This window comes from Dermochelys coriacea, chromosome 5 (genome assembly GCF_009764565.3).
Source record: "Dermochelys coriacea isolate rDerCor1 chromosome 5, rDerCor1.pri.v4, whole genome shotgun sequence".
Lineage (NCBI taxonomy): Eukaryota > Metazoa > Chordata > Testudines > Dermochelyidae > Dermochelys > Dermochelys coriacea.
In genome coordinates this window covers 27,817,829-27,962,007 of record NC_050072.1, presented here as the reverse complement: position 1 = coordinate 27,962,007, position 144,179 = coordinate 27,817,829, and the positions used below count along the sequence as shown (strand labels likewise).

The following is a 144,179-nucleotide window of genomic DNA, read 5'->3' as shown; positions in this document are numbered from 1 at the left end:
AGCATTAGAGGGGGCTCTAGCTAAAGGCTAGTGAGTGAGCTATGAGGAAGTTGCTGAAGATGCTGAATGGCAGAAGTTATCCATGTTCATAAGTATGTAATAAAAGAAATGATAACACAAAGAGCAAGCATTGAGAGAAGATAAGGCAAAGAGCTATCAGGCCCTGACCCAGTTCATGACCAAATTTGAAGTTGAAATATGCATTTAGGGCACAATTTTCAGTATTCACATTCTGAATTTGGATGTTCAAGGCATGAAAAAATAAACATTTATATCCAGCGTGTTTGAGTATCCAGATGTGGAATATGGCTGTTCCTTGTTCTTCCATTTGAAACTTAGGTTCTAAAACTTCCTTGAAACCGCTCTATTTCCCTCTTGTATAATATAATGTAAACTGTCCCCACAGGGCTGCATTATCTATCTAGTCATAGCCATGAGGGCAATGTTCATGTGCTGCTGTGGTCATAGGGCTTTCAAGGAGGGCCAAATTTATACTACTTGGTGCCTAAATCAAGCCAAAAAAATTTGTATGTGCAATCATTTTTGTGTGTACATTCATACCTATTTGTGTTTGTACACACACACAGGTTTGTGCACAAATTTTGCTGGTAATTTAGGCATCTAGATTTGAAAATATGGTCCTTAGTTTCTCTGTGCATCAGTTTCCTCTTAGTAAAAGCATTGTGATGTTTAATTCATTAACCCGGGAAACTGTTTTGAGTCATAGACTTTTTTAAAGCCAGAGAGCCCATTATGATCATCTAGTCTGACCCTCTGCAAAACGCAGGCCATAGAATGTCACCCAGTAATTCCTACAGTGGAAGAAATTGATTCCTCCTTTTTAGATAAGTGAACATTATCAATCCCAATAGCTTGTGGCTGACCTACAGCCTCTATTTTAGAAAAGTATCAGAGGGGTAGCTGTGTTAGTCTGGATCTGTAAAAGCGGCAAAGAGTCCTGTGGCACCTTATAGACTAACAGACGTATTGGAGCATAAGCTTTCGTGGGTGAATACCCACTTCGTCAGATGCATGTAGTAGAAATTTCCAGAGGCAGGCATAAATATGCAAGCAAGAATCAGGCTAGGGATAATGAGTTCAGCTCAATCAGGGAGGATGAGGCCCTCTTCTAGCAGTTGAGGTGTGAACACCAAGGGAGGAGAAACTGCTTTTGTAGTTGGCTAGCCATTCACGGGCTTTGTTTAATCCTGAGCTGATGGTGTCAAATTTGCAAATGAACTGAAGCTCAGCAGCTTCTCTTTGAAGTCTGGTCCTGAAGTTTTTTTGCTGCAGGATGGCTACCTTTAAATCTGCTATTGTGTGTCCAGTGAAGTTGAAGTGTTCTCCTACAGGTTTTTGTATATTGCCATTTCTAATATCTGATTTGTGTCCATTTATCCTTTTACGTAGGGACTGTCCAGTTTGGCTGATGTACATAGCAGAGGGGCATTGTTGGCACATGATGGCATATATTACACTGGTGGACGTGCAGGTGAATAAACCGGTGATGGTGTGGGTGATCTGGTTAGGTCCTGTGATGGTGTCACTGGTGTAGATATGTGGGCAAAGTTGGCATCAAGGTTTGTTGCATGGATTGGTTCCTGAGTTAGTTACTATGGTGCGGTGTGTCGTTGCCGGTGAGAATATACTTCAGGTTGGCGGGTTGTCTCTGTTCGAGGACTGGCCTGCCTCCCAAGGCCTGTAAAAGTGAGGGGATTATTGTCCAGGATGGGTTGTAGATCACTGATGGTGCATTGGAGAGGTTTTAGCTGAGGACCGTATGTGATGGCTAGTGGAGTTTTGTTGGTTTCTTTCTTGGGTTTGTCTCGCAGCAAGAGGCTTCTGGATACACGTTTGGCTCTGTTGATCTGTTCCTTTATGCGGGTATTATGGTTTTGAGAATGCTTGGTGAAGATCTTGTAGGTGTTGGTCTCTGTATGAGGGGTTGGAGCAAATGCAATTCTACCTCAGCGCTTGGCTGTAGACAATGGATCATGCTGTGTGTCTGGGATGGAAGCTGGAGGCATGAAGATAGGCATAGCGGTTGGTGGGGTTTCGGTATAGGGTGGTGTTAATGTGACTGTCACTTATTTGCACCATGGTGTCTAGGAAGTGGATCTCCCATGTAGATTGGTCCAGGCTGAGGTTGATGGTGGTGTGGAAGCTGTTAAAATCATGGTGGAATTCTTCCAGGGTTTCCTTCCCATGGGTCCAGATGATGAAGATGTCATCAATGTAGCGTAGGTAGAGAAGGGGCATGAGTGGACGAGAGCTGAGGAAGCGTTGTTCCAGGATAACCATAAAAACATTGGCATATTGTGGGGCCATGTGGGTGCCCATAGTGGTGCCACTGGTCTGGAGGTATATATTGTCACCAAATTTGAAATAATTGTGCGTGAGGATAAAGTCACAGAGCTCAGCAACCAGTTGTGCTGTGGCATCATCAGGGATACTGTTCCTGACAGCTTGTATTCCATCTGTGTGTGGGGTGTTTGTACAGAGAGCCTCTACATCCATGGTGGCTAGGAGGGTGTTTTCTGGAAGATCACCAATGCATTGTAGTTTTCTCAGGAAAGCAGTGGTGTCACTGAGATAGCTGGGAGTGCTGGTGGCGTAGGGTCTGAGCAGAGAGTCCATATATCCGGACAATCCTTCAGTGAGAGTGCCAATGCCCGAGATGATGGGGCATCCAGGATTTCCAGCTTTGTGGATCTTGGTAGTAGATAGAATAGCCCTGCTCGGGGCTCTAAGGCAGTGGTTCCCAAACTTGTTCCGCCGCTTCTGCAGGGAAAGCCCCTGGTGGGCCAGGCTGGTTTGTTTACCTGCCGCGTCCGCAGGTTCGGCCGATTGCGGCTCCCAGTGGCCGCGGTTCACTGCTCCAGGCCAATGGGGGCTGCTGGAAGTGGCGCAGGCCGAGGGACATACTTCCAGCAGCCCCCATTGGCCTGGAGCAGCGAACCGCGGGCCAGTGGGAGCTGCGATCGACCGAACCTGCGGACACGGCAGGTAAACAAACCAGCCCGGCCCGCCAGGGGCTTTCCCTGCACAAGCGGCGGAACAAGTTTGGGAACCACTGCTCTAAGGGTATGTTGATTTGTTCCTGTGTTAGTGTAGGGAGTGTCCTGAGTAGATGGTGCAGTTTCTTAGTATTCCTCAGTGGAATCTGAGGAAAGTGGCCTGTAGAATTTGGTATTGGAGAGTTGTCTGGCAGCCATCTTTTAATTGTCAGACCTGTTCATGATGACAACAGCACCTCCTTTATCAGCCTCTTTGATTATAATATCAGGGTTGTTTCAGAGGCTGTGGATGGCATTGCGTTCTGCATGACTTTGGTTATGAGGCAAGCGATGTTGTTTTTCTACAATTTCTGCTTGTGCACGTCAGCAGAAGCACTCTATGTATAGGTCCAGAATGTCATTTCTACCCTCAGGAGGAGTCCTTGTGGAGTTCTTCTTCTTGTGCTGTTGGTGGGAGGGTATCTGTGTAACAGTGCGCTGTTCAGTGTTATCTTGAAAGTATTTTTTGAGTCAGAGATGGCGAAAGTAGGCTTCCAGATCACCGCAGAACTGTATCATGTTTGTGGGGATGGTGGGGCAAAAAGAGAATCCCCGAGATAGGACAGACTCTTCTGCCAGGCTGAGTGTGTAGCTGGACAGACTATTCTGCTGGGCTGAGTGTGTAGCTGGATAGATTGACAATATTGCTTGTGGCCCTATGTGGCAGGTAGGATTTTAGACAGCTTACAGTCCTTTTTCCTTTGTAGAGAGGTGAAGTGTATAATGTAGATCTCCTGTCTTATTTTAGTAAAGTCTGTTTGTATGGAAGGTTGGTTATTTATGAGAGTCTCCAGGTTGGAGAGCTCTTTTTTGATGTTTTCCTGTTTGCTGTATAGGATGCTAATCAGGTGATTCCTCAGTTTCTTTAATAGCGTATGGCATGATCTCTCACTGTGGTCTGTGCAGTATGTAGATAGCAATGGATTTTTCACCTTAAGTCCATTTGGTATGATGTCCATCTGTTTGCATTTGGAAAGGAAGATGATATCTGTCTGTACTTGTGCAAGTTTCTTCATGAGATTGATGGATTTCCACTTCATACAGCTAAGTGCAGTGCCTTGCATAGTGTCAAGTATCAGAGGGATAGTCATGTTAGTCTGGATCTGTAAAAGTGGCAAAGAGTCCTGTAGCACCTTATAGACTAACAGACATATTAGAGCATAAGCTTTCATGGGTGAATACCCACTTTGTCAGATGCATGTAGTGGAAATTTCCAGAGGCAGGTATAAATATGCAAGCAAGACATTTAGAAAAGACATTAAATTCCAATTTAAAGATTTCAAATGACAGAATTTACTGCGTCCATTTTCATGGTTAATTTCTTACTATTAAAATATGCATCTTATTTCCTGTTTGAATTTTTCTAACTGCAATTTCCAGCCATATACCTTGTGATGCCTTTGTCCGCTGGCTTAAAGACCCCTCTAGTATCAGATCTCTTCTCCCTGTGTCGGTACTAAAATACCATGATCATGTCAGCTCTTAATGTTCTGTTTGATAAACTAAGAAGATCAAGCTCCTTTAGTCTCTCTCATTGTAAGGCAGGTTTTCCAGAATCTCTCTTGTGGCTCATCTCTGAATTCTTTCAAATCTTTTCAATATCCATTTAAAAACATGAGCACCCAACTGGACACTCTAATGGTGGTCTCACCAATGTCGTATATTGAGGTAATTTAACTTCTCTGCTCCTGCTTGAGAGAAATGCAAAATATATAATGTAAAATAAAACCACCCCCCTCTCCTCTTACTGTACACAGAGCAACTGAGATACCAGACAACCTGACAGGTTTCAGAGTAGCAGCCGTGTTAATCTGTATTCGCAAAAAGAAAAGGAGTACTTGTGGCACCTTAGAGACTAACAAATTTATTTGAGCATAAGCTTTCGTGAGCTACAGCTCACTTCATCGGATGCATCGTAGTCATAATGAGTGAGATCCTAGTCATAATATTGGTAATCTAAAACAGACCAAACAACTGTAATGATGAATGGATCTTGATAAGAATGGGATAGTCTAACTGTAAGCAGCTAAGTAGATCAAGACAATTCACAGCCGAATGGAAATGAATATAATCCATCAGCTCAGTGCTAACTTTTATGTATTGGAAATATGTGCTAGGTTGTTCCTGTGATCAGTGCTACTATTATTGTTATAGACTTGTTTCAGAGTAGCAGCCGTGTTAGTCTGTATTCGCAAAAAGAAAAGGAGTACTTGTGGCACCTTAGAGACTAACAAATTTATTAGAGCATAAGCTTTCGTGAGCTCCGATGAAGTGAGCTGTAGCTCACGAAAGCTTATGCTCTAATAAATTTGTTAGTCTCTAAGGTGCCACAAGTACTCCTTTTCTTTTTGTTATACACTTAATTGCTTAGGAGCATTACAACACAGTATTTCCACTAGAAGCTGAACTTCAAGATAGAATTTTTTGTGTTGGCTCCAAGAAACTGAACTGCAGCAAACTAAAGATGAGGAGCAGGGCAGCTAAGTTTCAACTTGCAAGAAAGTAATTCCTAGAACAAATGAGTTTTCTAAATTTATTTCCTAGCAAGGAAGCTAGGATATGATTTTGTCTGGGTTTTTTTTGCTGAGGTAATAGAAAGTTCAGCACTCAGTGTCATACAAGACAGCACAAGCCCCATCCGTGGAGGCCATGAGATGAGACTGATGAGACGTTGCTATGCTCGTCAGGGAGAAATACTTGACTTTTACCAACCCACATGTCTTCAGGTGTTTGTGGACTATGTTTGTGCAACTGCAGGCAGGGTGAATTGTTTTAAAGGGTAATTAGGCTAAAATCCTCTGCTAAGAGCTCAGCCTTAGGGGACAGAAAGAAGGGATCCACCCCTAAGGCAGTGGAGAGGTACTCCACTTAGCAGCTGCTACTACATCTTGAAAGTTGAAGTAGTTCCCGTAGCTGATGTATAACCCCATCTTTGGGGGCGTGGAACCACACATAGTTGCAGATCTGCCACCCTGCCCAGCCTCCAAAGTTCCCCCTCCATACATATGGACAGGCAGCTTCTGTGAAGTTGTGCTCTGCAAAGCACAGGTGATGTAGACCTTCGATGCAGTCTCCATGCAGCTTACTCTTTTCATGCACAGCAGAATCCTGCTGGTCCTACTAGGTCCCCGATATTTGCCCTTTAATGTGTATCACAGAAGCACGTGACCAAAGGGCTGATGTAAATATGAGACGCAGATGAGATATATGGGCTGGCACCTGACGGTGGTTTAACATTTCAAAAAATACAGTGCAGTTGTAAAATTTCCAGTGAGACCAGTGTGTTCAGCCTCCTCTCTACATATTTAAACTCAGGATGGAATCCTGAAATTAAGGCACCTGCTGTTTGTAATGTTTACTGGTGTGGTAATACAAATAAATAATAATACTGTTAAACATTCTGATACTATTGAGATTAGAGATCTGAGGCACTGTGCTCAAAAGAAACATCCAAAGCAAGTGTTGCAGAGCTGTACACATTTACTATCTAGAGTCTAATTCTTAGAGAAATTAAAACTTAAAGAAAAACAAAACAATCTTGTGAATATTTTCTTCTAAATCTTTGTTTCTTCTCTGATGGTGCATGCTATGGTTTTAGTCATGGTGTTTGTCACTGATAATGTGTCTCACTCTCAGCCTAAGTGACTGAACACCTTCACATTTCATTGTTCTCAAAAACATACAGTGAAACCAGAGCATGCAGTTGCAATGACCAGATCTAACATCTCTGTTTCTGAAAAGCTATAGGCTCTTACTGTCTTGAGCTGTCATCAAAATATTTGCAGACTAGAGGACTTAAATCTTCTTGCTCAGCACATGACTGATCAAGTGTAGGCAGAATTACATCAGGTGGGTTTCAAGGACAGAGCTCAGTGTTGCAAGTGTGTGGCAAAAAAACCCTGTCAGAGGGTGGATCCTTCTTCAAATGAAAACCTCAGTATGAAGGTAGATGCTGGCTGAAAGACCAGCAGAGCCAGTAAAAACTGAATGGAAATCTGCAATACAATCACGGGCAAAGGAATATAAGTGATTATTACCAGATCATTTTGAATACATGGAGGAACTAATTATTGGCATGAGTTGATTTGAGAATATTATCCAGATTGGATTGCTCAGTAATTCCCCAGCAGGATCAGCAACCCAGTGTGTGGGGTCACAACACCACTCTGTTTCGGAGCCCTGGGGCACAGTGCCCCTTGGCCCCGCTGACTAACCTGCCCCCCACAATGGTACACACTATGAATAATGTGTGCGTATAGCTGTGGGTGCCCACTGGCAAGATCCACTCACAATGGCACAAACTGCAGTTGCCATTTCTTTTCTTAAAGTGACACTGCGAGGCCCCAAATCACAACTAAGCCCAAAGGGCCAGATTTTTTAAAAGGTATTTAGGCACCTAGTGGGATTTTCAAAAGCACCTGGGCACCTGACAGCCATTGTGTTCAGTGGGTGTTAGGCACCTATATGATACAGAAAATCTCCCTATGTGCCTCATGACCTTTAAAAATGTGGCCCAAAATGTCTATACCACTTCAGAAAGACTTCCCCTTAAGAGAAGATAATTAAATTGTGCCTGCATAAAAGATTATGTAGACTTCCATTTACTGCAGAATACTTTTAGGGTTGGTAACTTGGGCCCACCTGCAGTTATATATAACTAATGTACATTTGAAAATAGACCCAAGCTAGCTCAGATACAGAGTCAGATCTGAATCCAAAGGCCCCAAAGTTCAGGGTGTTCTAGTTTAGCCCATTACAAATTAAGACCCAAGCCATAAAGCACACCACACACTTAAGATTTCCCCCAAAGTGGTGATTTCAGCTTTAGTGTTCTGGTTTGGGTCTCTCTACATAATTAAACCCATATCTATGTCTGTCATGTGGAAGATTTGCTTGCCAGAATATTTGTGTGCATGCTGTCTTGCTAACAAACATGATGTAGAGAATCTGTATATGAGAGAAAACATTCTGCGGTAAATGGGAGACTACACAATGTCCTTATGCAGGCAAAAATCTCATTACTTTCACTTCAAGAATGTAACCTTCTTGAGAGTTTTTCTGGCATCCAGACTGCAAGTTCATGCCCATTAAAGATGGCGAATACCTATTTCCAAACCTTCTGGCAAGAAAAGGGGGGGGGGGGAAGGCAATATTCCAGGGTAAGTTAAATAGTCAAACCAGAGGTCAAATGCAGAGCAAAAATCCAGTCTAACCACATAAAAAATGTGAAAATGATTAATAAAAGAAAGTTCTTTTCACTTTCATTATGTTTGACAAAAGCAAACTTTGTAATATATTCACAGCTTTTAGTTCTTTCATTCAGTGTTCAAAACCCACACCAGTTTTATGAGGCTTCAAGTATCATCAAGCTACAAGAAGATCACTAAAAAATCCTACTAAATAAAGGGGCAGATGGTCAGGATTAGACACGTGAATATACATTTGTTCATCCCTGACTTTTGCAAGCACATACCTAATATATGTTAACAAATCAGGCATGTAGCCATGTGAATATACAAAATATTTGATTTGTGTGCAAGTTTGGCACAGGCAGATAGATAGCTTTGAAATCCTCTCTAAACATCTAGACAAGTTCAGTAATACAAGCCAATATTTTCAAACTTGCATCCTATTAGACACCTACATCTGTAGGTAAAAATGTTAAACAAGTGACCAGAGTTTTCAGAGGTGCTGAGCACCTCAGGCTAAAACTGAAGCTTGAAAAATCAGGTCACTTAAGGTGGTGCCTAACTAGAAACACCCAAGTGTGAAGATTTTGGCTCCAGCAACTATGCTAGACAATCTGGACCTGATCCAAAGCCCATTAAAGTCAATGGCAGTTCCATTGATTTCAGTGGGCTTTGGATCAGGTCCTTGATGCATGTATTTGTCTCATCTATAGACTTTGTGTATTGAATTTTTTCAACACCTGTTAATCAAGAGTAGAGGAGCACAACATCACTACTTCTTTTTTTGCGCCACAACAGACTGCTTTAAAAACTAACAGTCAAAAACTTTTGCAAGTTAACTATTTTACAGTTAGTTATTAACTTTAAGTAATCCTTCACTCTTGTGAGATTTATGGTGGAATTTGTTTTTAGTGGTGCAACTTCCCTTACAGAAGAAATTAGTTCTGCCAAATAATTACCCAATATGGTGTTTTCATTGTACGCAAGTGTTTACAGAGAGATTTATACCTCTTGCACAAAGAGCTCAGATGCACAGTATTCCCAAAGGCAAGAACAATGGGGTCTTGCCTGTGGTAAAACTGAAAGGAAAAAAAAGTCACATACATCCACAGTTAAAATGAGAGAGAAAACTTGTTCTGGAACCTCATCCTGCCCAGGGCTGAACTCCATCATCTCCCCTTGGTGGCAGTGGGAGTTCTGGACTCCCAGTACCTTTCAGGAGGCAAGCAGCCACCTGGCTCTTGGGGTAAAGTCTAAACTTGTCTGTGAGTAAATTAGAAAGCTGGGTGCATGAGTTTCTTTTACCACTCAGTTTTCCCTTTTGGTTTGCTAGAGGTGCTTCGGCCAGAGCTGTTTCTATTTTTTTCAAAGCTGTTTATTGGCTTGGCCTGGAGCTTAAGACTGGCACATGAAGGTCATAGAATCTCTGAGGCTCCTGTGATTTCTATATCCTTGTTGAAGGAATAGAAATGGTTACAGAAATGCACACTCCTATTTCCCTGCCCCCCTTTCCTGAGTGTATTGATCTGGGGACAGTGAGTACTAGTTAACAAATTCTGTCCTGTGCTTTTGTTGTCCTAAGTTGGCACTGTCTGGGAAACATGCCTGGACTTTAGAGAGCTCCTTTTCTTAGGTTCTGCTTTTAACACGCATTTGGAAGGTGGCAGGCAGCATTAAAGGAGAAATGTGGGTGGCTAACTAAGATTCATATCCATATAACTGGAACAACCACTTGGCTTGGAAGCAGTGAGACAGTTTAATTTTTCTTCAGAATGAAAAAGTGCTGTGCAATTTAAAAGGGATGAAATCAATAGGTTTATACCAAACTCCAGCTAGATCTAATACTTCTGAGTGGCATCCATGAAAGAATTATTAATGATAGTGTGTGGAATGTGGGTCTGAGAGTTCCTATGCAATTTTATAATGGAAGCATCTTTGGCAGCAAAAGGAGAAATGAGCATTAATATTTCAGAAATTGGCATGGACTACACTCCCATCGAAGGAAATGTGAATTTGGTCATTTTGATTTCAGGGGGAAGAGGCTTTGGTAATAGCATGCTATTTTTCACATGCTTCTGTTTTGGATGTCCTGGGCAGCTCCCAGGTCCTTAACCTTTTGCAGATTATGCAACAGAGAGTCCTCCAAGGAAAGAAAAGAGTGGCTCCTATAATTATATGGAAGTACTAATCATTGGTTCAGCACGCTAAAAGTTTCCTGTTTATGTTTAGCATAACACATTTAAAAGAGATATTGCAAACTCCAATTTGGCACCAAATTCAGATTTGATTAAAAAAAAAAAGAAACTTTTATCAAATTTGAGAATAATAGAAAGGTTTCCAAAAAGAGAAATCTGAATGAATATTATTTTTATACCAAATTAAATGTTCTCCCACTGTTGCAACCCAAACACCCTGGCAGGGAGAATCTAAAGTGAAACTGTGAATGAATTAAAAGCCTACTTCATACTTAGAAAAGAATGACAAACAGTGGATGTTTGAAAACAATTGAACATTCACATGGTTAAGTCCTCTTAAAGGTAATGCACAGACAACTGTTTCAATCAATGCAGCTTATGACATTTTCCTTGCATTGCCCTGTTGGTTGGATCATTGTCCCACATAGTGTTTCTGACCTCAGTAGCAGTGGTATAAATCCACTGAAGTCATTGTTATTGCTCCAGAGTCACAGAGATCTGAATTCTCTGTGGCTTGTTGAGGAATCAGCAGATTCAGGGCTGTGTAGTTTGGCCTAGTAGATACTGGGTGACCTTTAATGCCATGCACCAATTTGCCCATTGTAAGTGCTGAATCCAGATCTGATTGATGCGTGAGGAGCCAGTCTCATTTCTGATGCACATTTCTTGGCACACTTTTCACATTGCTTGTACCATCACCAAGAAGGCTGAAGTGTTCAATGCCTATTTTGCTTCAGTCTTCACTAAAAAAGGTTAATGGTGACCAGATACTCAACACAGTATTAACCACAAAGGGGAAGAAATGCAAGCCAAATTTAGGAAAAGAACAGGTTGAAGAATAGATAGATACATCTGATGTATTCAAGTTGACAGGACCTGATGGAAATTTATCCTAGGATGCTTAAGGAACTAGCTGAAGCAATCTCAGAACTGTTAGCAGTTATCTTTGAGAACTCAGGAAAGACAGGTGAGGTCCCAGAGGACAGGAGAAGGGCAAATATAATACCTATCTTTTAAAAAGGGAGCAAAGAGGACCCAGGGAGTTACAGATCAGTCAGCCTAACTTCAATACCTGGAAAGATACTGGAAGAAATTAGCAAACAATTCATCTATAAGCACCTAGAGGATAATAGGGTTTTAAGGACTAGCCAGCATGTATTTGTGAAATCATGCCAGACCAACCTAATTTCCTTCTTTACAGGATGACATAAGAATGGTCATACTGGATCAGAACTAAGGTCCAGCTAGCCCAGTATGCTGTCTTCCGACAGTGGCCAATGCCAGGTGCTCAGAAGGAATGAAGAGAACAGGTAATCATCAAGTGATCCATCCCCTGTCGCCCATTCCTAGCTTCTGGGAAAAAGTGGGGCGGGCAGGGAAGCAGTAGACATGATATATTTTGATTCTAGTCAGCTTTTGACACAGTCTCACATGACAATCTCATAAGCAAACTAAGGAAATGTGGTCTAGATTAAATGTCTATAAAGTGGATGCACTACTGATTGAAAGACCATACTCAGAGAGTATTTAACAGTGATTCGCTATCAGACTGGGAGGGCATATGTAGTGGGATCTCAGGGGTCAATGCTGTTCCAGTACTATTCAATGTTTTCATTAATGACTTGGATCATGGAGTGGAGAGTATGCTAATGCAATTTGCAGATGACATCAAATTGGGAGGGGTTGCTAGCTGTGGAGGATGGGATTAGGATTCAAAATGACCTTGAAAATTGGAGAAACGTTCTGAAATTCACTAAAGACAAGTGCAAGTTCTACACTTAGGAAGGAAAAAAATCAAATGCACAACTACAAAATGGGGAGTAGCTGGTTCAGAAGGTGGTAGTCCTGCTGGAAAGGATTTGGGGGTATAATGGTACAAAATAAATACGAATTTACAATGTGAGGTAGTTGCAAAAATGGCTAATATAATTCTGTGGTGTACTAATGGGAGTGTCGTATGTAAGGCATGGGAGGTAGGTGTCCCACAGTATTCGGCACTGGTGAGGACTTGGCTAGAGTGCTGTGTCCAATTTGAGGTGCCACGCTCTAGAAAAGATGGGGACAAACTGGAGAGATTCCAAAGGCCACAACAAAAATGATAAAAGGTTTAGAAAACCTGACCGGCTCAGTTGGTCAAATAAGTATTCACCAGCTCTCTTCCCCAATGTTCAGTTGTCCTCCCTCCACAGGAAGTGGGCAAGGGAAAAGAGTTGGGCCCCTACCCTTCTGGTTGGGGTCTTACGCTCTGTCCAAACCCTTCTCCAGTGGATCACTTTGCCCTCAGAAGCTGCAACCCAGCTTCCTCTCTTCAGACAGTCTCTCCTTCATTCTTCCCCCTGCTTATCATAGAATCATAGAATATCAGAGTTGGAAGGGACCTCAGGAGGTCATCTAGTCCAACCCTTGCTCAAAGCAAGATCAATCCCCAACTAAATCATCCCAGCCAGGCTTTGTCAAGCCTGACCTTAAAAACCTCCTAGGAAGGAGATTCCACTATCTCCCTAGGTAACCCATTCCAGTGCTTCACCACCCTCCTAGTGAACCCTATTATCCAACCTAAACCTCCCCCACTGCAGCTTGAGACCATTACTCCTTGTTCTGTCGTCTGCTACCACTGAGAACAGTCTAGATCCATTCTCTTTGGAACCCCCTTCAGGTAGTTGAAAGCAGCTATCAAATCCCCCCTCATTCTTCTCTTCTGCAGACTGAACAATCCCAGTTCCCTCAGCCTCTCCTCATAAGTTGTGTTCCAGTCCCCTAATCATTTTTGTTGCCCTCCGCTGGATGCTTTCCAATTTTTCCACATCCTTCTTGTAGTGTGGGACCCAAAACCGGACACAGTACTCCAGATGAGACCTCGCCATTGCCGAATAGAGGGGAACAATCACGTCCCTCAATCCGCTGGCAATGCCCCTACTTATAAGCCCAAAATGCCATTAGCCTTCTTGGCAACAAGGGCACAGTGTTGACTCATATGCAGTTTCTCATCCAGTGTAACCACTAGGTCCTTTTCTGCACAACTGCTGTCTTGCTGCTCGGTCCCTTGTCTGTAGCAGTGCATGGGATTCTTCCGTCCTAAGTACAGGACTCTGCACTTGTCCTTGTTGAACCTCCTCAGATTTCTTTTGGCCCAATCCTCTAATTAGTCTAGGTCCCTCTGTATCCTATCCCTACCCTCTAGCGTATCTTCCTCTCCTCCCAGTTTAGTGTCATCTGCAAACTTGCTGAGGGTGCAATCCACGCCATCCTCCAGATCCTTAATGAAGATATTGAACAAAACCAGCCCGAGGGCCGACCCTTGTGGCACTCCACTTGATACCAGCTGCCAATTAGACATGGAACCATTGATCACTACCCATTGAGCCCAATGATCTAGCCAGCTTTCTATCCACCTTATAGTCCATTCATCCAGCCCATACTTCTTTAACTTGCTGGCAAGAATACTGTGGGAGACCATATCAAAAACTTTTCTAAAGTCAAGGAATAACACGTCCACTGCTTTCCCCTCCTCCACAGAGACAGTTATCTCATCATAGAAGGCAATTAGGTTAGTCAGGCATGATTTGCCCTTGGAAAAATCCATGCTAACTATTCCTGATCACTTTTCTCTCCTGTAAGTGCTTCAAAATTGATTCCTTGAGGATCTGCTCCATGATTTTTGCAGGGACTGAGGTGAGGCTGACTGGCCTGTAGTTCCCTGGATCCTCCTCCTTCACTTTTTTAAAGATGAGCATTATATTAGCCTTTTTCTAGTCATCTGGGACCTCCCCTGATCACCATGAGTTTTCAGAGATAATGGCCAATGGCTCTGCAATCACATCCAATAATTCCTTTAGCACCCTTGGATGCAGTGCATCCAGCCCCTGACTTGTGCTCATCCAGCTTTTCTAAATAGTCCTGAACCACTTCTTTTTCCACAGAGGGCTGGTCATCTCCTCCCCATACTGTGCTACCCAGTGCAGTCGTCTGGGAGCTGACCTTGTTTGTGAAGACAGAAGCAAAAAAAGCATTGAGTACATTAGCTTTTTCTACATCCTCTGTCACTAGGTTGCCTTCCCCATTCTGTAAAGGGGCCCACATTTTCCTTGACCTTCTTCTTGTTGCACCATGAAGAAATCCTCTTTGTTACTCTTAACATCCCTTGCTAGCTGCAACTCCAAGTGTGATTTGACCTTCCTGATTTCACTCCTGCATGCCTGAGCAATATTTTTATATTCCTCCCTGGTCATTTGTCCAATCTGCCACTTCTTGCAAGCTTCTTTTTTCCGTTTAAGATCAGCAAAGATTTCACTGTTAAGCCAACCTGATCGCCTGCCATACTTACTATTTTTTCTACACATCGGGATGGTTTGTTCTCAATCAGGATTCTTTAAAATACAACCAGCTCTCCTGGACTCCTTTCCCCCTCATGTTATTCTCCCAGGGGATCCTGCCCATCAGTTTCCTGAGGGAGTCAAAGTCTGCTTTTCTGAAGTCCAGAGTCCATAATCTGCTGCTCTCCTTTTTTCCTTGAGTCAGGATCCTGAACTCGACCATCTCATGGTCACTGCCTCCCAGCTTCCCACCCGCTTTTTCTTCCCCTACTAATCTTCCCAGTTTGTGAGCAGCAGGTCAAGAAGAGCTCTGCCCCTAGTTGGTTCCTCCAGCACTTGCATCAGGAAATTGTCACCTACACTTTCCAAAAACTTCCTGGATTGTCTGTGCACTGCTGTATTGCTCTCCTAGCAGATATTGGGGTGATTGAAGTCTCCCATGAGAACATGGGCCTGTGATCTAGTAACTTCCGTTAGTTGCCTGAAGAAAGTCTCATCCACCTCATCCCCCGGTCTGGTGCTCTATAGCAGACTCCCACCATGACATCACCCTTGTTGCTCATACTTCTAAATTAATCCAGAGATTCTCAGGTTTTTCTACAGTTTCATACTGTAGCTCTGAGCAGTCAGACTGCTCTCTTACACACAATGCAACTCCCCCACCTTTTCTGCCACGCCTGTCCTTCCTGAACAGTTTACATCCATCCATGACAGTACTCCAGTCATGTGAGTTATCCCACCACGTCTCTGTTATTCCAATCACATCATAATTCCTTGACTGTGCCAGGACTTCCAGTTCTCCCTGCTTGTTTCCCAGGCTTCCTGCATTCATGTATAGGCACTTAAGATAACTCTCTGATCATCCTGCTTTCTCAGTATGAGGCAGGAGTCCTCTGCTCTTGTGCTCTCCTGCTCGTGTTTCCTCCTGGTATTCCACTTCTCCACTTACTACAGGGCTTTGGTCTCCTTCCCCCAGTGAGCCTAGTTTAAAGTCCTCCTCACTAGGTTAGCCAGCCTGCTTGTGAAGATGCTCTTCCCTTTCTTCATTAGGTGGAGCCCGTCTCTGCCTAACAATCCTTCTGGGGCCCTCTTGACTGAATACTGCTTCTTCCCTCCCTTAGTTTCTGTGTGGGGGACTGTACACCCCAATACACTACAATAAATGGTTAAATTATAAAACAAAATGCCTCGGGATTCCAGAAATTTCTAGTACAAGTTTAAATAATCAAATAAACCATCGGAGGATTTCACACTTGCGTGATGGGGTAGTTTGAATCCACCTGCACATGCACCAGCATGGAGGGACCTGTGTGGCAGGATGCAGAGAGTGGGTCCACGCCCCTTGTGCTGCACCGTGGGCTCTTTATGCCCTAGCACAGATGTGCTTTATAGACACAGGATACAGGAGGTTTGGGGGCAGGGCCCAGTGGATCCATAACTATGCATACCTACCAGCCAGACCTCTCCGCTTCGCTTATGTGTCAGAGTGGAGACAGCAGAAATGGAATTTTTCTGCAGCTGGCTAGATGAGCTCAACTGCTGCTCTTCAGGGGGAGAAGGATCCCATCTCAGCCTCCTAGTGCCAACCTCATTTACTGTCCTCAGGTTTGGTGTGGGTCCTTAGATTTTTTTGTGGGTCTCAGGATTTTTCCCTGTGGGCCAAATCCTGGTCCCACTGAATGGGAATTTTACAACTGATTTCAATGGGACCAGGATTTGTCCCTATATGCACAGGCCCATTGACCTAAATAAGTGTCTGATTTTCAGAGATGCTGAGTGTAAAGGGGACAGAAAGGTGAAGTAGGCTTCTTGGGTCCCCCCTCTGATCTCCTTGCACTGCACACTTGTGCAGGGGCCAAGGAATCTCTGGCCTTAGTGAATTAATTTTAACCCAGCAATATCAGTTTAGGCACCACAGCTCCCAAAACATGATCTACATAAATAACATGGGGTATTTAACTATGGCTTGTCTACACAGTGACTTATTTCTGATTAACTCCATGTGTGGATGATTTTATTCCTCAATAAAAACACCTTATTCCAAATTTGCTTAATCCATTTTGGAAGTGGATTAAATGAATAAGAATAAATGGAGTTAATCAGGAATAGTTAATCCATTTAAATTGCACCATGCCTTATTCTGGATTAGTTTTATGTGTAGACAAGACCTATGTTTGTGGTGGAGCTCACTATCTAGTGTGATAGATGTCACAAGTGATTAAAAAAAATTATAGTGCTATTCCAGAATCAAATAAAAGTTCAGTCATGCAACAATAGCATGCAAGCTGAACCCATAAATCCATCCTCCTTTGGAGAAAGGTGGGTGGGTAATGTACATTACAATGGATCGGTTCAAGCATAATAAATATAAGGGTGCCTTACAGGTTCTTACTTTTTATCTTCTCAGCTGTGTTTTTACAGACAAAGGAACTGGTATTTGATAGCATATAAAAATGCTGACCAGAGTGCAAGCCTATTATTTTTAATTAAATTTTATGTTTAACCATCCTGATTTTCAGGGCCTGGTTTTTAGAAGGTGCAATCAGATAGGTAGAGGTTTAATTGACCTAATCATTTGCACTTGCAAACAATTGTGGCTGTAGTGTCTTCAGGTCTTCACATCCAAACTGGAACCTTTCTAGAAGATATGCTTTAGTCAAATGCAGATAAATTAGGCTCTGTGCAGGAGGAAGTGGATGAAATTTTGTTGTCTATGTTGTATTGGATGTTAGGCTAGATGATTTGATAATCCGTTCTGCCCTTATAGATCTATGAATTTATTAATCAGTTTGAAGTTACAATTCTTTGTGGGCATTTCTGAAACTCAGATCCCAAGCTATGATGAGCAGGGGAATTATTGAGCAAAACTGTTGTACCCTGTTCCTGAGGGTGCCTTCCCAAATTATATCATATCTGACCTTTTGCAGATCCCTGTGGCTAGAGAAGTAGGCATGTGGAACCCAGCCAGGTTGGTGGGGAGAAAATTCCTTCAGCCTGGAGAATACTGGTGCTCCCTACAACTGAATCTTTGGTTCAGCATATTATGGCTTTTTTAGCACATACTGCCCAGACCAGCCCACAGCTCCTACATGCCCTCTTTCATTTGGTTTTCTCATGCTCACAGCACAAGGAATCCTGCTGGGTTTGTACATCTCAGGACAGCCAGGATTTGAGTGTAAAGGGGGCAAAATGTGGGGAGGGCCAGAATTGGGCCACATATTTGTAATTTCAATTAAAATAGTATTTTCCGGCTGGGAGTGCTGCACTGTCTGGGCTGAGGAGAACTGTCTGTTTGTTTTTTTTTGTTTTTTTTGTTTTTTTTTGGTCATAGTGATTGTGATTGTTTCCAGCAATATAAAGATCTCTTTATTTCATATCCAAGATAAAAGGAAGCCCATAGGTGGTCTCTCCCAAGCTCCTCCCAGCTAGAGTAGGTGAGGAGGCTGGCATGATAGACACAAGAAATAAGACCATAGGTGATCTCAGATCTCATCTGTTTGCAGCTGGGATGGCAAATTAAATGCAATAACACAATAAAGGCTAAATTCCATTCCCCACATCAAGTAAGAGTTATAGAGATTTAGAGTAAGATGGTCATGGGAATTAGGGTGAGGGAAGGAATAGGAACTTTTTCCCTCCATCCCCAACAATTCTCTATTCTGTCTCTGCCTCTGCCACTGACATGCCGTAGCCAAGTCACTTCACCTCTCTGTGCCATTGTTTCTCCTCCCAGTCTTAATCTGTCAGGGACTGTCCCTCAGTGTCTGTACAACACCTAGCACAATGAGGCCCCAATCTGCTATTATACAAACAACAACAGGGATGGGCTTGATATGCAAAATTTTGCTCTGGATTTTGAACACCCAAACATCAGAGAGTTTAAAATTTGGAGGTGGTTGAAAACGTTGTAAATATAGGGGCCATTGTGAAATTTGCATCTGAATCTGGGTCTGAATTTTGTGAGTGTTCCATCCTGGGGGTAGATATGGGTGAGTCTCTAATTCTAACCCAACAGGTAGCTTCCAAAGGAAAGTAACTAATTAGTGCTAGTATAAATGGCCTAATTTTCCAGACATTGTTATGTTCTCAGCTTTAATGGTATTTTCATTGTGCTGGAGAATAACAACATTGTAATAATAAAGTTCTTATTGTGCCAGATAACAAGCTGCTTAAAAACAGGAAATAACAGTCCTTCACACATTATAAACACTTAGCTGGACTAGACTTGAAGAAGACTGCTAGAGATTGCCCCATTGGTGCCACAGTGTCTGCAGATGTTTCAGGAAAACAATGTAACTTGAGAGAGGGGTGTGCTGTGGGGAGATGCAGTTTGTCCAGAGTACCGAGAATCACAACCACTGAGTTCTGTTCTTGACATATCCACTAACTAGGGAAGTCAGAATCAGAATGTTATAGGTATTTGGGCACCTAAAGATGTAGATTGTTCCAAGTGGGATTTCAGTGGGAGTTAGATGCCTAAATATGCTACAGGATCTGGTCCCAGGTGCTTCTGAAAATCCTACTAGGTCCCTAGATATATCTTTAGGCACCTAATGATATTTAAAAATCTGACTCTTTGGGTTTGACTGGTAAAAGTGCTCAGCACTCACAGATTCATAGATTCATAGATACTAAGGTCAGAAGGGACCATTCTGATCATCTAGTCCAACCTCCTGCACAGCGCAGGCCACAGAATCTCACCCACCACTCCTATGAAAAACCTCACCTATGTCTGAGCGATTGAAGTCCTTAAATCATGGTTTAAAGACTTCAAGGAGCAGAGAAGCCTCCCTCAAGTCAACCATGCCCCATGCTACAGAGGAAGGCGAAAAACCTCCAGGGCCTCTCCAATCTGCCCTGGAGGAAAATTCCTTCCCGACCCCAAATATGGCAATCAGCTAAACCCTGAGCATATGGGCAAGATTCACCAGCCAGATACTACAGAAAATTCTTTCCTGGGTAACTCAGATCCCATCCATCTAATATCCCATCTCAGGGGATTTGGCCTATTTACCCTGAATATTTAAAGATCAATTACTTACCAAAATCCCATTATCCCATCATACCATCTCCTCCATAAACTTATCAAGTAGAATCTTAAAACCAGATAGATCTTTTGCCCCCACTGCTTCCCTTGGAAGGCTATTCCAAAACTTCACTCCTCTGATGGTTAAAAACCTTCGTCTGATTTCAAGTCTAAACTTTCTGGTGGCCAGTTTATACCCATTTGTTCTTGTGTCCACATTGGTGCTGAGCTTAAATAATTCCTCTCCCTCTCCTGTATTTATCCCTCTGATATATTTATAGAGAGCAATCATATCTCCCCTCAACCTTCTTTTAGTTAGGCTAAACAAGCCAAGCTCCTTAAGTCTCCTTTCATAAGACAAGTTTTCCATTCCTCAGATCATCCTAGTAGCCCTTCTCTGTACCTGCTCCAGTTTGAATTCATCCTTTTTAAACATGGGAGACCAGAACTGCACACAGTATTCTAGGTGAGGTCTCACCAGTGCCTTGTATAATGGTACTAAAACCTCCTATCCCTACTGGAAATGCCTCTCCTGATGCATCCCAAAACCGCATTAGCTTTTTTCACAGCCATATCACATTGGCAGCTCATAGTCATCCTATGATCAACCAATACTCCAAGGTCCTTCTCCTCTTCCGTTACTTCTAATTGATGCGTCCCCAACTTATAACTAAAATTCTTGTTATTAATCCCTAAATGCATAACCTTACACTTCTCACTATCAAATTTCATCCTATTACTATTACTCCAGTTTACAAGGTCATCCAGATCCTCCTGTATAATATCCTGATCCTTCTCTGAATTGGCAATACCTCACAGCTTTGTATCATCTGCAAACTTTATTAGCACACTCCTACTTTTTGTGCCAAGGTCAGTAATAAAAAGATTAAATAAGATTGGTCCCAAAACCGATCCCTGAGGAACTCCACTGGTAACCTCCCTCCAGCCTGACAGTTCGCCTTTCAGTAGGACCCGTTGCAGTCTCCCCTTTAACCAATTCCTTATCCACCTTTTGATGTTCATAATGATCCCCATCTTCTCCAATTTAACTAATAATTCCCCATGTGGCACGGTATCAAATGCCTTACTGAAATCTAGGTAAATTAGATCCACTGCATTTCCTTTATCTAAAAAATCTGTTACTTTTTCAAAAAAGGACATTAAGTTGGTTTGGCACGATCTACCTTTTGTAAAACCATGTTGTATTTTGTCCCATTTACCATTGACTTCAATGTCCTTAACTAATTTCTCCTTCAAAATTTTTTCCAGGACCTTGCATACTACAGATGTCAAACTAACTGGCCTGTAGTTACCCGGATCGCTTTTTTTTTCCTTTCTTAAAAATAGGAACTATATTAGCAATTCTCCAATCATTCGGTACTACTCCTGAGTTTACAGATTCATTAAAAATTCTTGCTAATGGGCTTGCAATTTCAGGTGCCAATTCCTTTAATATTCTTGGATGAAGATTATCTGGGTTCCCCGATTTAGTCCCTTTAAGCTGTTTCAGTTTCGCTTCTACCTCAGATATGGTAATATCTACCTCCATATCCTCATTCCCATTTGTCATGCTACCATTATCCCTAAGATCCTCTTTAGCCTTATTAAAGACTGAGGCCAAAGTATTTGTTTAGATGTTGGGCCATGCCTAGATTATCTTTAACCTCCACTCCATCCTCAGTGTTAAGCGACCCCACTTCCTCACAATTGGGGCTGGGACAAAGGGAGCTTCTGGACGCTGAACCCTTTTGAAAATCTGTCAATGAGGGCTTGTTCAGTGCTGAGTGTTCTCAATTTCCCTTTACAGCAGTGGGATTTGAGGTTGCTCATCACTATTTATGATCTGGCCCTGAACCTTTTTCTGCTTCAGTTTTCCCAAGGTGAGGCCCAATTCTGAAAACTGCTGTGGATGCACGTAGTCCTTGACCTAAATGGGACTGCTCATATCAGTAAAGGGAGCAGGCTTGGGCCAAAATGATTAAAATACTTCCCACCTCGTAAGCATGTTGTGATGTATAATTCAAGTTTATAAATGCTTTTAGATCTTTAGCTGCTATTGTAACCCACAAGTTTTATACTACAACTCAAAGAAAAGGAGAGAGGCAGTGGAGAGGAGACATGAATTTTGTTTTGACTGCTCTGTGTCTCTGCACATGTGCATAGAGCAGGGCAGAGCAACTCAGCTAGAAGAGCCCAGAAACTCCCAGAACTGGTGTGTGGCAGTTTCTACACAGGTTTCAGAGTAGCAGCAGTGTTAGTCTGTATTCGCAAAAAGAAAAGGAGTACTTGTGGCACCTTAGAGACTAACAAATTTATTAGAGCATAAGCTTTCGTGAGCTACAGTTCACTTCATCGGCTCAGCAGTTGTTTCTGAAGATTTGAGGATATATGTAACATCAACAGAGTGGGGAAGGCTGTATAAGGAGCACCAGTAGATTTGCTGCCTGTCAGATTTTGTTTAAAAGTTATTCATAGTATTTTAAATACTAGTATATTACATACTATTTACCATGTTTTCTGTGTGCATTAAATATTTGTTTACTGAGAAACTGTAGGTACTCCCTCTGAAGTCATTGGTAACTACTAACACCTGCTTATCAAGGTTTTACATACAATAACCCTGAGGTTTAACGCTGCTAATTTCTGAAAAGACCAAATTTTGTCTGAGCTGCAGCAGAGTTAAGATGAAGTATATGAAGAAGGAGAGTGTAATAAAGTTACACATAACATTGCCTCAGCATCTCACTGCCTTATTATACCATGGAAGTACAGAGAATTAGGATTATCATAATCTTTTATCATGTATTTTGCATAGTGTACAATATATCTGCTCAACAGAGAAATTAGTTCTCAGTGTGCGAGTGTTGTCACAAATAAGGAATTAATCACTTATGTCTCCTCAGAGTGAAGAACATTTCAACTGCATTCTACCTAGTGAGGACACTTTAGCCGTAGATGGTTCTGGTCAGCTGGGATGCTCAAGCTAACAATTCCTTCATTTAAATATATGAGGACTTATTGACAGATGGTGCTCAGTGAGCCATAGATTTTAGTGCTTGCTTCTCCTGTTGGTCCAATTGAGATGGAGGGTTATATCTTTAGGTGAGTGTGACCTTTTTGCACTGCACTGAGATCAGAATCTGGCTGTAGAGCCAGTGCAGCCAACTGTCAGAGGATCACTCCTGTGTGACAACAGGATCATCTGGTGACATGGAATCAGTGTAGTAGCTCCCACAACCTGCCCATCTAAGGGGGATAGGCTAAGGAAAGGAGGCATCACTGGGGTTCCCCTACATCTCAGTGCTCCCTAGCTGCCATTTTGGCCCCTTGGAGCTGTTGGCAGTTAGTGTAATTTAGAGCGCCTTTCAGGCAGCTATAAGATCTGCTGAGGGACTGGCCCAGTACACAGCCAGTCTAAGTCATCTGAACTCATGTTCTTGTTGATAAAGGAAGCAAAATATTAGGTTTATTATATAAGAATATTATAATATTAGGTTAGCAAAAAAATTAGGTGTGTGCCTTGAGATGGGTTAAATAGGGGGCATTTGGGGAGTAAAAAAATAAATTTAGCTTTTATCATTTTATTAGTTTCAGTACTCAACACATTTACTGCAGGACTTAGGGTTCCTTTGAAATACTTAAGACAAATTTAAGTTCAAAATATGATGAGAAAACACTAGAAGACATCAGTCGTGTTACAGGAATGTAGCATGTGCATATGAAGCTAGCATATGCATACAAACAGATGCACATGCACCTGTAACATATAGATAGATGCAAGCATATCTTGAAATATAGAAAAAGATTTCCTCAGTTTTGACATAATGTTTAATATTCATTGTAAAGGAGAGGGATGGCTCAAAGGAAGCACAACATACCAAAGATTCAAATCTGGATTTGGTGCGTCAAGTCCTTATGGCACATCTTAGGAGAGAAAAGCATATACTGTAACACTAACTGATCAGCTAGCAGCATATTGTTCTGCTGATCACACAAGAGACACTTGTTTTGATGGTAGTCTCAGCATCCCATTCCTGATGGCAGTACTAACTGATGGGAGCTTGGTATAGATGTTCAAACTGTACCACTCAGGGAGCACCCCATGGAGACAGTCCATTAACTCCACTTGCATTGAGTGCTAAAGGAAGACATTTGCTTGCTTTCTTAGCTAGAGTTAAGGTATGATTGTAAATGGCTGCTAAGAGACAGGAGTGGAATAATTATAAACAGAAAGGAGAGAGAGAGAGAGAGAGAGCTCCAGAAATCAGTGATGAAGGAGCAACGCTGAAGTCCTTTTAAAATCAAGCAATGTGTGTGCTCAACATTCTGAAAATAGGCCCAAGATGTCTCAACCTGGGCTCCCAAAAACTGAAAATATAGGCTTTAAAGACCTGCCCAATGACATGCAGTGGGTCATTAGCACAGCAATGATTAGAAATCAGGAGTCCTGGCTCCAAATCCCTGCTCTAATGTTTCATGATATGTAATGAGTGAAGGCCAAATTTTGCCCTGGCTGGTGCTGCAAAGGAGAACAGAAATGCTTTATTTGGAAGGCTGGTGCTATGCTGCCAGTAATTTTTCACAAAATGGGGTTACACAATTTCCTCCCTTTTTCCCCTGAATCAAACCTCATAACCAATGAGAGACACAATAACTGCCATTCGTGCAATACAGTCCATTCCAAAAGCAAACAATATGCTCCTCAGAAGCATTTTTATGAGCCTTAGTTAAGGGTAGCTTACTGTAGTGATATCTGGAGAGCGTGACTCCATCAGAGACAGTGAAATTATCTTAATCCTCCATTCAGCTGCTGGAAGAATTTTAGCCCAGGCTCCTGAAGACCCCCTTTTGTCCATCTCTGATCACCTGTTGTATTCCATTTGGTGGGCATAGGAAGCATGCCGTTGATTGCATTTCACGACTGTTGCAAATGCCATGCTAGAGCATGCTGCTGTCTACATTGGTGCTAAGAGGCTGGACATCCTACCACCAGCTGGCAGACCACACATCCTTGGAGTGCATGGAGTTGGCTAGTAAACAGGCAACTTATCTTGTGCTGTCATAAATACAAGGGAAGAAGGATCCTGCCCTGCAGCTTGCTTGAGGACAGGATGTGGGACATCCTATCTACTGATGCCATCCTACTTGCAGGTTGTTCAGGTATGCATGAACTAACAGCCCCTTTGCACACCAGCACAGAGCAATATCTAGTGCTACTGGTTTCATTTCCCAGTTTCTTTCTTCAGGGGTGAAAGTAAGTCTAGGGAATTACCAGTACGGGGCTGGGCTGGATCCGGCTCTGGCCCCTGGAAGGGGCGGGGCCTCAGGCAGAAGGGGCAGGGCTGGGGAGGTCAGAGCCAGCCCCAGCCCTCCCTGTACCGGCAAGTGCCTCCTTCCCCATCCCTGGGGTAACAGCGGCAGCCGGGAACTCTAGCAGCGGTTTAAAGGGCCCTGGGTGGTAGCGGTGGCCGGAGCCCTGGGCCCTTTAAATCATCCCTGGAGCCCCGCCGCCACTTCCCCAGGGCTCCAGCAGCAGGGCTCCGGGGACGGGGCTCTGGCCGCCACTACCATGCTGGGCCCTTTAAATCGTCCCCGGAGCCTGCTGGAGCACTAGGGAAGCGGCGGTGGGGCTCCGGGGATGATTTAAAGAGCCGCTACCGCCCTGGGCCCTTTAAATCACCACCCCAGCCCCACCACCGTTACCCCAGGGCTCCAGCAGCAGGGCTCTGACAGCAATTTAAAGGGCTGGGGGCTCCACCTGCTGCTGGGAGCCGCAGGCCCTTTAAATTGCGCCTGGGGAAGCCGATCCACCCCGGTACAGCTCACTGGCTCTTGCCGGTATGCCGTACCAGGGCGTACTGGCTTACTTTCACCTCTGTTTTCCTTACATAACTCCTGCAACAACATTGACATTGCATTGACGGGGGAGGCAACTGATAGCCATACACTTGCAGGTGAAGGGGAATAACAGAAGATAAACAGTGGAATAACAAGGTGCTGCTGATATTTGTTTACACTACCATGATCCAAGCTTACTTTGGCTTCCTTCCAGCTCCTGCTGCCAGCCAGTTGGATTGAGACCAGCTGAGCCTTTATTTACTAATTATTGTTTTAAAGGTCATGGACAGAAAAGGTTAAAAAAGCAAAGCAGAAACCCACTTTTAAATAGCAAGCATAAAACAGAGTGAACTTTTAGGAAAAGAAAGAAAAAGTAGAGGCTTCTTCAGAATGAAGTCCAGTAAATATGCACCCAGTGGAATAGACAGATGGTCCAGATTCTCTGCCTAGGTCCACGGATGGAGGGAACCGTCTGCATGTAGATTGCTCCCCTTCCCCAAAGAAGAGTGCCTCGGCCACTTCTGCACTACCATTGCTCATGTCCATACTAAGACTGGTATAAGAAGAGCTCATTTGCTCTGCATGCAAAATATGGCTTTGAGGGTCTATTCCAAACAGGCTAAGATGAAGTCATGTTGTACAAGTACATACTTTAGTCTTAGGTGACAAGTGGTTCATAATTATCAAAAGATTCTGCTTTATGTACTTTGGATAGAATAAGAAGTCTTGTAATATTGCAGTCCTGCAATGGAAAAAATGCCTTTGTATGATAAATATTTCATTCTAAAAATGTCTTATTTAGGTACTGTCACATTCATATTTGCTGATCCTCTGAGGATCAGCGAGGAAACTGAATCTGATGGCAAGGAGGGCGTGAATGAAATTAAAAGGAAAAATGGGTGAAGAATACAGAACGCCATGTAAAGAAATTCATGTGACGATCAAAGAAGACTAGAAAGAAGAAATTGAGAGAGGTGGCTGAAAAGAATGAGCCTGAAGAAGGTAGAAAAGAGATGTTAGGCTGAAACAGATTATCCTGGAAGCACTGAAAGATGAAAATGGTGAAAGGACATTGGAAAGGAGCAAGATGAATGAAATATGTACAAAATTGTACAATGACCTCTACTCCTTGCATGTCAATGTCCAGCATACACCAATGCAGCAGGTTACAGAAGAAGTTCCTGACGTTATGTGGGAAAAAATTGAATACATAATTCATAACATAAAGAGAGGGAAGAGTCCGGGAGTGGACGATGTTTGGACAGAATATCTCAAAGCAGGGGAAGATACTCTCTTCAAAATGTTGGCACAACGGTTCACCATCTACATCAATAGCAAGCGTGTTCCAGAAGCATGGAAGAAATCAAAAACAATACTATCGATGAGTAAAGGCAATCCAAAAGAACTGAGCAACTACCATCTGATCACACTCCTCTCACAAGTGTATAAAGTCTTCACCCACGTCATACTCAATTGGATTAAGAAGGATCTTGAAATGCACAAAAGCAGAGAACAAACTGGTTTCCACTAAGGGTATTTAACAATTGATCACATCCACTCAGTTTGGCAGCTCATCAAAAAATGCAAGGTACATACAAAGTACCATTGTGTATTGCATTTGTCAGCTACAAAAAGGCATTTGACTTGGTAGAGATCAACACTGTACTCAATGCACTCAGTGAAATCGGAATTGACCTGAGGTACATTGACCTTCTGGAAGAAATTAACCGCAATTGCTCAACAGAGATAACATTATTCAATGTCCCTTGCATTATTGCTATATGCAGAGGAGTCAGACAAGGCGATACAATCTCACCAAAGCTGTTTGCAGTGGTACTGGAGTCGCTGTTCAAGAAATTGAACTGGGAAGAAGGAATCAGAATTGACAGAGAACAATTAACGCATCTTCTCTTCGCTGACGACTGTGTAATACTGGCAAAGGACACAGCAGAACTGGAGAACAAATTTCAGCAACTACAAACACTTTTGCATGATATCGGGTTGGAAGTGAACACGTTGAAGATGAAGTGGATGCAGAATGAGCATTGTGCAGAAGGAATCATCACTGTAAATGGGAAAGAAACGGAGAAGGTAGACAAATATATTTACCGGGGTCAGCAGCTGAGCAGAGACAACTCATTTGAAGGGGAATGCAGTAGGACGTGAAAGGCGGGGTGGGCAAGTTTCAACAAAATAAAGACTTCTAACGGATGATGAACTGCCCATGAAGAAAAGGAAAGAACTGTTTAACTCCACTATTCTGCCAGCAATGATATATGGAGCAGAAACCTGGTCAATGACAAAAATGGAGGAAGAAAAATTCACTGTTATTCAGAGAGCAATGGAAAGGCGAATATATAAGATATCGCTCCATGATCATATACTGAATGAGGAGATCAGAAGGCGTACAGAGGTGACCGATGTAGTGCAGGCAATGTATGATGCAAAGCGAAGATGGGCGAGTCATGTAGTCTGCAGGCAAGAGAATAGGTGGACAGCCCGCATCAGTGACTGGATCCCCAGAGACCACATGCAGTTGTTGGGCAGACCAAAAACACGCTGGGCCAATCCCATGACAAAACTCTTTGGCCAGAAATGGAAAGATTGTGCTCGCAACAAAATAGAATTGTGTGGCATCGACTTGCATTTGTAGAGGGATGGACAAGGACAAGCCGGACAAAGGTGACATTCATATTTTTAAGAAAATATATATTTTAATACTCTTATAGTTTATATAAAATTATTCATGATCAGCAGTTATTTTAACAAATTGTATCAAAACTCTGTCATTTAAATTTTGCCACTATGGCATTAATTAATCTCTAACTTACAATTTGTTTTACACAGCTGATGACTAGCATTTCTAAACCTGAAACTGAAAATCGGCCATTACTCTGGTAAATTATCTTTAAAAATTTAACTGAAGTTCTGCATAATATCTTAGAACCATGTAAACTGGTACCACTTACTTTAGCCTATTATCTCTTGACTGAAAATATGTATTTTTTATAAAAGGAAATAAATTTCAATCTTAAAAAAAGGGGAAGAGGTGGTTTATACTAGATGACTTTATGGTCCATCTCACCCCATGTTTCTGTGATTCCTGTGGAGTGCAGGGTTTGCCCTGGGGAAAGCAGTGGAGACTGGACAGTTGAGGGGAGGACTTTGTACAATAGTCAGCCTATGATGTGGTTATGAGAGATGCTTTAAAATGCTAACAAATAAATAGTTGTATTGTTTGTTTAAATTCAGGACCAGATAAATAGATACAGTCATAATTACCAAGGGCCAAATCATGGTTGATCCCATGCGGGTACCCTAAAGAGTAAGAGAAGATGTAAAAAGCCCCTTATGTGCTTACTTACAGGTGTTAATTTGGTTGAACACACTAGGCAGTTAAAGGGAGATGGTTATAGTGCTGCCAGCAACGCTAGTGTTCCCTAGATGGATTATTCCTGTGTAGGGAATGAGTGTGGCCAGTCATTCAGGGCAGAGAGACAAGCAGTCTTGCATGCAGTGGTGAGTCAAGTCTGCTCTCTTCCTAAAACATCATCTTCACAAGTTCAGTTTTACCTGTTTTTATGCCCTTCCTAGTGTCCATGCCCAGCTGCAACAAAAACCTCTTCAAATTTTGATACATTTGTGGCATGTCTTCACTGGAGTACAAACAGATCCCTACCCAGGGTAGCCAGGGTGATCATGAGCCTTGCTAAATAAAGAACAGAGAATATAGGATGATGTGTTGTGTGAGAGTCATTTTATTGGCATGTGGAGGACATGGTGCTGCGGGGTAATAACTTATCAATGCTGTGTTTTGACATGGTTATTGGGGAGTTTTCTGTATGAATATGTTGGCATAGTTTACTAGTCAGTTGTTGGGAAAACAAGCAATAAACAGGACAATGACTAAATATAAATGCCAAAGAAACTCACCAGAGTACCATTTAACTTCAAAAAGGGGAACTATACAAAAATGAGGAAACTTGAGAAACAGAAAGTAAAAGAAATGATCACAAGGACGAAATGCCTGCAAACAGCATGAACACTATTTAAAAACACCATAATGGTGGCTCAAATTGTATACTCCTAAATAAATAAATAAAAAAAACAGTAAGAGGACCAGAAAAATGCATGGCTAACAGCAGAATAAAAGTGGTGGTTATAGGCAAAAACACATCCTTTACAAACTGGAAGTTAAATCCTACTGAGGAGAATAGCAAGGAGCATAAACTCTGGCAAGTCAAGTATAAAAGTATAATAAGGCAGGCCAAGAAAGAATTTTGAAGAGCAACTAGTTAAGGACACAAAAACTAACAAAATTTTTTAGAGAATATAAGAAGCAGGAAGCCTGCCAGACAGTCGGTGGGACCACTGGATGATCAGGGTGCTAACATAGCACTCAAGGCCATTGTAAAGAAGCTAAATGAATTCTTTGCATTGGTTTTCATTGCAGAGGATATAGGGCAGGGGTCAGCAACCTCTCAGAAATGGTGTGCCGAGTCTTCATTTATTCACTTTAATTTAAGGTTTCGCGTGCCAGTAATGCATTTTAATGTTTTTTTAGAAGTTCTCTCTCTATAAGTCTATATATTATATAACTAAACTATTGTCGTATGTAAAGAAAACAAATTCAAATTGTTTTCAAAATGTTTAAGAAGCTTCATTTAAAATTAAATTAAAATGCTGATCTTATGCCGATGGCTCACTCAGCCTGCTGCCAGCCTGGGGTTCCATTCACCTAGGCCGGCAGCAGGCTGAGCAGGACCTGGGGCCGGGACCCCGGCTGGCAAGGGGCAAGTAGCCAGAACCCCAGACCGGCAGCGGGCTGAACGGGGCTGGCGGCCAGGACCCCAGACCAGCAGTGAGCTGAGCAGCTCAGCCTGCTGCCACTCAGCTTGCTGCCGGTCTGGGGTTCCATCCGCCGGCTCCTGCCAGCCAGGGTCCCGGCTGCTGGCCCACTCAGCCCGCTGCCAGTTTGGGATCCCGGCCCTGCCCACATAGAGTGGGTACCTGCCTTCTCCCTGGTTCTAGCCCTTTCTCTTCCTCCCTCTCTCTCTGCACTGAGCAGAGGGCTGGGGGTGAAGGAGCAGGCTGGGGGTTGGGGTGTAGGGTCTGGCCAGGAGCTAGAATGAGGAAGGGGGCTCAGGGTGGGGGCAGGAGGTTTGTGTGTGGAGTGCTTACCTGGACAGCTCCCATTTGGTGCAAGGGGTACAGGTGGGAATGTGGGGGTGGGGGGTGCAGGAGTTCCCGTTTGGTGCTCAGGGTGGGGGGAGGAATATGGGGGGTGCAAGAGTCTGGGCATGGGGTGTGGGGGTGCAGGAGTCGGGGCTGGGGGCATGTGAGGGAGGAGTCAGGGCATCAGGTGTGGTGGGGCTGGGTATGTATGGGGGGTGCTGGAGTCAGGGCTCAGGTCGTGGGGGGGTGCGGGGTCAGGGCAGGGGGCTGGGGTGTATGTGGGAGTGTGTAGGGGACAGGGCAGAGGGCTGGGGATGTGAGAGAAGGGTGCAGGAATCAGGGCATGGAGGGGCTGGATATGTGTGAGGGGTGCTTGAGTCAGGGTTGCGGTAGTACGGGGATGCAGGGGTCAGAGCAGGAGGTTAGGGTGTGTGGGGGGTGCAGGGGTCAGAGCAGAGGGCAAGTGACTGGAAGGCAGCTAATGTAAAGCCGATTTTTAAAAAAAAGTTCCAGGTGATGCTGGTAATTACAGGCCAGTAAGTCTAACTTCAGTACCAGGTAAATTGGTTGAAATGATAGTAAAGAACAGAATGATCACACATAGATAAACACGATATGTTAGGGAAGAGTTAACATTTTTTTTGTAAAGGGAAATCATGCCTCACCAATCATAGAATTATTTGAGGGAAGGAACAAGCATGTATATAGGGTGATCCAGTTGATATTGTGTATTTGGACTTTCAGAAAGCTTTTGACTGGTCCCTCGCCAAAGGCTCTGAAGCACAGTAAGTAGTCATAGGATAAGAGGGAAGGTGCTCTCATGGACTGGTAACTGGTTAAAAGATAGGAAGCAAAGGGTAAGAATAAATGGTCAGTTTTCATAATGGAAAGAGGTAAATAGGAGGGTTCCCCCAAAGGATTTATACTGGGACCTCTGCTGTTCTACATATTCTTAAGTGATATGGACAAAGAGGGTGAACAGTGAGAGAGCAAAATTTGCAGACAATTCAAAATTATTCAAGATAGTTACATCCAAAGCTGATAGTGAAGAGTTACAAAGGGATCTCACAAAACGGACTGAGTGGGTGACAAAATGGCAGGTTAAATTCAATGTTGATAACTGCTAAATAATGCACATTGGAAAAAATAATCCCAACTATACATACAAAATGATAGAGTCTAAGTTAGCTGTTACTACTTAATAAAGAGATCTTGGACTCATAGTGGATAGTTCTCTGAAAATATCTACTCAATGTGCAGTAGCAGTCAAAAAAGCTAACAAAAAGTTAAGAGCCATTAGGAAAGGGATAGATAGATAGATAAACTTAAAAAAGAGACAGCTCAGAGGGGATATGATAGAGGTCTATAAAATCATGACTGGTGTGGAGAGAGTGATGAGGGAGGTGTTGTTTACTGCTTCACATAACACAAGAACTAGGGAGTCACCCAATTAAATTAATAGGCAGCAGGTTAAATACAAATATAAGAAAGTACCTCACATAACACATGGTTAGCCTGTGAAGCTTGTTGCATTGTAATATTGTGAAGGCCAAAAGGATGACTGTGTTCAAAAAAGAATTAGACAAATTCATGAAGCATATTTCCATTAATTTTTGTTAGCCAAGATGGTCAGGGAAGGAACCCCATGCTCTGAGTGTCCCTAAAGATCCAATTGCCAGAAGCTGGGATTGGATGATAGGGTATGGATCACTCAAAATTGCCCTGTTCTGTTCATTCCCTCTGAATCATTTGGCACTGGCCACTGTCAGACACAGGATCCTGGGCTAGATGAAACATTGGTCTTACCCATTATGGCCATTCTTATATTCTTCTAGCCACCCATTTGCCAACATTTAAAGGACAATCCCAGAGCTTCTCTTTGTTGTTCTGTTTTCAACAGCTGTAGCCAGTGCTGAGCTTAGTTGGTAACTTGGTAGTTACTACCAAACTGGTTTTGAGATTCTAAGCTTATAAACACAGGAGAATAAAGACCCCAACTAGTTTTTGAAAAGACACTCCCTCAGGATTGTAGTTTCCTCAGGAAGTCAGTGGTGTCTCGAAGATAGCTGGGAGTGCTGGTAGCGTAGGACCTGAGGAGGGAGTCTACATAGCCAGACAATCCTGCTGTCAGGGTGCCAGTCCCTCCTCAGGCCCTACGCTACCAGCACTCCCAGCTATCTTCGAGCCACCACTGACTTCCTGAGGAAATTACAATCCATCGGTGATCTTCCTAAAAACACCCTCCTTGCCACTATGGATGTAGAAGCCCTCTACACCAACATTCCACACAAAGATGGGCTACAAACCGTCAGGAACAGTATCCCCGATAATGTCACGGCTAACCTGGTGGCTGAACTTTGTGACTTTGTCCTCACCCATAACTATTTCACATTTGGAGACAATGAATACAATTCATTTTGTCTCAATGGAGACAATTCAAATCAGCGGCACTGCGATGGGTACCTGCATGGCCCAACAGTATGCCAATATTTTTATGGCTGACTTAGAACAACGCTTCCTCAGCTCTCGTCCCCTAATGCTCAAATAAATTTGTTAGTCTCTAAGGTGCCACAAGTACTCCTTTTCTTTTTTGCGAATACAGACTAACACGGCTGCTACTCTGAAAACTGATGTAGAGGATAGGAGATGAACACAATGAACCCCCAATACAGATTTGGGGGTACAATTTGTGATTTTAAAAGATTCAGAAAACTAATTACAGCACTTAAACCTCCTACAAGTTACAAAGAGTATAATGTAATAACATTTTAATTTAACTTTGATAATCACCAGGCTATTTTATACATGAACTGCACTGCAGTCACCTTGCTGTTACAATGTGCATGAAATTAACTTCATTGTAGCTAAACTAGTTACAATGTCAATATCACACATTTTTGTATTAAATTATTTGTATTGCAATAGTGTCTAGAGGCCACAACTGAGATCAGGGCCTTATTTTCATAAGCACTGTTCAGGCACATAATAGGACAGTCCCTGCACTGGCCTGAAGAATTTGAAATCTAAATAGACAAGACAGCCAAATCATGGGAGAAAGAAAGTATCATCATCCGTTTACAGTTGGGGGAATTGAAACATTAAGTGACTTGTACACAGAAATCTGTGGTGAAATCAGAAATTGAGCCCAGATCTCCTGATTTCCAGACCAGCACCTTGAACCGTCATCTCTATAAGACCATCTTTCCTATTTACCAGGCTATTTAGTATGTGGAAATGGTTTTTAAACTGTAGTGTGAAAGGCACAACCAGGTGTTACATGGCGTGGTTTGTAATATCAGAATGTAACACTCCATCTGCACTGATTAAAATTACAAAGGAGGTACCCCAAGTACTTATGAGTTTCAGAAGTAGCAGGTCCCGATTTAGGGGAAGTGCCTGGAGTGCCGGACTTAGGGGATGACGAGCCTGGAGTGCTGTTTTTGTTGTTAGTGACAAAAGGGAAAATAGAATGTTTGAAGTAAAATGTTTCAGGTATTCCATATGTGGATTCATTTTTCACTAACCTCCTACAATGTTCTGGACCCTTGTAGCATCTTGTGGAATCTTCCAGATTTTTTGAGAACTACATTTTCCTCAGACCTCCTAGATTTACAGATCTTAGCGTGCAAATATATCGTCTTATCTGACAGGGCTAAATCATGCATGCAAATCGTGCATCAAAGTAATGAAATGGGCTACAAATGCAATAAAATAAGGTAGTCAAGAGTTTAACAAATAGAGGGGGGGCACCAAAGATGCTCCTCACCTGGGACACTATTTGGCCTAGGGCTGACCCTGAGAAGTAGTACCCTAATTCCTACAGTCTGAGAACTGCGGTACTGAAGCATGTTAATAATACATAATTTCTTGGTAACTTCAGCACACTGGCACTTGGGCTAGGTTGCATTAGCTTTTTCAGGTAACTATCTGCCCTCCCAGGTGCCTCCCCCGCATCCCACTGCTGCTCTGCTCTCCCCTTCTCCACTTCCATGGACCCTGGACCATGTGGAGAAGGCTCTTCAGAATCTGGAAAGTTGGGGACAGTGCCCAGGAATCCCTCCCTCTCTCACATAGGGGATGAGAGATGAACACAATGAGAACTCCCTTTCCTCTGTGCAGATTTGGAATGCAATTTGGCCCAGTGTGCTGCAGATTGTATCAGGGAGTTGTAGTGGCTTCTGTACCACACTGGACCTTTTCTTCTTCTTCCAGGCAGTTTGTGGGCCCCGATTCAGCAAAGCACTGAAGCATGTTCATAACTTTAAAACCATGCCTGGTTACGAAAGAAATTAAGTACATGTTTAAAGTTAAGAACATGCTTAAGTTCATTTGCTGAATCAGGCCATTAAAAGAAGCACGATTCTTGTTAGTAGAGATTTACTTGCTACTTTATTGTGGCTGCAATACTGCCCTTTTCCCACTTGACCAGAATGCATATAATGAGAGTATATGCCCAAAAGAGTCCCTAAATGTTGCAGAACAGTGGGGTTTAGACCTATCAGAAAATACTGAAGAGAAAACCAATCTCAGTGTTTCTTTTCAACAGCTACATTAGAATTGCAGGGTCTATGAGCAATAACACTTGCTGATATAGATAGTTCATGTTATATTTTCAGTTAGAAGAATGCCCAGTTGTTTTTGCCTTGCAGGAATTCCTGCAGACTTGTAGACGTGGCATTGATGGGCACATGCTGTCTTATGCCAAACAATTTTAATCAATTTTATTAAGGAAACAAAAATACTGGAATGTACCTGCTTAAAGAGAGCCTTTCTCTTCTATTAGGCTTCATTGTTCTATTGCACAATAATAAATGTTGACACAAAAAAGCACAGAAATTTCATTTCCCTTGGGATGTCTCAAACTCTGTGGCACACAGACTGTTGGACACTTGAGTTGGGATTGTCAAAGGAGCCCAAGGGATTTAGTTACACTGAAATTCTATGAGTTGGGTACTTAACTCCCTTAGGCCCCTTTGAAATTTCCAGCCATATTCTTTGCCAGAATTGATGCTGTGAGATATGCTCCAATCCTCCAAGTCCTCTGTGCATGAAAAACCCATACATTTGAGTTAATTTCTTCTGAAACAAACCTATAACTTCTGCTCCAGTTAATGGGAGCTGAGGACACTCAGCACCTGACAGAGTAAGGCCTTGTGATATTAGTTGTAATGTTCTTATTAAAACTAGCCAGATTCTGTGAGGTGTGGAACAGCTTCCACTCCCACTGACTTAATGGCAAAAGAGTTCATACCAAAACTGACTGGCCTGAACTTAGACAGTGCAGCAGTGATAGCAGCTGTTTAAATAGTGTGCAAGCCAAGGCTCAGACCATATCATCAGTTGCATGCCATGCTCTTCATTATTTTTATGCAGTCAGACAACCGTGAGCTTACTATTCTGGCTCTTAAAAGAGATCCCTATCTTTAAAAAGTTACATTTTAGCTTAAGGATATTTTTTAATTTTACTATTTAAGTCCCAAAACATGACAGTAACTGTAAGCTCATGCTGAGCCATTTGATGTAACTGCACGCCAGTTTGTAGCTAAATATAATGTACATTGGGTTGCTAGTCAGGCCCCAAAATTGAAGGTAACAATCAAAAATGGTAATTGGGCTTGTCACCCATTTGGAACATGGTGCAGAAATCAAGCCAGGCTAATATAGCTAGAGTTGTCCTGAGGACATTCTTATGGAGTTCACAATGGATTTAATCACCATTGTAAATGAAAGTCCTTCCCATCTTTTTCAAGGAAAGGAAGTCTTATTGTCTGAGGGTTTGAAAAAGCGTATAGTGTGTATCCTTAGAACACTACAGCAGTGCTGCTGTAGCGCTTCAGTGTAGACACTACCTTCTCTGACTTGAGGGGTTCTTCTATTGGTATAGGTAATAGGTGTTACCAAGAGGCGTTAGCTAGGTTGATGGGAGAAGTCTTTTGTCAGCTTAGTGCTGTTTACATGGGGACTTTGTCTTAAAAACACTACTCAGGGGTATGAATTTTTCACACACTCTCTCCCCATCTTGACTGATGTAGTTAAACCAACCCAATTTTCTAGTGTAGACCCAGCCTCAGCACTGAGAGACAATCCTGGCCCTTACATTAAAAAAAATTATGTTTAGGGATGTGATGGGTCTTAACCCCCATCACCTACAAGGTAAGGGATAAAACACTAGTTAGTCATGCTGTTTACCTGGGGGATGGCTTATTACCTAATTGCCTCCTGGCAAGAAGAGGCAAAGCTTGGCCTTATAACTAGATGGAGGGTGCTCAGTTGGGGAGGGAAGACCCAGGAGAGAGGAGGTAGTGAATTTCTACCCTCTCTCTCTCAGGGAAAGGGCTGTGGTAGGCAGACTAAGGAAGGCCATAGGGACAGGATTGGTCCCCCTGGTGGGTCTTGGAAAAAGAAAAAGAATCAGGTCTAGGTCCCTGATTTAGATGCTGCCAAATTATACACTCCCAGCTGAAATAGTATTTCATTTTAATTTACGTGAGAGAATGAGATCACATGCAAAAAATTGGGACAAACTTTTTTTACGCTGAATAAATGGACACAAATCAGATGTCAAGAATTATAACATTCAAAAACCAGTTGGAGAACACTTCAATCTCCATGGTCACTCAATTACAGACCTAAAAGTCACAATATTACAACAAAAAAATTTCAAAAACCGACTCCAACGAGAGACTGCTGAATTGGAATTAATTTGCAAACTGGACACCATTAAATTAGGCTTGAATAAAGACTGGGAGTGGATGGGTCATTACACAACGTAAAACTATTTCCCCATGCTTATTCTCCCCCTTTTCCCCCCACTGTTACACACACCTTCCTGTCAACTGTTGGAAATGGGCCATCCTGATTATCACTACAAAAGGTTTTTTTCTCCGGCTGATAATAACTCACCTTAATTGATCACTCTCATTATAGTGGGTATGGCGTCACCCATTTTTTCACGTTCTCTGTGTGTGTGTGTGTGTGTGTGTGTGTGTGTGTATATTTTCCACTGCATGTATCCGATTAAGTGGGTTTTAGCCCACTAAAGCTTAGCTCAAATAAATTTGTTAGTCTCTAAGGTGCCACAAGTATTTGTTCTTTTAGCTAAAATAGTATTTCATTTTAATTTCAGTGAGGGAATGAGATCACATACCAAAAATTGGGACAAACTTTTTTTACGCTGGACATCCAGATTTGAAGCCTTAGTTGCCAGGGTCTGATTTAATTTATTTTATTTTATTTTTTTAAGCCAATCTGCTTCTGTTCTTTCAAAATAAGGTTTACGTCAAGTGTCCTTGCCCATTTTCACATGTCACCAGCCTCCACTGATTGATTTTGTTTATTCAGGATTCTCCATTAATGTGATTAGACACAGTCATAGAGAATATATAGTCGTTGGGCACAAGAATCCAGTGAATGGTATTTTGTAACTAAAACACTTTTAGCCAGCAATTTGCTACTGGATTCAAAGTACAATAATTGAAAATAATAATGAACTGTAGCCCTATCTGTTGCCTATTGGGAACATTGAATTCAATCTTAGCTTCACAGGCAGAACAGAGAGCATTTTACAAATATCCTCTAGGTCTGAAGATGGTGCCCAGTAAATGTGGCCATATGTGCTGTACTGGAGTTGAGACCAAAATTATATTTTAAGAAAACAAAAACATTTTAGGGTGAGTCATTGGTCCTGACTGTAGTGGCAAAAGTGACCACAAAGTTTGTGCATAGTCTATACAGTGACCTTAAAATGGTTGCCAAAACCTTTAATTTCCATTTGTCTTAGCAGAACTAAACACAGACTTTAAACAGCATGTAATCTTTTAACAACAGCAGGTTAAAAGTTTAGTTTAAGCGTTAACTCCTGCCATGTAGTGCTGCGTAAGGCTCAGTGAATGTGCAGTGTGCTATACATTTCAGGGATTTGGAGGAAACAGTGGAAATGCAACTGTGCAATTGTGGGCGTAGCCTGAGCAGTGTTATGTGGAGAAAAAAATCTCAGTATTCTTTTTCAATACATTTGCTGTTACAATTCAGGGATCTAGCTAAGGATATATTTCAAGATACAGTGTAATCTGCTGGATCATGCAATAGGAAGCAAGAACTTCTGAGCTCTAATCTGACCTCTGACACTGACTCCCTATGTAGTCTTGGACAAGTCACTAAAAGCTCTCTCTGCTTTATTTTCCCTGTTTGTTAAGTGGAGACAATACCTCCTTCACAGGGTGCTTGTCAAGATTAATTAGTCCATGTTGGAATGGCACTTTAAAGATATCAAGTACATAGGACCTGATCCAAAGCTCATTGAAGGCAAAATACAGGCTGTGGCCTGCAGGTCCCTTGTGTTACAGCCAAAGTATAAACCTATTAAATAAAACAAATAAGCAAACCCATAAGAATATGGTTATATAACAGGAAGTATATACTGTATATAAAGTAATTAAACATTCAAAGGAAGTGGTGTTTGGGTGGAATTTGGTCAAACACAATCTTACTGCAAGCATATGTATGCACATTTCCTAATTCTGGACCATTTGGGAGAAGGGGGCCTGAATTTTCCAGGTGCTGAGAGCCAACACCTCCCATTGAAGCAAATAGGAATGGTGGGTGCTCAGCACTTTTGAAAGTCAGCTGTCCTTACACTTGACTGTGCACTTTATACAGGACACAGTAAGAAAATAGTTCTCATTATTCCACTGGTGATGTACATGAATTGCTTTCACATGAACTGTTTGGTTTAATTTCACAGACAGGAAAAACTGCTTCTACTTTAATCTTGTTTACAAGATTTTAATCTTGTTAACAGTCCATTAAAATGAGAGTGGAAAGGGAAGGAAAAACATGAACTCAAAAAAAGAAGAAAACCTACTTGTACTTGTTACAGTGAATAAATAGTTTCTCAGACCTACAGACTATCCTGTAAAATGATTAAGCTCCTGGAGGCCTGGGTTATCTGATGTATATTTATCAACTATGCAAGTTAAACTAACTCAGGAGCAGCTTCAACTGCCCTAATTTTTAACACAGCTTTAAATTCATAATTATCTTGTCTGTAGAGACTCCAATTTATTTCAGCAGGGGCAGGATTTTACCCCACGTGTTCTGTAAATTAGTTAAATTTACTGAGCACTACACTGGCAAGCCTGAGGCCTTTCAAGGCAGCTTCAAAAGATCTTGAATGCAGACAATTGTTAAATACAGCTGTCTAAGGTGAAATTCATTGCTATACAGAGAGCCAGGACAAGGCCTGTGAAACACTTAAATTCCACTTAAGATCTCAAATTAGAAAGTTGAAGGTAAGGATGCCTGTGTGCTAAAAAAAAATTCAGGAATCACTGGATTAGGGAAACTCTGCTCCTTGGCTTCTGACCACACTGAGGCCTGGCCTAAACTAAAAATTTAGGTCGACCCAGCTATGTCACTCAAGGGTGTGAAAAATCCATACCCCGAGCGATGTAGTTAAGCTGAGTGAACCCCCAGTGTAGACAGAGCTAACTCAATGGAATAATTCTTCTGTTTAACTACCTACCTCTCAAGGAGGTGGATTAGCTATGCTGGCAAGAGAACCCCTCTCATTACAGTGTGTATGATAAAACCCATTGTTTCATGTTCTCTGTGTGTGTATAAATCTCCCCACTGTATTTTCCACCAAATGCATCCGATGAAGTGAGCTGTAGCTCACGAAAGCTTATGCTCAAATACATTTGTTAGTCTCTAAGGTGCCACAAGTACTCCTTTTCTTTTTGCAAAGACAGACTAACACGGCTGCTACTCTGAAACCTCTCATAAGTGTAGGTAGGTTTCAGAGTAGCAACTTGCATAATGACAGGTTTCAGAGTAGCAGCCGTGTTAGTCTGTATTCGCAAAAAGAAAAGGAGTACTTGTGGCACCTTAGAGACTAACAAATTTATTAGAGCATAAGCTTTTGTGAGCTACTGAGGTAATACAACGGTGCAGCTGCAGTTTTTGGGTTGCCAAAGCCTCCAGGATTGGCCTGGAGTCCCCCGGAATAGGCATTGATCCCCCGGTGACTATTGTAAGCAATCTGGGAGATTTTTGAATAGGATATTTTAAGAAAATGGCATTACATCACATTGGGGAAAAAAATCTCCTGGAATAGTTTCAATCAGAGTTGGCAACACTAGCAGTGGTGAAGCTGTGACATTTCAAATGTGGACAAGCCCTGAGAAATAAATCACAGACATGGGCAATTTTGTGTTGTTTGATCAAAGTCACAAACATTTTAAACATGTATGTTAATTCAAGGCTTTTGTTTTCTGATGATCTGTTGGGACTCTGGCTATGAGCTTAGAGTTAAGCATGTTTCTAATGATGCTTTATTCACCTTTAGTAATAAACCATAAATAGTAACATTTGATTCAGGTCTACAGCTGAATTACTCTATCAAGCGGTCCCCTAGAGTTGTGTAGCTATGATTTCCACATGCAAATTAATATTCTGACCTCAGATATTTTTGGGATCAAGGCTATTTCTAAGATACACATACACAAGTACTATTGTCTTTAGTGGAAACTGTATGTGCTTATATTAGGGTAAATTTGGCCTTAGATATCTATCATCAAGAGCTTGATTCCGCTCTCATTGAAGTCAATTGACATTTTGCTGTTGACTTAAATGGGAGGGGACTTGCTCCCTATCTTTAAAGTGATAACAGTAACATGAATGCAGTTAATTACCCCAAAACCTTTTACAAAGCAGCAAAAATATAACTTCCCTTGGAGTTTTTTGTTTGTTTTTAGTTGTTGTGAAGTTGGAACATAACATCCTAAAATAGAGTGGTACTCCTGGTTACAGTGAACTGACTCATTTCTGTGACTTCCTTTAGTAATCCATGGAAGGACTATGCAGCTAGTACCAAAAGAGCCTTGGGGAGGAAGGAATCAATGGTACCATTTTCTCTCTTTCAAATGCCTGGACAGCAAATCTCAGTAGTCTATGGTAGCTCTGCTATCTGGCTATCTGTTTATTGCTCCTTACTAGTTTAGAATCTGCATATCTTGTTGTGCTTTTTACTCTGTATGCTCCTCAGGCTTTCTGAAGAATAGAGCTGAAAAAATGCTTCAACAAATAAAAACATACTACAGAAATGTAGCCTTTCTGCTCATGGAATATCACAATTTCCTCATTGTCTGGCTCTTTTTATGTCTCTTAACTGTATGGATTCATATCTCTCAACCTCCCAAGGTCTAAATGTGATGCTATTTGTGACAAAGACCCAAAAGGGAGAGCACAAAACATTCATCCAGGAAAGTTAAAACACTGGGATTCATTCCTTTAGCATCAATACCTCTTTCTATAATCTGTTTCATGATTTTTTATTTTCAATATAAATAATTTTCAACAATAAAATTTGTCCAATTTGTGGTAATTTTGGGAGTAAAAGGAGTAATGTCCCTTGAAATAAAGGGATATTTGAGATCTATCACAAATTTCTCTCTCAATAATTATGCCCTGAGTTGTTAATTAGTTGTGAATGGACAGAAGTCACAGGATATCACTTCTATTTCCTGCTTGGATCAATGTGGAAACCACTTCCAGCACAAATAGTTGTGATTATCAATTTAAAATTTAGTTTCTATGAATACTTGTGCCTGTTAAACAAATAATCAGAAAAAAAACAAACAGAGAAAAGATCTGGGAGTGTGTGTGTAAAGTGAATTCATTTAAAATTGTGAGCAGATATATTTACTGGAAGTTGTTTATAGCCTTCGTCTTTAGGAGCAGAATGACTCAGACATGGTAACCCTCTCTCTTTTCCTGTAGTTTAGGCAGATATCTCTGTGTCTCTTTCAATGTTTCTGTGATCCCAACCAAAGTAAAAATCTAATGATTTATACTAATATATATCTACTGGTGTATTCATCCATGTGATTATAACTGCCAGTCTGCATAAGAATCTGATCTTGCTCTCAGGAAACATTTTCATCAAAGTTTTTCTGAATACAGAGTGCAAGATCAGGACCTAAAATAGTCATGACAGTATGATATGATACAATATTATCCCGTTAGCATCTACAGAGAACTTGCTTTTCCTCTCCTAATGCAATTTATCTTACTTAATACTAAACTTCATCCTTGCAGTTTTCTATCTGCTGTTGAAATTCTGCTTACATAAATGATTTAATATTTCCTCAAGATAAGGTAAAATAATGCTGATATTTAAAATTATAGTGAATGCTAAGTGTTCGGTTAATTTCAGAACTACCAATGGCCAAAATTGAGTATTAATTGGTAATGCTGTATCTGTGAATTAACCATGTTTGTGATAAGATAATAAAGCATTTCTTTAAACTTAATTGGCTTTTAAAATTTTTCCACTTAGGAAAAAAAAATGAATAAAAAACGATCAGTGAGGCATCATGGTAAATAGATAAACTGGATTTTTTTTCCATTTTTCTAATAAAATTTCTCTTAAAATAGTCATCTCTGTTGAATTCATCTTATGGGAAAGTTTTCGTGAGAACAAAGGTTATAAACAGAAGAGTTCAGTGCTGCTCTCATTGAAATCAATAGTAAAGTTCACATTGACTTCAGTTGCAGTAGCATCAGAGCTAGGGGCTCATGTTTAATTTGCTTGAGAGCTGGGTTTAACATCTGCAGCAGAATTTGTATGCTAACAGGAGTAGTGCTCTTGGAGTCCATTGTACCAAGCTGATATATGCCACTTAATAATATTTAATACTTATAGTGTTTTATATTTTCAAATCACTGCACAAATATTAACCAATTAATGACTCTTGAAATTTAAATTCACAAAGGCTTTTTTAACTCTTATACTGTCCAATATTTCCCATGAATTGACGAAGAGAAGAGTGTCCATAGCAGGTACTCCTCTTTGCAGGACTGCCACCAGAGGAGGAAATCTGGGGCAGTTGTCAAAGGCCTGGACTTCCAAGCAGGTGCTCAGTGGGTCGTTGCTGCTGGGTGCAGTATCCCATTAAGGATGCAGTAGTGTGTCTGGTCAGCGCTTGCTGCTGTTGCGGCCATGAAGCGAGCTTATTGGGAGGAGGTTCTGGGGAAGCTTTAGTAGTAAATAGGGCAGCATGAGAGTAGCCCTGAGCAGCCTCTTAGTCATCCTGAGCCTGATAAGAGAGAAAGAGAGAAAGATGGAGGGATAGGGAAGTGGGCAATAACAAAGGGGGAAAGGAAAACCAGGTAGGAGACAAAGGAAGTGTGTATGACATGGGGGGATAATAGCAAAACATAGAATTTTGGGTCCACAGATAGTGGGGACAGGACCAGCCATGCTCTACAGCACTGCCCCTCTAGATTTCCCATCTCTGAGCTGTGTCACCAATTTTCACTTTCCCTAGGGCACCTTTTTGGGATGCAATTGAGCTGCAGGGGGACCCCCTAATGGCAGCACAGGTCCTGCAAGAGCAATAGGAAGGAGTGGGAGCTGTCAACCTCCTGTGTGATCCTGGGCAAATCACTAAGGGATAAAAAGTATTTAGGCACCTAACTCCCATTGATTTGGGACTTAGGTGCCTACATCCATTTAAAAATCTGTCCCTTAGCCTCTCTGCACCTCAGTTTCGCATCTGTAAAATGTGGATAATAGCTGTGCACTACCTGCCCAGCGTGTTGTGAGGATAAATATATGGAAGATTGTGAGGTGCTCAGACACTATGATTATTTGGGTCATATAAGTACCTGAGTAATTTAAACACTGGGAAATGTTGTGGAAAATGGAGATATCCAGGCCTTAAATAAGAACAGACTATCCACCCCCCGTCCACATTCTAAATGTTAGGAGTACAGGGGTTAAAATCTTTATTTAATAGTGCCCGCAAGTGTGCTAGGTGTTTCACAGAAACACAGAGAATACAGGTCTCTGCCCGAAGGCCCTGATCCTACAATTATCCCTTTCCCCCTGTGGCTACGCCCTTCATAGGCACCGACTTCATGGGTGCTCTGGGGCTTGAGCACCCATGAAAAAAAAAAGTGGATGCTCAGCACCCACCAGAATCTCCGCCGATCAGCTCCTCCCCTCTGGTCAGTGGTGTGGAGGTGGACTGCTGTGTCTGCATGGAGTCCCCCTGAAGTTATCGAAACTCTAGGTGAGTACAGCAGTCCATTTCAGCACAACACAGTGCAGGATTGAGGCCTAAACAGTAACATATAAAGGGTGTGAGAGGGAACCAATCAAGCTTTTAAAAAATCATAAAGTAAGCATTACTTCCCCCCCCGCTACTCCTGATTGTCTGAGTTCTTATATGCATGGCAGCAGAGGTTGGTCTTGAGCAGAGATTTGAGGAAGGGGGCAGTAGCCTTACAGAGTGGTTCAAGGGTATAAGGAAGAGGAAAAGTGAAGGACTGATGAGGGCATGGAAATATTTGTGTGAGAAGCTGGACAGACAAGGCTGGTATCACTGACCGGATGAAGGAGGTGGAGGTAACACAATAGAAGACAAGAACAGATAAGTAAAGAAGGGCAGAGTTGTGAAGAGTCTTATTCCTCCAGGCAAGACGCTTGAACGGGATGTGGTGAAACAAGGAAGCCAATGGAAGGATTCAAAATAGTTACACTAGTAAATCTTCTTGTTGTATATGTTCTAATTAAAATTCCCAAATTCTTTCTACTACTGTGCACATTAAAGTAAATCAGTTTAATTTCACATCCATAAATCAGGTTTAAATTCCACTCACCACTACACAGTTAGTAAGACTGTTACTATTTTTTTGTTTTTTATCCTTCATTTAGAAATTTATATTTAGTTGCACTGGTTTCTTTCAAGACCTCTTCTATACCTTGTTCCACTGATTTGCAGGATTGGTTTCATATAGGTAAGTCGCTATCTGATCCAGTATGGCGTTTAAGCACGTGCTTAACTTTAATCATGTGAGTAATCCTATTGGATACTGCACTAGCAGTATAATATAGGGATCAATCCTGCAATACACTGAGTTAGCGTACATCATGCAGCATATTTTTATAGACAAAGGCTCTCTCCTAGAGCATTTAATCATGCAAATAGCTGATTAATGTTGCAATAAGTATTAATTGAATAAAGTTTGCAGCTTGGGTGTTAAAGATAGATGTAGTGTTTCCTGCAGCACAGGGAGCACAATCCATCTGCTGAATTCTCAGTATCCTGGGTATTCTCAGTGGGTGAAATCCTGGCTTCACTTAAGCCAATGAGACTTTTGCCATTAACTTTAATTAATTTCACCTAGTATGTTTTTCAGGAATGGAACGTAAGTAAAGTATAAACATTTCCAGCACGTGCATTAGATTTAATTTTTTTTTTGGCCAGCTGATTTACCTTTCTCTTTTTTTACATTCATGAGCATGTACAATGTAATTTATTTAAATTAAATGAGGATACAGATGTTTAGTCCTTCATTGCTCTTCTCTGTAAACTTTGCACCTCTTCAATTGGACACAATTTATCATTGGCAAAGGAGAACAGGAAATTTTGTGGAGACTCCCTGGTAACATATTGCCAACTCATCCCTGGGATTTTCAGGATTGGGTCCCTAATGATGGAGAGATATCTTTATCTCTTAAAAGTCTTAATTATGGAATTCCTTAGAAGGTACTCTGGTCCAAGAATAGCTCAGGAAGCAGCTTGGCAACACACAGATGCTTCCACTGAGATTTCTTAGGCAAAAGCTGTTGCCTTGTGATGTACCAAAAATATATCCACTATCCAATGTTCCTAAAAACCTATTCTTGCAAGAATGATGCCTTCTATAAAAGAGCCTGCTCCTGTTCCCATTGCAGTCAATGTGAGTTTTGCAATTGACTTCAGTGAGAGCAGGCCCCAAAGCTGCCTTATTGTTAACTGCATTATAAACATAACTTTTAAAAGGGATATAAAGTTAATAAAAAAGACTTCCCTGTCACATCTAACAGGGCCTTCAAGACAACATTGACATACATTGCACAGTGTCATGTGTACTGGTATCAGCTAATAGGCCAGCCAATTTTTTTAAATGTTCATATAATCTATTTGGCAAAAGTCCACACGCTATCAAATGTGCATAGCACAGAGTATGCAAAATATTACTTTTTAGCACATCATTTCTCTTCTATTCTTCATTAGCTGAAGGAAAGTGATTGCCAAGTACAACTGCGGAAATGGGAAACAATGCGTAGAGGAAAAGTCCCACACCATTAAGGCATCCGTTTCTTTCCCCTGCCATAAATAAATTCAACATGTCTTTAAAGGCAAGACTAAATGGCTCCAGGAAATTCTCATTAAGGAAAAAGCCCCTGCCTGTGCTGCTCACTTTCATTTGACATTTACAACCCACTGACAAGTTTTCTCTGACAATAGAGAAGTTATTTTATAAGTAATAACCAATAAAACAAGTTAGCTAGCCTATTACCAGTGGGATTTTAATCCTCTTCACTGGCTGTCCAGAATGCTAACACCCAAGGGTTTGACCCTGCTTCTATAAAAGTCAGTGACAGAATTTAGATCGGGACCCATGCTTCTGCACTTTGATTTTGAAGGTTCAGTATGTTTTCCAAAACTCAGCCCTTCAAGAGAGAAAATCCTTTATTAGGAAACCAGAGATAATGCAAGAAGTAAAATAAACGCCCTAAAGGTAAAATGCAATACCTGCAAATGAGTTTTGCTTTAACTGTGGCAGCCGTGCTATATATTACGATGGGAGAGGAAGCAAGGTAAGACCGGATGAACAAAAAAGCGTGTGTGTTGTTTATTACAGATCAGGAGCACCAGGATGTGGAAGATAACCCAAGCCTTTCATCTGCAGAATACTTGTATTAACATGGTCCTATTTCATACAAAATACTCCAAATGGGAATGTGGTTTATACCATAATCACTGCAAAACTTGGCCACGGAGACGAGGTATTAAAGGAACATAAGGGAATGCACCTTCCTGCTACAAAGGCTTACTGGGCAGGCACCTAATCCTGCAATCAGATCTGCCTGGCTGAGGCAATCCACGATCGTTGAGAGGGAAAACTCTGACACTGACTCTGTGAAGGGTTTTGGATAAATCTTTGCGGTTGGGTGCGTTCGTTACTGTTCGCTCTTCACTCAGCTGACTGGAAACTGAGTCGCGTCTCCCTCTGCTGGCAGGATCAGGGCCTCCGAGACAGCGGGGGGACGGGGAAAGCGGTGACCAAAGACTTTAGAGCAGCCCAATGATTCCGCCCCCCGGTGTGTTTTTTGGTGACACGAGCTCCACGTCCCCGCACCCTCCTCCGCCCCTGCCGTATCACTGCTGCTCTGCGGCACAACCCAGCCCCGGGCAGTAGGAGTGACTGGGTGTCTGTCAGGGGCCTGCTGAGATTCAAAGCCCGGCCAGCCCCACAGCGCCCCCCACGCCGCCTCCTCCCCTTCCCCTGCCTCCGCCTCGGGGCCCGACCCCGATCCCGCCGCGTCCACGCCCGCAGCCCGCCGGCCGCTCCAGCGCGCAGGCTCCGCTCGCCTCCATCCCGCTGGAGAGGCCGGCCCCCGCACTCCCCTCCCCGCCGTGCGGCGCAGAGCCGGCGGCGGCAGCCGGAGCTGGGCCCCGTGCGCTATGGAGCGCCCCGCGTAGCTGCTGCTCAGGGCTCGCCGCCCGCGGGAGAGGCGCTGGAGGGTGAGTGTCGCCGGAGGGGGCCCTGGAGGGCTGGGGAGAGGGACGGGGCATTTCGAGGGCTTCTCAGCCGGTCGGGGGCGGTGGAGCTGGCGGGGCCCCTTCCCCCAACACGCAGCGCCGAGCCCCCCAGGTCCGAGGAATGCCCCGTTACCCCCTAGGTGGCGGGGGTGGGACACGCGGCCAGGGAGGTGCCCCGGGGAGCGGGCTCAGTGCCCGCTGCCACACGCCGCCCCTCGCAGCCCGGCTCGGTCACTGCCGTTGCTGTTTGGCTCGGGAATCGGACGCCCCCCCAGGTCTGGAGCCGGCGCCTCTCCTGACCGATCTCCCGTTTTAGGAGGTGAGCTGTGTTTACACGCGGGTAAGCGGGGGGACCCGGCGCTGGCGCTGGCGCTGGCTGATGCGGTTCTGCGTGGGTGGAAAGGCGTTTCTGGCTCTTCTGTGTTGCTGTTCAGCGCCCAGCGCGGGCGGGCTCCCTGGGTGGGGGAATGATTCTGCCGGAGGAGCTTTGTCGTTTACGCGGCTGTTGGTTTCAGAATGAAAAACAGTTATCAAATCACTTCCCCCCCCCCCCAAAATCGTTGAACCCCCGTCTCGGTTAGTATTGGAGCGTAAATCAATGCCCGCTGTACGGGGTAAAGGAATGACTTGTTGGGAACGCCTGATGGTGTCTTAGGATCTATTTATACCTCTGCTCCCATCCTGAGCAGGAGTTACATTTTGGAAAAAGGGGCTGAAATAAATATAATGAAATTTTAATAAGGACAAATGGAAAGTATTTTGGAGAGTTTTGCTTTGTAAACAGTTATTACTTATTCAAGACTGCAGTTGATAGATTGTGTATTTATTAAATTCTTTAAAGCAAAATGTAAACAAAATTTGTATGTGTTAGATGGGGGTTTTTGAGGGAAATTTGGAATACCTATGAATAATTTAGTTCGATTAATAGTCATTATATGGGAAATTCTTAGACATGTTGATGCAATATGACTCTGGTTCTAAAAGGTTGGATTATTTATTCTGCGTTGTCAGTTTTTATCAGTACAGGACTATATACTGTCCTAGATCTGTGCAGGGACTTTGTGCCTATTTTAATTTTAAGTGCTCAGTGTTTGTGGAATCATGGGAGTATAGGACTGGAAGGGACCTTGATAGGTCATCTAGTCTGGTCCCCTGCATGGAGGCAGGACTAAGTATTATCTAGATCATCCCTGACAGAAGTTTATTTAACCTGTTCTTAAAAACCTCCAATGACAGAGATCCCACAACCGTCCTAGGTAATTTGTTCCAGTGCTTAACTACCCTTACAGGTAAGAAGTTTTTCCAAATGTCTAACCTAAATCTCCTTTGCTACAATTTAAGCCCATTGCTTCTTGTCCTGGCCTCTGTAGATAAGGAGAACAATTTATCACCTTCTTCTTCATAACATCTTTTGTATATACTTGAAGACTGTTATGTCCCTCTCAGTCTTCTCTTCTCCAGACTAAACAAATCCATTTTTTTCACTCTTTCCTTGTAGATCATGTTTTCTAGACTTTTAATCGTTTTTGTTCTCCTCCTCTGGACTTTCTTCTATTTGTCCACATCTTTCCTAAAATGTGGTATCCAGAAGTGGACACAATACTCCTGTTGAGGCCTTCTCAATGTTGAATAGAGTTTAACAATTACTTCTCATGTCCTGTTTACAACACTCCTGCTAATACAGCCAGAATTATCTTTGCTTTTCTTTCTTTTTTTTTTTTTTTTTTTTTTTTTTTTTTTTTTTGCAACAGCATTACATTGTTGACTCATTTAGTTTATGATTCACTAAAACCCCCAGATCCTTTTCTACAGTACTCCTTCCTAGGCAATCATCTCTTGTTTTGTATTTATGCAATTGATTCCTTCCTAACTGTAATACTTTCCATTTGTCCTTATTAAATTTCATTGTATTTATGTCAGCCCATTTTCCAGTTTGTCGTACATATTTCTTTTTTAAAATGCAACACAAAAATGATCTATTTGATAATATTTTATAAAAAGTGGCTTAGAAGAGAGAAATGTATAGTATCATGACTTAAAATTCTTCAAGTGTAAGTAAATTTGACTCGGAACCAGCAATATTGTATTATGTTGCTCCCTCTCTCCTCTGCCTGAAAGGATTTACAAGTTATAGTGATATATAGGGCTTGATCCTCCTTCTGAAGTCAATGATCAACTGCCTGCAAATTTCATTGTAAGTAGGATTGGACCCATGGGTAAGTACTAGAAATTATTTTAGATCAAGTGCCAGAAGCAGCTGTCAGCCTTCATGCCAAGAATGATCATTCCCACTTTTTTACAGAGATTTTCACATTTAAAAACACTTAAACTTTTTGTACCAAAGTATTGTAAAACCGGTCTCATAGACCATAACCAAATTGAACAGGTCCCCATTGCCCCCTGCAGGTAGGCTGGCTACTTCAAACACAAAACACCTTAATGTCTCATGTTAAAGTCCATATAGTTACCGTGAGCTGTAGCTCACGAAAGCTTATGCTCAAATAAATTTGTTAGTCTCTAAGGTGGCATAAGTACTCCTTTTCTTTTTGCGAATACAGACTAACACGGCTGCTACTCTGAAACCAAGTTTAAGTAAAGTAATCTTGATTGTGTCTGTCATCCCAATTGGAAGTCTATTCTTCCTCTTCACTTTTTGGCAAAATAATACCTCATTTGAATTCTTGTTATAGTTCTCTCAAATCTTACAACCGTTAGTTCTGGCCTATTGAATGACCTTGAACAGATCATCAGACTTAACCGGTTTAGTACCTCAAAGGTAACTTAAATGTTAACTCTTGTCACCTCTCAGCCATTTTCTATCAAGATTTAACCATTCTAATTGAACCACTTTCCCATGTTATAATTCATGTAGGACCATAGGTATGCATGTTGTTTTTTTTAACTAGAAGATGAAGGAAATTCCTGCCCCCAGGATCTTACGGTGTAAGCCGTTATTCTGCAAACAGGATATGCTTGTGCTTATCTTTACTACCATGGATTTCAATGGGACTGCTCTCAGTAGGAAAGTTAAGTATGTGTATAAGGGTTTGCAGGATCAGGGCCTAGGGTAGACCAAGAACAAGAGAGATGGTGGAAGCCGGGGAAAGAGCAGTAAAGGTAAGGGGTGGGTCTATGAAATTTTACTGTGTCTGAATACTGTTGTCAACAGTCATGGTTGGTAAAGACCATGACAAACTGCATTAAGCTAATTGATTATTTAGATAGAAATACTGCTGTTGGGGGAGTATAGTTTTTGTACAGAGATCAGATCATTTGAGTTAGTTGCTGTGCTTGTTTCTTGTTGTTTACATAGGTCTCTTGTAAATCCCTCCTTTATCACCATTTAATCTTTTCATCGTCTTTGATAGATCACTTTTGATAAATCTCCACTGTATTATCTCCAGTTTTTAACAGTATCTTTAATCAGATATAGCGACCTGAACTGGACAGTCTGGCTCATTGAAAATATTGTACCCAATCCCTTTGCAGATGCACAAGGAAAACGAGAGACTTCCCCACTCATCCTTTGATGCTCCAGGCAGGGACAGAGCACAAGGAAGCCATGCTTCTAGCCTCTCTAAATGGTGTGGAACCATGACCAGCCAGCTGTGGCCTGGAGTGGGGATTCTCTTTGCAAGAGACGTGTAGATACTTATGATAAGCTTGCATATTTATGGTCATAAAGCCACTGCTACAGTGACTTTAACCCAGAAATTAAGAGTTCTGAATATTTTTGTAAGGGTTTGTTGTAGAATGGGAACTGCTGCAATAAGGTCAGATCTGTTTTCAGACAGTGCATGGTTTACATATATTATAAGACATTTTTGTGCCTCAGCAAAGCTATCTGAATATGTAAATCTCCATATATACTTTTAGAACATTATATGATTCTGTAAATCTATCAGTAACAGTCCTATTAGAGCATTAACTTGTTTTATTGCAGAAATGACTAATGTAATGTTGTTTCATGCCTATTTAATACGATTTGTGTAAAAACAATATAGTAAACTTTCTGAGAAACGTTCAGTTAAAAATAGACCAGAGACTCAATAAATATGCTTTTTTTGGTAGTGTGTCAAGTTTATAAAATGTTAGTCTTATTTTTTTAAACACACATTTTATACTGACTCTGTGGTGTAGAATTAATATATTGTAAGGTTGATGCAACTGGATTAGGTTTTTATACAGATGACTCTGTAGATGATGTGTTTAGGTACATGGGTTTTTTTCCCCCTTCCATTTATATTTGTATTACATCCCCTCAAGAGTTGGAGAACCTTTTTATTTATGTATTAGTTTGAAATAGGAATGCTGATTTATATGGCAAATGTAGCCACTCCTTTCTGTGTAGTTCTAAAGCTTGTTGGGGCATATTTGTCTTTGTTTTCCTCCAACAATCTTGTTATATACATTCTTATTAATAAAAGAAAGCTACCTTGAAATAAGCTATGATCCTTTCTTGTGTGTGTTAATCATTGCTATCATATAGTGGAAGGATGAAATAGGGGAAACAGGAAGCTTCTTATTTAAATGCTTTAGCATTGTTTTTACATAAATTAGGCAAACTGTTTTATACTAAAATCTCACATTGGAGTCTTGGACTTTGAACGTGTTTTGAAGTATGAGGAAGGTGTATTTAAGTACAGTGAAATACAGAGGAATACAATTATGCAAATGAGGTTGAAAACTCCTTGCTCAGAACTACTGTGATATAACTTACCTAGATGGTCCACTCCTCGCCTAGTTCTACCTATCTCATGTTCTGTATTTGTACAGTACCTACTGCAGTCCTGGTCGATAACTAGGGCTTCTAAGTACTACTACAATATAAATATTAAATAATAAGTAGTACCTGGGTAGAACTAGGCCTTCTGATTTGATACATTAAATAATTATATGGGAGCATTGATTTCTCTCTTTTTGTATGTGCTACCTGTTTGGTCATTGATTTTTGCTGTGCGCTATGTAGAATGCCTCTGAACTGGGGGTAGTGGTGCAACGAGAGAACAAAAATGAATAAAAAAGTGTCTGACTTGTGGCCCAAAAGGTTTTAGTTGCCTTTGTCACTGCTGAACTGAGAGAGGCATGTGAAAAAATTCCAGTCCAAATGATGGAGCTGCATTTGGAATGCTGCTGCTCCTGTTGTTTTTATTACTGCTTGTATTGCAGTAGTGGCTAAAGGACCCAGTTGGCTCAGGGACCTCTTCTGTTAGGTGCTTTGCAAACGCGAAGACCGTATAGTCTATTTAATGTTGAAATTACCCTTGTACTTTCCTGTTTGTAGGACAACAGCCAAATTTCAGGCTTTCGCTGCCATGATCCAAGGTTATCCCCAGAGGGATTTCCTATTAGGCCCCATAAAGACTAGGAACCCTGTAAGTTTCTGTTTGTGGAGTTTCTTCTTGTTTATCATTGTTCTCCCTCCCTATGAGCACATGGAAGATTCAGACCCCTGAACTTATAGATCACTGGAATTCAGCCTGGATTTCAGGGGAAATGCAAGAATTCACGTTTTTGGCAGTGATTCCATGGTTGCTTCATTTCAGTCTCCCATATCAGCCACTACCTCTGGAATCCTCCTTAGTAGGGAGGATTCTACTGCATGGAAAGGGTGGGCTGGGTCTAATTTAAAAACGACTCCTGTGAATAGGAACTTAGGTCAGAGAATCTCTATGGGTTTGGGGATGTAAGATTTCTGAAGAGTCCCTGTCCCCCAACCCTCCTCTTGTAGTCACATTGCAGAACTATTATCCAGGTGAGGTCAAGAGGGAATGGTGCAGCAGAGACAGCTCTCCCTTCCTCCAAAGGCTGGGATCTGCTTGTGATCTGGATGTGGTTCTCTCCAAGGAGGGGTGGGGGCATAAATTAGGCTCCATTTATAAAATGCATCTCATGGGAGCAAGGAGAACACTGTAGCTATGCCCTACTCCTCCCTCTCACTACATTCTAAAATTTGCCTTGAAAGAGAGTCTCCACTACGTTCAAATGAAAACTAAGGAAGTGGTTCACCAAAAAAGTTCTGTGATTTTGGTGCTGGGAGTGATTGGGACCGGGACTGCACATGCCTCTCACTTGGTGAAATTGTGTGCATTTTGCATCTTGAGAGAACTGACACACTTTGGATTCAGGATTCTGTTTCCCTTACAACAGGTGCTAATACTTTCAGCACCAAACAATGCAGAGCTGCATGGGGGTCTGAAGGTGCCACTCTTTAGATAACTAAATGAGGGTTTCGGCTACATTGTGTGTTCAGTATTAGGGCAGGTCTACAGTAGAAACTTGTGCTAGTTCAGTAATATTGGTTAGTGGAGTGTATGTATGTGTAGTTTTTGTTTTTTTTAAATGACATTTCTCTACTGGCAAATGCTCTACTGTAGAAGCAGTTGCACTGGCAAGAAAGCTGCTTTTGCCAGTATAGCTTGTTTCGTTTAGGGAAGTGGTATAAATTATTCCAACCTGCATCTATGCTAGGAGGGATCTATATCTACATTAGTGCAGATTGGGAACTGGGAATGTGTTCTTATGGTACTACATAAATGATAAATGTTTGCGTTAATTTCTGGATTGTAAACATTTGTTTGAGGAACTTCAATATGCCTTTAATCTATATAACTCATTTTTGTCAACACTTCACAAATTATCTGGTAATGTTAGCTAAAGATCGGGTAACTGGCACACAAAAGGGTAGTAACTGGGTGAAATTCTAATTTGTGATATTCAGGAAGTTAGAATAGAAAATCTGATTTTACCTGTAGCTTTAAAATGTCTGAATATGAATTTATAAAATAACTCTTGAGTAATAATTGCTGTTAATACAGCAGAGAAGAAGTACTTCTGATGTCTAATGAAATTTAGAAGAAAATTATGTTGCCCAGTATTATCTGAGCTTCTTCTGACTCTGCTGCTCAAAGGTGGATGGGAATTACAAGCATCCTTTTTTCAGAGGAAATCACTCAAACTGATCTTTTCATATTATTTCAGGTTTTGGAGCAGCTTCAGAGCTTGTGGTAAAGAAGACAGACATTTAATCTTTGAGGTTTTAGAACCACTCAAGAGCTAGGACAAAGGAGAGAAGCTCTTAATGTTTTAGTCCTTGAGAGACTTTAATATGTGGTGTGTGTGTGTTTGCTATGGAACTTTAAAAAAAAATCACAATCTTAATGTCAGATGGGCACAAGTGTCACCAAGAAAACTTCTGTCAGGATTTATATGCAGGTTTTGAAGGCAGCACCTTTTGTCTGTCATCAGGTGTCTACTTGTCCTCCCTTTCCCCCTTCCCCCCCCTCACCACAGGAAAAAAAATAGAGCTATAGAGAATCGTTGGCACATAAAGCCTTAGGCATATACATTTATCTGCTTGAAGCATATGAGTTATTAATATTGCATGAGATCCCAATATAGAACAATATTCTCACATCATCCATATTACAGATAGTTGTCTGTTGTTTTTTCCAGTGAAATGAAATATGTTCGTAAGAAGCTCTGTTTGACCAAATGCTGTCTCACAGGTCAAATTAGAGGATCGTTTCTCTTAGACATCAGCTTTATAACAAATTTGGCACCCTGTGCTACAAACCTTTGTTCAAAGATTTGCTGGATTGGCTCCTTCCATGCTGCCTTCCATAGGCGTTTTTATTCCTAGGTTAATAGATTGGGGGTTTTTTAAGGCAAGAAAGGACCTATTGGATCATCTAATCTGACCTTCAGTATGACACAGCCCACAGAACTTCAACCGTAATTTCTCCATCAAGCCTATCGTTTCTGGGTGAGCATATTTTTTTTAGAAAGACATCCAGTCTTGATTTATAGTCTTTAAGTGATGAGGAATCTGCCACATCAGTAGATCAGCTGGTCCAAGAGTTAATCACGTTCCCTGTTTACAAAATTGCAGTTATTTTTAAGCCAGATTTGTCTAGCTTCAGCTTCCAGCCATTGGATCATTATGCTCTCTGCCTACTAGGGTAGAGAGCTCTCTACTATCAGAAATCTTCTCTCCATGTTAGTACTTGTAAATTATCATCAAGTCACATTAAGCTTCTAATGGATGAACTAAATAGATGGAGTTTCTTGTAGTCTCTTGCAGTAAGGCATGGTATCCAGACCTTGGGCTGTTCTTGTAGTTCGTCATGCCCACTTTTAGGAGAGTATGCTTGATTCTGCAAGAGAATGGACTGATTATTTAAATGATTTCTGTCACTAACTTCTATGATCCTTTTGGTAAATTTTCCTTTTATTCTCTTGAGTTATGTTGCCTCACAGTACCATGTTGTTACTATAAGGACTATAACACTTCTAAGACCAAGAGGCCTTAATAATAAGATTGACACAGCTTTGGGCTATGCTTGTTCTTTGTTTTATAAAACCAGCAGTTGAGGGAAGGGTTGTATGTGTGTTTTCAGACTGGTAAGGATATTGAGTGTAAATGGCCTATATTAGAAAACTGCTGATTGAAAACATGACTAGATTTAATTACTGATATTATATGCACATTAATAGTATTACTGTATTTCTTTTCTGTGTTCATCTTTGATATTTAGGAAACTTGCGAAGTAGAAATTCTATTTTAAGGTTTTAATTCTTATTTTGTTAATGACTTCAAACAAATAGTGGAAGCTGGAAAAAAAAGGGATGGAGTAAGTTCTGTATTTTACTCTAGGTTGTTGTAATGGGAGTCAATAAAGGGACAATGTCAACTTTAAAATAACATTGTACTTTTAAAAAATGATTTTTTTGAAGTACTACATCTGCCATGTTTCAGAGTAGCAGCCGTGTTAGTCTGTATTTGCAAAAAGAAAAGGAGTACTTGTGGCACCTTAGAGACTAACAAATTTATTAGAGCATAAGCTTTCGTGAGCTACAGCTCAGAGCTGTAGCTCACGAAAGCTTATGCTCTAATAAATTTGTTAGTCTCTAAGGTGCCACAAGTACTCCTTTTCTTTTTACATCTGCCATAGTTCCCTTATGGTTTTAGAAATGCATTTTCCTATTTTTCCATTTTTTCCAGTAGTATGAAGAACCCATTCAAGCAGGGGAAACTGATTTAGGCCCTAACCTTGCAAAATACATATGCACACAACTAAGTATTTGCATTATTGAAACCTAAATGATTATATGCAAAGTGCTGTCAGGTAAACGGACTTCTTCCCTTCTCTCCCCCTCCTCCCATTCTCTCAGTTACAGTAAACAAATGCTTCTTGTAAATGTTATAAAGAAAAAAATACTAGAAGTGGTTTTTATGTTGAAAGTATCCATTTAAGCACTGTACTATATTAATGTTAATGTGTGCTGCTTTGTTCTCTGAATTCTGTGGAAACAACAATTTCTTTTCTTTTTGTTGTTCTCTTTCATTGTTAGCACACACTGTGGAAGTACCCACATAGAAAACTTTACTGCTGAGTTTATACAGAAAATAAGGTTTGGGGGTTTTGTTGCTTACCCTTTGGTTTATTGTTTATTGAGGTTATTCAATATTTCTTGCTATATTAGGGATGTATCCTGCAAATACTTACAGTGCAAAACTTATTGCTGCAAGTGGTCTCTTGAAAATAATGGGGTGTAATCATGGTATTCTGTAAAGTGTTTGCAGGATCAGCTTCTCAGTGGTTATATGAAACAAAATGTCACCTTCCCCTTTTATGCACACTTATACACAGGTGTTTGTAGTGTTTTGTTTGTAAGCTGGTGTCTCTTACCAACAGAACTTGGTCTGATAAGAGGTATTGTCTCTCTAATAGGACCAGCATTTCTACAACAACTGCCACATATAAAAAACACGCTTTTACAGGTTTTAAATTTTGCTCTTAGTGCTTTAGCGCCCAGTCTTGCCTTGATAGAATTTAGGTGTGAGCCTTCCATCATAGGAGTATGGAAAGTCAGCCCTGGTCTACGATGCAAAAACTTGTAAGCATGTATTTATTAATCTGAGCAAAGTTACTCACATGCTTATATTTGCAAGATTGGGACCAGGGTGCATGACTGTGTGTGTGTGTGTGTGTGTGTGTGTGTGTGTGTGTAAGTAAAAAGAAAAGGAGTACTTGTGGCACCTTAGAGACTAACAAATTTATTAGAGCATAAGCTTTCGTGAGCTACAGCTCACTTCATCGGATGCATTCGATGAAGTGAGCTGTAGCTCACGAAAGCTTATGCTCTAATAAAGTACTCCTTTTCTTTTTGCGAATACAGACTGACACGGCTGCTACTCTGAAACCTGTGTGTGTGTGTGTGTGTGGGGCGGGGTGGCGGTTACTTACAATATTTATATAAGATCAGCTGTAGCATAACTGCAGAACAGCATGCAAAGGCTCTTTAGACACTTTCATATTTTCAATAACTGGCACATATAATCTTTGATTATTCTGTTTGAAAACCATTTATAGTGGTTTCCTGCTTGCTGTAAACTAGATCCAATTACTGGCAATGCTAATTAATTTCCTTTGAAGTTGAGTTTGCAGTACAAAATACTGGATATGGAAAACCTTCTCGTGTTTTTTTTTTTTTTTTAATACATTCTTACTTTTTTGGAAGCCCCAAAGGTACAGTGTGTTTTTTTTTCTTGTTGGTTGCTTAATTTAAAAAATAAATCTGAGTTACCTGAAAACAAAGTATATTTATATTTATACCTGTGTCAGGTACTAGGGGAAAGTTGAGGGTTGGGAAATCCACATCCCTCAAGTTCAAAAAGCAAATGTTAGTAGGTAAAACAATTTATGTTTATGTCCCCATTGTTCTCTAAACATATATTGTACAGTGAATCTAGTGAGAAGGTTCTCATACCTGGCTTGCTGATAGTATGATGTACAGCAGTGGTTCTCAAACTAGGGCCGCTGCTTGTTCAGGGAAAGCCCCTGGCGGGCCGGGCCAGTTTGTTTACCTGTCGCGTCTGCAGGTTCAGCCGATCGCGGTTCCCACTGGCCCGCGGTTCGCTGCTCCAGGCCAATGGGGGCTGCGGGAAGCAGTGTGGGCCGAGGGATGTGCTGGCCGCCTTTCCCGCAGCCCCCATTGGCCTGGAGCGGCAAACCACGGCCAGTGGGAGCCATGATCGGCTGAACCTGCAGACGCGGCAGGTAAACAAACTGGCCTGGCCTACCAGGGGCTTTCCCTGAACAAGCGGCGGCCCTAGTTTGAGAACCACTGATGTACAGCATGTGGTGGCAATATAACATACATATCAGCAGTCTTATGTATTCATGTTATTGAAATAAATTTTGCATGTGTAATGACTGCAGGGATCCTAGGGGAAGATCTTCAATATGTAAGGTTATAGAACTGAAATAACACTCTCCAAAGGCTTTCAGGGTTATTGGGTTTTAAATGTTAAGTAGGTTTTATGACTCTTGCTTTCTGGTGAGCTATCAAGAACATTTTTGCTGAATGAGAACATTTCATACACAAAGTCAATTGTGACTTGTTAAAGTGTTACACCATGACATTCAAACTAATTGTGTTATGTATGTCTGAACTTAGAAAAGTGAGATAAGAGCAACCTTGGCCTTGTGACTGGAGTGTCATTATATCTATGGCTGACTTCTGTAAAATACACAATGAAGAAAAAAAATCTCTACAGAGATGGCTTATAATTAAGGCTGCAAGTCTTTCATGGCGGTCACGGAAGTCATGGATTCCAGGACTTTCCGGGACCTCTGTGACTTCTGCAGTGGCTGGTGCGACTGACTGGCTGGCCCCAGGCAGCTGGTGCCAGGCACTGCCCCAGAGCAACGGTCCAGGAGAAGCAGCAACGGCGGGACCCCAGGTGGCCTCTCCCCGCCCAAGCAGAGCAGCAGCCAGATCGCCCTCCACCTCCCCCATCCCTGAACAGCAGCAGCATCCGCAGGATGTCCCTCATCCCAGAGAACCTAAGTCGGGGGATTTATATAGTAAAAGTCATGGACAGGTCATGGGCCGTGACTTTTTGTTTATTGCCCGTGACCTGTCCATGACTTTTACTAAAAGTACCATGACTAAATCATAGCCTTACTTATAATAAATACCTTGTTTAAAATAAATGTGTGATGTCTGGATTGAGTTCAGTGTACCTTAAAAGAATCAAATAATTGTGTATGAATATTGTATAAATAGAGCTAGGGGTTTTATATTAAATAAATAATACACAGAATAGCGGGTAGTGGTTATGCAATATCCATTTAGCTGGGAATGTCTAAGACATTTTTAAGGAATGACAGTAGTTCATGAGAATTAAATTGATTTCTTAGTAATCAAGGGAGCAATCAAGGGAGTAATCAAGGGAAGCATAGTCCTGAACTACAGATCCATACGTTCTGATGAATTACTGTTGTATTAGTATTTCCTGTGTCTTAAAACCTTACATGACATGTAGTATTTCAGCTCTTGACACCTGCCTACAGTGTGTCAGTTTCTTTAACGTCTGTAAATTAATCTAACTAGACAACCATTCTGTTCGGGTGATTATGGACTATGTAACTAGACATGGATAACTCACAGTACACTATTGTCATCAACCACTGTGGACTTTTTTTCTCCCACAGCATTGCGAAGTGACTGACACTCACTCTGTGTGTGGGGGAGGGACAGGGTTAGTCAAGGAATGAGATTTACTGTTGTGGGTGGACTGACTTAAATCACTGATCTTAATCATGACTTAAATTGGCAAGAAGGAAACCTTGATATAAATGATTATTTAATGAAAATTGGAATTCAGTTAAGATGCACAAAACCAGCATTTTAAAATTTAGTTAAATAACACTGCCTGATGTGTTAGATGTGGTTTTTTTTCTCATGTTTATCAAAACATGATTTTCATTTAAAATTAGTTTATTAAATAAAGGAAGTATTATTTATAATTACCGTGTCCTTATGGTTTTTAGAACTAGTAGCTCTCATCCTCTTTGAACTACTTCCCATCTTTAGAATGGGAAGTGAACAGCAAGTTTTCCTGCTTCTTATTCAACTGCTAATCAATTTCTCAACTTTGAATAAACTAATTACTAAACTGAAGTAGTTGAATAAATAGAAATGAAAAAAATATTCTCTCTGCATCAGCATAGGAGGCTTCTGCGGTCAAAAGCTGTTCTTGCACTTCAACAAATTCTGATTCCAGATGCCCAGCCAGTGACTTCCTCCCAGGTTAGTGATCTGACTTAAAAACGGCAGTAGAAAACATGTACTGTTTGAATATTACTTTTTAATTCAGATTCTTTTAATAGATTATACTAAATTTAGGTTTTAAAATTGTCCTAATTTCAAATTTAATTTCAAATAGTTTATTTTTAAAAGAAAAATGTATTTAAATTAAATACAAACATTGATTGATTTAAAAAATCAATTTTTATCCACTCTGCTGTTAATTTAAAAGAACAGAGTGAAAGAAAAAAAACAGGAATTTATCATGTATAATTTAAAAATAGAATGTTTTAAGTGATTTGGAGTATGTTCGTTCTTACTATCCCTTTGTACAGCACCCTGCACAATGAGGCCCCCACTGCAATACAAAGAATAATTATTAATTCTGCTAGTTTTGCCTCTGAGCAAATTAAATATAGAAATACATACCATGATTCCAGAAATGTGAGCTTAGCCTTCATCAGAGCTAAGACCGTAATATTGCAAACACTAGGCAATTGCTTAACTTTACTACTATGAGTAGCCCCATTGATTACAATATCAGAGGCAAAAAAAGCAGGTTTTGTTTTATAATTGTCAAACACATTTTTTCATTTCAAGTAATTTATTGATGGGTTATTTTGGTTGCCATACAATGAATAAAGAAGTCCAGAAAAATTTAAATTAGATTCTGTTTTGTTCTTTAAATTTAAATATTCAGAATGTCAGATCTTGTCTTGTGTTTTGTGGGGTCACTTCACAGGTGACACAGTTGTGAACTGGAAACTTCCTGAGTCCTCATTTGAGTTAAACAAATACCATTGCTTTAAAACACTGTGAATAATAATCACATCCCCTCTCTTATCAGGTTCAATTTCTGGAGCCTGTCATAAACCTGCCAGTTCTCTAGTTGGCCATAGGATCTTCAAAGGTGACCAACACCTGACTTTCTAATATGAAAATTTTTTATTGCCGGCAGGAGGAGGGGAAAGGAAAGAGAAACAAACCATATTGCAGGCCATGGTTATGTCATAAAGCTGGTGCTCGGAAGAAGTAGTGAGCATGTTGAGATTTGTATTTAATTTGGTAATTTTTAATACTAGACCTGGTTTTTGGAATCTAGGTATGGGTGTCTTTATTGTTCTAAAATTAAACTTTTTTTGAATTGTCAAAAGAAAAAAATTTAGAAATACAAGGGGGTATTCATAGGCCCTCAGCTCACCCAAGAAGTTTGAGATGGAAGCACTATAAGACTAGTGTCGCTATATGGCATTTAATCTCACACCCTTACACCGAAAAGGGTGATTTGCTCTAGACCTGGCTCACTGCAGGTACAGCAGCCTTCTCCTGGCCCACTTAAGCCTCAGTATAATTGGTGGAAGAAGCAGTCTGCAGAGGCGCAAGCTGGACTTTACTTCACATGTCCACTACAAGTTGCAAATTGGATTTGCTTTTCTCTTCTAATGCTTCCTTTAGGAGGAGGATTCTCTTAAGTGGAGGTCTTTGTGTGAAAGGTTGTGGGTTTGTTTTTTGTTTTTTCTAAAGGAGTAGTTCCAAGTTTGCTATGTCTGTTTAGCTTGGGGCTTCCTTCCTGTCATTTATTAGTAGCTCTCACAACTTAATACACTACTTCCTCAGTACTGGGCTAGCAGATGATTTATGAGGGAGAAAGACTTCTTACCTGCTAGTTTCTGTTCTCTGATAACTCCTCCCCCAGTCTGGACTGAACTGTAAAATTATCATCACAGACGCACCTTTTTCCATTGGAGATTAGTCTGGGAGTCATGAGATATAGTTGATATGCTTAATTTCTTGGTTTACTGCTTCATTACTCAGTAGCCAATGTTAGTCTTGTTCAGAGATTTGGAAATAGTCATTCTGTGGGAACCAGAGAAGCGTGACGATTCCAGATGACTGCGGGTAGTTGGGGACAATGGGGGAGGCTCAAGCTCCAGATTGAAAGATGAGTTAATGAAGGAAAATATGTATAGAAAAATTATATCTTTATATTATAGTAATAAAATAATAAATTATCAAGATTGTGCATCTCCATGTGAGGCACTTCTGTCTATGTCACAATAGAAAATCAAGTTCTCCGATAATCTGATGTTTAATTGTGGAAGCATCACTGATCAGTTTTTCACTTTGCATTTCGGAAGGCTTATTTTAGCAAATGTGCTGCTTTTTGATATTCAAGTGTTCTCCTTTTTAGCAGTTAAGTTACATGCTTTATTGGAAAAACTTCACTCCACAGTATTAAAAGTTGTAGGTTCTTCAGTGTTCGATTCCAATTTCAGATCATTGTCCTTTGAATTAGATAAGTAGCTGGAATTGCAACAGTAACTGTCAGTGGACCTGCAACATGCTGCTGTTATCCCATCATAAAACTAAATAAGCTGTTTTATTTTGGCAAGAAGAGCAAAGGCCATGAAGTACAAAATAGTTTGATATTTTTGCTTATAAACACTACAAGAAAAATTGAGAGTATTTCATTAAATAAGGTTTTTATATTCAACCAGCCTTTTTTGATCTAGGCTAATTTAAGTGGCCATTCTTGGTCAGACCAATGGTCCCCTACCCCAGTATCCTATATTCCGACTGTGGCTGGTGCCACTTGCTTCAGAGGGAATGAACAGAACAGCGCAATTATTGAATGATCTATCCACTGTCATCCACTCCCGGATTCTGGCAGTTGGAGGTTTAGGGACACTCAGAGTGTGGGGTTACTTCCCTTACCATCTTTTCTAGTAGCCATTGATGGACCTATTCTCTATAACCTTATATTATATATATTTGGTTTTTTAACTCGCTTATACTTTTTGCCTTCCCAATATCCCATGGCAACGAGCTCCACAGATTGACTCAGAGTTCTGTGATGAAGTATTTCCTTATGTTTGTTTTTAAACCTTTTGTCAATTAATTTCGTTGGGTGACTCTGGTTCTTGTGTTATGTGAAGGGGTAAATTCCCTATTCACTTTCTCCGTGTGATTTTATAGACCTTGATCATATCCCCCATTAGTCGTCTCTTTTCTAAGATTAACATCCCCGGTTTTTATTCTCTTCTCATGGAAGCTGTTCCATACCCCTAATCACTTTGTTGCCCTTCTCTGTGTCTTTTCCAATTCTAATGTATTGTTTGTGGAATGAGGTGACCACAACTGCACATAGTAGTCAAGGTGTGGGCATTCTGTTGATTTATATAGAGGCATTATTATATGTTCTATCTTTATTGTCTTTCCCTTTCAAAATATACAAAATATAAGAGTATAAAATATATTGGAAGATCGTGCTGGTAGGAGAGTGGCATTATATGTGAAAGAAAGCATACAATCAAATGAACTAAAAATCGTAAATGAATCAAACTGTATCATAGAATCTCTATGACTAGAAATTCCATGCTCTAATAATGAGAATATAGCAGTATGGATATATTACCGACTACCTGACCAGGATGGTGATCAATGTTCCCTCTAATTTTTGACAGGCCACGTACGCCAAAAATTCCTTCTGTGCAAATTTTTGACAGGCTGTGTGTGCTAAAAATTTCTTCTGTGCAAATTTTTGTGCATGCGGTGTTTCGCCATGTGTGCTGGGTTTAGGATCTGCACACGCACACAGCTTAGAGGGAACAGTGATGGTGATATTGATTGTGAAATGCTCAGGGAGATTAGAGAGACTATTAAAATAAAAAACTCAATAATAATGGGGGATTTCAATTATCCCCATATTGACTGGGTACATGTCACCTCAGGACGGGATGCAGAGATAAAGTTTCTTGATACCTTAAATGACTGCTTCTTGGAGGAGCTGGTCCTGGAACCCACCAGAGGAGAGGCAATTCTTGATTTAGTCCTAAGTGGAGCACAGGATCTGGTCCAAAAGGTGATATAGCTGGACTGCTTGGTAATAGTGACCATAATATAATTAAATTTAATACCCCTATGGCAGGAAAAACACCACAGTGGCCCAACACTGTAGCATTTAATTTCAAAGAAAGGGGAACTACACAAAAATGAGGAGGTTAGTTAAACAGAAGTTAAAGCGTACGGTGCCAAAAGTGAAATCTCTGCAAGCTGAGTGGAAACTTTTTAAAGACACCATAATAGAAGCTCAACTTAAATGTATGCTGCAAATTAAAAAATATAATAAGAGAACCAAAAAAGAGCCACCGTGGCTAAACAACAAAGTAAAAGAAGCAGTTTGAGGCAAAAAGGCATCCTTTAAACGGTGGAAGTTTAAATTCTAGTGAGGAAAATAGAAAGGAGCATAAACACTAGTAAACGATGTGTAAAAATACAATTAGGAAGGCCAAAAAAGAATTTGAGGGATAGTTAAGCAAAGACTCAAAGTAATAGCAAATTTTTTTTAAAGTACATCCGAAGCAGGAAGCCCACTAAACAACCCGTGTGGCCACTGGACGATCGAAGTGCTAAAGGAGCGCTCAAGGACGATAAGGCCATTACAGAGAAACTAAATGAATTCTTTGCATCGGTCTTCATGGCTGAGGATGTGAGGGAGATTCCCAAACCTGAGCCATTCTTTTTAGGTGACAGATCTGAGGAAATGTCCCAAACTGAGATATCATTAGAGGAGGTTTTGGAACAAATTAATAATTAAACAGCAACAAGTAACCAGGACCAGATGGGTATTGACCCAAGAGTTCTGAAGGAACTCAAATGTGAAATTGCAGAACTACTAACTGTATTCTGTAACCTATCATTTAAATCAGCTTCTGTACCAGATGACTGGAGGATAGCTAATGTGACGCCAATTTTTAAAAAGGGCTCCAGAGGTGATCCCAGCAATTATAGGCCCGTAAGACTGACTTCAGTAACAGGCAAACTGGTTGAAACTATAATAAAGAACAATATTGTCAGACATCTAGATGAATATAATTTGTTGAGGAAGAGTCAACATGGTTTTAGTAAAGGGAAATCATGCTTCACCAATCTACTAGAATTCTTTGTGGGGGTCAACAAGCATGTAGACCAAGGGGATCCAGTGGATATAGTGTACTTAGATTTTCCGAAAGCCTTTGACAGGGTCCCTTACCAAAGGCTCTTACGCAAAGTAAGCTGTCACGGGATAAGAGGGAAGGTGCTCTCATGGATTGTTAACTGGTTAAAAGATAGGAAACAAAGGCTAGGTATAAATGGTCAGTTTTCAGAATGGAGATAGCTAAATAGTGGTGTCCCCCAGGGGTTTGTTCTGGGACCAGTCCTATTCAACATATTCATAAATGATCTGGAAAAGGGAGAAAACGGGTGAAGTGGCAAAATTTGCAGATGATGCAAAATTACTAAAGATAATTAAGACCCAGGCAGACTGCAAAGAGCTACAAAAGGATCTCTCAAATCTGGGTGATTGGGCAACAAAATGGCTGATGAAATTTAATGTTGATAAATGCAAAGTGGTGCACATTGGAAAGCATAATCCCAACTATACGTATAAAATGATGGGGTCTAAATGGAGTCATTGTGGATAGTTCTCTGAAAACGTCCACTCAATGTGCAGAGGCAGTCAAAAAAGCGAACAGAATGCTGGGAATAATTAAGAAAGGGATAGATAATGGGACAGAAAATATGTTGCCTCTATATAAATCCATGGTACGCCCACATCTTGAATACTGTATGCAGATGTGATTGCTCCATCTCAAAAAAGATATATTGGAAATGGAAAAGGTTCAGAAAAGGGCAAAAAAATTATTAGGGGTATGGATTAGGGGTACGGCTGCCATATGAGGAGAGTTTAATAAAACTGGGACTTTTTAGCTTGGAAAAGAGATGGCTAAGGGGAGATACAATTGAGGTCTATAAAATCATGACTGGTGTAGAGAAAGTAGATAAGGAAGTGTTGTTTACTACTTCTCATAACACAAGAACTAGGGGTCACAAAATGAAATTAATAGGCAGCAGGTTTAAAACAAATAAAAGGAAGTATTTCTTCACACAACACACAGTCCACCTGTGGAACTCCTTGCCGGAGGATGTTGTGAAGGCCAAGGCCATTACAGGATTCAAAAAAGAACTAGAAAAATTCATGGAGGATAGGTCCATCAATGGCTATTGCCAGGATGGGCAGGAATGGTGTCCCTAGCCTCTGTTTGCCAGAGGCCGGGAATGAGCGACAGGGGATGTATCACTTGATGATTACCTGTTCTGTTCATTCCCTCTGGGTACCTGGCACTGGCCACTGTCAGAAGACAGGATACTGGGCTAGATTGACCTTTGGTCTGACCCAGTAGGGCCATTCTTATGTTCTTTCCTAATGGTTTCTAACATTCTGTTGGCTTTTTTTGTCTGCTGCTGCATATAGAGCAGATATTTTCAGAGAATTATCCACAATGACTCCAAGATCTTTCCTGAACAGTAACAGCTAATTTAGATCCCATCATTTTGTATGGATAGCTGGGATTATTTTTTACAATGTGTGTTACTTTGCATTTATCAACATTAAATTTCATCTGCCATTTTATTGTCCAATCACCTAGTTTAGTGAGATCCCTTTGTAACTCGTTGCAGTCAGCTTTGGATTTACCATGAGTAATTTAGTATCATTTTTAAAATTTTGCCACCTCACTATTCACCCCTTCTTTCAGATAATTTATGATTATGTTGAACAGCACAAGTCCCAGTGCAGATCCTTGGGCGGGACACTGTATTTACCTCTTTCCATTGTGAAAACTGGCCATTTATTCCAACCCTTTGTTTCCTATCTTTTAACCAGTTCCTGATCCATGAGAGGACCTTCCTTCTTACCCCATGACTGTTCACTTTGCTCAAGAGCTTTTGGTGTGGACCTTGTCAAAGGCTTTCTGAAAGTCCAGTTGACAAAGTGCACTTGGATTACTCTGTTGACACCGTCAAAGAATGTTGATAGATTGGTGAAGCATGATTACCCTTTACAAAATCCATGTTGAATCTTCTCCAATATATCCTGTTCATCTGTGTGTCTGATAATTATCTTTTTTACTATAGTTTCAACCAGTTTGCCTGGTACTGAAGTTAAGCTTACTGGCTTGTAATTGCCAGGATGGCTCGGGGTAGGAATGTCCCTCTCATCTTTTGCAGTGAAAACTAATGTCAAGAATTCAGTTTGCTTCTCTGCAATAGCCTTGTCTTCCTTGTGTGCTCCTTTAATACCTTGATCATCCAGTGGCAGGTTCTGCGTGGCAGGCTCTACATGGCATCTATTAAACTAGGCACTTGGATAATGTGATGATAGGGGCTGTATTAGAATCTACCAAAATAGAAATGCAGGATATATTTCTCTTCCCTCTCCTATAACCCTGTACACACACTATTGAGTATGTACATTGACATTGGGCTTTCAGGCTTGCATTTAGTAAAGCACAGTGGACAATATTGCTGTGAATAATTTTCTGTTCTGAAAATTTAGCTCTTATGACAGTTGTATTGAGTTCTTATATTAGCAAATATTTATTTCTCAGATTTCAGACCATATGTTGGCATGTCTGTGAGTGTTTGATATATGTAACGATTTATTATGCAGATTGACAGTGGGAAAACCTATGTCTAGTATACTCTAATTATATTTTCAAACAAATCTACCAAAAAAGCTTGCAGTCTTCTGTACATGGGTTATAATTCTTTATAGCATAGAAACAAAGTGCTGAAAATATGCAGTGGGTATTCAAATATCCTGAAGTAATCCTGGACTTGTGTCCTTGGTCAGTATACTTGTTCAATTAATAGCTGCACAATTCAAGAATTCAAGGAAGTGTGCATTTGAGCCCACTGAATTCAAGGGTAGCAAAAAGCTTGCATAAGTTTTTCAGATTCACAAAGATATGTGATAGAGTCCTTCACCTTAAGATGATATTGTTGACTTGCCATTTACAGTAGGTGTCAAAATGTTTTGCTCAAACAGGTTAAAATTTCATGAACTAATGCTAGCGACTTCTTGTTCAACTATCATAGTAGCTTCCATCATGTGGTATATTGAGCTTTAAGGCATGAAAACAATACTTCTGATTTAACTGATAAAGTACTTTCAGGCCCTTTTAACTCAGTTTTCATCTAGATGAGTAGGTGTTGCCCATCTGCAGTTCTGGAAATGATACGCCTATGGGAGTTCTCTGTGTGTGTATATCAGTCTCCCCTCTGTATTTTCCACCAAATGCATCCGATGAAGTGAGCTATAGCTCACGAAAGCTTATGCTCTAATAAATTTGTTAGTCTCTAAGGTGCTACAAGTACCCCTTTTCTTTTTGCGAATACAGATTAACACGGCTGCTACTCTGAAACCAAGTCATTATGCAAGGCATTGAATTTAGCCGTATAGAGTGGAAATCTGTCAACTTCATGAAAAAACTCGTACAGATACAGATAGACATCATCTTCCTCTCCAAATGCAAACAGATGGACATCATACCAAAAGGACTGAAGGTAAAAAATCCATTACAATCTACATACCACACAGACTATGCTGACAGCTTGTGCCACACACTCTCAAAGAAACTGCGGAACCACCTGATCAACATCCTCTACAGCAAACAGGGAAAGATTAAGAATGAGCTCTCAAAAATGGATACTCTCATAAAGAACCAACCTTCCACACAAACTTCCTCGTGGCTGGACTTTACAAAAACTAGACAAGCCATTTACAACACACACTTTGCTTCTCTACAAAAGAAAAAGGACACTGAGCTATCTAAACTACTACATGCCACAAGGGGCCACAACAATGGTTCCCGTAACCCACCCAGCAATATTGTTAATCTATCCAACTATACTCTTAGCCCAGCAGAAGAATCTGTTCTATCTCAGGGCCTCTCCTTTTGCCCCTCCACCTCCACGAACATGATACAGTTCTGTGGTGACCTAGAATCCTACTTTCGACGTCTCCGACTCAAGGAATATTTCCAACACACCTCTGACCAACATATTAACCCACAGAGACCTTCCTACCAACACTACAAAAAGAAGGATTCTGGGTGGACTCCTCCCGAAGATCGAAACAGCAGCCTGGACTTTTACATAGAGTGCTTCCGCCAACGTGCACGAGCTGAAATTGTGGAAAAGCAGCATCGCTTACCCATAACCTCAACCATGCAGAACACAGTGCCATCCACAGCCTCAGAAACAACTCTGACATCCTAATCAAAAAGGCTGACAAAGGAGGTGCTGTCGTCATCATGAATAGGTCAGAGTATGAACAAGAGGCTACTAGGCAGCTCTCCAACACCACTTTCTACAAGCCATTACCCTCTGATCCAACTGAGAGTTACCAAAAGAAACTATAGCATTTGCTCAAGAAACTCCCTGAAAAAGCACAAGAACAAATCCGCACAGACACACCCCTGGAACTTCAACCTGGGGTATTCTATCTGCTACCCAAGATCCATAAACCTGGAAATCCTGGACGCCCCATCATCTCAGGCATTGGCACCCTGACAGCAGGATTGTCTGGCTATGTAGACTCCCTCCTCAGGCCCTACGTTACCAGCACTCCCAGCTATCTTTGAGACACCACTGACTTCCTGAGGAAACTACAGTCCATTGGTGATCTTCCTAAAAACACCATCCTAGCCACTATGGATGCACACCAACATTCCACACAAAGATGAACTACAAGCCGTCAGGAACAGTATCCCCGATAATGTCACGGCTAACCTGGTGCCTGAACTTTGTGACTTTGTCCTCACCCACAACTATTCCACATTTGGTGACAATGTATACCTTCAAATCAGCGGCACTGCGATGGGAACCCGCATGGCCCTACAGTATGCCAACATTTTTATGGCTGACTTAGAACAACGCTTCCTCAGCTCTCGTCTCCTAATGCCCCTACTCTACTTGTGCTACATTGATGACATCTTCATCATCTGGACCCATGGAAAAGAAGCCATCATGAGGAATTCCACCATGATTTCAACAATTTCCATCCCACCATCAACCTCAGCTTGGACCAGTCCACACAAGAGATCCACTTCCAGGACACAACGGTGCTAATAAGTGATGGTCACATAAACACCACCCTATATCGGAAACCTACTGACCGCTATTCCTACCTACATGCCTCTAGCTTTCATCCAGATCATACCACATGATCCATTGTCTACAGCCAAGCTCTACGATATAATCGCATTTGCTCCAACCCCTCAGACAGAGACAAACACCTACAAGATCTCTATTGTGCATTCCTACAACTACAATACCCACCTGCTGAAGTGAAGAAACAGATTGACAGAGCCAGAAGAGTACCCAGAAGTCACCTACTACAGGACAGGCCCAACAAAGAAAATAACAGAATGCCACTAGCCATCCCCTTCAGCCCCCAACTAAAACCTCTCCAACGCATCATCAAGGATCTACAACCTATCCTGAAGGACGACCCATCACTCTCACAGATCTTGGGAGACAGGCCAGTCCTTGCTTACAGACAGCCCCCCAATCTGAAGCAAATACTCACCAGCAACCACACACCACACAACAGAACCACTAACCCAGGAACCTATCCTTGCAACAAAGCCCGTTGCCAACTCTGTCCACATATCTATTCAGGGGACACCATCATAGAGCCTAATCACATCAGCCACACTATCAGAGGCTCGTTCACCTGTGCATCTACCCATGTGATATATGCCATCATGTGTCAGCAATGCCCCTCTGCCATGTACATTGGTCAAACTGGACAGTCTCTACGTAAAAGAATGAATGGACACAAATCAGATGTCAAGAATGATAACATTCAAAAACCAGTTGGAGAACACTTCAATCTCTCTGGTCACTCGATTACAGACCTGAGAGTGGCTATCCTTCAACAAAAAAGCTTCAAAAACAGACTCCAACGAGAGACTGCTGAATTGGAATTAATTTGCAAACTGGATACAATTAACTTAGGCTTGAATAGAGACTGGGAATGGATGAGTCATTACACAAAGTAAAACTATTTCCCCATGTTATTTCTCCCCCCCACCCCACCCACCACTGTTCCTCAGATATTCTTGTTAACTGCTGGAAATAGCCTACCTTGCTTGTCACCATGATAGGTTTTCCGCCTTTCTCCCCCCTGCTGCTGGTGATGGCTTATCTTAAGTGATCACTCTCCTTACAGTGTGTATGATAAACCCATTGTTTCATGTTCTCTATGTGTGTATATCAATCTTCCCTCTGTATTTTCCACCAAATGCATCTGATGAAGTGAGCTGTAGCTCACGAAAGCTTGTGCTCTAATAAATTTGTTAGTCTCTAAAGTGTCACAAATACTCCTTTTCTTTTTGCGAATACAGACTAACACGGCTGCTACTCTGAAACCTATGGGAGAGGAATCTGTGCTCTTTTGTCCAAGGATCCTGGTCTCCTGTGACAGCATGAAGACTGGTTCACCTCTCTGGGACGGTCTGCATGAAATTCCCAAACAGTCTATATTAGATTGTTTTTCTTCTTGGTGCAGCTCTTGCAAATATAACAATGATGGATGTGCTTGTATTTTAGCCACTTGCATGGAAAAAGTCTAGACAGCACAGGCTGAGATTTTTGATTCAAGAGTAAGATTCAGCTCCCATTGAAAGTTCTCTTCGTGCTCTGTAAAATCTTGCCTTCAGAGGTTAAAATGCTAGTAGTCAGCTTACGCTAATGGTCCCACTGGAGATCTCTACGTTGGAACACGTTATGAGAAAGGAGTCTCAGATTAACACCCAAGTCATGGGTCTGTTTTAACTTAATACGAAATTTATTAAGAATAGAGTGGTTATCCAGTTACATTTTGCATAATGTTTTGTTCTTTTATCTGGTCTGAAGTTCTGCAAAAGCTCCGAGGTAGGTTCACCTTAGGTTTAGATACGGTGAATAAGAATAAATCTTTAATTTCTTGGGTGCCTCTTTCTCCCTTCTTACCCTTTCATCTGGCCTGCTAGGTACAGCTTTTGATTTCGCTTGTCTTGTGTCCTCCTTTTTCTCTCTGTCTCACTCTTACAGCACTGCTGTACCTTTCAGATTTCTTCTAAGGGCATGTCTACACTGGCAGAGTTACAGCGCCAGGAGTTACAGCTCCGCTCAGAGAGCGCTGATGGGAAACCGCTGTTGTGTGCACACTGACAGCTGCCTGCACAATAGCGTGTTCACGCTTGCAGAACTTGCAACGCTATTCGGAGCGGTGCATTCTGGGCAGCTATCCCACAGAGCATCTCTTCCTTTTCTGGCGCTAAGAGTTGTGGGAAGCTGGAGTGCATCGAGGGGCATCCTGGGTCCAGACCCAGTTACCTGTGATGCATTGCTTCACATCCCAGCAGTCACTGTGCTTCTGTCCTCGTTTGGCACCATCTTTCAACGGTTTCTGTATTGCGCACCCTGCCTCTTCGGGGTGCAGGAATGAAACATGAATTGCTGACCAGTACTCTACTCGCTCTGACCAACACGTCACGAGTGGCAGTGGAGTTATTCCTTAGACTATAAAGGCAAGAGGAGTGCGACACTGATCTCGCCACGCGTAGTAGCTGCGACACAAGATTGCTTGTGGCATTCACAGAGGTGCTGATCATAGTGGAATGCTGCTTTTGGGCTCGAGAAACAAGCATTGAGTGGTAGGATCACATCGTGATGCACATCTGGGATGACAAGCAGTGGCTGCAGAACTTTCGGATGAGGAAAACCATATTCATGGGACTGTGTGATGAGCTCGCCTGAGCCCTTTGGCACAAGGACATGAGAATGAGAGCTGCCTTGCTGTTGGAGAAGCACGCGGCGATTGCACTGTGAAAGCTGGCTACTCCAGACTGCTACCGATCGGTCACTAACCAATTCGAAGTGGGAAAGTTGACTGTTGGACTTGTGTTGATGGAAGTCTGCAGGGCCATTAATCACATCCTGCTCTGAAAGACCGTGACTCTGGGCAATGTGCGTCACATTGTGGATGACTTTGCACAAATGGGCTTCCCTAACTGCGGAGGGGTGATAGATGGCACGCATATTCCAATTCTGGCACCAGATCACCTAGGCACCATGTACCTTAATCACAAGGGTATTTCTTGATGGTTCTCCAGGTGCTTGTGGATCAGCGTGGGCGTTTCACAGAAATTAACACAGGCTGGTCCGGAAAGGTGCATGACGCACGCATCTTTCGGAACACTGGCCTGTTCAGGAAGCTGCAAGTGGGGACTTTCTTCCAAGGCAGAAGATCACAGTAGGGGCAGTTGAAATGCCCATTGTGATCCTGGGAGACCCTGCCTACCCCTTAATGCCGTAGCTTATGAAGCTATACATGGGGCCCATTGACAGCAGCAAGGAGCTGTTCAGCAACAGACTGAGCAAGTGTAGAATGACTGTTGAGTGTGCTTTGGCTGTTTAAAAGCCCGCTGGTACAGCCTCTATGGGAAGCTGGTACTGGCCAGTGACAATATTCCTATGCTTATAGCAGCGTGCTGAACGCTCCATAATATTTGTGAAGGGAAGGGTGAAAGCTTCACTCAGGGTTGGATCTCAGAGGCTCAGGGCCTGGAGGCTGAGTTTGAACAGCAAGAGATCAGATCTATTAGAGGGGCGCAGTGCGGGGCCGTAAGAATCAGGGATGCGTTGAGGCAGCAATTTGAAGCTGAAAACCACTAATATTTGTTGCTATGCTCGGGAGTGCAGTGATCGTAATGCTAGGCGGTGATTGGTGCAGATGATGCAATATGTGTGTTTAACATAATTCTATGTTGCTTTGCAGGGCTCTTTTTGCTTTCAAATAACAGAATAAAGATTGCTTTCAAACCAACACAATTCTTTTATTAAAAATCAACAACCAGAGGAGAGAGTCAAACCAAAAAAACCCCCATCAGCGGTGAGGGGGATCGGGGAAGGGCAGGTCCCAGGGTGGCTAAAGATTTGTGTATGTCCAGGGATCATATTCAGCCTTCTCCTTTGGAGTACAGTGCAGCGGGTGCTGTGCAGAGGGATGGGCGTTGAGGGTAGTGGGAGTCTGCAGTGTGGACTGTGAGGGGGGAGGAGTGGAATGCTGCGGTGTATGTATAGACTGGAACCGGGAGGTTGATAAGAGTATGTGGGCGGTATCTGGGGGGCATATGGGAAAGAGCTCTTCGACAGCAGCTGCAGGGGAGGGCGGGCACGGAGCTGGTCAGTTTAACGTCATGAGAAGCGAACTGAATTCATAACATCATGCAGAAAATCCTCCTTAGTTCTTCTTGACTGCTTTCTAATTCTGTGCAACCATTCAGCCGCCAATAACAGAGGGAGGCTGGGCTCCCAAAGTCATCTCTGTGAAGTTTCAATGCAACATTTTACAGTACTGTTTGCGACACAGAGAACACTGATTCAGTACTTAAAAACACAGCCAGTAGTCTCTCACCTGTCACTAACTGGCTGACCCAAGGTAAGCACACTTGAGCCACAAGACCCCCAAAATGGTGTGTAGCTGCAGGGGTAGGGTAAATGACTCTTAAAATCATAGAACATCAGGGTTGGAAGGGACCTCAGGAGGTCATCTAGTCCAACCCCCTGCTCAAAGCAGGACCAATCCGCAACTAAATCATCCCAGCCAGGGCTTTGTCAAACCTGACCTTAAAAACCTCTAAGGAAGGAGATTCCACCACCTTCCTAGGTAATCCATTCCAGTGCTTCACCACCCTCCTAGTGACAAAGTTTTTCCTAATATCCAACCTAAACCTCCCTACTGCAACTTGAGACCATTACTCCTTGTTCTGTCATCTGCTACCACTGAGAACAGTCTAGATCCATTCTCTTTGGAATCCCCTTCCGGTAGTTGAAAGCAGCTATCAAATCCTCCCTCATTTTTCTCTGCTGCAGACTAAATAATCCCAGTTCCCTCAGCCGGTCCTCATAAGTCATGTGCTCCAGCCCCCTAATGATTTTTGTTGCCCTCCTCTGGACTCTTTCCAATTTTTCCATATCCTTCTTGTAGTGTGAGGCCCAAGACTGGACACAGTACTCCAGATGAGGCCTCGCCATTGCCAAATAGAGGGGAACAATCACATCCCTCGATCTGCTGGCAATGTTCCAACTTGTACAACCCAAAATGCTATTAGCCTTCTTGGCAACAAGGGCACACTGTTGACTCATATGCAGCTTCTTGTACAGTGTAACCCCATGTCCTTTTCTGCAGAACTGCTGCCTAGCTGCTCGGTCCCTAGTTTGTAGCAGCGCGTGGGATTCTTCCGTCCGAAGTGCAGTACTCTGCACTTGTCCTTGTTGAACCTCATCAGATTTCTTTTGGTCCAATCCTCTAATTTGTCTAGGTCCCTCTGTATCCTATCCCTACCCTCCAGCGTATCTATCACTCCTCCCAGTTTAATGTCATCTGCAAACTTGCTGAGGGGGCAATCCACGCCATCTTCCAGATTATTAATGAAGATATTGAACAAAACCGGCCCCAGGACCGACCCCTGGGGCACTCTGCTTGATACCGGCTGCCGACTAGACATGGAACCATTGATCACTACCCGTTGAGCCCAACACTCTAGCCAGCTTTCTATCCACCTTATAGTCCATTCATCCAGCCCATACGACTTTAACTTGCTGGCAAGAATACTGTGGGAGACCATGTCAAAAGCTTTGCTAAAGTCCAGGAATAATGCATCCACTGCTTTCCCCTCATCCACAGAGCCAGTTATCTCGTCATAGAAGGCAATTAGGTTAGTCAGGCATGATTTGCCATTGGTGAATCCATTTTGGCTGTTCCTGATCACTTTTTCAGAGATAATGGCCAATGGCTCTGCAATCACATCCACCAACTCTTTTAGCACTGTCGGATGCAGTGCATCCGGCCCCATGGGCTTGTGCTCATCCAGCTTTTCTAAATAGTCCTGAACTACTTCTTTCTCCACAGAGGGCTGGTCACCTCCTCCCCATACTGTGCTGCCCAGTGCAGTAGTCTGGGAGCTGACCTTGTTCATGAAGACAGAGTCAACAAAAGCATTGAGTACATTAGCTTTTTCTACATCCTCTGTAAATAGGTTGCCTCCCCCTTTCAGTAAGGGGCCCACACTTTCCTTGACTTTCTTCTTGTTGCTAACATACCTGAAGAAACGCTTCTTGTTACTCTTAACATCCCTTGCTAGCTGCAACTCCAAGTGTGATTTGTCCTTCCTGATTTCACTTCTGCATACCTGAGCAATATTTTTATATTCCTCCCTGGTCATTTGTCCAATCTTCCACTTCTTGTAAGCTTCTTTTTTGTGTTTAAGATCAGCAAAGATTTCACTGTTAAGTCAAGCTGTTCGCCTGCCATATTTACTATTCTTTCTACACATCGGGATGGTTTGTTCCTGCAACCTCAATAAGGATTCTTTAAAATATGGCCAGCTCTCCTGGTCTCCTTTTCCCCCTCATGTTATTCTCTCAGGGGATCCTGCCTATCCTGAGGGAGTCAAAGTCTGCCTTTCTGAAGTCCAGGGCCCATATTCTGCTGCTCTCCTTTCTTCCTTGTGTCAGGATCCTGAACTTGACCACTGCCTCCCAGCTTCCCATCCACTTTTGCTTCCCCCACTAATTCTTCCCAGTTTGTGAGCAGCAGGTCAAGAAGAGCTCTGACCTTAGTTGGTTCCTGCAGCACTTGCACCAGGAAATTGTCCCCTACACTTTCCAAAAACTTCCTGGATTGTTTGTGTGCTGTTGTATTGCTCTCCTGGCAGATATCGGGGTGATTGAAGTTCCCCATGAGAACCAGGGTCTGCGATCTAGTAACTTCCATTAGTTGCCGGAAGAAAGCCTCGTCCACCTCATCCCCTTGGTCTGGTGGTCGATAGCAGACTCCCACCATGACATCACCCTTGTTGCTCATACTTCTAAACTTGATCCAGAGACTCTCAGGTTTTTCTGCAGTTTCATACTGGATCTCTGAGCAGTCATACTGCTATCTTACATACGATGCAACACCCCCACCTTTTCTGCCCTGCATGTCCTTCCTGAATAGTTTATATCCATCCATGACAGTACTCTAGTTATGCGAGTTATTCCACCAAGTCTCTGTTATTCCAATCACATCATAGTTCCTTGACTGTGCCAGGATTTCCAGTTCTCCCTGCTTGTTTCCAAGGCTTCTTGTATTTGTGTATAGGCATTTAAGATAACTTGCTGATTGTCCTGCTTTCTCAGTGTGAGGCAGGAGTCCTTCCCTCTTGCGCTCTCCTGCTCATGCTTCCTCCTGGTATCCCACTTATCTCAGGGCTTTGGTCTCCTTCCCCCAGTGAACCTAGTTTAAAGCCCTCTGCAAGCAGGCTGGCTAACCTAGTGAGAAGATGCTCTTCCCTCTCTTCATTAGGTGGAGCCCGTCTCTTCCTAGCAATCCTTCTTCTGGAACACCATCCCATGGTCAAAGAATTCAAAGCCTTCTCTCCGACACCACCTGCATAGCCATTTGTTGACTTCCATGATTCGACAGTCTCTACCTGGGCCTTTTCCTTCCACTGAGAGGATGAACAAGAACACTACTTGAGCTTCAAACTCCTTTATCCTTCTTCCCAGAGCGATGTAGTCTGCAGTGATCAGCTCAAGGTCATTCTTGGCAGTATCATGGGTGCCAACGTGGAGAAGTAGGAAAGGGTAGCGATTCGAGGGCTTGATGAGTCTTGGCAGTCGCTCTGTCACATCATGAATCCTAGCTCCTGGCAAACAGCACACTTCTTGGTTTTCCCGGTCTGGATGGCAGATAGATGACTCAGTCCCCCATAGGAGGGAGTCCCTGACCACCACCACCCGCCTTCTTCTCTTGGGAGCGGTGGTCGTGGAACCCCCTTCCCTAGCATAGTGCATCTCATGCCTTCCAATCAGTGGAGTCTCCTTCTGCTCCCTTCTCTCAGATGTATCATCTAGTCTACTGTCCACATTAGTACCTGTAGAAAGAACATGAAAACGGTTGCTCACCTGTATCTGCATTGCTGGTACATGGATGCTCCTCTTTTTTCTTCTGGAAGTCACATGCTGCCAATTTTCCTCACCGTCCTTCTGTCCCCGCTATGCAGCCTGCTGTGATTCTTCAGAATGTTGTGCCGGTAGAAGCATATCCTGACGTATGTGCAGGAAATCTTCATTTTCTCTTATGAAACGCAGGGTTGATACTTGTTTCTCCAGATCTTGAACCTTCTCTTCCAATATGGAGATCAGCTTGCACTTTGTACAGACAAAGTCACTTCTGTCCTATGAAAGAAAGACAAACATGGCACATCCTGTGCAGGTCACAACATCTGATCGCTCACCATCCATATTACCTTCCTTCTAAGAGCTTCCTTAGCTGTTGCAGTAACTACTTAGATGAAGATGCAAGATGAAAGCCTCAGTGGGCTCTTCCCAGGTGAAATCACAGTCAAACTCCTCTCCTGTTTGCACTTTGCCAACATCCAACAGCTGTGACTGGCTAGCCTCCTCTGGGGTAGAGAAGAGCTCCTGGCTGCACGCATCTCTGACCTCCGAATCATCCTCTGTCTCTGGGGCCCCTCCACTCCCATCCAACATCCTCATCCAAGATTTCCTCCTCCTGGCTCGGTCCACTCTCAACGGGCACGCGAGCCACCGAAGTATCCACAGGGGCCTTTGCAGTGGCGGTGGGGTCACCCCCGAGTATCATGTCCAGCTCTTTGTAGAACCAGCAGCTCGTGGGCGCAGCACCGGAGCAGCGGTTTGCCTCCCACGCCTTGTGTTAGGCGTTCCGCAGCTGCTTCACTTTGACCCTACCCAGCAATATGTCCCAGTTCTGGCCCCTTTCTGTCATGCATGGTGAAATCTGTCCATAGGTATCATAATTCCTGTGGCTGGAACGCAGCTGGGGCTGGACAGCCTCCTCTCCCCAAATGCTGATGAGGACCAGCAGTTTGGCTTTGCTCCAAGCGGGGGATCGCCTGGTGCGTGGAGCAGGCATGGCCACCTGGAAAGATGCACTGAGACCACTGCACGCATCACCGAGCAAACAGGACCGGGACTTTCAAAATACCGAAGGAATTTACAGGATGGGGATGACTGTTGGTCACCTGAGGGCAGGGCAGTAGAGTTCAAACCAATGACTAGAGAGGCAAGATCAGGCATTGTGGGACTCCTCCCGGAGACCAATCTCAGTGCTGTAATTGACCACGGTGTCTACATTGGCATCGCAGCGCTGTAACCCCAGTGCAGAAAGCTGTACGCCTCTCGCTGGGGTGGTTTTTTCACAGTGCTACAACTGCACAGTTTCTGCGCACTAAGGGACTTAGCAATGTGTACACCTCAGGAGTTACAGCGCAGAAAGCTGCTTTACTTGCAGAAAATTGCCGGTGTAGACAGGGCCTAAATTTCCTGTCCTGTTGTTGCACACACATGGATTAGGGGAATCTCATGCCATTGTCATATTATTTTCATCTCAAATGCCTTCAGGACTGTATTCAACAGTTTGATTAAGCTCTTTTGGTTCCTATTTCTTGCATACAAGAATTCTTTCTGAAGGAAAATAGGCACAATAGAAGTGTCTTAGTCCATGTTTGTTTTGCTCTATTGACCACAGTGTGTTAAATGCATTCCCCTGCTTTGTGAAGGTTGCACCTTAAGGACAGATGGATGGGTAGAGAGCATGGAAGGGCAAACAAGAAAGGGGATTTTCTATATGAATCAACAAGACCCCAAAACCCTCTCACCTATGTGAAACGCTTTGTGCTATTAATTCTTGAATGAACTCTGAAAGAAAAGTGATAAACACAATCACCCTATCACCTGTGGGTGAACACTTTTTACAAAAGCATTGTTCTATGTGTGACCTCTGTCCTCGTCCTCAAAGGAAACTGACACAACACCTTTAAAAGATAGCTTCGTCATAACTCTGCTAGACACTAAAAATCCTGGAGACAATAGAGACAATCTGTAACCCCCTAACTCTCCTTTATCCTATGACTGCAGGGATATTAATTGCACAGTTCATTTTGAATGGTTTCTTACAACTTGTTAACTTCTTATGCTTAACTATCTATTCCACTATTGAACTATGACGCTCTTAATTACCTTTTCCAGATAGTCAGACTTGACCTGAACAAGAGCTCTGTGGAGCTCAAGAGTTTCTCTCTCACCAACAGAAATTGGTCCAATAAAACAGATTACCTCACCCACCTTCTCTCTTGTATCCTGGCACCAACACAACTACAACAATACTGCAAACAACAAAGAAAAGAATTGCCCTTAAGAACTATCTCCCATATTAATCTGGTGACAGTTTAGTTTTAATTGATCCAAATACACAGTAAATAGCATGAAGGAAAGGGAAATTTGGAAATAGAGGAAAATGTAGTCTGAAACGGTGCCGAAACTTTTCTTGTCACATCATGTCATCCCCCTCGCCCCCGTTACCAGTAATGGAATATGTCTGCGCTCCCCCATCCATTGCTGCACAGTTGGCTCAGCAAAGGAGCTTGGGCTGAAGGTGCAGCTGGGGATGGGGGAGGCGTTAGGGCTAGAGGCGGAGCTGGCTTGGGGGCAGAGAGGAATTTAGGGAAGAGCTGAGCAGGGGCCAGAGTGGAGCTGGGCTGGCAGGGAGTGGCACTCCCTCCCCACCCCCCCATAGGGGCCGGCACCCTGCTGCACACACCCCAAATGTTCCTCCACTCCCCCTAGGGGGGCGTGCCCCACAGTTTGGGGACCACTGGCCTAAAATATCAAACACTTCATGACTGAAAAAACACATGGAGCTTCCACTTTGATCATTAGAGATTAGAGTTCTGTTCCTTGCTCTCACAAACGTTGTGACTTAGGGTAAGTCACCCTCAGGGCTTTAGTTTTCCTTTGTGTATAATGGTTCAAATGTTAATGGAAGCCAACCATGAACACTTGTGAAATTGCCATAGAATTCTTGTCCTGGCAGAATGTGCATCTCAAAATAAAGGGCATCCCCACTGCACAATGGTTCTACAGGCAAGACTATATTGTCACTCATTTGAAATGTGTCCCTCAGTAAATAGTATTCATGACAAATCACTTGCAAAATGGTTTTACGAAAGTCTGTCCTTCACGAGTTAATTCTGCTCCATTCTTGGATCATTGGTCACAGGAGCAATTGAGCTACTGCAGCATATATGCTGCAGTTCCAACCACTGAAAGACTATGTACTGCAACTCCACAGCTGGAGGAAACTTCTGTGGAACCTCGCTCATCCCTTCCAAGCTCCTTGTGCTTGGCATGTGCATGTACAAGAAGCATTCACTGTAAAGTGTTCAAAGAGCTGCCTGAGCGCTCTCCTACTTACTTTAGTACAATATTTGAGTAACCTGTCCTATATGCTTTGCTGTCTTTACAAGGAAATCCTTTTCCACCTTTGCAGATTACTAAAACACACGTGCATGCATAAGGTACAATCATTAATTATTTCATTCTATGATTCTGTCTGCCTTCAGAAAAAAATTAACAGTCCAATCCCTGAATTGATTCCATGGAACTTGGTGGAAACCAAATTCTCCAATGGGGATTCATTTTTCTTCACAAATTGTCCCACTTTTTTTTTTTGTACTCTGGAAATACTCTGGAATACTGCCATAATACAAATCACAGAAGGAAAGCCTACGTTTTAGATGACTAAAGGGAGATTTGTGCCTTAAGTTTGGGAATTTCTTTGGGAAACAATTTAGTCCATTGAAGAAAAGCCAAGAAAAATGTTGGCATGACCACTCAATTGTACTTTCATTCTGTTTCACATCAATTAGTTTGAAAGCCAAGGACAGAATGTTGGAAGGTCACAGCAAAGCCTATTCTTAAAGGAAGCAAGTTAATCTTCTGTTTCTATTACTATTATCTTTAGTGTCAGCAGTATTGGCAATGTGCTTTTGTTTCCCAGAAATGTGTACTTCTGGCATGAATTTGTAATTAGGGGGAAACTTTTGTCTGTGCATCCTGCAATACTATGATGTGTATTATGATATGTACATCTTTTCTCTAGAGCTACGGGTGTTCTCTTCCTTTGGCTGCTAATTAATTCCTTTATTTCCCACCCCCACCCTGAGCACCTTCTGTTTGTTTTCAGAAACATGCAACTCCACTTAAATAAAAAAGAGAACATTTGTTTCATTCCCTCCTGCCCGTCACCCAGTCTCAAATCTATCTTTCTTGGCATCAAGGGCCTGACGCTTCAAAGTGCCTGCGATTCTCTTTGGCTGAATTGGGAGTTATGGTTGCTTAGTACTGCTCAGGATCAAACACTATATGAATTCTCTATTATCCTTTAGATTTTTCACTACCACCCTATCTAATCACTTCCCCAAGCAATCTTTTCCACGTCTTGGTGGTGACACCAAAACCTTAGGGGAAAGAAAAAAATCTCCAATAACTTTTACACGTTTCATAAGTCACTGTAGAACAGATTTCCCATACAGCATTTGATACTTATCCTTCACTAGTTTCATGGCCTCAGGGCATCTTCCTGTAATCAGAAAAAGCTGTCCCCAAGGTTTCTGTGTATATTTTCACTGTTCCTCATTATCTGCTTATGGCAGACACAATTTTAGTTAGTTCAGATAACTAAACATTTTAAAAAATGTAAGCTTTGTACCCTAACTTAGAGATTTCAAGGCCAGAAGGAACCATTAGGATCATCTAGCTCAGGGATTTGGCAACCTTTCAGAAGTTGTGTGCGAGTCTTCATTTATTCACTTTAATTTAAGGTTTCGTGTGCCAGTAATGCATTTTAACGATTTTAGAAGTGTCTCTATAAATCTATATATTATATAACTAAACTATTGTCATATGTAAAGTAAACAAGGTTTTCAAAATGTTTAAGGAGCTTCATTTAAAATTAAATTAAAATGCTGATCTTATGCCACCGGCCCTCTCAGCCTGCTGCCAGCCTGGGGTTCCGTTCACCTAGGCCGACAGCAGGCTGAGTGGGGCAAGCGGCTGGGACCCCGGCGGTAAGAGGCCGATAGCCAGAACCCCAGACTGGCAGCGGGCTGAGCGGGACCGGCAGCCGGGACCCCAGACCAGCACTGGACTGAGCGGCTCAGCCCGCTACCACTCAGCTCACTGCTGGTCTTGGGTTCCGTCCGCCGGCTCCTGCCAGCCAGGGTCCCGGCTGCTGGCCCCACTCAGCTCGCTGCCAGTCTGGGACCCGGCCCTGCCCACATAGAGTGGGTACCTGCCTTCTCCCTGGTTCTAGCCCATTCTCTTCCTCTCTCTCTGCACTGAGCTGAGGGTGGGAGTGCGCTGAGCAGAGGGCTGGGGGTGAAGGAGCAGGTTGGGGTGTAGGGTCTGGCCAGGAGCTAGAATGAGGGAGGGGGCTCAGGGTTGGGGCAGGAGGTTTGGGGGTGGAGTGCTTACCTGGGCAGCTCCCATTTGGTGCGAAGGATGCAGGTGGGAATGTGAGTGAGGGGGTGCAGGAGCTCCCGTTTGGTGCTCAGGGTGGGGAGAGGAATGTGGGGGGGTGCAAGAGTCAGGACATGGGGTAGGGGGGCTGGGGGCATGTGAGGGGGTGCAGGAGTCAGGACAGGAGGCTGGGGTGTGGAGGGGGTGCAGGGGTCAGGGCAGAGGGCTGGGGGTGTGGGCTGGGGTCTTAGGGGTGCTCCCAGCCCCCTGCCCTGAGCGGCTCACGGCAGGGGGCTGGAGGGGATATGCCCTGATTCCACCCCGCTTCCCTAAGGCCCCGTCCCCACCTCTTCTCCGCTTCCTCCCCGGAGCCACGAGTGCGCGGCTCCGCTTCTCCCCCTCCCTCGCAAGGGCCATCAGCTGATCGGGGGCAGGGAGGGAGCGGAGGAGGGGCAGGCACCCAGCACGCTGAGGGAAGAGGCGGGGGAGGGGGGACCTTGCCTGCTCTGCAGCAGCCTCCGGCAGGACCAAGCTTCTTCACCCTGCCCGGGGGGGGGAGGAGGGGGGGAAGGCGGAGAAGAGCAGGCCGGGCCAGGCAGGATTTTTAATGGCACGCTGCTGCCTGCCAGGGTTCTGGTCTGGGTTTGACAGCGGGCTGAGCAGGGCTGGCGGCTGGGACCCAGCAGGCAGCAGCGTGCCATTAAAAATTGGCTCGTGTGCTGTCTTTGGCATGCATGCCATAGGTTGCTGACCCCTGATCTAGCCTGACCTCCAGCAGAACATATGCCAGAGAGTTGCACATAGTTTCCTTTGTTTTCCTAGTCTTTTCCAAACACTCTCTTGTCAGAGAGAGAGATTTGGAACTCTACATTTGATCTTTTTTCCCCTCCTTAATGGAGCATCATTGAACTGCTACATTTGAACAAAACTTGAGTTTTATGCCTCAATTACCTAAGCAAATAAATGCTTTTGTTTCAGAACGCGAATCATTAGGTACACATGCTCACTCATTGGGACATGCAGAAATTAGTCAACAAGTTCAAATATTAAAACATAGCAGAAAGGTAGGGTGAATAGACATCATCCAAAATATTTTATGTGAAAGTTACTTTTTAGTGGAACCAGATGTGTGTGTTTGTGTCATATTGACAAGTAATCAGTGCATGTGTTTAAAGGTCTTGTGACGAGTTGAGAAAATGAAATTCAAAAATCTGTTCCCTCATAGGAGGATACACAGTCACAAAGTGTAATATAAATTTCTCATAAATGTTTTATTAGATGTACTGTATTCACTCCTTTCTCTCTCTGACATATTACCTAGCACTCCCTACAGATGCTTGTGTTGAATGCATCAAAATCATCTGTACAAGTTAGTCCTCGCTAGTCAACTGTTTGTTAAACTATTAATGGCTCTTTTGAGGATGATTCCTGTTTGGTATGGATCAGCTCCCATTGACTTAAGTGCTTCAGGATCAGATCCTAATGTAGGTGTGATAACGTCACCCATGCTGCTTATCAGAATTAGTCTACCTTTTCTATCAATTATGGTATGCAGGCAAATACCTGAACCTGCTAGATGTAAAATCTCTGAATGCACTTTAGGATATCTTCATTAATGTAGCTTTTGAGAAGGCTACAATGAGAGTCTGTCTAGGTAGGTGGAATAAAAGCCATTAATATAGAAGATCTTAGCTCTTTTCACAACTTGGACATTTGTATACTGTAAGAATGGCTGCTACACTTCTACCCTAGAAATGGCTTCATTTTAGAGAGTGCAGGAATATGCCTTATACGGTTGTTTAAGAGCCTTTTTTCATGTTTGTTTGGTTTTTAATTCAAAGTAGATCTGTTTCTGAAAACTCTTGAAAATGAGTCTACTGTATGCCAGTAAAGATCACTTATACTTAAAGCCAGTGTCACTCCTGACACATTCAGAGAAGCCTCAGGCAAAATTTTGCTTTAATTTAACAAACTGATAAGATACTGAGCTCTAGTGAATGTAATAAATGTAATGTAAATGTAATAAATTTGTTAGTCTCTACGGTGCCATAAGTACTCCTTTTCTTTTTGCGAATACAGACTAACACGGCTGCTACTCTGAAACTAGTGAATGTATATCATATAACTGATAAGCTAAAGCTTGCATTGTCCTATTGAGATTTAAGAATACAGTTGCTGTATGGTTTATTTAAAACAACTGTATTCCACTCTGATAATGAAGGACCTTTTAACTCTCATGTGAATTCGCTTTAGGAGACTGGAGGCAGCTTTTATAAAAAGACAAAAGAACTTTCTGTTTCAAAATTACTTGATGTATTTTGTAACTTTATAGCTGAAAAACCTATAAAATGGGATTTTTTTTCCTGATTAATGACATTTAATTAAGTATGTGACTCTTCTAGTAGTATCTTTTATAATTCATCGAAGAATAGGCAAGAGCCAGTGAGTCTCTTCCTTTTGTATAACAGATTATATTTAATGCTTTTAACACTCTGCATATATGTGCATATGTTTCTTTTGTTCATTGTTTTAGTGTCTCATTGACTTGGAAGCAAACTGTTTTGAGAAATGATTTAGGATTGTCTTATTTTATTTGAACTTTTAGTAAGCCTCTGCTAAAGTGTTGTTTTGTAACTTTGCACAGCAGGGCAGTTCAGTAAATGAGTTACACCTGCTTGTAGCAACAATACATAAGGGACAAGACTGTTTCCTCCAAGGCATAAACACACTGTTGTCATAGTACTGAGCTATGTCAGAACTCCAGCCATTGCCATAGTGAAACAGACAGGTTCATATTATATAGTTTTATAAAAGACCAAATCTTGATCCCATTGACTTTGGTGGCAAAACCCCTACTCATTCTGATGAGGTCTGGATATGGCCCATACTGTGTTTCTTACTGTTTCAGTGCTGCTAACTCAGGGGGTTCTCAAACTGGGGGTTGGTATCCCTCAGGGGGTCGCAAGGTTCTTACATGGGGGGTTGTGAGCTGTCAGCCTCTACCCCAAGCCCCACTTTGCCTCCAGCATTTATAATGGTGTTAAATATATAAAAAAGCATTTTTAATTGATTGGGGGCAGAGAGAGAGGGGGGATGTCACACTCAGAGGCTTGCAATGTGAAAGAGGTCACCAGTAAAAAAAAAAAAAATAAAAAAAAAATTGAGAATCACTGTGCTAACTGAAGGGAAACTGTCAACTGGTTTGAAGGCCAAACTTAAGCGTTTGCATTTTTTTTATTTTTGCATTTTTTATTTTTTACAAAATAAACAAATGCCCAATGATCAGATAACTCAAGTGTTTATATATGCACAGCTGTGAGTTGGGTATGCATATCAATACAGATCAGGCATTTTGTTCCCAAAAGTGCATGTGCAGTTTTTTATGCATACTTGAAAAAATATTGGTCTTGTATGTTAATATTGGTCTTGAGTTTGCACAGAAATAGTTAAAAGATATTTCTACTTTAAAAAATAATATGAACAAATCTGGTCTGAAGGCACTGAGAGACAATAAACATGAAATCCTGTGATGCAGCATTGACCTCCTAGAACCACTTAAATTTTCCATTTGTCTTTGAGATCTTTGAAGCTGAAGTTCTGGGCCTATAGTAGACTGGAAAGTGCTGTCATTGTCTGAACATAGGTTTTCAGCCTTGGGCATGCCTACCTAAGGGCTTTTCTACACTTGAATCACTACAGCAGCACAGCTGCAGCGTTGCTCTAGCGCTTCAGTGTGGACACTACTGATGCCCATTGGTGTGGGTAATCCACTTCCCTGAGAGGCGGTAGCTATGACAACAGAAGAACTCTTTTATCAATGTAGTACTGTCTACATCGGGGTTAGGCTGGTACAGCTGCTATGTCTTTGGTGTGGATTTTTCAGACCCCTGAGAAACATAGCTATGCTGATGTAAGTTCCTAGTGTTAGAGCAGCCCTTAGGCTAATATTAGAGTTGAGCACACATGGGTTTGATCCCAGATTAGTATGGCCTGGTTATACCAAAAATGAACCCTGGTAAATGAATATGAGCTATTTCATCCTTACAGCCAATGATTTATCACCATAGTATCCAGGCACCTCACAATCTTTATTTATCCTCACAACTCTGTGAGATAGAGCAGTGCTATTTTCCCCATTTTACAGACAGAGAGCTGAGGCACAGAGAGGCTTAACTAAGGCCACACAGAAAGAGAATTCAATGCCCTAAACACAGGACCATCTTCCTCTCCTTTCTGACACTCAGTTACGTTTCTGATCAACAGTGACTTGCCTGACCTTGGACATGTGACTGTTTCTGTACCACAGTTCACCATTGTATAAAAAGGGTGTGGTGTTTATGTACCTCCTATGGGTTTGGAGAGGCTTAATTTTGTGTCATTGTAACATCTTTAGATGACATTTTTCTTTCTTCCTCCTCAAAATCTCACCATTGGAATCCCCCTGGTTCCTTTCCCCACTGGATATTTTCCCCTAAGCCTTGGCATTGTAAAATTAGGAAAGGATTTTTTTCTGTACAGTACTCTCCCAGTAATCTAAAACTCCCAGTTATCTGAATCTAGTGTGTGCCCCATGTAGCCCTATGTTAGTTAATAGCACTTCTGTTTATCTGAACATCTGAACACCAAAAGTTTTGGATGTCCCAGAGGCTGTTTGGATAAACAGGAGTGTACTGTATTTCATTTAGTTCTGGTCTCTGCACTACGAAAAAGATATTGATAAATTGAAGGGTGTTAGGAAAAGAACAACTACAGTGATTGGAGGTCTAATGGGATTGAGTTGTGAGGGTGAGTCTGTTTAAAAGAGCTTAAATATAGCTTGGTTAAATTTCAGGGTTGAGCAGGACACGTAGCTATACATAGTCAAATGGTGTAAATGCCCAGTGGAGCAGAAGATTGGTTGGTGTACAGAAATATTACTAGATCTAATAACATGAAATTAGAAAAAAAATAAGTCTTGAAAATCTCCCTGATGGTGACCTGTGCTTGGCTGTGGAATAGAATCATCAGGAGGCGTTCCCCAACTTTTTACAAAGGTGACCCACCAACTGCATTTTTTTTTTTAAACCCACACAGTGTCCATACTTGGGGGGAGGAATCATAGGACAGTGTCATTCTCTGCCAGCTCCTTTCGCCGCTTACAGGGCACTGACCACCTGCAGCAGCACCTCTGCCTTGGCACCACAATCTAATCCTGACCTGGTGTGGAGGGAAGGGATATTTGGAGAGTGATCCCACTTATCCCTCAGTGATAGTTCCTATCCCAAGGGGTTGTGCCTAGCTCTCTGCTCTGGGCATTGTGAGCTGGCACATGGACTCACCACACCACTCAGGTTTGGCCTGGCCACTGTCATGACAGCGGGATGGCTGGGCCAAATTTGAGTGAGTGGTATTGCAACCTGGCACATGGTGTCCCAGTGCTACTCTGGTTTGGCCTGTCCACTTGTGCTATGAGATCTTGCGTGCCCGGTTGTAATTCCCAGAGCAGGGATCTGTCCCATACCGGTGGGGACAGGAGCCCCTGCTTTGGGATGAATGGGGGGTGAGCTTACTCTCCATCTCCAACCCCACACCTTCCCGGGTCTCCCCTCCATCCTGGGTCCACGACCCATTTAGAACCTTCCTGGGACCCATAGTTTGGGAAATATTATCCTAAGATGAGAATTGAAATCCTGTCATTTGGGACTTTTAAAAGTATTCTGGACAAAATACTAGTAAATGGTTTATAGGGAACTATTCTGGATTTGCAGGGAAATGGACTGGTTGGATTATATGCTTAGGTCTTTCTCATCTAATTTTTATGGTTCTTCAGTATAATTAAGGCCACATCCTGTACTGCAACCATGATGTTCATAGATGTGTTCAGTCTTCTGTTTTCAAACTTTTCCAGCATTAAGGAGAAAATGAATGTGTCTGTGCAGCAGGGACGGGGTAGGTGTTGGGAGGTAAACTTTTCCCATCTTCCTCCTTAGGAGCAAAAATTGACAGAGACTAATTATTAAGCATGAATACGGGTTAAACAAAATTTGTTCCAGAGAAACTGCAAAACATTGAAAAGATCGCTTTGTAAAACCCTCAATTCACATGTCCTAAAATAACATATTGTCCACTTATACAGCCAAAAATATAGATAGTTTTGACTGTTAGGAGATTGACATGCAGTTGCAAAGAAACACTGGTTAAGAAATGACAACTGTTTATTTACTTCTGCCAGCGAACTGAGACAATTTGAGTGCCAGCTGTATGCATAGGGATGGTTTTTTTTTTTTAAAAGGGGTAGATGGAGCGGAATGTTTTCTGCCTCTCCCAGCAGCTTAGTCTAAATTGCACAGGACAGTCCTAACATAATCTGCATACAAACCTATTCCAGCATAAAACATCCACTGAAGGACAAGTGTACATGGAATTGAATTTTACACATGCACACAGTATTTGAAATTATCTTTGAAAGTCCTTGTAAAAGAAATATGTACTAAGGAGTTTGAGCACGGTGAGGGAGGTTTCTTGGCAAGCAAAGAAAGGCCTGAGGGCAGTCCTGAGGAAGACAAATGGAGAAAATAAAAGATGTGGTTAGGCAAGAGACTTGGGAGAAGTTTATAGGCAGAGAGAGAGTAAGATAATACTAGGCAGAGATACTGAGCAAGAGATGTTAACATGAGTTAGTGAGGCGCTTGACTCTTGATGCAAAAGATTTAAGTAATTGGAGGTATATGAAGAAAATAAGTGAATTGTTACCTTGTGCGTATGGTTTGGAGAACCACATTTTGTCATTGGCTTTCTTGTAACTCACCGATTACATACTTCTCTCAGGTTAAAAAAAATGCAACCCCCCCCAACCATTAGTGCTTTTGATGGTAAGAATTTAAGAATTTGGTGGCCTAGTATTTAAATGCTTCAATGTGGGCTGCGCTTGCTTATGAGGATAGAGTTGGGATTTCTGTGTTGGGATTTCTGCAGCAGTGCTTGTCTGGTTCAATTCAAGAAATATTCATGGTATCTATTTAAGAATTGGCTGTTTTATTAGAAAGATTCCTTCCTACAACAACTTTAGGATACTCTAAATAGATATAGTGGAGTTTGTCAATGACTTGATATGTCAGGTCTCTCTCTTGTGGTGGTTCTTTTTCTGTGCAAAAGACTTCTGTGTAGTGCAATTTACATTTTTTTTAACCAAAACTCTTTTCAATGGAAAATAGGACTTTCAGCAAAACTAAATTTTCCACGGAATGTGTTTATTTTCCACAGAAAACTTCAACTTTTTAAAATAAAAAGCTGGCTCTTCAAAAAAAAAAATTACTTTTTTTTCATTTGTGTTGAAATTTTTTTTATAGGGTTAGAAAACGTCTCATTTTCTGACCAGCTCTACTTTTGTGATTTCCCATTTGGAATGTCCACTTCCAGGTCCAGGTTTCTTTCTGGAGTGATTTTATGCTCTTTATTAACTTTTTGTCAGGGTCTTTTAAAGTAACTCCTGCATCTGTACAAGTAATATGTTTGGCATTTCGGTCTTGTACAAACATACATCTATAGAAAACTTGTATTATTTGCTGCATAGCAGGGGGTGTCAATGATTTTAAAGAGACTATTTGTTTTGTTTTTGGTTTCAGAACTGGCAAATTTGTACAGAAGATGAAGTTTATTCCTGCTTAAGGTTGTCATCCTAAATAGTAAATGGTAAAAGAATGTGGGATAATCCAAGTCTCCGATGTCTCCTAGCAGTAGCTTTCTTACATTTGCTGAGCTTAATATATAGTCAAGAGACAGGTAAGTGTAGTTTGATACTGTTTGCTAGATTGCTTGCTCTTAGGATATGTGCCTACTCTATAAATGTGCTGCATTTATTATGTACTTAGGGTCAAATAATGTTGCCTCTGTAGGAATGAAAGATCTTAAGAATAGAAATGCTGGATCTAATGCTCCAATTTCCTGCATCTTGTGTAGCCTCTAACACCAGTGCAAAGATGGGTGCTTCTACCCCACAATGGTGGCAATTTACATTCACTGGTGTAAATGACTCCACAGTATGCAGGGCAACAGAGACTCAGGCGCACAGCATAGAGCCTGCACACAGAGGTTCCACAGTTCCACGCATCATAGAGCAATGCTGTCTAGGCTGGACTGTACAGGAGAGTATTGTAAGTTGACCAGTGGAGTTTTGGGGTTTGGACACAGGATATATGCAAGATGCAACTCCGTTGGCCCAAACCCTGCACATAATGGAGGGATCCATTGTAGAAGGCCACAGAGGCTGTAATAGAATCCCTGGCCCAGCTGTTTAAGTATTCTACACTCAGCTTTAATGTAGTAAAGGGGATTCTGTTGTGCCTTGTTCCTCTCAAGTTGTGTAGGTACGTTTGAAGTGTTTGAATTACTGAAAACTCAAGAAGCCAAACAAGTTCAGTTTACCAGACTTACCGCAGCTGAATTGTCCTGGGCAAAGCTGGATAGGTTGCACTGCACATATCACACCCCGTGGTAGAAAGCTGTTTAATTTGCAGGGAGGCACAGTAGTAGCTTGGATTTTTTTTATTTTATTATTTTTTTTTAAGCAACAGTGATGTGGTCAGCTCTTAACTAGAGCTTTTATTTTTTTCCTGACAGCTTCCTTTGAGCACTCAACAAAATCAATAACTACAAACAATTAAAAGAAAGTTGGGGTTTTAAAACTTTATTTCAAAGCAAGTATATCGGATATACACAACTTTTGTAGGGGTTCCCAAGCAGAATTCACTTGTCAAATCAAAATGCTGAGGGAGAACCACTTAGGACCTGATCCTGCAAGATGCTGAGCAATCTCCGCTCTGATTGACCCCTCAGACAGGGAGGGGAATTGACATTACTCAGCACCTCTCAGGAGTGGGTCCTTTTGTGGTACAATAGGAATTTAATTGACCCAGGCGTTAAACTAAACAAAAACTGCACAAACTCCTCAACTTTGTGTGTGAAAAGGAGTGGAAGGGGAAATTTTACTAACAGGTTTATGTCTCTGATTGCAGGAATCTTCTGTGTATCTCCCTCCATGGAGGCCATGGTGCGGACCCAACCCGGGGAGTCTGCTCATAACATGGAGCCAGATTCTGATACCCTTATTCCTTTAGTGTAATACCATTGACTATAATATACAGAACCAGTCAGTGGCCAAGATTTTCAAAACACAGTCACCTCAGTTTTTGGGCACCCAACTTGAGACAGCCTTAGAGGAGCCTCATTTTTCAGAAAATGTTGAAAACCCACCCTCCAAAGATGAGTACTTTTTAAAGTGTTTCAGGTTGTGTACCTAAAATCATTGGTCACGTTTGAAAATCTTGGCCTGCAACTATGTAATGGAAGTTTAAAAGTATTGTAAATGAGCGTGAGGTAATCTGTAAAATGTGTATATCTGATGGAGCATCAGTCTGAGAGCATTAAATTGTTACATTGTAACTAGGTAGATGTTGCAATTTCAGGTTTTCCAGAAGCACCCTGGAGTTTGAAATGTATCACACATGACTTAAACAGAATGATCTGTTCCTGGGATGCCACCTCCAGTGCAAACCCTGGACTGACTTACAAGATTTGTTATACAAACAGGTAATTGTTTCTTCTTACCAAATTATGTATGTATTATTGTTCTTCAATACATATTCATGAAATTTGTAACATCCTGTGTTTCTCAGAGCATATCTGTCCACCAGTCAGTTACATCTAAAATGGTGTCTTCTTTTCTGAATGTTTTCAGTTCTAAATTGGGCAATTGTAAGTTTCCCATCAAAGGACCTTTGTATGCCAAAGATTCTCTTGCCAGAACACCTTGCTACCCCTTCACATTGGGTTGGGAGTGCTCACACTCCTACTTCTGAATTCTCAAAGTGTCCATGTGGTCCTCGTTTTCAGTTCTCAAAAGGTTATCTTCATAGTTTGGTTCAGTCCAAAAGGAAATGCCTGAAATATGTTCTGTGCTGAAATACCAGGGACCTTAAGTGTTAAGATTCAGACTGAAAATGCCTTTAGGAAACTTAGATTACATCTAAGTAAAGTCCCTTAATGGCTGTATTTTTTTTTTTACCAATTTAAATATTAAATCGTTTTGAAGATAAATGCTTTTGGAGTAGAAAACAAAATTGAAAAAGCCTATTTGAAATGGAGTATAGTTTAGATTTTTAAGGTACACTAAAAAAGTAATATTTTCAGACACATCTCTAGATGTGCATTCTTTCTTGCATTCCATGTGTAACTCACCAGGATGAAAATCTGCCAATTTTCTGTCATGCATTAGGCATGAGGTTTTAAGTCTTTTCTGGATCCTGACTTCTTCCTCGGTTCTGATATTTGTGCTATGCCTTTCTTCTTGTGAATTGTGAAGACAGCTCAGACTTGTTCATGCAGCTCCAGGGCTTGGCTGCACCCCTTCCTCACCTCACACACCAGGTTCTCTGCTTCCAGTGGTGCAGAGAGAGTGGCAATTTAGTGTGCCTGCATTTTCAATTGCCATCCCAGTTTGTAAAGTGTGTGTGTGTGTGTGTGTGTGTGTGTGTGTGTGTGTGTGAGTAGTGAACTGAATCCCCTCACCACCATCTTGTTTGAAGGAGCAAATTTTCTGGGGCTCTGCATCCTGAACAAAATCACCCAGTGAGCTTCTGCCTCTGTTTATTCCCCCTTCCCTTAGCATGGTGGAGTAGGCAAGTGGCACAGAAAGCAATAAGGTGAGGAGACGTTCTTGGGAGCCACAGAAAGGGAGCTCAGCCACAGCTAATCCCATCCATCAGACCTTCACCTGATGCTCTCCACATACTCTGTGGCCAAGATCCCTTTGGAAATGTCTCTGCACTGGGGGGAGGGTTAGTCCTCTTCAGCACTTGAGACTCAACAGGGTGTATTAGCCTTATCAGTCAGGGACTGTGGGGGTAAGTCCAAAAACCTCCCCAAGTCCTCTTATTTAAATCACTTCAAATGGGGAAAGCTCCAGGGTCCCATTTAAGTGAGTAATAGTTAATTAGCAGGAAGTTGGGCATTGTTATGACTTTCTCCTTTCCCCCTCAGCCCTGAGAGGAAGATCTGGGCACTTTCCAAGCTCTTTCTCCTCTCCAATTACATATGAAATGTTAAGGAGAGTGAGGACTCAAGCCACATCCTATCTATCCATCGAATCTATCATTAATTATGTGTAAGGCTGAGATTTTATCACGGTTATTTTTTAGTAAAAGTCACGGACAGGTCACGGCCAATACACAAAAATTCACAGAGCCCATGACCTATCCGTGACTTTACTAAAAATAACCGGGGAGCAGGGCTAGGCCAGGGGGGAAAAATGGAGTCCCATAGGGTGGGAGTGGGCGGCTGACAGGCTAAGCCCCCTGCCATGGTGGGGGACACAGCCCCCAGCTTCAGCAGCCGCAGTGGGAGGTGCAGCCATGGGGGGCACACAGCCTGTGCTCCACAACTGGCTGCAGCTGTGGGACAGGGGTGCACTGGTCACAGCTGCAGTGCCCGCCCCTCCTCCCCAAGCCCTGGCTGCAACCAGGGTGGGGGCACACGGCCCTGGGAAGCCACGAGTGAGGCACACGGCTCCAGGTGCAGCCGCCAGGCAGGGGTGCACAGCCTCAGCTGCAGCCCCTGGCGAAAGCTACAGGGTTGGAGTGCACTGCCTCAGATACAGCCCCTGCCAAGCCCAGGATGCTGCAAGGTTGGGGTGTGTGGCCCTGGCTGCAGCCCCCACCAAGCCCGGGATGCCGCAGGATTGGGGCGCATGGCCCTGGCTGCAGCCCCCACCAAGCCCAGGATGCCGCAGGGATGGGGTGCATGGCCCTGGCTACAGCTCCCAGCAGAAGCTGCAGGGATGGGGCTGCAGGGTCCTGGTTCCAGCCAGCTCCAATTGCAGGGCAGAGGCGCACAGTCCCACCTCCAACTCCTGAAGCCCTGGAAGTCATGGAAGTCTGGTAAAGTCACGGAATCCATGACTTCTGTGACCTCCGTAGCCTTAATTATGTGCATTGCTGAGGAGTCACAGACCAGGACCTCATTTTGCCGGGCATTCTACATATACCACCCCCCCACCCCCAAAAAGGCAGTCCCCTGTGCCAAACGCTTACGTTCTTATTAACCCCCTTATTCCCCTGTAGGCTAAAGCCCAAAAGGAAGCACCGGCTCTGTCCCCTGATGGGAATGAATATCCTTTCTGCACCCACATCCTCACCACAAAAAGTTATAAGAAAAGCAAAAAAGGCCAGAACGCAAGGCAAATAAAAGCTATTTTGTGGCATTTGATAAAATACTGTCTGGAGTGAGTAAGGGGTTGGAATAATGTTCTGAATAAAATGTCACAATTTTTAGCTTTCTTTCTTTTGCCTGGAATCCTCCCTACTCCCGGTATCCAAATTTTGAACCTATCCAAACTGTGCATCTGTGTTAGACAACTAGCACAAGCTATGCCACTAGAAGGGATTTTTTAAAAAGAACATGGGATGCTTAGCTAAATCTAAAATTGACAAAGCTTATCCAAATCTTACTTCTTCTGAACTTTGACACTGATCTCTCACAGTTTTGTTCTGATAATAAATTGGACCGTTAAAGGTTTGCAATGTTAAATTTAGTAGAGAGCTCTCTAACTTCTTAATACATGGAGAACTTGTCTAATTCTTTATTATTGTTTCAGTGAACCATTCTCTCCAGTGTGTATTGAAACTGGGGAAAAAAGGGCAGATATTCCAGTGGCAATGGGCTCCACTAACGTACAGATAACCACACTAAATGCTTCTGGAACTCCTTTAGCTACTGAAACATTTGTATTGCCTGAGGAAAATGTTTGTAAGTATCAAGTTTATGTATAATGGCTTTATATGAACACTTAACTATAACATTGTGGAAATGGATACGGTGATTTAATAGTTTTCTTTGGCAGCATTTCCCTGTATAAAGAGCTTTTCTTGTTGAGATGCAGATGGAGCTCGTGCTCCACCATGCACAGGCACTTTTGCTAAATGCATATTTTGGTAGCCAAGTATGGTATTTGATGCCATGATAGAAAACAACTTATTCCCTCAGGCTAATTTGTTTGGGGATGAGGTAGGAGAATTATATTTTTTTTTTTAAAAAACCATCAGTGGTAATTCTCACCTCCAAGATATTTCCTTGAACCATCACTGCTTGAGCACCATTTATCCCCATTCTTTCACAACATTTTAGGGGAAATTATATCTTCCTTTTTCTCTCTCACAGCTGTCAGGATCAAAAAAGCAAAACAGAACAATCTGTAACAGGGTGGCCTGCCCTGTAAGGCCCAGGAGGCCTGGGCTGGTCAACCCTGTTTAATTAGCTCTGCCTTGCTGCACCTGTGCTGGGTGTAGAACTTAATAAGGAAGGAAGCACAACAATTAGGGTTGGCTGTGGAGGAGAATAGCTGAGTTGGTTTGTGGCTAGAGAGCAGAGCCCCAGGACTGAAGCTAACTTCCTGATGTGGGACCCTGGAATGACGTGCTGTTTCTCTTGCACAGCGCTGGCTTCAGAGCTGCCTCCCTCCTTAATGGGTTTTATAGCAGTGTATAGAATGTAGATGTAATCTTGTCATCTCCCCTAGAAAGGTACCCATGTACATTATAAACAACCATTTTTTTGAAGAGGAAATGGGAAAAAACCTTCTAGTTCAGCGGTTCTCAAACTGTGGGTCGGGACTCCAAAGTAGGCTGCGACTCGATGTTAATGGGGTTGCCTGGGCTGACTTAGACTTCTGGGGCCTGGGGCTGAAGCCTGAGGGCTTTAATCCTGGGCATTGGGACTCAGATTACAGGCCCCTCACTGGGACTGAAAGCTTTGTCTCTCTCCCCACCCACCACCCCTACCTGGGGCTTTGGCTGGCTCAGGCTTTGGCTCCCCCTCCTGGGGGCATGTAATTGTCGAAAGGGGGTCACGATGCATTGAAGTTTGAGAACCTCTGCTCTAGTTAAAGCAGAGAGGAAGAAGGAACTAAAAGATATTTTTCCCAACTTGGAATTGTGCAGAATAGGTACACTTCACAAAAAGCACCATGAGACTTTTAGTGACAAAAGGGCACTATTTTATCTCAAGTGAAGAACAGCCCCTCCAAGAGCACACTACTTCCTAACAAACACGGAAGCATTGTTATTTTCCATTCACAACAATTTATGATTTAGACAAGTGCCGATCCTGAGACTTTTACAGTCTCATTTGTATAGATACAATAGGTAGAGGGGCTAGGATGTAGAAAAGATTTTCTCAGCCAGTCATTGACAGAAAGCTGTGGGAAAGAAGTGAGTGTTAGAGCAGCTTGGAGGAGATTGCACTTGGCACCCCCTAATGTAGCAGGAGACATGCTGCCTGCTGAGTCACCAACAAAACTTCAAAGGATGTTTCTGTGCTTTCTTGGGAAGCTTCCTACGTGAGGAATGGCAAATCCCAACCCAGCTTAATTAATGAGAACAAACCTCACATTGGTATGGCAGTAGGCCAGTTGAGAGCTGTAGCTATTAAACACCTGTAAGCGCTGTTGCTGGTAATGATTTTGAATGTATGCTTTTTCCCTTGTTTCTTTTCAAGCACTTATTCCACTCACCCCCCAAATTCTTAATCTGAATGCCGACTTTTCAACTTACACATTATATCTGAAGTGGAACGATAGTGGCTCAGTCTTCCAACATGAATTAGATGCCAGCTGGCAGATTCAGATTCTGCGTAAGGAAACAATGGAGACAGTGACACTAGTAAGTCCTCTTTTTTTGCTTTTTTATGAAAATGCATTTCCCCTCTCTACCCCCACTCCCCCACATACATTTTGGAGGGGTCACAAAAGCAGGAGAGTTCAGGAAAACATGGACACAGACCTTACGGACTCATGCTATACATAGATGTTGTTCATTTATTTTTATTAGTGTTTGAGAACATCCTAGCACTAAAACAACTGAAAGTGATAGGGAGAAAGGTATGCCATGGCTATTGCACTTACTCCACACGGCACTGGCAGCTTAGGCAGTTTTTGTTCAGTTGTGCTGTGCCAGTGCCATTTAGAACCAAGTGAATTTTACTGTTTCCCTTCCCTGTTATTGTAAGAGTTGTGCAGGTATCTTATGCTTATTAATGCCTCCATCTGCCCCTTCCCCTGCTTGTTTGGTTCTGCAGCACTGCAAAGCCAACCACCTCCTGGAGCCAAGGCTGCATGGACAAGCCCTCCCTTACTCTAGGCCCAGGGATGGTGTGCCAGTTAAATCCAAGGTGCATAACTTTGAATGTGTCAGTCTGCCAGGTCTGTACCAGTGAGATAGCATGCTGAAAAGTGCTGTTTAAGTACCTCAATAGGTTGTGGTTGCTCTGTGCTGGTGGCATGGGTAGCAAGTAGAATGAGTTCAAGATTCTTGTCACCGGAGATGATGACTGTGAGGGGAGATTTTTCTAGATTAGTCACTCATTTTATCAGAATAGCCAGTAAACCTGAACTCCAGATTTTGTGTTCAACTCAGCAGGCTCAAAAGCAGACAATTCAGGTTCCATCCCAAACCATTTGTCCAGTCATACTGTTGATTTAAAGGATTAATCTTATTTTCCTAACAGCTTCTTTAGGATGATTTATATTACTCCACAACCCAGAGCATGGCTTGCCAGTTCTATTTTAAATGATAAATGTAAAATTTTCTATAAACAAGCCAAATCGAAATACATTACATGACATGCTGTAAAGTTTTCATCTCATAAACTTGCATAAACTTAAATTCTGCTTAGTTCAATTTTACATTTAAAAATATTTTATATAAAATGTGGTAGGATCATAACAATGACAATTGCAGTCTTTGAGTTTTTAGAAAGTGCCCATAAAAATTAGTTCATTATCATTATGGGAAAGAGTTACTTTAAAAAAGAAAAATATAATCTCCCAGTGGATGTTATTTTCCCAGTGGATCTTGCTTTTTGTGGGTCTTTGCTGTGGAGGTACATTTTCCTTATGAAATTGGTCTTTCATTGTTTTCTGTTCCTGATTGGTGACTGCCTTAAGAGTGCTATTAAATAGTCAAGTTTTAATGCTCCTTTTTTTGTCTCCAAAAAGGAGATTCCAGATATAGTGAAAACCCCTGTACTTTCCTTTCAGAGTAATAAAAAGCTTTCTTCCTCAGTGCTATTTCCCATGTTCCTCAAAATTGTATTAAGTGTATTGTATTGTACTGTGAAAGATTTCTGTTTTTCAAATGGCTGATTACTTTCATTGGCAACTAATGCAGTACTCTGTAAATATAGTGCATATTATAAAGGTATTGTGTAATGTCATAAACTAAACAAACATTTGGAGGATGGTAGTTCTTCAGATTTTTGTCAACACGTGACTTTGTTCTGTAAGTTTAATAATTGAGAAAATATGTGCACTAGGGTATGTAGATGATCGTTGCAATTACAGATAAGAAAAGGCATATTACATCACCAGGTCCCTCCCCTGTCAGGTACCTCCCTGGCCTTTGTATCTAGATGTTATAACTGTTAAAACATTGGTACAGTATTTAGTTTGGGCTAATGCATAAGGACCTCCTGCAGCAAACTCTTGCTCACATGAGTAGTCCTCCTACAGGGAGTCCCATTGCTGTTAACAGTGCTGAATGCATGAGTAGTAAGTATTTGCAGTATCTGGTCCTATATTTTGATTCTTTAGATGTGATTGATAGGAGTGAAATGCTTGCCTGTATTCTCCTCTTGTGAGTCAGTGTATTGCAAGCATGGACTTACTCAAATCATGAGTTGCTCTTTTAAAATAACCAAACCAATTTAATTCACATAGTGATCTGATTTTAAATTTATTTTATATTATTATTTTCAGAGAATCCAGACGTTTGGTAGGTGCTTCACATCACAGATAAGATGACATGGAGTGAAATCCTGGCTGCTATTGAAGTCAATGGGAGTTTTGCCATTGCCTTCAGTTGGAACAGGATTTCACCGAGATAGCTCACAACCTAATTCCAAATATTATACAGTGAAGGGAGTGACGAAACAAAAGGCTGGGGAGGACAATGATAAGGGATGACATCAGTATAATTTTTTTATTTGCTCAGGGAAGACATGGAGTCTTTAAATCATGATTTGAGGACTTCAGTAACAGCCAGAGGTTATGCGTCTGTTACAGAAGTAGGTGGGTAAGATTCTGTGGTCTGCAATGTACAAAAGGTCAGACTAGATTATCACAATGGTCCCTTCTGGTCCCTTAAGGTCCGTGAGACAGTAAAGCAGGTATTTTATTCTAACAAATAAAGATTAACTTTCTTGTAGTTTTTCATACAAGGACTCTTCACTATCAGTGATTGCAAATGAGTCTTTGCTTCAGTATTAGAAGACAAGTGAGCTGGGGGTACTGTGCGGGTGGAGGACTTGCTGCCAATTCCAGGTTTTAAGAAAGGTAATTAAGTTCTGATATAGTGATCACAGATTTACATTTCATCCATCAATGAAGTTGCATAAAGTTAGAAAAACTTAAGTCAGTTTGTTGAAGTAGAAAGACCACAGCAAACTTAATGCAATATTGCAAATTTTAAACAGTGCCAATTCCCTCTAAAAGAAAACACTGCTGAATAACAACACTTCCTGTATTACTTTTGTGTCCACTTTTGTGATATGTGCTAAAGGCTCTATGAAGGCAGAGTAGACACCCACAAAACAGAAACATTTCATTCTAGAATGAATATCTAAAAAGTGTACAGAGCTAAAATATTTGTGATGAAGCTTTTTATATCTGAATACTCTAGGAAACAGTTTTTAACATTTACAGAGCGTGTGTGTGTGTATTCACCCATCATTGAAATGTAGTCACTGCTTGGTTGGAACATAGCCGTTGTTAATTGTGCACAGCAAAACCACCGAACAATTTAGGTCAGGAAATAAAGGATATCTTACAGAGTTGATTGCAGATGGGGGGGGAGGGGTTGAATGAATTTCCTAAGCTAGAACTCGACCAGGAACATTAAATTTAAATTGTTTTCTAGTAGTAACTGTCTGTTTTAAAATGCATTCGTTTTCCAACTTCAGACTAAATCCTATGCCATAATTAATGAACTTTTAAAATGTCCATATGTTGTATAGAGATATTATTATATGTATAATTTAATTATGTTTTCAACACAATTGAGTAGTTTGTCAGTATTTAAAAGCCCAAATGAGAATTTAGTTTACTTCTGTAATTAGCTATTGACTTAGCACTGTTCTATCAAGATCCAGGTTTAATATGTTTCCTGTGATGCCAGCATGTTTTCCAGTCTTGAGGTAGGGTAAGGCCTTGGTAAAGAGGTCAAGCTGGGATGACTGCTTTCTACTCATGCTTTTTAAAAAAAAAAAAATCACCAGTTGAAAACAGTTTCTAGTAGAGTTGTCTGATCAATGCAGACTGGCCAAAATTGTGGCGAGCAAAGACTATCCCTGCTTACCAGTTAGTTCTCTCTACAAATCTTTGGTGATTAACTAATAGGAGTGGTTGAAAAATTTCTGTTAAAACTGCTTTTCAATGGAAAATTGGGGAGGAGTTGCGGCTAAATAAAGTGTTTCATAAAGTGTCTGCTTCCTATGAAAGACTTCAACTTTTCTTTAAACAAACACTTGAAAACCAAAGTGGTTTTGGTTTCGGCTTTGGCCAAAACCTGAAAACTTTGTATTCAGAAATGCCATCACAGTGTCTCTTGACACTATTATCCTCTATGGGTTGGGTTCCCTAGTTGGACAACAGCTTCCATGAGGCAGTGTGGCTGCTTAGCACGAGGGGAGTCTGTGATGGGATATTGGTCCAGGTAGGGAGCCCGGCACATAGAGGAGAATGGGGCATGAGGGACTATGCCAGCATTTCCTATTTGACATTTTTCAGTTGAAACTTTTGCCAAAAATTTGAAATTTTCTTGGAAAACTTCAGCATATATGATTTTTTTCATTATTATGGGGGGGTTTTAGGGTCAAAATTTTCATGGGGGAAAACCCATTTTCTAAGTAGTACTAACTTAGACATTACAGGCATTACAACCTATCTTTGAAAAAGCTTTATTTGTTTTTCTTTTTAGATGAATTATGATTCAAAATTGACTGGCCAAGACTCTATTCTTTCTTGGAATTGGACATCTGACATACCTTTGGAGTGTACTTCACACCATGTGAAAATTAGATGTTATATTAATGATCCATATTTTAGTGGTAGGAAGGAATGGAGTGAATGGAGCCCAATTAAAACAGTTCCTGGTACGTTTGCTTTCTTGCATGTTGCACAGAATTTAGCTACTTTTAAAACTGTGCTGAATTCAAAATAAACATTGAATGAATAATATTACCTTTTAATTCTGAAAGTTGATAGTCAATTGTAGATCTTGTGGGACTGTTTCAATTAAATATGTAAAGATGTGTAAAGTGCAGTAACAAATGTTTTGAGTGGGTGAAACTTGTTAAAAATAGATTTCTGTACATTTTACAAGAGGGGTTTTATGGAAAACAGAATAGCCTGAGTGTTCCTACTTTGTATTAGCACTGATCAGCTGAGTATATAAGAAAGTAATATTACTTTACTGAGCTATAAAAATCATTTGATCATATATTATTTTTCTTCCTTCTAGGAAAAGATACTAAGCTCAGTAGCGCTGTGGTTTTTCCTCAAGACAAAGTGGTACTAGTGGGCTCAAATGTCACATTTTGCTGTTTATACAACGAAGGGGAAAGTATAAAATATATGAAATATGGATCAGAAAGTTATTCACTCCTTCGCCTCAGCAAGTGGAGCAGTGCAATCAAAGTGCAGAATGTCAGTGCTTCAATTTCTAGTGGGACAAATGTATGGTGCTCGCTGCTGCCAGATAATGCGGCAGGAACAGTATTATTTGTAGGATGTAAGTATACCATACTGTTACTGAAATGAGGTTCACTATGGTTTATTCACCTTGAGAAAATCAAAGTATAAGTAGGAAACTAAAAGGTTTTATGACTCCAGCCCTCTGCTTTAAAACAGTGGTTTAGTTTGGCCTACGTGGTTTCTAAGGATAGGTTACATTTGGGGGGTGGGGTCGGGGGATATTTGGTTTTTATTGTAATGACTCAGTTAACTCTACCCCAATGCTCAGATGCCATAGTCATAAGGATGCAGTGTAAACATAATAGAAATAGATAATCTCCAGTAGAATCTGGCAGCTCAAAGCCATCATGTCACTGCTATTAATGATCATGGGGGAGGTCAACAGGAGATGCCCCAGATCCATCAAAGTTGTGATGAGCGTACGTGGGATGGGGGAGAGACGAGGAGGAGAGATAAAGAGCTGCTGAGAGCATCCTTACCCACCTGAGAGTGGAGTATAGAAAGCCCCCTACTGTCGTCAACTTCCCACTAGTCAAGTTTGTAAACCAAAATATCAATTTTACATCCATTTTGATTATCTCTGATCACTGAAGAGGGGCAGGCATGTGATAGAAGAGGACCCTCTCCTGATCTTTGGTCTGTCAAGAAGTGGTGACTGTTTATTCACAAATAAGTTATTACCACTCTTATTTTATTGGCTTCTACCCATCATATATGTACAGTACCCTGCCTAAGTGTGAAATGTTAGCAGCAAAAACTCTGACACCTAGAAGAATGTTTTTGTGACTGTCAAAAGCTCTTTCTTCTGTTTGTTGCATTTCCAGAGTCACTGTTTGTATGGCCCAGAACACTTTGCTTGAACCAAATGCATCCGATGAAGTGAGCTGTAGCTCACGAAAGCTTATGCTCTAATCATAGAATCATAGAATCATAGAATATCAGGGTTGGAAGGGACCCCAGAAGGTCATCTAGTCCAACCCCCTGCTCAAAGCAGGACCAAGTCCCAGTTAAATCATCCCAGCTAGGGCTTTGTCAAGCCTGACCTTAAAAACCTCTAAGGAAGGAGATTCTACCACCTCCCTAGGTAACGCATTCCAGTGTTTCACCACCCTCTTAGTGAAAAAGTTTTTCCTAATATCCAATCTAAACCTCCCCCATTGCAACTTGAGACCATTACTCCTCGTTCTGTCATCTGCTACCATTGAGAACAGTCTAGAGCCATCCTCTTTGAAACCCCCTTTCAGGTAGTTGAAAGCAGCTATCAAATCCCCCCTCATTCTTCTCTTCTCCAGACTAAACAATCCCAGCTCCCTCAGCCTCTCCTCATAAGTCATGTGCTCTAGACCCCTAATCATTTTCGTTGCCCTTCGTTGTACTCTTTCCAATTTATCCACATCCTTCCTGTAGTGTGGGGCCCAAAACTGGACACAGTACTCCAGATGAGGCCTCACCAGTGTCGAATAGAGGGGAACGATCACGTCCCTCGATCTGCTCGCTATGCCCCTACTTATACAACCCAAAATGCCATTGGCCTTCTTGGCAACAAGGGCACACTGCTGACTCATATCCAGCTTCTCGTCCACTGTCACCCCTAGGTCCTTTTCCGCAGAACTGCTGCCGAGCCATTCGGTCCCTAGTCTGTAGCGGTGCATTGGATTCTTCCATCCTAAGTGCAGGACCCTGCATTTATCCTTATTGAACCTCATTAGATTTCTTTTGGCCCAATCCTCCAATTTGTCTAGGTCCTTCTGTATCCTATCCCTCCCCTCCAGCGTATCTACCACTCCTCCCAGTTTAGTATCATCCGCAAATTTGCTGAGAGTGCAATCCACACCATCCTCCAGATCATTTATGAAGATATTGAACAAAACGGGCCCCAGGACCGACCCCTGGGGCACTCCACTTGACACCGGCTGCCAACTAGACATGGAGCCATTGATCACTACCCGTTGAGCCCGACAATCTAGCCAGCTTTCTACCCACCTTATAGTGCATTCATCCAGCCCATACTTCCTTAACTTGCTGACAAGAATGCTGTGGGAGACAGTGTCAAAAGCTTTGCTAAAGTCAAGAAACAATACATCCACTGCTTTCCCTTCATCCACAGAACCAGTAATCTCATCATAAAAGGCGATTAGATTAGTCAGGCATGACCTTCCCTTGGTGAATCCATGCTGACTGTTCCTGATCACTTTCCTCTCCTCTAAGTGCTTCAGGATTGATTCTTTGAGGACCTGCTCCATGATTTTTCCAGGGACTGAGGTGAGGCTGACCGGCCTGTAGTTCCCAGGATCCTCCTTCTTCCCTTTTTTAAAGATGGGCACTACATTAGCCTTTTTCCAGTCATCCGGGACTTCCCCCGTTCGCCACGAGTTTTCAAAGATAATGGCTAAGGGCTCTGCAATCACAGCCGCCAATTCCTTCAGCACTCTCGGATGCAATTCGTCCGGCCCCATGGACTTGTGCACGTCCAGCTTTTCTAAATAGTCCCTAACCACCTCTATCTCTACAGAGGGCTGGCCATCTCTTCCCCATTTTGTGTTGCCCAGCACAGCAGTCTGGGAGCTGACCTTGTTAGTGAAAACAGAGGCAAAAAAAGCATTGAGTACATTAGCTTTTTCCACATCCTCTGTCACTAGCTTGCCTCCCTCATTCAGTAAGGGGCCCACACTTTCCTTGGCTTTCTTCTTGTTGCCAACATACCTGAAGAAACCCTTCTTGTTACTCTTGACATCTCTTGCTAGCTGCAGCTCCAGGTGCGATTTGGCCCTCCTGATATCTTTCCTACATGCCCGAGCAATATTTTTATACTCTTCCCTGGTCATATGTCCAAGCTTCCACTTCTTGTAAGCTTCTTTTTTATGTTTAAGATCCGCTAGGATTTCACCATTAAGCCAAGCTGGTCGCCTGCCATATTTACTATTCTTTCGACTCATCGGGATGGTTTGTCCCTGTAACCTCAACAGGGATTCCTTGAAATACAGCCAGCTCTCCTGGACTCCCTTCCCTTTCATGTTAGTCCCCCAGGGGATCCTGGCCATCTGTTCCCTGAGGGAGTCAAAGTCTGCTTTCCTGAAGTCCAGGGTCCGTATCCTGCTGCTTACCTTTCTTCCCTGCGTCAGGATCCTGAACTCAACCAACTCATGGTCACTGCCTCCCAGATTCCCATCCACTTTTGCTTCCCCCACTAATTCTACCCGGTTTGTGAGCAGCAGGTCAAGAAAAGCGCTCCCCCTAGTTGGCTCCCCTAGCACTTGCACCAGGAAATTGTCCCCTACGCTTTCCAAAAACTTCCTGGATTGTCTATGCACCGCTGTATTGCTCTCCCAGCAGATATCAGGAAAATTAAAGTCACCCATGAGAATCAGGGCATGCGATCTAGTAGCTTCCGTGAGTTGCCGGAAGAAAGCCTCATCCACCTCATCCCCCTGGTCCGGTGGTCTATAGCAGACTCCCACCATGACATCACTCTTGTTGCACACACTTCTAAACTTAATCCAGAGACACTCAGGTTTTTCCACAGTTTCGTACCGGAGCTCTGAGCAGTCATACTGCTCCCTTACATACAGTGCTACTCCCCCACCTTTTCTGCCCTGCCTGTCCTTCCTGAACAGTTTATAACCATCCATGACTGTACTCCAGTCATGTGAGTTATCCCACCAAGTCTCTGTTATTCCAATCACGTCATAATTCCTTGACATCACCAGGACCTCCAGTTCTCCCTGCTTGTTTCCAAGGCTTTGTGCATTTGTATATAAGCACTTGAGATAACTTGTTGATCGCCCCTCATTCGCAGTATGAGGCAGGAGCCCTCCCCTCACAGACCTTCCTGCCTGTGCTTCCTCCCGGTATCCCGCTTTCCCACTTACCTCAGGGCTTTGGTCTCCTTCCCCCGGTGAACCTAGTTTAAAGCCCTCCTCACTAGGTTAGCCAGCCTGCTGGCAAAGATGTTCTTCCCTCTCTTCGTAAGATGGAGCCCGTCTCTGCCCAGCACTCCTCCTTCATGGAACACCATCCCATGGTCAAAGAATCCAAAGCCTTCTCTCCGACACCACCTGCGTAGCCATTCGTTGACCTCCACGATTCGACGGTCCCTACCCAGGCCTTTTCCTTCCACGGGGAGGATGGACGAGAACACCACTTGCGCCTCCAACTCCTTTATCCTTCTTCCCAGAGCCACATAGTCCGCAGTGATCCGCTCAAGGTCATTCTTGGCAGTATCATTGGTGCCCACGTGGAGAAGCAGGAAGGGGTAGCGATCCGAGGGCTTGATGAGTCTCGGCAGTCTCTCCGTCACATCACGAATCTTAGCCCCTGGCAAGCAGCAGACTTCTCGGTTTTCCCGGTCAGGGTGGCAGATAGATGACTCAGTCCCCCGGAGGAGAGAGTCCCCGACCACCACCACCCGCCTTCTCCTCTTGGGAGTGGTGGTCGTGGAACCTCCAACCTCAGGACATCGCATCTCATGCCTCCCAACCAGCGGAGTCTCCTTCCGCTTTCTCCCCCCAGACATATCATCTGGTCCACTCTCCGCATTGGTACCTGTGGAGAGAACATGAAAGCGGTTAGTTACCTGTGTCTGTGTTACTGGAACCCGGACATTCCGCTTACCTCTTCTGGAGGTCACATGTTGCCAAGCTTCTTCACTGGCCTCTTGGCTCCTCTGTGCAACCTGCTCTACATCTTTAGAGCTTTGTGCCCCTAGAAGGCTATCCTGAGTTTGGTCCAGAAAATCCTCAGTCTCTCGTATACAACGCAGGGTCGTTACCTGTTGCTCCAGACCTTCAATCTTCTCTTCCAATATGGAGACCAGCTTGCACTTTGTACAGACAAAGTCGCTTCTGTCCTGTGGAAGAAAGACAAACATGGCACATCCAGTGCAGGTCACAACAGCTGAATTCCCCCCTTCCATATCACCTACCTACTACGGAGCTTCCTCAGAGACGTTGGCAAGATGTAAGCCTCACTGGGCTCACTCCAGGCGAACTCCCAGGCAAACTCCTGCTGTGAGCTGCTCTGCTGTCCCCGCTGCTCCGCTAGTTCGCTGCCGCTCAGCTGGTTCGCGAGGCTCCGGCTATTTTTAAACAGCCAGGCTTCCCTGACGCAAACACACAGACACCCTAATGCCCGCCCCCTGCAGGCTAGCAGCCAATCAGACACTCACTCAGGCTCCCTCCCAGCAAACACACGCTCGGATACTTCCTCAGCAAGCAAACACACACACTCGGATACTTACCAGTCCCAGGCAAACTCCTGCTGTGAGCTGCTCTGCTGTCCCCGCTGCTCCGCTGGTTCGCTGCCGCTCAGCTGGTTCGCGAGGCTCCGGCTATTTTTAAACAGCCAGGCTTCCCTGACGCAAACACACAGACACCCTAATGCCCGCCCCCTGCAGGCTAGCAGCCAATCAGACACTCACTCAGGCTCCCTCCCAGCAAACACACGCTCGGATACTTCCTCAGCAAGTTTAACAAATAAATTTGTTAGTCTCTAAGGTGCCACAAGTACTCCTTTTCTTTTTGCGAATACAGACTAACACGGCTGCTACTCTGAAACCTGTCATTGTTTCACCAGTTACACTTATGCCTTTTCCTTTTGCAAAGCCCTAGAATTTCTTATTTGAGTCTGAAAGGGCAAATAGTGGGGCAAGAAAGCTAAGATGTTAAACCTTACATTACCAGCATTTCCAGCTGAATCTCATTGAGTGTTAAACTACCAAAAATACACATTGTTGTGTTTAAAGTGGCAGGTTGGATGTTGAACTTCCCTATCCGGTGCAGTAGCTTTTGGGTGCCTTGCTCTGGTAAAGAATCAAGTTCTAAAATTATTAGTTTCTCATGGAAAATACCTTTTGAATGGAAAAACTTTAATCTGTTTAAGACACCAAATCATTAGCTGCTTGTGTAGGGTCACAAGCCTCAAAAACCTCCTGCAAACATAATGACACCTTAAAACAAAATACTGAAAATATTTAGTTCCTCTTTCCTATAACATGCAATTTCAGAGTTCTGTGCTTTTCCTACAGTGGCAGAGGGCACCACTAACACCTTCAACAACATAGTGCAGCTCCTTGCCAGTTTTAGGTGTATATTACATCACAGGCAGTGGGGAAATAAACACCACCTTAAACTTGGAGACTAGCAAGTAAGCAGAGAAGCAATCCATTGTTCAAACGGCTGATTTAAAAGGTGTGTGTTTCGTACTTCAGTCTGCACATTCTGTTACTGATTTTGAATCTTAATCAGGTCATTTAAAAAAAACAAAAACAAAAGAACCCTTTTTTTTTGGCATCCCTCTAATATACCGTCCAGTCGTATGGAATTTTTAAAATGGATAACTCTACATGTAAATATAATTCAGGGATGCACAAAATATTGACTGTAGGTCAGTGACAGTGCAGCACACAAAGGGTTTGCGGATGTGCCCATCCTTGAAGGTCTAGTGTGTTCAAGCTACTTCCTCCCTAGCGTTTTACAAACTCCTGTCTCTCTGCCACCTGCTCCATGAGGGGAGTGGAGACATCTTGTTTGGTTGCACCAGTCCAGCAAGACAATGGGGTGTCTGGGAAAGGGAAAAGATAAGAAGTCAGATAGGAAGGGGAAAGGGACAGTGCACCATCTCTATCTCGGGGTGTTTATATGTGCTTTAGAGATGTCAATTTGAGTACCTGTGGCTCTGGTAAGCTAAGTGCTCTTCCCCGGCACATTATACCTATCTTCATTGTGTACGCTTACATCACTCATACTGTTCCCTCTAAGCTGTGCGCATGTGCGCACGCACACAAATCCTAAACCCTGTGCACACGGCGAAACACCGCATGCACAGCAATTTGAACAGAAGCACTACAATTTGCACAGAAGAAATTTTTTGCACACACGGCCTGTCAAAAATTTGCACAGAAGAAATTTTTTGCACACATGGACTGTCAAAAATTAGAGGGAACATTGGTCACTCATAATCCTAACTGAGACATCCTTATCACTCACACCAAATGAACACAGTGTGAAGCCCGTCCCGTCCGGGGTGGCCAGAAAAAACTGGTTTCCTGGCTTCTGGGAAGAAAGATGCCCACAAGCAGCTGGAGAAAGGAGCTCCCTAGAGGCTCATCCCCATCATAGCTACTCAGTTCTACCTTTTCTGGTTTCTAGGGGAAGTATGGCATGTCATTCTCTAGTGACTCCTCTATGGAGAGAGCTGCCATCAATCCTATGCCAGGGATTATGATCATTGTAGTCCTGGGGTCTAGAATTGGGGGACAAGCTTAAATGAAAGTGGGGGATGGAGACTTGTAAAGCATCTTGGAGGAGGATGACGTGTGTCTTCTTAAAAAAATCAGAAACTTTTAAAATAAAATACAGTGTGGCACATGTACTAAGTATTTCATGTTTCATAGAATGCATGTGGATTCACTTGTTTGAATAATTTGTTTAAATGGATTCTAAGTGACAGTGAGGCCTACACTGGCCAAAACATGGCACACAACCTAATAACCTTTCTAAATTGCTTGGAGGCAAAATTGTGCGGTTTGGGACCTTGAAACATGTTTTGTAAAATTGTGTAATGCTTATAGTTCAGTGCCCTGATCCTGCAAACACTTATATATGTGGTTAACTTTAAATACAGGAGTAATCCCATTGCCTAATGCTTGACTTCAATGGGCACTGTTAATGTGCTTAAAATTAAGCACACACATAACTGTTTGCAGGTTTGGGGCATAATTGTCACTGTATATTTATGCTACATGTTCTGGAAACAAAATATTGCTCTCAGCAGTTAACAGATTTCCAAGCAATTGTCTGACCTTTCTATGTTAGGACGTATTCTGTGTACATGCAGGCTAATTGTTTTGTCTTACTTCTCTGCTACAGATGCCCCTGATATGCCACAAAACCTGAACTGTGAAACGCGCACCTTTATTACTATAACATGTAGCTGGAACCCAGGCAGACCCACGGGACTGTACAGGCAACGGCAAACAAAGTATATTTTATTTGAAAGGTAAAGCCATTTAGCAAGAAAGGAGTAAAAAGTTAGAATACAAATTGGTCCACTATGGGCTTCCCAGGATACTGAATGACTGCTGCATGCCCACTCCAGTCATTTAAACTCTCCACTGCTTAGAGCTTAAAATAAATATAAAAATACACAGGAAGTTGGAACTAATTTTTAAATTACTTGAAGACAGAATCACATGATTGCAATATAGTGCTGCAGTAGTACGGTGATAGTATAGTCAGGGTTGTGGGGCACATTTCTTTATAAGACATTTGATGGTGATAGTTATATTATTTATTATTTCTGTTATGGTAGAACCTTGAGTTCAGGGCTCCATTGGGGTAGGCACTGTACAAACATGACAAAAAGAAGATCCTTGTCCTGAAGAGCTTTACAACCTAAGTGTAAGACTGTGGACAGCAGGTGGATAAGACCAACAGATGTGGGTGAAGAAGAAAACAATGAGATTGGACTGGTCAACACAAAAACCAGTGGTCACGGCTGCCTAACATTTGTTGAGGGCTCTCAAGCCAAGCTTTCTCATCCTTGTTCTGAGTGCACAGGGGGCTGTTGCAGCCTCAAATACAAGGAGCTACCCCTAAAAACCACTCAAATTTCTGCTAGTGTAGATGAGGATGGCTGGTTGCTTACAGAGAGCATATTACACTTTTATGTTCTCTGTTCGGCACTGGCTTTCAGTTTGTTTTCAGATGCAGTTCAAGATTTTGGCTTTATTTATATAAAAACCTAAATAATGTGGGTCTTGTCCATCCCGTAGCCAACTTCTCTCCTCATGTGGCCCAGAGGCACCTGAGATCAGCTGAGGTACACAAAATGTCTGACTCTGGTTTAGATGGAGAGGGGCTGGTGATCGGTCATCTTCAGTGCAAAGACCTTATCACTAGAACCTACTCCCTCTGCTGGGTCAACTAGTTCCTGATTCTGGAAAGCACTTTAACCAATACTTAAATCCCATTAAAGATAGGCATGTGCTTAAGTGCTATCCTGAATATGGATATTTTCCTGAATCAGGGCTCTAAAGCCTAGTTTTGACCTCAGGGCTCACTACCGAATCTATCTATTTTCCCAGGCTTCTGAGGAAGTAAGGGTGGAAGTAAAAATTAAAGTGAGGATGAATTAGGTTGTGCTAAGGAGAAGGAAAGAGATTCTCTTTGGGCTGGGAGCCATGGATTTTGTGACTAATGCCAATCCAAGATACATTGTGTCATTAAATTGTATGTACTATACAATGCAGCATGGGATAGGCAAATAATGACACTGCATTAACTAAATAATGGCATAGTGACGTGCCATTCATTCCTTTTAGCATCTACATCCAGTGAAGTCTGTACTAAGAAACTTCAATTCAGTGCTGTTAAATGGGTTGCTCAGAAATTAAAAATAATCTTTTTTTCAATTCACAGAATATCTAGAGAAAATGTTACATGCAAAGTAGATGAATTGAATAAGAAACATCACTGTGACTTTCCAGTGCATGCTAATCAAAAAATCTACAGTTTCACACTAGGAGCTTCCAATCCTCTTGGTCGAGCAGAATCATCGCTCTTAATTGATGTAAATCAAAGAGGTGAGCATTTAACAAGGGTGCAAAACCAAAAAGGGTTATCAAATAGAGGGTTAGTGCAATAGATAATAACTCATTGGGCACTACTATGGAATGTTGCATTTGTAATTGGTTTTGGTTTATTTTCTTCATTGGTTTGAATTCTCAGTAATTGGGATTAAAGGTCCTTTTTTCCCCTACTGTGTGTGCCAACAAGCAGGTAAGGATGTGGTAAGATGACAGATCTGCACAGAAACCATATAACTTAGCTCCATGTTAGGAGAGGAATCTTATGCATGCACTAGTAACTAGCTACATATCTATAATTTACATGGCACATAATATTCCAGTCAAATCTAATAACTAAATTTGCAACATTATTAGGACACAATCCTACAAAGTCTTATGTGCAGCCGTGGTGGCCTTAACTTTCTGCACTGAGAGTGACACTGTGACTTCAATGTTTCTGCTCATGGTGCATGATGTTAAACATATGCATATATCTTAACAGGATCAGGTCTTTACAAAGTAGCAATAAAATGTGGCACTTACCTTCTGTGCCTCCATAACACATGCATGCATTTTGTGTCCTAACAACACCAGTGTTCATGTTTTTCTCCTGAAAACTGTAATGGCAAATAGTAAATAGAAAATTGCATTTAAATGTTTATTATAGAGCTTGCATTTTTAATAATTTTTCCATGTACAGCAACTTTATTATTTGAATTGGCAATGCAGTTGCAAAATATCATGTAACGTTGAAATAGAATTATCACAACTACTTAGAATGAAGGGTTGTTGTACAGACGCTGTTCTTTGCCATTTCCTCTCTGCCATTTCAGTTCTCTTCCTTCTGCATGCAATCTTTCTATCCTTCATTGGAACTATTACTGTGCAGATAGTTCTCAGACACAGAGCGCACACATCCCTGTATCTGTCAGGTGACCAAAGTGCAGGGTTTGCATATGCATTGTGTGCTTACTTCCCCAAAACATCGAGTCCAGTGGCTGTGAATCTTTTCAACAGGAGACATAGAGGATCTGTGACCATTATTCAAAGCCCTGGTCTAAACTAGGGGGCAGGGATCGATCTACGTTATGCAACTTCAGTTACCTGAATAACGTAGCTGAAGTCAACGTACTTATATCTACTCACCGCGGTGTCTTCGCTGCAGTGCGTCGTCTGCTGCCGCTCCCCCATCAACTCTGCCTTCGCCTCTCATGGAGGTGGAGTACAGGAGTCGACGGGAGAGTGCTTGGAGGTACATTTATTGAGTCTACGCTAGACGCGATAAATCGACCACCGCTGGATCGATCGCTGCCCACCGATCCAGCAGGTAGTACAGACATACCCAAAGATAGAAGGAAGACAAAAGAGGTGAAGAAATGAAAAGAGCTGGGTGGGAAATGGTGTGTTATGTAACATTGCCCTGCTATGTTTGGTAGGACGTGAGTTTTATATTTTTGCCTCACTTTCCAATTATTAATTGTGGATGTGTTTGGTTAATTTCCTGTTTGATCAAATACTGATATGATCTTGTGAAACAGCCACTGTGATCTTTGAAAGTGTAGCTATTTTATAGTAAAATCAGTAGCGGTTAACAGGAATAATGTTATGCTGTAATTTTATTTTTAACTCCTTGGGCCATTATGCCAATTACTGCTTCTGACTAAAATAAAACTATTCCCACGAGTGTCGGCCAAATTTTCAGTATGGACAAAAACTGCCTGCTGGTGTGCTTTCATAGCAAGAGACTAATATATATTGTTTGATTTTTAAAACAACACTCAGCCGTCACAATAATTATCAATCTGATGACTGTTCTGTTCTATTGATTATTTTTGACTACTTTAAAAGTAAGATTTTTCTTACAGAATTAAAAATAATAATAAAGCTATTATTTATCACCTTTAAAAAAAATCCTAGTTGATTTTCTTTATAAATTTAATTTTCAGTTAATCTGGAAACTCCTGATAAATTCACTGTGAGCACTAATAGTTCAACAAATGCCCATCTGTCTTGGTATATACCTGGCAACTTTATTCAAATCAGACTTTTGTGTCAAATTGAAATTAGAAACAGTAATTCAGAACGACGACTGGTGAGTATTATTTTTAATGTAATTTTGCTCTGCTGAAATGTCGATGGTTTTATTGAAATACATTTCTTTACAACTTTGTACCAATAAAAGAGAAACTGATAGGTTATACTGTTAGGTAACTGTGTTAAATGTCAAAAGTCTAGCTCCTAAGCTTACAGAGAAGCTCTAGTCATGTTTACTTCCAGTTCTTTTCACAGTGCAGTGGTAGGTCATAACAGGCTAAACTAAGTAGTTTTGAGAAGTTGCAAAGTATTAAAATTAGCCATAATATTTGAGTTCTATCATAAGTTTCCAAAATTGCTTTTTTGAAGATGTCTCTTTATTAAATTGCCACTTTTAGGCAATAGACTATAGTGGTTGTGTCTTTGGGAGGTAGGTAGCACTCATGCACACATTATCACAACTCTTGTTCTCTGAAAATTTTCATTGAAGTTGTTTTAAGATTCCAGTCTTGCAGTTTCCAAGTCACTTTTACAGTTGGTGTAAGTGGCATCTTCTTTCTTTCAATAAATGCTGTGTACGTGTTTGTCAGCTATTTCAGCAATTCATTACTGCAATCTGTGGATGATATAAAGACTGAGAGGGGAAGAATTTTCCCATTGAGCGAGATGAGCCGCGTATGTCAGTTGGATATCCCTACTGAAGTCCTCTATATCTGTCGTTTAGAGAAAACTAAAAGCACCTGTTAGATGTTCTTAAAATTTCAGCGAAAGTTGGAGAGATGAGGTACACTTCCTGGAACTTGATGCTGATTGAGATTCAGTGGCCATGCACACATTACAGTTACCATGAATTCTGTCACTTCTCTTCCCCCCCCCCCCCCCCCCATGCAGCCATCATAAAAGGTCCCTCTCAGGCTAGATCTACGCTAGAGGTGGGGGTGCGATTGTGAGCTCACATATACATACCTGTACTAGCCCTGCTCAAGCTAGCCTGCTAAAAATAGCAGTATAGTTGGGGTAGCACATGTGATGGCTCAGGCTAGCTGTCCTGAGAACATTCCTGCTTGGACTCCCTGGAAACTAGCCTGAGCCGCCACCCATGTTAGCCCCGACACTGCTATTTTTAGTGCATTAACTCGAGCATCTCTGTTCTAGCTGAGAATCACCCCCCTAGCTCCACGGACAGGCATAGCCTAATTTAACATTTTTACAGCCTCCAGAAAAACTCTTAAGGTCCCTTGCAAAGCTGCTCTATTGTGTTGGCAGCACCAGACATTTTATTAATTGGCCCCTTTTTAAGGTTGTAGATTACCACCTCTTCATCTCTTAAAGCTACCATTACAAAAAAAAAATAGACTGTAAGTCTATAACACCTGAGAACTCAGAAAATATTAGGGATAAAGAGCTTTTATCATATCCTGAAGCCTGATCCAAAGCCTGCTATAGTCAGTAGAAAACACTGTATTTGGCAATGTCTGTGTTTTTGTTTTTTAAATGAACTACTCTGGGGAAGTCTCTGAGATTAAATATAGCTTCGTGGGCTAGTGTTTCAAAGCTGTGTTGACCTGGTCTTTCTAAGCTGTGCACTCCAAAATCTTGATTTGCATTCTGTGGTTTGAGAGATTTTGAGTCTTTTGTGTTAAAATGATAAAATGTGCTAAAATGTACTAGTAGGTTAAGTACCACAAGTAAAAACCATACAGGTTGCTTGAGGGTTAGAGGGGAGAGCAGAAAGAAATGACATTTAGACATGAGTAAGTTTAGACCTAGGCGACTGCTATTGAAACACAAGCCGAAACTTTACAAAAGATGTAGCTTTGTTACCTTGTTCTCCAGATGCTAGAGCAGGGGTTCTCACAAGACATGTTTTGGTGGCCTCAGCGTGCGACCACCAACTCTTGCTGGTGGTCGCTCTGACAGTTTTTTCCCTAAAATACTTAATTAACTTTAGGAAAAAACAAATAAATATGCATATATACATGTCCAAATCATTGTAATGTATTTATTATGTAGAGGTTTTTTTTCCAGATAAAATAATTGATAGCTGTCTCTATTCTTTACTGGACGTAAACAGAATAGAAACACAAATAAGGTGCTTTGCATGTTTTGCCTTTTTGTTTTGTTTTTTTTAAGACTTGCTAGTTAGTAAGTCTGCTACTGTGAAAAGCGATATTTGTATATTTGTTAATACTACTTTTCAGAGCAGACTTACTCAGCCCCAGCAAGCTGGGAGACAAATTAAGCCCTGGGTGGGGAGGTGGGGGGGGGAGGTGCAGTGGCAATTGGAGGGCTGGAGGAGGCAGCAGAGGCCAGGGCGATGGTGCGGGGTGAGTCTGGGGCCAGAGCATAAACTCTGAGGCTGGGGGAAGGAGCCCAGCTCCACATGGATGAAGGCCCAGGAATGCGGTGAACTCCCACTGATCACCTGCTCCTACAGTGTTTATGGCTTGAGAAGGGAGCAGGGACCAACCCATGCTGGTCGGCCCAGGGGAGGAGCTGCTGCTTTGCCCCCATCACTACCCAGGAGGCTGTGGCCACACGAAAAGCTCCTGGTGGCTGCATGTGTGGCCACATTTGAGAAACACTGTGCTAGAGTATAAATGAACAGGTGAACAGGTTATAGTGTAATCAAGGAATAGATGTGAAATTGTTATCGACACTGCAAGATGTTTTGGTGACGGTGGCAGAAGCTTTTCCACCCATATGCTCAATTGCTGGCTTTTTGACATTTTCTATTTGTCATTTGGATTAGAAAAAAAATATAACTAATTTCAGACTAAAATTCACTTTGGAGACCAGTTCTTGGCAGCCAGGATAGATGTGTATTGATAAGTAGATTCAGTAAGAAATGTTCCCAGGGTCAGGATTAGTCACAGTAGCCGTGGCACTGAGTCAGTGTACACATTTAGAGTAGTATGCATATGTGTGTCACTATTATGCACTGTTTTAACTGCTTTAAAGTCAATACTATGCAATTGACTATTTATACTAAAACCTGATTATGATTATGTTTGCTCTCCTTCGAAGGAAAAAGGAGCACTTAGTAGGAATACTGTTACTGGTATATATTTTATTCGAATGATATGGATGTTGGTCAAGCATTTTTTCTTGTGTGTGCTTTGTGCAGGCACCATTTTACAGAGGAAGAATGTTATTTATCTATCCAGGTTCTCATACCATGCTCATCACTTGAGCTGAGTGAAATCCTGGTCCCGTTGAAATCATTGGGGATTTTGCCATTGATTTCAGTGGAGCCAGGATTTAATGCATATGTAGAAAGAGTGTTCATTGATAACAGCTGTCAGATATAGCCTCGTGGAACTGGCTTAAAAGAAAAGGGTATTCCAATTATGGTCAGTGGACCACCAGTCTTTCCTGGTGGTTCAGAGAGTGCAATACTTTTGGGAATCAAATGCTAGGGGGTTGGGAAGTAGAGAGAGTGTTGTTAGCATTTTGATTACTCTCCTTTATGGTATAGGATAATTCCCATTATCACATGGGATACAGCGTCTAATGTTGACAATTTAGTATATACCCACATGTGTTTTAAAGTAGTTATTGGTATTTTAATTTTTATACTAGGTGTAACTTCTTACGATAGGCCCCTGAAAAACTTTCACTGGTGAACGGTAATTTTATGTAAAATATTTTCCCTATATATTTTCTTTCATTTACATTTATTTCCTCACATATTCTGGTTTGGAAGCTTTTTAGCATGCATTCCCATTGCCCGTTAAAAGAGACTGCATCCCACTAGACTTTTGTGTAACAGATTCTTCTTAAATAATCACACAGATAGATGCCTGATAGTACAACTTTAATACTGTAGTTGAACTTTTAAAAAACATTTTCCAGGTAATGGCACTAGCATGATATAGGACGGGGGAAAGGTTTTCATATAGAATTTTATTAATTCTTAACAGCAGAATGTCTCAATGGCTGGTGCAGAAAACTCAAATTACAAAGCTCAGGTGGACGCATTACATCCGTATGCCACATACACATTCCGAGTGCGTTGTTCAGCTTCTAAGCATTTCTGGAAATGGAGTAAATGGAGTGAGGAAAAAAAGCTCACAACTTTGGAAGCCCGTAAGTTTATTGAACTGTCTTTTATGTCAAAATATTGAATTTGTAAGCCATATGCTTAACAAAGTTATCTTATTTTGTAAAATCTCCTTTCTTAGCTCCTGCAAGAGGACCGGATATCTGGAGAGAGAGAAGTGCTGTCGGAGAAACTCTAACAGTCTTTTGGAAGGTATGCACCTGTGTATGTGTGTGTGTCCATTGCTTTTCTTACATATTTTTAATGTCTGCAAAGTTTATAGCCAGTAAATCTAATTGTTGTTCTTAAATATTTTATAGAGCCTTTACTCAGAAAATTAGTGTCCTAAACGAAAACATCATTGTTCCAGAAATGTGGACTCTGCTTTAAAAAAAAAATTATTAAAAACAGCTGCATATGGAATTAAGTAGGACTTCACAAACAGAATAACTTCCTTAAATTTGTCCCTTTTGAGAGTTGTCTTCAGTGCTCATGTGTTAACTCCTAAAAACATTCTTGCTTTACTGACTTTTTTGCCTGTTAATCCCAACTCTGATATTAGATGCATGTAATCCTGTGTCCTGATTTTTAACAAAAATTTTGTTTTTAATGTGATTTTTTTTTTGTTGCATAGCCATTACTACTTTCTGAAGCAAATGGAATAATACTGTCCCATGAAGTGTCATGTTACCTGCGAGAGACAATGCTTGAAGTCCCTGTACCCTTGAACAGCACTGAAATAAAACTTGAGGGAAATGATTGTTTAATTAGTGTTGTAGCCAAAAATCGTGCTGGCTCATCTCCCCCTTCTAAGATAACTAGTGTGGATCTTCCAAGTGGTGAGTATGTGATTCAAGGATTTAAAACATTCGAAGCTTGTGGAACAGCTGGGTGGTTGTTTTTCAGAGAATTTAGCTGATCTGCACAAGTAACGAGTGCTTTTTTCAATCCACAGTCACTGCTTTGTTCTAAGTGCAGTGTCTCACCAGCAAATTATACTCGCCGTATAGAAGGAAGGCAGCAGTTACAAGCCAGGTTGCTGTATTGCAGTTTTCTGGACACTTCCCAGGAATAACAAGGGAGAGGCTAAATCTTTGGCACAAATCTTCAACTTTTAGGAGGTTTTATTTATTTCTGTGCCATCTTTTTGACTCAAATGAATATGATTAAATGTAAGAGGATCAAAATAGGTTTTTCTTGCAGTGGAACCTCCTCAATGCTGCATAGTTGTTTAACAGTTTTCCACTCTGTGGGATTCGAACATCAATTAAATGCATCTGTAGTTGATCACATGAAGGGAGAATAGGAGCAGACCATGTACATCACAACATGGTCTCGGTTCCCTCTTGCTCCAGGGGGAAAGTAATCTCTGTCAGCTCTATACCTGGTGCAGATTACTTCCCCATCTACTCCCATTCATCTGGGTCGGCTGGCACATTAGGAAGACAGAGTCAAGGTACTGCTAGCTTTTGCCCAACTCTGCTGGAGCAGGCAGTAGCAGCTCTGCAGAAGCTGTGCTTCTTAGCGCCTCGGCCCTATGCTGTGACCTGTTTTAAGGCACATAATGTGACCCATACACCCCATCTGGGCATGTAATAGACGTCACAGTTGTGCACTTTCTGTCTGAAGTTCTGAAAATAAAATCACATCTCTTGAGGCAGAAATATGTTTTGTTTGAGATTGATAGTTGGGATGTCTGTAACCATGGTCCCCCATTATCCAGAATGAGTTTTGTCCTCAGACTAAATAGCCTTCAGCTCCTCTATAGCGACACTACCTATTAATTTATTACTGCATATGTGAAAGAAAAGGAATTGGGCAGGATAGATAAATTAATGGCATCACTTTAATAACTCCACATCATGAGCAACAAATGTAGCTGACTCTGCCGAATGTAGGGCTCTCTAGATAATTCAGCTCTGTAGCCTGTGACCGAGGGTGACAGCCGGAACTCTGTGATTATAATAGCATAGTACTGGAAAGATAACATTTGGAAGACTGAATTTCCCTTCGTTGTTACCCAACATATACTCATTCTGAATTGTCTTCCGAGTTGACATAGCAATTATTTGAAACATGACTCACCACTGACCTGGATTACGCTGCTATACAGTCACTTCTGGCTGCATCCTGTACATGTTTATAACATCAATAAGAGAGAAACATTTCTGATGCTCGAGACAGGTTTCATGAAAGAATTGAAAGGGAAGCAAAACGTATGTCATATCCTACTTAAAGCTTTCAACATATTTAAAAAGATACAATGGAGGAGAAGCAAACTTACTATGTGGGTGCTTATCTGGCCTCCTTTGTGGCCGTATTTGTGCTGCTAGTGAAACGGAAGTCTAGATTGCAGCAAAAACATGCACGTGCAGCACTTCAACATCCAGTGTTGTTCTTTGCTGAGAGAATGCTATTGAGCCTGCTGTCAGTAAATTAATTTCATATTAACAAACTTCTAGAAATAAAATACTATGCAAGTGTCATATAAACGAGCACTCTAACTTGTGATTTCCTTGAATGTTCAACTTTTTAGAAACTATGTGGTTCAGGAGTACTTGTGGCACCTTAGAGACTAACAAATTTATTTGAGCATAAGCTTTCGTGAGCTACACCTCACTTCACAGTTTAAGGACTTGCCCTGTCTATACATTTACCCTTATAGTCGCATCAAATGGAGAGAAATGAATACAAAAAGAGGTGAAATTGACATGGCCTTAAGTGGCAATTCAGCAATGATATTTTCTTCCAAATAATTGTTCTGCTAGCACACAGCACACGTTCTCATAGAACACTCAGCATTTACGTAGCCCTTTAATATTCACAGCACCTCAGTGAGGAATTAAGGTGTTTCTCTTTGCAACATTTTTTTTTAAATTACTGAGATTTGCCTTTCCCTTTAAACTCAGTCTTGCATAGACTGAACAATTTTAATAAAATGTGATGATCCATGCAAACAGGGATCAAAGCTAAGAACACTGAAACTCAAGAAAAGTTGAGGAGGTTCTGAAGATGTGATGGGGTGTTCAAGTATTTTGGCTGCTCTTGGAGGGGATCTTTAAGACTTACTGCCCCCCCCCCCCGAATAGTGGCCATTGGTGGAGGCGAAGCTCTGTAGGAACTAGTTAACAACCTGGTGTTTTGGGGATGGATGGATGAAAGGAATTAGTAGCTGGAGTCTTCTATCAAATTAGTGTCAATTTGAATTAAACCAGAACCCTTGCAACAGAAACTTATCCCGAGAAGGTGATTTGTATCCAAACCTGAGGATCTGCTGAACTTTTTCTCTCCTTTCTGCACTACTCTTGCAGACTTCATTATATACTTCTAAGCTTGATTTATAGTGCTTCAAAAAGTACAGTATAATTTACTACAATTTCACAGAGCCCGTGGTGTGATCCTCTTTCCGAGTGTGAACACATTGTATGTGTGTTCTCATGGTACCTGTTTTCTAAGAACTGTAGTTCAGGCTTCAAAAAAGCCCTTTGAGCTAAAAATACAGGGCTGAGATCTAATGTTTTTTATATACTGTCTTTATTGTAGACAATGTCAAAACAGAGCTGGCAATTGCAATGGGAAATGGAATTTACATTTCTTGGCATTCTGACCCCAATGTGACCTGTGGCTACACATTAAAATGGTGTATTTCATCTGGATCTGAATCATGTAGTGTGGACTGGGAAACGTTTCCTTCAAATGCAACAGATGCTGTGATAAAATCTGGTAAGAGAAAATCATTGTTTAAATTAGGCATTCCAATTCAAAGCTTGCATGGTATACTGTCTTTGCAAGTGAATGCAGAAAATTATCAGTGGGAAGGATAAAAGGTACTGTTTTTAAATACCTTCTTTGTGCTAATATTTCTGTTAACTTCTCTCTCTCCTCAGCTGTCTCCATCTCTTCGTTCTTGATTCAACTATTATTTTCTTTACACTTTCCATAATGTTTTGAAGTTACTAAAAGAAATGTAGCTGAAGCCCAAACTTTAGCATTCTGTAAAATTGTTAAAATCCCAGGCAAATCTTCCAGATTCCAAATGTACCACTCTGAACACCAAGAGAAGGGGTGGCAGGAAAGAATGCATTGGTGTTTTGAGTGTGAGAAAGTGTGAGCTTCCTGTGTTGGCTTGCAATAAGTAGACAATTGACTTTTTCTGGAGCAAGGCACATTCCAGGTATCTAGATCCAGGTGGGCAGGCTAAGAAATAAACAAAAGGCAGGTGTGGTGGGAATAGTGGGGAGCAAAGTGGGGAGAAAAGAAATAAGCAGAAAAAGAGGCATATTTCCTGCTTTCCAAGAGGGCATTACAAAGACTAGAACTTAATAAATTAAATATAAAGGCCCCATCTAGAGCCAACATTTAAGACTCAGTCACCTACAGCCTCAACCCTACAATGAAATTCTTGTAGTCAGACCCCTGCACCTGCCCGGAGCCCATTTGGCAGCATGGAGGATCCTAGCACTCATAGGGATCAACCCATGTCCATCAAATTGTTGGCTCAAGGTCTGAGCATTTGACTGCACAAAGACTACTACTGAGCACCTCCTGCAACTTCACCGAGTGTCAAGGGCATGCAGCACTTTGGAGGACTGAGTCTTTTGTCATCTTATAGAATGATGGAATAATAGAAATGTAGGGCTGGAAGGGACTTCGAGAAGTCAAGTCCAGCACCCTGCACTGTGACAGGACCAAGTAACCTTGACCATTCCTGACAGGTGTTTGTCCAACCTGTTCTTAAAACCCTCCAGTGATGGGATTCCACAAGCTCCATAGCCTATTCCAGAGATTAACTCCCCTTATAGATAGAAAGATTTTCCTAATATCGAACCTAAATCTCTTTTGCTGCAACTTAAGGCCATTATGTCTTATTCTACTACCTTCAGTAGAAAGGAGAATTATTGATCCTCATCCTCTTTATAACAGTCTTTAATATATTGTGAAGATTCTTATCAGGTCCCCACTCAGTCATCTTTTCTGAAGATTAAACATGCCCAGTTTTCTTCTTTTACCTTTCCTCATAAGTCAGGTTTTCTAAATACGTTATCATTGATTAAATTATTGTTCTCTTCTGGACTCTCTCAGCTTTGTCTACTTCTTTCATAAAATGTGGTACCACAAATCGAACATATTAGTCCAAATGAGGCTTCACCAGTGCCAAGTAGAGCGGGACAATTGTCTCCTGTGTCTGACATATGACACTCCTGTTAATATACCCCAGAATGATGTTAGCCTTTTTTCACAGCTGCATCACATTGTTGACTCGTATTCGGTTTGTGATCCATTATAACACCAGATCCTTTTCAGCAGTAGTACCAGCTAGGCAGTTCTTCCCCATTTTGTATCATTTTATTTTTCCTTCTTTGATACTTTACACTTGTCTTTATTAAATTTCATCTTGTTGAATTCAGACAAATTCTCCAATATATCAAGATTATTTTGAATTCTAATCTTGTATTCCAAAGTGCTTGCAAACTCCTCCCAGGTTCATTTCACCTTCATATTTTATAAACATACTCTCCACTCCATTATCCAAGACATTTGATGAAAATATTGAATAGTACCGGACCCAGGGCTGGCCCCTGTGGGACTCCACTAGATATGCCCTTCCAGTTTGAGAGCAAACCACTGATGATTAGTCTTTGAGTATGGTCTCTTTATCAGTTGTGTATCCACATTATAGTAATGTCATCTAGAACACATTTCCCTTGCGTATGAGATTGTCATATGGGACTGTTTCAAAAGATTTACAAAAATCAAAATATATCACATCTACTGCTTCCCACTTACCCCCACCCCCCCACCTACTAGGCCAGTAACACTGTCAAAGAAGGAAATTGGGTTGTTTTAGCATGATTTGTGCTTTAGCATGACAAATCCATGCTGGCTGTTCATTACCCCCATTATCCTTCAGGTGCTTACAATTGATTGTTTAATAATTTGTTCCAGGTATAAAGTTAGGCTAACTGGTCTATAATTCCCCAGGTCGTCTTTGTCCCCCTTTTTAAAAATAGGTGCTATGTTTGCCTTCTCCAGTCTTGTGGGACCTCACTGGTACTCCAGGAATTCTCAAAGATAATTGTTAATGGTTCCAAGACTATTTCAGCGTAGTTCCTTAATTTCATTAGGCCTTGTCACTTAGACATATTCAATCTTATATAAATATTCTTTCCCTATTTTGACTGGCATTCCTTCCCCTGGGTTGTTTAATGTTAATTGTGTTGAGTATCTGGTCACCATGAGCCTTTTCACTGAAGACTGACACAACACAGGCATTAAACACCTCAGCTTTCTTGATGCCATCAGTGATTAGCTCTCCTTCCCTGCTAAGTAGAGGACCTACGCTTTCCTTCATCTTTCTCTTGCTCCTAATGTATTTAAAGAACCTCTTCTTATTATTACCTTTTATGTCCTTTGCCAGGTGTAACGCATTTTGTGCTTTAGCCTTTCTGGTTTTTTTCTTACATGCTTGTGCTTCTCTTTGGTACTACTTGTTAACATTTTGTCCATGTTTCCACTTTTTGTAGGGTACCTTTTTGATTTTCAGGTCATAAAGAACTCCCGATGGAGCCATATAGGCCTTTTATTATTCTTCCTATCTTTCCATTGTATCAGGATAGTTTGCAGTTGTGCCTTTAATATTGCTCCTTGCAAAACTGCCAGCTCTCTTGAACTCCTTTTTCCCTTAGACTTTCTTCCCCTGGGATCTTCTCTCTCTAAACAAGAGGGGGAAAACAACATATGTTTTATACAGACTCGATTCAAGCCTTGAGCTCATTATTGAAGAGAATAGTCACCCTGAATAACAGTGCTATAATGGATATGGCTATAATAATTAAGAAGAAATCAGTTGATGGGCCACTATATCTGGGGAGGGAAAAGAAGCACCATGACAGCCTTGAAGGAAAAATAGCATTTCTGTTAACATTGCAAGTGTAAAAAGAAAAGGAGTACTTGTGGCACCTTAGAGACTAACAAATTTATTAGAGCATAAGCTGTCGTGAGCTACAGCTCACTTCATCGGATGCAAGTGTGTGTTTCATAATGGAAAGCAACAATCCGTGCTGCTTCCAACATTTTCATAATTATATTTGTTTAACTGTCTAGGTTGCTCTGAATGGTCAAAATTATTTACTGACTCTGAACTGTGTGTGTAATGGCACACCTTGTGTATAAATACAGTAGGGATTAAATAGGGGAAATATTTGTATGTAAATACCATATGGTCTAATTCAGGGGTTCTCAGCCTTTTTCTTTCCAAGGCCCACTTGTGTCCCAACAACTGTTTTTCTGCGTATAAAAGCCAGAGCTGGCTTTTATAATAATAAGCGGGGCAATTGCTTGGGGCCCAGGAAGCTCAATTGCTCAGGCTTTTATATGCAGAAAAACAGTTGTTTCCTGCGGCTTCAGTGTTCTTCAGCTTCAGTCCCAGGCAGCAGGACTCCAGGACAGTGGAGCTTCAGCCCCTGCAGTGTGGCGGGGCTTGGCAGACTCCCTGAAACCTGTTTGTGGCCCCCCAGAGTGCCACGAACCCCCAGTTTAGAATTGGTGGTCTAATTATTTGTGGTGTTACTTTAAATGTTTTTGTATGAAAATATGCATGTAAAAGCTGAAAATATAACCCTTGCTAAAAAGATTTTGCTTACCGGTGATATTCTTCTGCAGCTCTATTTCAACCTGGTGTGAGATACAATTTTTCACTATATGGCTGCAAACACAATGGATATCAGTTATTACAGAATATAACGGGATATATGAAAGAATTGCGTAAGTGCATTTTATTGTTAAGATCCTTTAGAAATACAAGATAAAATAAATGACTAACCTGTACTAGTTTTTGCTAGATAAATCAGAAAAAGTCTGAAAGCAGAATCTCCTTACTGCTGAATATTTCCTCTTTCAGTGCCACCAGCCTTTAAAGTTCATTAATAAAGATTTTTAATTTATCACTTATTCACTAATTCAGTGAACTTCCACTCTCTGCATCCTAGCTTGTTCTCATTCTGTTGTCTGAAAAATCAGATTGAAATTATTGTAATATTTAATGCGAGAGGGGATACAGACGTTAAAATGGGGATTCAGCCCTAAAATGTTTGAATAAATGGCAATATGAAGTTCACCTTCCTCGTCTTACTCACTTCTGTGACAAATGTGCTCAGTTTGCAAGTCAAAAGATGTTTTTCCCACTGTCACCCCCAAAATGTTATCCTGAGTTTTGACAGCCTGGTGGTTGGCTTCCATATTGCACATCATCAACAACACACTTTGCATCCAACTATGCCCTTTGTTGTGCTCATGTAACTGCATTGTCTTCAGATTATGCCGTGTGACACAGGCGCCGACTTTCCAAAGTGCCAAGGCGTGCTCAACTCCCGGCTCTGCACCAGACCCCGCACTCACTCCACCCCTTCTCCCAAGGCCCCACCCCAGCTTCACCCCCGCCCAGTCTCTTCCCGCCCAGTTTGGCCCCCATCCCCGAGCACACTGCGTCCTCGCTCCTTCCCTCACTCCCCCCCCAGACCCTCCTGAACACTGCAAAACAGCTGATCGTGACGTGGAGGTGTGGGGCGGGAGGGGAAGGCACTGATCTGTGGGGCTTGCCGGCAGGCGGAAGACACTGGTGGGAGGGGAGAATAACGGGGGGCTGCGGGTGGTTGCTCAGCACCCACCATTTTTTCCTCATGGGTGCTCCAGCCCCAGGGCACACATGGAGTCAGCACCTATGCTGTGTGACATCTGTGCAGTCCCATTTACAGCCAATAAGGTTGCACAGGGGTTGTACAGGTGAAGACAGTGGTTGTACAGGTAAAGCTGAGGTATAATTTGGGCTTCAAGGAACCATTTTTACCGGCCTTCTGCAGTGTGAAAAGAGTCCATCTTGACTAGAGCTGGGCAAAAAATGTTGGCCAAAACTTTTTTCCCCAAAGAATTAGCTTCAGGTTGACTGAAACGTTTTGTCAATTCAGGTTGAATTCACAAAATTGTTTTGGTTGCAAAACAAAACAAAATAAAATTCTGGAAAAATTAAAACATTTCATCTCATCATCAATGCTTTTCTAAACAAAAACCGTAGATTCTTTTTTTTTCAAAACAAATATTTGGTTCAAATTTTGATACAATTTTACTTGTTTAAAAAATGAAAAGGTTTTTTTGTTTTTGAATAGAAATATTTTTTTCAACCTGAAACCTACATTTTCTTTACTTTTTTGGGTCACCAGAACATTTTAAAAAATTGTCTTTGGATCAATGCAAAACAATTTTTTTTTGTTTGGCCAGTGAACTGAGAAACCAGTCATTCACACAACTCTAATCTTGACTATTGAAGCCAAAGTGAGTGTGCGGGGCTCAGTTACTGTGCATGTAAAAATATGTCTGAGTATATTTACTATAGCAATCAGTGAGACACAGTGAATAAAGAAACCTACAATGTTCTTTATATCTAAATCAGTTTTTAGGGTAAAATTGCTTTTTTAAAATATGAATGTACAAATAGTCTCATTAATTAAAATTCCAGAGTTTCTATAGCTGCTACTATTTGCATTTATATCTGGTGCTGATATTGATTTGGAATGCCTAGACATTTAAGGACCACCCCTCCACTCCCTTTTGCTCTATTCCTGGAAGTCTGAATTCCTCTTTATACTTAACAGCAAGGAGAGTGAAGGATAAATGCATATTTGAGCTATGGGACCCATTTCATTTTGAACTTTAAGGTATCTTCTGCCAGGTGCTTGGAATAATTTTATTGGAAACTTTCTCTGATCACGTAGTCTGAGCCAAGGTAATGCTTTGTAGGGATCATTGCTTGTTGCTTAATGCTATGATGGAAGATGAAATGAAATGTTACTCTAAACTCTTGTTTTCAACCATTTACACCTCTCTTTTAAAAACAACAGCAAAGCATTTGGACTAAGTTTGTCATTTTTCAAAACAGAAATTGTGATAACAGATAATTTCTTATTTTGTAAGAACAAAGTTGGCTTCTCAAATTTCACTCATGATGGTATCTGTACCTCCAACTAAGGCCTGTTGTGTGAATTTGACTTGCCATGATCCCTGCACTAAATCCCATGTATTGCAATGCAGACTTGTGACTCCGGCTGGGACGCAGCAGTGCTTTTGAACAGCATTAATACTTTTCTCAGGGAAAAATGCAGGCTCTGTTGTTACTAAATACAATTTCTTCAAATAAAGCAAAGTTACAGCCATTTGAAAACACGACAATTTCTATTAAGTTGCATCTTTCTAAACATTTGCACTAGCTGGATTTATTTTTAACGTGTGTTCATGCTGCAAGCAGGAGCATCTTTTTGTTCTGTTTGTATAGCACCTAGTACAATAGAGTCCTTGTCCATGACTGGGAGTAGTAGATGCCCTTGTAATACAAATTAGTGGTGATAATATACCAACCCGGAGGCTGATGTAGTGACACTTGGCTAATATCACCTTTTTTTTTTTTAAGAACATTTTCAGTGTAGTGATCAACATGTCAGTTCACAGACAGCTGCAGCGGCACAGGAGCTAGCAACCAGAGCTCTAAACAGGGGAGTTTGAGTGGGAGTTTGCAAGGGGAGTTTGGATTGTGGTGCTTGTTTGGGGTTTGCTTTTGCTGGGGGGGGTGGTCTTTTTGGTGTGGCTTGTGTTTCCCAGATTAACAGGATTTAGGTGGGAAGGAGATGACAGATACAGAGGCAGCTGTGGGAGTGACTCCTGTAGTGAAAGACACATTGAGGATGACTGGATGTGGAAGCTGTGGTATGTACATGATCCTGGAGGGGGGAACCGGTAAGAGTTTTTTCTGCATGAAGTGCCGTCTGATAGAGCTGATGGAGGAAAAGATCCGAGGTTTGGAGATGCAGGTGGAAAGTCTGGTTGAGTTTAGGAAGGGGTTTGAGCAGATGATGGAGCAAAGATATGAGGTATCTGAAGGGAAAAGCTGAGACTCACAGATGGAAGCAGGGCTGGGGAATTTTGAGGAGACTGGGTGAGGAAAGTGGTCAGTGGAAACATGTGACTCCAAGAACCAGGCAGAGAAAAAGACGGGCTAGTGAAGGAGAAATAGAGCTTAGGAACAGGTTTGCAGAGTTGGAAAATGAAGAAGGGGCTCAGTAGGTACTTGTTGAAGGTGGAAGGGTAAGGAAGAAGAGAAGAGAGGCTAGTCCTATAGGAAAAGGGAAAGAGTCAAGGGAGACTACACCAAATATGAGCCCCAGGAGGATACAGGATGGGTTGAAGAGGATTGTAAGGGAAAATATGAATGGAAAGAACTTGCAGCCAGAGGGAACAGGGGAGAGACTGGAGAATAGCACTGTCACCAGGAAAAGGCAGGTCTATGTGATCGGGGACTCTTTATTGAGAAGAATAGACAGGCCTGTAACTAGAGCTGATCCTGAGAATAGAAGGGTGTGCTGTCTTCCGGCTGCTAAGATACGGGATGTAGACCTGAGGTTGAAAAGGATCCTCAAGGGAGCGGGAAAGAATCCCCTAATTATCCTTCATGTGGGAACAAATGATAAAGCCGGATTCTCACTGGAAAGTATCAAGGGAGACTATGCTAGGCTGGGGAAGACACTTAAGGAAATTGAGGCTCAGGTGATCTTTAGCGGGATCCTTCCTGTTCCTAGAGAAGGGCAACAAAGGTCTGACAAGATTATGACTGTCAACAGATGGCTTAGGCAGTGGTGCTATAAGGAGGGCTTTGGGATGTATGGCCACTGGGAGGCATTCACAGACAGAGGTCAGTTCTCTCGGGATGGACTTCATCTGAGTAGGGAAGGAAATAGACTTCTAGGATCGAGGCTGGCACAACTGATAAAGAGAGCTTTAAACTAGGAATTAGGGGGAGATGGATGGGAGATGTCCAGAAAATCTCCACGCCAGATTTTAGCCTTGAGAGGGAAGAAGATGAAGTAAGAAAGGATACAGCCATGGGTAGGAGAATGTATATAAGGAGCGAGGGCGGTGTGGATACTAGTCTAATAGGTTATACTGGCTGTAGAATGACTGTGCCTAATAGGGTACAAAATCTGAGCGAGGCCAAACAGCAAAAATTAAGATGTTTGTACACCAATGCGAGGAGTCTAGGTAACAAAATGGAGGAACTAGAGCTACTGGTGCAGGAAGTGAAACCAGATATTATAGGGATAACAGAAACATGGTGGAATAGTAGTCAGGACTGGACTACAGGTATTGAAGGGTATGGGCTGTTTAGGAAAGACAGAAACAAAGGTAAAGGGGGTGGAGTAGCATTGTATATCAATGATGAGTTAGAATGTAAAGAAATAAGAAGCGATGCAATGGATAAGACAGAGTCCGTCTGGGCAAAAATTACATTGGGGAAGAAAACTAGTAAAGCCTCTCCTATGATAGTGCTTGGGGTGTGCTATAGACCTCCGGGATCTAATTTGGATATGGATAGAGCCCTTTTTAATGTCTTTAATAAAGTAAATACTAATGGAAACTGCGTGATCATGGGAGACTTTAACTTCCCAGATATAGACTGGAGGACCACTGCTAGTAATAATAATAGGGCTCAGATTTTCCTAGATGCGATAGCTGATAGATTCCTTCATCAAGTAGTCGGTTCAGCAACTAGAGGGGATGCCATTTTAGATTTAATTTTGGTGAGTAGCGAGGACCTCATAGAAGAAATGGTTGTAGGGGACAATCTTGGCTCAAGTGATCATGAGCTAATTCAGTTCAAACTAAATGGAAGGATTAACAAAAATAAATCTGCAACTAGGGTTTTTGATTTCAAAAGGGCTGACTTTCAAAAATTAAGGAAATTAGTTAGGGAAGTGGATTGGACTGAAGAACTTATGGATCTAAAGGTAGAGGAGGCCTGGGATTACTTTAAATCAAAACTGCAGAAGCTATCGGAAGCCTGTATCCCAAGAAAGGGGAAAAAATTCATAGGAAGGAGTTGTAGACCAAGCTGGATGAGCAAGCATCTTAGAGAGGTGATTATGAAGAAGCAGAAAGCATACAGGGAGTGGAAGATGGGAGGGATCAGCAAGGAAAGCTACCTAATTGAGGTCAGAAGATGTAGGGATAAAGTGAGAGAGGCTAAAAGTCGAGTAGAGTTGGACCTTGCAAAGGGAATTAAAACCAATAGTAAAAGGTTCTATAGCCATATAAATAAGAAGAAAACTAAGGAAGAAGTGGGACCGCTTAACACTGAGGATGGAGCGGAGGTTAAAGATAATCTAGGCATGGCCCAATATCTAAACAAATACTTTGCCTCAGTCTTTAATAAGGCTAAAGAGGATCTTGGGGATAATGGTAGCATGACAAATGGGAATGAGGATATAGAGGTAGATATTACCATATCTGAGGTAGAAGCGAAACTGAAACAGCTTAATGGGACTAAATCGGGGGGCCCAGATAATCTTCATCCAAGAATATTAAAGGAATTGGCACCTGAAATTGCAAGCCCATTAGCAAGAATTTTTAATGAATCTGTAAACTCAGGAATAGTACCGAATGATTGGAGAATTGCTAATATAGTTCCTATTTTTAAGAAAGGGAAAAAAAAGCGATCCGGGTAACTACAGGCCAGTTAGTTTGACATCTGTAGTATGCAAGGTCCTGGAAAAAATTTTGAAGGAGAAATTAGTTAAGGACATTGAAGTCAATGGTAAATGGGACAAAATACAACATGGTTTTACAAAAGGTAGATCGTGCCAAACCAACGTAATCTCCTTTTTTGAAAAGGTAACAGATTTTTTAGATAAAGGAAATGCAGTGGATCTAATTTACCTAGATTTCAGTAAGGCATTTGATACCGTGCCACATGGGAAATTATTAATTAAATTGGAGAAGATGGGGATCAATATGAACATCAAAAGGTGGATAAGGAATTGGTTAAAGGGGAGACTGCAACGGGTCCTACTGAAAGGCGAACTGTCAGGTTGGAGGGAGGTTACCAGTGGAGTTCCTCAGGGATCGGTTTTGGGACCAATCTTATTTAATCTTTTTATTACTGACCTTGGCACAAAAAGTGGGAGTATGCTAATAAAGTTTGCAGATGATACAAAGCTGGGAGGTATTGCCAATTCGGAGAAGGATCAGGATATTATACAGGAGGATCTGGATGACCTTGTAAACTGGAGTAATAGTAATAGGATGAAATTTAATAGTGAGAAGTGTAAGGTTATGCATTTAGGGATAATAACAAGAATTTTAGTTATAAGTTGGGGACGCATCAATTAGAAGTAACGGAAGAGGAGAAGGACCTTGGAGTATTGGTTGATCATAGGATGACTATGAGCTGCCAATGTGATATGGCGGTGAAAAAAGCTAATGCGGTTTTGGGATGCATCAGGAGAGGCATTTCCAGTAGGGATAAGGAGGTTTTAGTACCGTTATACAAGGCACTGGTGAGACCTCACCTAGAATACTGTGTGCAGTTCTGGTCTCCCATGTTTAAAAAGGATGAATTCAAACTGGAGCAGGTACAGAGAAGGGCTACTAGGATGATCCGAGGAATGGAAAACTTGTCTTATGAAAGGAGACTTAAGGAGCTGGGCTTGTTTAGCCTAACTAAAAGAAGGTTGAGGGGAGATATGATTGCTCTCTATAAATATATCAGAGGGATAAATATAGGAGAGGGAGAGGAATTATTTAAACTCAGCACCAATGTGGACACAAGAACAAATGGGTATAAACTGGCCACCAGGAAGTTTAGACTTGAAATCAGACGAAGGTTTTTAACCATCAGAGGAGTGAAGTTTTGGAATAACCTTCCAAGGGAAGCAGTGGGGGCAAAAGATCTATCTGGTTTTAAGATTCTACTCGATAAGTTTATGGAGGAGATGGTATGATGGGATAATGGGATTTTGGTAAGTAATTGATCTTTAAATATTCAGGGTAAATAGGCCAAATCCCCTGAGATGGGATATTAGATGGATGGGATCTGATTTACTATAGAAAATTCTTTCCTGGGTATCTGGCTGGTGAATCTTGCCCATGTGCTCAGGGTTTGTCTGATTGCCATGTTTGGGGTCGGGAGGAAGTTTTCCTCCAGGGCAGATTGGAGAGGCCCTGGAGGTTTTTTTGCCTTCCTCTGTAGCATGGGGCATGGTTGACAGGAGGGAGGCTTCTCTGCTCCTTGAAGTTTTGAACCATGATTTGAGGACTTCAATAGCTCAGACATGGGTGAGGTTTTTCATAGGAGTGGTGGGTGACATTCTGTGGCCTGCGCTGTGCAGGAGGTCGGACTAGATGATCAGAGTGGTCCCTTCTGACCTTAGTATCTATGAATCTATGTCAGTCTTAATAATAATGCTGTAATAACAACATACTCTTAGCATACAATGGAAGGATAGTTGTGTAACTTTTTTTTTTCTTCAATTCTTTCCACAGCTCCAAAGGTAGCACCAAGTTTTACTGTAGAAGAAACCTCTTCAGAGTCAATATTAGTAAAATGGGAAGACATTCCTGTTGAAGACTGCCAGGGCTTTTTAAAGGGATATATTCTTTACTTTGCAAAAGGGGAGAAAGGTACTTCAAAGACTAATTTTATGGAAGAAGGTAAGTAAAATATATGGTCCTCAATTTTCCTGTAAACTCCCTGTACTCGCTAATGAATAGTCCTTTGAGAAACAATTGTTCAATTACAGTTCAGTTGGCATTGTTCAGCAGCTAAAATTGGCCTTTAAGAACTGGTGAAGACATTTAAAATACTAACAGCTCATGTGGGCAAGAGTAGATGAACTGAGTGGAATTTCTAGTTGACTAAGGTGCCCACACCACACAAGTCACCATGACAATGAACATCCAGTCTCTGAGGAAAACACTGAATGAGAAGAGTATGTGAAAATGGCGAACCCTCCAGAACTGGGTTTTAGAGCATCAGCAGAGTGGTTGAGATAATGTTGTGTTGCCATTGCTCAGGCTAATCTCCTGTCTGTAGATAAAGAGAAGGCCAGTTTCTTTCCCTGTCAGTGTGATACTTTTCATTCAGTTCATTCCAAAACTGGTAATTGTGGTAGTGTGTAAATGATAGAGGAAATAACCTTATAAAATGTAATTGCACTTACCAGAGATGTTCTGAAATGTAATTATATGAAGTCTGTAGCAAATGGTGGAGTTCAGTGCATGACATCTTTATTTTCAGCTAGCAGTTTATTAATGTTTAGTCTGCCAGGATCCTTTTTTTTCTCCACTCTTTGGCTTGTCTGTTCTGAAAACTTAATTTTGAGTTAAAATTCGAGTTCTGCTCCAAACTCCAGGTTAGGATTGTGAGTAGGCTTTAATTCCAGTATGGTGATGCTTTTAACTCAAGCTGGCTGGCCCTTCAGGAAGTATAGGCTAAAACTTAAGTTAACACAACTAGTCATCTGCTAACACAATGACTCTGTAGTACGGATGCAGGCTAAGTCTTTCAAGGCCTTCTCACAATTCCTCCCCATGTGCCAGACAGAGCAAAAAAGTTCTCCCACAGTTCACTAGGAAAGAATTCATAGACTGGCTCATCTTACTGCAGTGCTAAGAATCCAAGCATATGTCATCAGAAGTCTTAGTGCAGCATCAGTGTGGACACAGCAGCTTGAGTATTACTTCATAGCAGGGCTGCCCTCACTCGAGCTGGACTAACTTAAGAGGAGTAACGCAAGTGTACGTAATGAGAGTTACTTCTGCACTGACGATATACCCTTTGTGCTGCTAATTAACACCCTGTTACATGACACAGTAGTGGATTTTCTGCAGCATAATTCTGTACACGTGACTTCGCTCCATTAAAAAGATTGTTTTCCGGTTTAATATGAAGTTTGAGTTTTGTGAACATATTCTAATGTGTACATTCCCTATCTTTTTAAACACAAAACAAAACAGGGTCTCCTGAGCTAACAGTTAAGAATATTACTGACCTAACAAAAAAGTCTTTGAGAATACTTGATCTTCAAGGCAAAACAAGTTACCGACTGGACTTACGAGCCTATACTGTTGGTGGAATAGGCCCATCGAAAGACCTGTATGTGGTGACTAAGGAGAATTGTAAGTTGAACATTCCTGTTCGCTAATACTTCTAGCGTGGCAGTGCTTAAGTCAAAGAGCATCATGATCTTTATCTTGGACTTATCTGACATCTCTTCCTGCTTAGCTATCCTAGGCCCGTTATCCATATTTTTAAATAGCAGATTGGGGGAAAAAATTAACCTTACAGCTGTTTAACTGTTACAGCTACTACGAAGATGGAATGCATCCGATGAAGTGAGCTGTAGCTCACGAAAGCTTATGCTCAAATAAATTTGTTAGTCTCTAAGGTGCCACAAGTACTCCTTTTCTTTTTATGAAGCTCATAGTAATTAATGCTTGTTTAAAAACTTCATCTACTCATGCATATGGATGGGGTCTGAACTCATAACTGCTCAAAAGATTGAAAATGACTAAATCCACCTGAGGATAGCGGCGGGGGGGGGGGGGGGGGGGGGTTATGCAGTTTGGAAAGAAGTGCATGAAAAAACTCTGCCCAGAAGGCTAAACAGGCACTTTTGTTAGGGGAGAAAAGGAGGAGATGCTCAGTGATCTTAAAAAAACTAAACTAAGTAAAAGGCAATGCACTTATGCAACATGTAATTAACCTGTAGAAATCACTGCCACAGAATAGACAAATAGTTTGATAATTTTAAATAGCCATCTAAAATACAATAAACACTAGAAGATATGCTCTCTGGGATAAACTTTGCAATCAGGCCTATCACCATGCATGTGAGGCTTAGTAACAACAGGGGATCAAACAGAAACTTCTTCCTTTTCTACACACTGTTTCACAATTGACCAACTGGGAGGGTTTGTATCTTGCAATGAAGGATGTGGTATAGGCCACGTTGTAGGCAGATGGGGCTTGATGAGCCTCCACTGATCTATAAAGTGGCCTATAATATCTGGGAATGTTACAAAAGGGTTTTGAGCCACGAACTTTGCTGATAACTTTGAATATCTTTACTGTTTTTCTTTTTTTTCTCAGCCGTGGGGTTGATCATTGCCATTCTCATCCCAGTGGCAGTAGCTCTTGTGCTTGGACTGGTGACCAGCATCCTTTGCTACCAAAAGAGAGAATGGTACACGCTCATTTTCAGTTAAATTCTATTTGTTTTCGTTGAGTAATTTATTGCCTTCCTGTGGTGGGGAGTGGACGTGGACCTCACCTCTCATGAGTGCCTCCGGTCGGCTGGGGGTGGTGCTGCAATCTTATTTTTCTCCTGGTGCCCCCTGTAGGCTGCCAACCTTGCTAGGCAGGTTTTCAGTGGCCTAGCATTCCAGGCAAGTCACACACAATCTAAAATGGACAAACCCCTTCGGGAGTACTCAAGTCAAAAACAAACATAAACAAGTCTTCCAGTTCCCTGGCTCAAACTGGATTCAGCCCATTCTTCCTGAGGGTGCCTTCTCTCTTAAGTCCCTGTTGGGCACATTTAAATCTATTCCCCTTTCTTGGGCTTTTAGTAAAGAATCTTTTACCCTCTTCAGGGTTTAGGCCACTTCTCCACTGGCTGGTGGGGGAGAGGGGGCCCAGGCCCACCTGCTACTCTGGGCCCCAAGCCTGGAACCCTGCAGATAGCAGCCACGTGCTGCTTTCCTTAATAATTGCTGCTGCATTCCCTGGGCTGTTTCACACTCGGTCTCATTGCCTTCACCTATTACCTTAAGGTTACAGTCCTTGGGTTTTCTCTGCTTGAGCAGGGTCTCTTCCAGGCCTCCTTCCCTGAAGAGTTTTGCAGCCTTCCTCACCCTTCTGGTCCTAACCACTGACTGACCTGCTAAGCCCCTTCAGCTGCTTTTAACTGAGCCTGTTGGGCTCTGATTGGTCGCTTCCCTGCAACCTTTCTAGGCAGGCCTGGAGGACCCACCTTCATTGCTCCTGCAGGGGGCCTCAAAAGGCCTGGTACCCCCTGTCCCAAAACACCTGAGGATTTCAGTGGGCTTTACACAAGACTTTTGGGTGAGGGTAGGTATTATTCCCATTTTATAGTTGGGAGGGATAGGAAGGAAGGGAGGCCCAGAGAAGTAGCAATTTGGCCACAAGGTCCCACAGTGAGTCAGTGACAGAGCCAGAAGAACCCAAATCTTCTGCTCATTGTCCAATGCTCATTAGTCTGTGTGTAGGGAGCAGTAGAAGATCTCTTAGGAGCCTCTTCCCCTCCACCTGAGGCTGCATACAAGGTCAGATGAAGAAGAATCCTAATTACAATGTGTAGAATTAGGCATACTTTTAATTTGTGATCTGCCCACAATCAATTTACAGTCCATCGTCAAGCTTTCAGAAACCTGAAACTCCAGTGGAAGCATCAGAAGAGTGTGTGTGCATTTTTTTACATGCAGCCCAAAGTACAACTGTGTAAAGTGAAATATTTGAACAGTTAAAGTTTATTAATTCTGTGTTGAGGATTATGACCTGATAGTAACATCATGACTGTTTTTCTTGCATTCTTATTTTGACATGCTGAACCTTTGCTGGTAATTTTGAAAATTCCTTAAATTTTCTCTATAAAGGATTAAAGAAACGTTCTACCCTGACATTCCAAATCCTGAGAACAGTAAGGCATTGCAGTTTCAGAAGAATATATGTGAGGTAACCTTCATTTTAATTCAGTTTTTAAGCATCTAAATCAGTAGTCCCCAAACTGTGGAGCCTGGGCCAGCCCCTGGAGGTGAGGAGGGAGCACCACCCAGCTCTGCTCTGGCCCAGTCACCAGCCCCTGGCTGTAATTCCACTCCCAGCCTGAGGGGTGGGAGTGGGGGTTGGGGTGTGAGAACACATTCTATTACTGGTAAGGAGAGGTGCAAGAGGAAAAGTTTGGGGATCACTGATCTAAAATGTACAGTTGCATCAAGAAGATATGTCCCAAGAGGTCAATAGAAGAGATGATATGATCTAGCTTATCCCCCAGCTGTTAATTTCCTTCCTCCTTGCATTGGCAGCAGTGCGAAGCGAGGGTATGGCATTCTCGCCAGCTCCCTTCCATGCTCACTACTAACACTTTGTAATTGGAAGTAAATGGAAAGGCAAACTTATCTTTCTTGTGTAATCTACTCTGACAGCATTAAAGGGCAATAGTGGTTGGTTTTATATTAGAAATATTTTTTGGCAAAATTTAGGAATAGTTTGAACTTGCTAAAATATTTTAAAGTGAGCTGAACATCAAATATACAAATAGATATATGGGGAAGCCGGGGAGTTGAATAGTTGAATAAGTTGAATAGTTTTTTAAACAGTAAACAATTGCTCTGCTGTAGTGTACAGATGGTGACACTTCTCTCAATTTAACTAAGCAAACCACAGTACAATATATTGTCTATATAAACTAAAATAGTATTCAGTTTTCTTAATATCAGACTCTTTTGCATTATCCTCACTTTCTTGCTTTTCTTGTGGCTTATTTTTAGGGGAATACAGCTCTTAAAACCTTGGAAATGAACCCTTGTACCCCAAATAGTGTGGAAGTGGTGGAAACGCGATCCACGGTCCTTAAAATAGAAGACACAGAAATTATATCCCCTGTAGCGGATAGTGAGCTTCCTGAAGATGGGTCTGACCCAGAAACAGGAAGCCACGTGGTAGTGTCATACTGCCCACCAATCATTGAGGAGGAGATCTCCAGTCCACTAATAGATGAACCTGTGAGATCTTCTCAACTCATTTATATTGACATTCAGTCAATGTATCAGCCTCAAATTAATCCAGAGGAAGAGCCAGAAATTAACTTTGTCACTACAGCAGGCTATAAGCCGCAAATGCAACTGCCAATTAATGCTATGAAAATGGAGAGTCACTCACCCACAGAAGAGGACTTAGATAAAACTGCGGGCTACAGACCTCAAGCAAACACTAATGTCTGGAAGTTAGACTCTCCAGACTCTCCTATATCAATTCAAAGCAACAATGAAAATGGATCTTTTGGAAGTCCGTGCTCCATTAATTCTCGGCAGTTTTTGATCCCCCCAAAGGATTATGAAGACTCTCCCACCCCTAATAACACAGGGTGGGCCTTTACAAATTTTTTTCAGAACAAACCAAATGATTAACAATCATGGTAATCGTCATTTCATCTGAACCTGCCATTTAAGAAGTTCTTGTTCCTAGTGTTGTCGTAACAGCATGGGTTATCCTTGGAGACATATTTTTTCGTGAGCTGAATGTTATCACATTTAAGTTAAAGTGTTAATGTTCCATTTTAATACAGACTAAAAACCCAAAGTTATAGAAACTCAGTTATTACACTACGAAGATACAGGGGTTTTGAGGCTGGATCTCCTCGGAATCCTAGTCAAAGAACTCTGTCTGCTTTCAAGTTGTGTTTCAAAATCAGTATGATCTCATACAACTTGTTACTTTGAAAGGTGTCCTACTTCTGTTGTTAACTGGTTCTTATTATGAATATTCAGAATGACTAAATCAAACCAGTTTACCAACTGTCTAGATGAGGGTGATGGCGGTAGGCAAACTTTCAGTCTAACAGCTGGAAATTACATGCTTAGATTGGTAGTTAATTAAATCTGTTACCTAGACATTACAATTAGCACTTCAATCTGTGCTTAATTAAAGTCCCATGGGGAAAAATATCATAATCATTTAACACTTTAAACAATGGCTATTCATGTTTGTTGTTTGATAACCAGAACACTAGTTTCTGTACCTACTGTACAATGTTTAGTCAATATCTGACTCAGGGGTACAAACTTGGAAAATTAGTATAACACTGATTTAAACCTCAACAAGAACTGCAAAATGTTTAAACTTCAGCATTCATTTTTTAAACCTTAAAACACTATATTTTTTCTCTTTTGGTTAAGGAGGTAGTATTTCCTAATGTATTGCACTAATGTGTTTTGTATTTTATAGCTGCAGCTCCAGATCTGCTACCTCAAAGAGGTTACGCATCTTTTTCGTCTAGAAACATTTGTTTTGACCATTATTAGTCTAGAACTAAAGTGCTGTGAGCAGGCCACCCAAGTGATTAGTCTCATTCTTCAACAGTCGTTGGTTGCACTCACCTATCAGTAGAGACTGCTCCATAGATTGCATTTAATAGCACTGGCTACCCAGGCAGATTTGCTCCACAAGTGAGAAAGGTTGGTCTTTATCTGTAATAGTTCCCACCAGCCAGGAAGACTCTGTGGCTAATCTCCAGAAACATTATCTACCAAACAGAGCGCTCTTTCCAAATCTTAGGTGGAAACGTAAGGTGGGATTTCTCGACAGGCAAGGGGGATCCCACGTAAGCTAATGCCACTAATGATTTTTAATAGCTACCTCCCCAGCGCTGGTCACCTGATGTAATGTTCTAATGGCAAGATTAGCGTTTGTGTGTTTTAAAAATCATCATCTTTGAGTATTTCTGCTTTCACACCTGTGTCAATTAAACCTGCTATAAACAGCTCTAATTGTAACACTTCAATGTATAAACGTTAGGTTGTGACAAGTGCATCACAAGAACCAAGCCATTACTTCATTGACTTTGTTTTTTAAACGCTTTATAACTTAAATCTATTACTAATTGTTTAAAAAAAAAAGAAAAAGAAAAAAAGAATAATGGAGGGTCATGTGATACTACATTGAAGTAAAACAGTGTCCTTAAGATCTTAGCTGAATCGTTTTAAGGTCTTGATTTCAAGCATTAATTTGTGGCTCCTCAAATAATAGTTTTCGCAAAAAGAAAAGGAGTACTTGTGGCACCTTAGAGACTAACAAATTTATTAGAGCATAAGCTTTCGTGAGCTACAGCTCACTTCTGTAGCTCACGAAAGCTTATGCTCTAATAAATTTGTTAGTCTCTAAGGTGCCACAAGTACTCCTTTTCTTTTTGCGAATACAGACTAACACGGCTGCTACTCTGAAACCAGAAATAGTTTTCTAAATCAAGCACTGAGATAGCCAGTCCTGCTGAATTTGGTATCAGACCCACAGCTCTGAAGTAGTCTGAGCAGATCAGGAAGATAGGTCTGCAAAACCATACACATCCACTGCATGTGGAACTGTAATCTGGCCACCCATCAGATAAAAATTACCTTAAACCTGATCACAGCAATACATACTAAGATTCTGTATCTGCACCCACTCTTTTATATACTTCAAAGGTGGCATAACTTACCATGATCTATGTTTGGCTGAGTCACTTGGATAAAAATGAATGTCTTTCTCCAAATGTTCCCTATCCTCTCTTAAACCAAAAAATACTGGATGGATCAGGTATTAATTTTTATGTGACATAAGAGGATCCTGATAATCAGCTTGATGAGGCTTGAAAGGCAGAAAACAAAAAAGGATATTTACCTCTTCAGATCTGATTTATGGTGAAGGCACATTGCTCCATCAGGATATCAGAGAACATTTTGTCCTTGGGACCATTCTGCAAATGTAGGGAAAAAAGCAATTCCACACCTTGGTCTATTATCAAAATTGTCATTGACTTCCCAGATGTGTGCAGGGTACCAGGTTTTCTTTCGGTAACTTCAAAAGTTGGGCTGTCAAAAGACAATAGATTCTTGGAGATTTTTATCCCAAGACATAATGCAATTGACTTTTGAATTGTTCAGAATTAAATTTAATTTTTCTTCGGATTTCTATACATACCTACAAGTAACTTACTTCCTAGACATGGTAGCTAAATGAGAAACTCCACAATTGGGAATACCAATTGGAAGAAACTCTGATGGTGGCCTTACTCAGACTCTTCTGGCTACCTTACAATTTTTGTTAAGAAATGCAAGTCTGTGCCCCAAGGTCTTTCATCTCCTGAGCTTCATATCTTAAAATCCCTTTTGAGGATTAACAGTGGCAAAAAGCCCTTTGCAAATAGAGGTTTCAACATTACAAGCAAGCATTGTACTTTGCACTGCATGGACTTCACTATTTTCATAAAACTTTGAACAAAATTATTTCAACTGTACACTGCAGATTAGTTTGATTCCAGGAGAAATTTATAGTTTTATTTGCTATGATAAATATTTATGCAAAGACAAATCGTTAAGTTTTTTTTATCTATGCAGAGTACCATTATATTACATTTCTTTTACTTCACTGACCTGGATATAACACTTTGTAATCTCCAGTACTTATGTAACTGTCCCTTT

The 144,179-nt window shown here is 41.8% G+C and overlaps 1 protein-coding gene across 2 annotated transcripts; it reads left to right on the top strand.

Moving 5' to 3' along the window:
- Positions 1 to 47,699: 47,699 nt before the first annotated feature.
- Positions 47,700 to 142,608, top strand: LIFR (LIF receptor subunit alpha). 2 transcript variants are annotated; one of them, XM_038403893.2, is made up of 20 exons: positions 47,700 to 48,371; positions 92,291 to 92,447; positions 94,130 to 94,253; positions 97,315 to 97,466; positions 99,213 to 99,376; positions 103,688 to 103,862; positions 104,231 to 104,500; positions 112,329 to 112,458; positions 113,880 to 114,043; positions 115,975 to 116,120; positions 119,986 to 120,151; positions 120,247 to 120,317; positions 120,739 to 120,943; positions 123,648 to 123,827; positions 127,767 to 127,868; positions 135,465 to 135,632; positions 136,938 to 137,099; positions 138,073 to 138,166; positions 139,599 to 139,677; positions 140,493 to 142,608. In XM_038403893.2, exons 2-20 carry the CDS (start codon positions 92,366 to 92,368, stop codon positions 141,129 to 141,131), a joined length of 3,273 nt encoding a protein of 1,090 aa, XP_038259821.1. In that variant the 5' UTR covers positions 47,700 to 48,371; positions 92,291 to 92,365; the 3' UTR covers positions 141,132 to 142,608. The 2 variants fall into 2 exon arrangements, with proteins under 2 accessions (XP_038259821.1, XP_038259825.1); XM_038403897.2 differs by having other exon boundaries at positions 47,976 to 48,371; positions 119,989 to 120,151.
- The last annotated feature ends 1,571 nt before the right edge of the window (positions 142,609 to 144,179 follow it).

Excerpts from the sequence above, each read along its gene's own strand:
- LIFR (XM_038403893.2), top strand. The coding sequence starts at position 92,366 with ATGTGGGATAATCCAAGTCTCCGATGTCTCCTAGCAGTAGCTTTCTTA. Across the intron at positions 94,254-97,314 it reads AAGATTTGTTATACAAACAG|TGAACCATTCTCTCCAGTGT; the intron begins GTAATTGTTTCT and ends TTATTGTTTCAG. Across the intron at positions 120,318-120,738 it reads CTCTAACAGTCTTTTGGAAG|CCATTACTACTTTCTGAAGC; the intron begins GTATGCACCTGT and ends TTTGTTGCATAG.